Source organism: Medicago sativa, chromosome 1 (genome assembly GCF_051527215.1).
Source record: "Medicago sativa cultivar Bolivia chromosome 1, Bolivia_mono, whole genome shotgun sequence".
In the NCBI taxonomy this organism is placed as follows: domain Eukaryota; kingdom Viridiplantae; phylum Streptophyta; class Magnoliopsida; order Fabales; family Fabaceae; genus Medicago; species Medicago sativa.
In genome coordinates this window covers 66756705-66900671 of record NC_140749.1, presented here as the reverse complement: position 1 = coordinate 66900671, position 143967 = coordinate 66756705, and the positions used below count along the sequence as shown (strand labels likewise).

General features: G+C 33.8%; 8 protein-coding genes and 1 long non-coding RNA gene across 11 annotated transcripts; 5 read left to right on the top strand and 4 right to left on the bottom strand.

Annotated features, from left to right (window-relative positions):
* The first annotated feature begins 27438 nt into the window (after positions 1–27438).
* LOC146956582 (cyclin-dependent kinase inhibitor 3-like) lies at positions 27439–29677 on the top strand. Its single transcript, XM_085729630.1, has 3 exons — positions 27439–27984; positions 28913–29107; positions 29205–29677. Exons 1-3 carry the CDS (start codon positions 27566–27568, stop codon positions 29272–29274), a joined length of 684 nt encoding a protein of 227 aa, XP_085585756.1. The 5' UTR covers positions 27439–27565; the 3' UTR covers positions 29275–29677.
* A 1593-nt stretch (positions 29678–31270) lies between these two features.
* LOC146956581 (uncharacterized) lies at positions 31271–34630 on the top strand. The gene is made up of 2 exons (XM_085749494.1): positions 31271–31275; positions 32596–34630. The coding sequence occupies exons 1-2, from the start codon at positions 31271–31273 to the stop codon at positions 34628–34630; spliced, it is 2040 nt and encodes a 679-aa protein (XP_085605620.1).
* A 22279-nt stretch (positions 34631–56909) lies between these two features.
* On the top strand, positions 56910–61598 carry LOC146956580 (2-isopropylmalate synthase). Its single transcript, XM_085729622.1, has 4 exons — positions 56910–57411; positions 58297–59538; positions 59624–59694; positions 61138–61598. The coding sequence occupies exons 1-4, from the start codon at positions 56986–56988 to the stop codon at positions 61397–61399; spliced, it is 2001 nt and encodes a 666-aa protein (XP_085585748.1). The 5' UTR covers positions 56910–56985; the 3' UTR covers positions 61400–61598.
* Positions 61599–65136: 3538 nt separating this feature from the next.
* On the top strand, positions 65137–70863 carry LOC146956579 (Mitochondrial import inner membrane translocase subunit Tim17/Tim22/Tim23 family protein). Its single transcript, XM_085729612.1, has 8 exons — positions 65137–65533; positions 66116–66255; positions 66411–66510; positions 66627–66725; positions 68076–68423; positions 69458–69550; positions 69632–69838; positions 70169–70863. The coding sequence occupies exons 1-8, from the start codon at positions 65195–65197 to the stop codon at positions 70427–70429; spliced, it is 1587 nt and encodes a 528-aa protein (XP_085585738.1). The 5' UTR covers positions 65137–65194; the 3' UTR covers positions 70430–70863.
* A 1921-nt stretch (positions 70864–72784) lies between these two features.
* Positions 72785–93829, bottom strand: SRS2 (P-loop containing nucleoside triphosphate hydrolases superfamily protein). Its single transcript, XM_085729608.1, has 29 exons — positions 93710–93829; positions 92492–93539; positions 92350–92391; positions 92018–92181; positions 91036–91234; positions 90262–90318; positions 90057–90162; positions 89832–89965; positions 89633–89707; positions 89383–89508; positions 89156–89287; positions 88969–89052; positions 85656–85769; positions 85426–85526; positions 83856–83922; positions 82585–82635; positions 82137–82214; positions 80119–80325; positions 79980–80018; positions 79178–79249; positions 78985–79071; positions 78858–78914; positions 77488–77666; positions 77286–77379; positions 75690–75740; positions 74511–74573; positions 74343–74402; positions 73640–73702; positions 72785–72976 (listed from the first exon to the last, which is right to left on the bottom strand). Exons 1-29 carry the CDS (start codon positions 93811–93813, stop codon positions 72887–72889), a joined length of 3744 nt encoding a protein of 1247 aa, XP_085585734.1. The 5' UTR covers positions 93814–93829; the 3' UTR covers positions 72785–72886.
* A 4294-nt stretch (positions 93830–98123) lies between these two features.
* Positions 98124–102377, top strand: LOC146956577 (nuclear transcription factor Y subunit B-1-like). The gene is made up of 7 exons (XM_085729596.1): positions 98124–98355; positions 98522–98763; positions 99294–99423; positions 99629–99634; positions 99737–99820; positions 99941–99979; positions 102021–102377. Exons 2-7 carry the CDS (start codon positions 98540–98542, stop codon positions 102066–102068), a joined length of 531 nt encoding a protein of 176 aa, XP_085585722.1. The 5' UTR covers positions 98124–98355; positions 98522–98539; the 3' UTR covers positions 102069–102377.
* A 350-nt stretch (positions 102378–102727) lies between these two features.
* LOC146956576 (uncharacterized) lies at positions 102728–103820 on the bottom strand. The gene is made up of 2 exons (XR_015020292.1): positions 103365–103820; positions 102728–103262 (listed from the first exon to the last, which is right to left on the bottom strand). It is a non-coding gene; the product is annotated as an uncharacterized LOC146956576 (long non-coding RNA).
* Positions 103821–106593: 2773 nt separating this feature from the next.
* Positions 106594–110399, bottom strand: LOC146956575 (PWWP domain-containing protein 5-like). Its single transcript, XM_085729579.1, has 2 exons — positions 107273–110399; positions 106594–107134 (listed from the first exon to the last, which is right to left on the bottom strand). Exon 1 carries the CDS (start codon positions 110242–110244, stop codon positions 107281–107283), a length of 2964 nt encoding a protein of 987 aa, XP_085585705.1. The 5' UTR covers positions 110245–110399; the 3' UTR covers positions 106594–107134; positions 107273–107280.
* Positions 110400–125015: 14616 nt separating this feature from the next.
* Positions 125016–130336, bottom strand: LOC146956574 (uncharacterized). 3 transcript variants are annotated; one of them, XM_085729566.1, is made up of 3 exons: positions 128427–130336; positions 125478–125491; positions 125016–125442 (listed from the first exon to the last, which is right to left on the bottom strand). In XM_085729566.1, exons 1-2 carry the CDS (start codon positions 130175–130177, stop codon positions 125485–125487), a joined length of 1758 nt encoding a protein of 585 aa, XP_085585692.1. In that variant the 5' UTR covers positions 130178–130336; the 3' UTR covers positions 125016–125442; positions 125478–125484. The 3 variants fall into 3 exon arrangements, with proteins under 3 accessions (XP_085585692.1, XP_085585683.1, XP_085585697.1); XM_085729557.1 differs by having other exon boundaries at positions 125016–125491; XM_085729571.1 differs by lacking the exons at positions 125016–125442; positions 125478–125491 and having other exon boundaries at positions 128423–130336.
* Positions 130337–143967: the final 13631 nt, after the last annotated feature.

Genomic DNA, 143967 nt, shown 5'->3' with positions numbered 1-143967 from the left:
CTACGGCTAATCATATCAGAGTTCCTGCTATTATTATGCGCTGCTGCAAGAATAGGCCTGCTGCCATTTGCTTCTACCGACCTGCTGATGTTGCCGTCAGCTCCCTCAAATGTGTTACTGCTGCTGTGCGCTGTTGCAGCAGGTAAATTGGCCATGTTCCAGTCCTCTACAAGGTGAACAGCCCTGTCTACAACCTGCGCCACATTTTCCGAAACGTCTTGCCAAAGCTTTAAATTTCTGTGTTTCCACAAACTCCACAAAAGGGCAGCAACATGTTGACTCGCATCGCGTGAAAGGTCCTGCACCAAAAGGAAAATCAAATCTGTTGCACAATTAGAATTAGTACAGGCATGCTGAATTTTCTCCCACATTCCAGCTCGAATCCACACCTGCACCGCAAAGGAACAGTCAAAGAATACATGATGTAAATCTTCAGAAGGTCCATCACAAACTACACAATTCAGGGGACATTGGACTCCTTTATCCTGTAAACGAACACGGGTGGGAAGGCATCCTCTACACATACGCCAAATTAAGTTTTTAATCTTTGGAGGAACTTTAAGTCTCCAAATCCCTGACCAATATCCAGCTATCCGCAGATGAACAGTGTCAATCAATTCCTTCACACAAAGTCTGTAGGCACTTTTAACGGAATATAGTCCGTTCCTTTCAACCTTCCAAATCAATGCATCATCGGTCACTTGCTCAATCAAGGGAGTTTGTAAAATGGCTGCAGCCGAGGCATCATCGAATACTTGGTGAATGACCTCCACGTTCCACATCTTAGAGTGAGTGTGAATTAAGCTATCCACTCCAAAGTTCCGCAACAAATGCGCATTGGCAATATTACAGTCCAGTTTTGTTCCATTGCCTAACCAAGGTTCATCAATAATAGGGATGGATCTGCCTGACCCTATACACCACCGAGATCCTCCTCTAACAATAAAACGAGCTTTCAAGATACTTCGCCATGCGTAACTTGGATTATGACCCAAAGAAGCTGTCAGAAAAGTATTATTGGGGAAGTAGCGCGCCTTAAAAATACGGGAAGCCAACGTATGAGGTTCAGTCATAAACTTCCATGCTTGTTTGCCAAGCATTGCCAGGTTAAAAGCGGTGAGGTCTTTGAAACCCATACCTCCATTAGTCTTGTGCATCGAAAGCTTCTCCCAAGAGAGCCAATGAATACCTCGATTGTTAGACCCACCGTGACCCCACCAAAAAGCGTTCATCATCTTCTCAATAGTTGAGATAATATTTGATGGTAGCATAAAAATACTCATGATATAAGATGGAATGGCTTGCAAAACGGATTTAATCATAACCTCTCGACCCGCTTTAGAAAGACATTTGCTCCTTCAAGTATTGATTTCCTGCCACACGCGATCTTTAACATAAGAGAAAACAGCTGTGCGATTTCGACCAATCATCGATGGTAAACCCAGATACTTACCTGTACCTAGAACGGCCCGAACTCCCATAATGTTAGTTATAGAGTTCTGCAAATTATCAGAAACTCTTCGACTATAGAAAATCTCGGACTTCGGTAAACTAATCGACTGACCGGACGCTGCTTCATAAGTATAGCTTTAGATCCTTTCATAAATTTTAAGTGTCATTTGTCTAACATGACTAAATAATGAGTTTAAGAGTCATTTGTCTAACATGACTAAATGATGAGTCATTTTGTTTGAGGCTGATTGGTAGCTTTTGCCTCAAGAGTAATATTGTGTTGTTCATTATGATCTCGAGGATGTATGATCAACTTCGAGAGCAAATTATCTCAAATTAATTAAATATCCCGTATAAAAGGGGACAAGGTGACATGTAGTGCTGTTTATATTTTGTGAGTTCTATAGTGTCATACTACATTAAGTATGGCTAAATTGCTATTTTCGTCCCTTAATAATTTAATTAGTATCGCTTTGATCTCATAATTAAAATTTGTTTGTTTTACTATTTTAAGTTTGTCTCCGTTAAATATTTTGGTCATTTCCGTTAGTTTTATTGAAGAAAAAAAACGTTAGAGTTTGTTAGATCATCATCTTCATTCAACTTCTTTATCATCTTCATCATTCATCTTCATAAAAAAAAAAAAAAAAACCTCAACAAAACAAAAAACTATTTATCATCTTCATCATTCACCTTCATAAAAAAAAACTAAAGGAAAAAAAAATCTTCATCCAACTCAAAATCACTACCCCACTGTAACACCCCGTTTTCCCAACGTAAAAATTTCATAATTAAAAATCAGAGTAATTCAACTTTAAACGGAATGCTACACTTCTTAAAAATTCATAAACTGAATAAATAACAATTTATTCTTCAAAATCATTGAACATAAGTAATTCAAAACTTCGCAGCGGAATTAGTTCATTCAACATAAAAAGTCTTTGGCATGCAGGCCTCATCAGAAAATCTCATAAGTCTTAGTTCAATATTTATTCATAAAAGTTCATAAACAATACGTAAGGAATAGAAGTAAAGTCAAGTCCCATCCCGTTACGTATCAGAGCACCTAGACACACATGTGAGGAGTCCACTCACGACGCCTCTAATCTTGATTACCTGCAAGGTACCCATACGAAGAGCAACATTTCCAAGCAGAGGGGTGAGATTTCTCAAACAATAATATTAAACATATAAATCATATAAAGTACATTCAACAACTTAAACATCTTATAATTCATTAATCATATCTAACAACTTAAACTTCCTTAACTAGTGTCATTATTCTTCCTACATTAGTCATATACTTCATCAAATAACCTCAATTATTAATCATAAAACATCATCACATGTCATCAAATAATAGTCACAAACACCTTATCATAAATCACATAACATCTTATCATAAATCACATAACATCTAACATCAATAATAATCATAAGCATCAACATCTAACATCAAATATAATCATAAGCATCATCATGTAATTCACATAAGTATCATTATCAAAACATAGCATTATCGAAAACAACTTCATAATCAAATTCATCATCATTAAATCATAATCATCGAATCACAATCAAACTTCATAATCACACCTCACTTAACTCGACAATGTGACTTAACTCAACTATGCAACTCTTAACATCTCAAATCATCTTAGCATCTTAACAACTTAACAACTTTACACCTCGACAACTTCACATCTTAAATCATCTTAAAAACCTCTTGATATGCAAATGCATTTGGTACCAATACAGAGCATCAAGCTCCCAACCAACTTATATGAGCGTAAATAGGCTCTTCGGGGCATCAAGCCCCCAACATAGTGAGCAAAAGCTCCAGGGCATCAAGCCCTCACCCATCGTGTGAATGACTAAGCATTCCAGGGCATCAAGCCCCCAACCAACTTATATGAGTATGCAATGGACTCAACAACTTAACAACTTCAACTTCGTAACAACTTACAACTTAACAACTTCGGCTTCATGACAACTTTCAACTTAAACAACTCCGACTTCATTGACGACAACAACATCTTCGCATGATAATATCATTATTCATCAATCATCAACAACATCATATAACATTATATTCATCAATCATAAACAATCATACAATAATTCATCAATCATAGACAACATCATATAACATCGTATTTAAACATCAACAATAATTCACTATGTATCTTTGTAAAAACATAATAAATTATACACAACATATTTTCATGTCAAACCAAAGCTACTGAAAAGATATCACAAATATCAACAACTTTCATATTTACAACAAAGATCAATTCAAAACAGAAACATATGAACAAAACGCAAAAACATGAAACAGAGAATGTTGTCACCGTACAATTTTGCTAAGACCTCCATGTAGTATTTTCATCATAACTCAAAGACCAAACATCATTTTCACTTCAAACCAAAGCCACTAGAAAGCTAACAAAATTATCTAAAACTTTCATGTTTACGCCTAAGACCAATTCTGTACCGATCAATACCAGTTTTCATTTTAAATTCGGAAAAGTTGTGCTGAAAGTCCATAAAAATTCATTGTGACCTACGTGCAGTAATTTGACCATAACTCAAGTTCTATAAATCGTTTTGACGTGAGACCAATGGCATTAGAAAGCTAACATCCATACCTACAACTTTCGTGTTTACACCTAAGACCAATTCCGCACCGATCAATACCAGTTTTAATATCAAAATTCAGGTAGAATGCAGATTTTCTTCAAGTTTCACCTAATCTCATGGTGCTAACCTCAAAACTGATTTTAATTATCATCCTAATGATTATCTAAGGTTGTACACAATTTCTACATCAATTCAACAAGTTTTCATCATCTAATCATCAAATCTCTCTCAAAACCCTAATTCTCAAATTCTCACAAACTCTCCCCAACTTGTTAGATGTAATCTAATGATTTAACAACTTAATATTAATGCAAGATAGTCTCACCCTCACCTTAGATTAATTCCTGAATCAGCAGCAGCGTTCTTCTTTCCTAAGGTATTCTCCTCTTCTCTTGACTTTTCTCTTCTCTTCTCTTCTTTCTTGTTCTCCTCTTTTCCAAAAAGCGGTTTAATGTAAACTCTTTCCAACCTAAGCTTCTCTATTTATAATACTAAAATATTCTTCCCAAATCTATTTAGGCCCAACAACTTATTTTTCTTTCTATTCTAACCTCCAATTTTACTTACACTAATAATCCTCATATTCTAATGAATAATATTTCTCTATTAAATATATAATAATACACCAAATAACAAATATATATCTATAACAATTAACAAATATATTATGCTAGTAAATACAAACATATAACATAACAAAATATCACTCAACAAAATATATTAACTAAATTATAAAAAGACATCTAATCTCAACAAATCATATATCCCTCATATACATCATATAAATATATAAATATATTCTAAAACTAATTAAAATAATTAAATAAAAAGGAGGGCGTTACACCCACCACCATCAAAAATTTCCAACAAGCTTATTATACTCAACAACTTTATTCCTCAAACCTTCTCTCTCTCTCTCTCTCTCTCTCTCTCTCTCTCTCTCTCTCTCTCTCATATTTCAGATCACCTTCTCAATTTTTCTTCACTTCCTCAACCCTCTACAACGAAAATTTCCAGGAAAATAACAAAAACAGGGTACAATCAAAATCTATTCCACTCTATACCTCTTTCGATTTGATCAGATTATAAGCTTTTTAGAACAACCCAAAATCAAGTTTTTGTCTTTCTTTTAGCCATTAAGTATTGTATAATGGATGCTAATATGTTTTAAATCTCCACCAATGGATATTGTAATCCCACCATATATATCATTTGTCGTTTACAACAGATCTTTCCGAACCTTCATAAATCATCCATCTAACTTTCGTGTCATCGTCATCCAAACCTCCAACCACTATAACTACAAAAAAATTGGCAATTTTGCGACACTAAATTTGTGACCCCTCGAGTAAAACTGCCTCAATCAAATAACTGTGACGATTCTTACGACCTTTTAATGCAACCGTCACATCATTTTTCACTTTTTTTTTTCATTTTACGCCTTTGTCCCCCTCAACATATAACTTATCCCACTCTATATATAGTGATAGTCTGACATTCCCTCTGAATTAGTAACCTTCAAATGTCAGATTATTAGAATCCATTAACTTATCATATATAATCCAAATTTTAAAACTTTGGGATATCCTCATCGATTCCCTCTTCAACCCTTGTCAATCATCTAGAATGATGGTCAGATTAGGTAAATGTATCAAAGCGATTACCAAATAATTAAGTGATAAGTAGAGTATCATATCACATAGTTTGTCGTTTCAACCAAACAATTCACGTTACTTATTTGGGAACAAAATAAAATAAAAGAGATAAGGGTTTAAAGTTTTGCAAAGTTAATAAGTTTGCAACAGAGCAAAGTTTACCTGTTTTGATTGCAAAATGTTAGCGGATGTTAGAACTCTCGAATCCCCTCTACTTAGTTGTTGGAATTATTTAACAGTCATGTCTTATTCATGTTATTTATCGTTATTTATCTAAGTGATGAGTTGGTGGGGTTTTACTACCTATCAGTTGTCAAGCTGCACCTGGTCACACGGTGGTCATTACGTGTGGGGTCTTACTCTCTCAGAGATATGGGCTCATTCCTTCCAACTGTCGAGTTGCACATGTTGATCACACGGAAGTACGTGTGGGGTCTTACACTCCCATGGGTATTTGAAACATATAATTAAATTTGCATTCCTAAATTCTCATCGGTGAATTCTCGATTTTCCTAAAGGTCTGCCCATCTATGAATCTTAGAAACACATAGCGCACTCTCTCTCTCTCTCTCTCTCTCTCTCTCTCTCTCTCTCGATAGTTCTACAAACGGGCAGCCATATCAGCGTCATCTTAGCATGTTTTTCAGTCTATTTTAGTAGGTTTTACCAGACAAATAGAGGATTATTAGATCAATTGCCTATGATTTCGGGACATTTGTAATGTTTCATATATTCGAGTACGTACTTATATTTTTCCTGAAACATGGCAATTTTAGGGTGTTCTTTATGTAATTCACGAAGAAATCAAGCAAATCAGGTAAAGCAATACATCCGAAGATTTATGTGGACCATGGGAAGATGAAGAATGAACAATAAAGATTCGAGAGGCCTTAGAAGACTTTAATGATGGAGAAATTATGTTCCCAAGTTCCAAGACATTTTACATGCAAGGCACATGCGCATGACGCATGGCTATGGCGCCCAGCGCACAGTGACTTGCGAAAAAAGTCACATTTTGTGACTTTTTCGCCCCTGAAATCCCGTGATTTTAGCCCGAGTTAGGTGGTAACTTTCCCTATAAATACTGCCTTCCTCGTTCACAATTTCTCGTTCATAACTGGAGCAGTTTAAGAGGAAGGCGAGTCTAGGAGCCAAGGAGAAGTTCTATATTCTCCTATCTTTTCTAGAGTATGTTTTTATATTTTTGTATTTTATCTTAGTTATCATGTGTAACTAGATATTTATACGTTAGGGTTCTAAGATGAACCTCTATTTGTTTAGTTGGATAATTATTTAATTTAATGTCGTTTATTTTAGTATTTTTTCTATTCGTTATTAAGTTTCATTATGATTAGTTTATTCCGGCGAAGTGCAACCCTAGATTAAGTACTTAGATCGTGACAAGGCTTAATATTGATATGCTTATATCTTGTATACTAATATTTATCTATCTAGGAAGTAAGTGATTAGTAACTAGACGAATGATACCGAAAGCGAATTGACCCTAGTAGTAAGTACTTAGGAGGTGACATTACTAATTTGGACGAAACGACAATCCATGTGGATACGTTACTCTACTTATCACTTTATTAGCTGGTAAACGATTTGGTACACTTATCTAATATGACCATCAAGTTTTTGGCGTCATTGCCAAGGATTGTTGATATTTTCGATTAAGCGATTCAAATTACTTATTTCTATCTTTATTTTTTTGTCATTTATTTTTTTCAGTCATTTATTTTTCCGTATTTTATTTTTCTATTTTCAAAAATTTAAAAATACCAAAAAAATAAAATAAAAATTTAAAAATACCAAAAATATTTATTCCTAGTTGAGTCGTTTTATTTTTATAGTCTAGTTTATCATGTAGTTTATCGTTACTAACATGGTTTATTTTTCTGTTTGCATTTAGTTTAATTTTATCCATCTTAGTACTAACCATTTTCTTTTCTTTTTCATTTATGAACTAACCCATTTTTTTAGAGTAATAATTTAGGTTATGATTAGTTGCATTGAATTTTAGAAAGCCATAGTAAAAATAACGGTTGTTATAATACCTACATTAAACCGAGTCTAGTATAGGTTATTTAATATTAAGAGCCAGTCCATTTAATTTTGCATTAGGATTAGGATTAGCATCTAGTAATAATAGTCATAGAGTCATAAGTAGTGTTAGGCCTTATTAGTAGTAATAATAGGTTATAATAAATAGTTTAGATCGAGTCTGCATTGCATCTAGGTTTATAGAGTCAATCAAAGACTAAGTGTTAATACGTTTAAATTTACAAATAAGTTATAATTAGTAATCCATTTTAAAACCCGTTGATAATAAGTCACATTCCCCGTTTCAAGTTGAAGTCTTGCTACAGTAAAATATTGTTCTATCGAATTCATGAAAGTCTGGACATTGCAGGGAAACCAATTAAAGACTTTTTCAAGAAGGAGATTAGAAATCATGATATTTAAGTAAACTGAAAGGAAAACAATGACAAGAAGACAAATTAGAGGAGTGAAGAAAGAACCACAAGAGGATATAATAGCACAAGTGAGTTTCGCGGATGAAGTGTCGACATGAACTCAATACAACAAGACCTTCAGAAGAAGAGAATATGTCATGATCAAGTCACACGAATTGTTCTATCCACCGACTCAAGCTAATAAAGGGTGGTATGGTCCTTTTACCATAGTTCGCATCTGCAAGAATGATCGAGTTGAGGTCTGGAATCACACTAGGTGGTATGCGAAAGTCTCAACAAAGGAGATTATACATTTGCGAGATTATATAAAGGGATTGAATACCAGAGATGAGGAACCTGATCTGAATGGGTTCAGGTGCATTTAGACAGACATATCCGTCAGGCTCGAGACGTAAAACACCCGCTGAATAGGAGGCAACCTATTTTGTCAAGCTAATGACTCAAAAGAAGCACTGAATATGAAGCAACCTATTGATCGTCGGGACTAAGACGTTAAATAAGCGTTGAATGGGAGGCAACCCATTAGTTTATTTTTCTGCGTTTTTATTTTCTGCTAAGTTGAGATTTCTTGACTAATCAATTTCATTTCTTAAATCTGTTATTAATCCTCAAGTTTATCTTATAAAATTTTATTCTTTTGCATTTACATTTACAACCTTTCCTTTTATGCTTTAATTTGGTTTTAGTCTTAGGAAGTCATTTCAAAGCGTTTACGGTGGAGGCTAGTTTACCCTTGCATTCAAGAGCATGATACTTTATGGGGCTTGCTACTGAAGGTACTTATAGGATCACCACCTCTTTTCTGAATAACAAAACCGGTGAGATTTAGAGCCAAATATTTCCATATCCGTTCTAGGTTGTTAGATACGTAAATTCTTTTCATTATGAGTGTTCCATATGAATGTTATTTTTGCTCGAATTCGCGGCCGTTCTTTACGGACGATCGGTTATATTATAATACACACGAGGTATTTTTCTTTGTTACCTTGAGCATTTCAAGCCACTCTTTTATATTTTTATTATCCTTTGTGAAACCATTTTGAGCCTCCAGATGAAAGTTCTATTCTAAAGTTACTAGGTGACGAATCATGTCACAGTCCTGAACCTTAAAAACACCATGTTTGATTTCTCTTGGAGTTAGATAGGATATTATATTGACTGGGTATGGTTTGAAGTTAAGTTTGAGGTTGCTCTTTGGAATTAACAACGTTTTAAGTTCGAGGTGGGGTAACAGTAGAACGTATTTATCAAAAAAAGCATTAGTGGGGAAGGAGAGTGTGATATGAGTGTCCTAACTTTCATAGATGGTGACATTACTAATACTGAGTAAAATCTGTTGAACCTAGGATGCAACTAGTTATTAATTAGGGAAATAAGCACCAAGGGGAGCGAACCCAGTGAGACCATTGTCCTCGACCTCTTGGTAAGGTAGACGCTGATAGTGTTGTCCGTTTGTAGAACTATCAAGTGGGGAAGGAGGGTGTGCTATGAGTGTCCTAAGATTCATAGATGGGAAGGCCTTCAAGAACATTGACCTTCATTGCCTTTGGAAACCTAGGAACACCAATTTAAGTTTATGTTTCAGTTACCTTTGAATTAGCAAGACCCTGCACGTAAGGATCAACGTTCGATTAGCAGGTACAGTTAGCCATCAAAATGATAGACATAGATCAATCGAGATAGTATAGATCATGCACGTATGGATCATTGATCAGCAGGTGCATCTTGACAACCGACTAGGTTAGAACGTCCCAACTGCCTCATCACTTGTATAGTCTACTTAATATAACTAAACACGACATGACTATTATTTAAATCCAACAAAATAAATAGGGGTGATTCAAAGATTCCTAACCACTACTTACTTTTCTGCAACCAAAATAGGTAACTTGCTCTGTTGCAAACATATAAAAGTTGCAATTTCTAACCCTTAACTCCTTTATTTTATATCACCAACTTAAAATAAGTAACGTGGATTGTTTGGACGGAACGACAATACATGTGGATACGATACTCTACTTATCACTTTATTACTTGGTAAATGATTTGACACACTTGCCTAATTCGACCATCACTACCTTACCAAGGTGAAAGAGGAGTGGAGTTACTTGGTTGATTTAAGTCGTGAAGTTACATGTTTCTTTAATTACTCAACTAGTTACTTCCTGGTTTTAACAAATATACATCAATATTAGGTATGTCACCTCCCTAAGTACTTACTTTTAAGGTTTGCTCGCTTTCGACATCTTTCCCTAGTTACTAATTAATTACTTCTTGATTAGACAAATATACATCAATATTAGTTAATGTCACCTCCCTAAATGCCTAAGTCAAGGTTATGCTTCGGAGAAGACAAATCTCACACAACAACAGTAAAAACTAGTAGCATATTAATAAATGAATAAATAAAGACTCGAAATTAAATAAATTATCCAACAACCAGAATAGAGGTTCATCTTAGAACCCTATCATAAAAAGATTTAGTTACTCATGGTAACTAAAGACAAATTACAAAAGAAATAAAACATAACCTAGAAAAACCTTGAGTGAGGAGAGAAATCCCTCCCTTGAAGCTCTTGATGCCTTCCTTCCTCTTAAACCGCTTCGTTCTGAATGAGAACTTGTGAATGAGGAATGCAGTATTTAAAGGGAGAGTTTCTACCTGAACTCGAGCTAAAATACAGAAATTTTTGAACCAAAAAGTCACAAAACAACACCTTGGCCCGTAAGGCACAGGCACCTAGAACCATGTGTCAGGAGCATGTGAGCGTTGTTTTGTGCGCCAGGCGCCTGCATGAATGCGTCAAGCGCCTCAACATGTGCCTAGGTGCATGAATGTAAGTGTTGGGGAACACTTATTTCTTCGTCTTTTCAGGTGTTTGCTTCCAAATAAGATGTCTTGGAACTTAGGAACAAAATTCATCCCTCTATAACGTCTTATGAGGCCTCTTGAATATTCATTCTTCATCATCCCAAGGTCTTCACAAATCTTCAGATGTCTTGCTGCCGATTTACATGATTTCTTCGTGAATTACAACAAAACACTCTAAAATTGCTATGTTTCGAGATGAATGGAATTACAAAATCAAATATAGACTAGAAAACATGATAAGAATAACATAAGATGATGTCATCAAATATCACGACTTTTATCTGGTCCTTTTGTTGAAATTCAATCATTATTTTCCTCTTCACTATTGTTTATTATCTCATCACTTTATCATCATCATTCATTGATGTTAATGCCCTGACTACTCTGGCCTCTAGACTCTCAATTTGAAAAGGGGATATACGAAAGATACATTGAGTTGAGAAAATGAACTCATTGGTCCCTCATTGGAATAAATATTCGTCAGTTTTGAAACTTTCTAACAAGATAAAATTCCAATGACATCATTGTATCGGTTATAATGATCTGAGATCTACAACGTTGACATTGGTCCCACATTTCTTATTAGAGGTTTAATGATTTTATTCATAAACCTAAATTTTCAAAATCGTTATATGTCCATATTTCATAATAATTTATCTATAAATGTTGACATGAATAATTTAAAGATAAAGATATATTTTGTTTTATAGGATTTATTTATTTTCGAGGAAAATTATGCCGATAACATTTCATTTATAAAAAGAGAGTTAATACAACTGGGAACATCAAAATAAATGGCGGGACTAGCTGATGAAGTAACCTCGTTTGCGAGAACATGAGCTACCACATTTGCTTATCGCCTATTGATGACATAACATCATATGACATTTTTGGATATGTTTTTAGTACTTTTCTCTGCATTTGAAGAAACTAAGTTGAGAGATAGAGGGGTTGTCAATGGATGGAGGAACATATTGTATTTTTTTTTTACTCAAGTCATTGTAATTCGCTTTTATCCTAGATCATGCAACTCCATAGGTGTTTTGTGTGTTTTGTAGTGAGAAATCATGTAAATCAACAAATCAAGACATCGAGTGAAGGATCATGGATATGAAGATTGAAGTCAATGGTTCTTAGAAAGTTTTGGAAGACAAAACAAAGTGAAGAAAATTCATTTAAAGTTCTTAGAAGTTTCCAGACCGAAGAACGATTGAAAACGGAAGAAAAACGCAATAATTTGTACATCAGGGGCTGCCTCAGTCGCCCTTAGCTTCCGAGGCAGTGTTGCTACTGCCATGGGCGCTATTAGCGCGCTACAAGCGCCAATAGCGCTCGACTGTGGGTATTTTTTTGCATGCAACTTGTATTTCAAGTTGGATTGGTGCAAAAAGCCTGGTTTTCTTCTCTTAAACCCTACCTAATCATTTGCTATAAATAGAGACCCTTGCATTCATTATCATTCATTCAGAACACTGACGGCTCAAGGTAAGGATCAAGCATCAAAACTTCAAGGCATGATTTCTTCCTTCTCTTGTTCTCTCCAAAATATGTTTTTATGTTGTTTTGTTATGATATTTGTTGCTATGAATAACTAAACCTCTTGATTAGGGTTCCATGATGGAACCCTTGTTGTTTGTTGGACAATATTAATAAAGTTTTCATTCAGTTTATGTTTTTATTGTACCCGATTTAAATTAGATCATGCATGTTCATAATGCTTTTTTCACTTGGTTATTGTAATCTTGAAGAATGATTTGTAAGATAAAAGTAGGCACTGACAACTCGAAATTATATTAGTTCCATTGGCTTTTTTAATTACCATTTCTTATAGAGGTTAAGAAATTTAGGTTTGAATTCTGCCTGTTTAAAACTCCCTTCTTTGGACAACGTCATACATAACCTAGTTAGTCCGACAATTGGTGTTGTGAGAAGCTTCGTGAGAGTTTCATTAAATCATAAGCATCACGCATATTTATTTATCTCTTAAATTTTAATTCCAATAAAGACGAATGGGAGATTCAAAAGATTCCTGATGAGTCATAGATTAGTATATTTTAATGCTTTATTTAGTTTAGTTTTAAATAAGATTTGATTTGATTTTATTGCATTTTATTTCCTTTTAGAATATTTTACTTTAAATTGCTTTTTATTATATTTTAGGAACGAATATATGATGGAAGGTGTCTTGGAGCAAAAGAAAGGAGTCTGGAGCTGATTTGGAGCAAAAATACGAAAGATTCGGAACAAAAATATAAAGCCCCCAAGTCAGAAGCTTGGCACGGCCCGTGCCAATACGTGGCACGGCCGTGCCACCTCACAGAAGGCCTTTTGCTGCTTTTTCTTCGGGCCCAAGTTACCCTGTTGCAGCTTTACTGTTTTACCCTTTTAGTTGCTTAGTTTTTAAGTCAAATGTAAAGCTATAAATAGAGTAGCACTCCATCATAAACATTCATCTTTTGTTCTTGGAATAAAAGTTCACTTTTATATTATTGCTCTTTTATATTACTGTTTTCTCTCTTCTTCCCCCATGTCTACAATGAACGTTAGTGAGTAGACTTCTTCGTCTTAGGATTATTGGGGAGTCTAATGACTCAATCCTAAACAAAACAAGCCTAAACCCTAATTTCTATGTAACCCTAATTTCTAATCTAGATTCACCGTCTTAACATGGATTAACAATTATCAAACTGTGGAAGCGAAAGCGGAGGGTTTGATAATCGTTAATCCATCATCCCAAACATCAATTCATAAAGCGAGAGCGGAGCCTTGATGTTGGAACAAGTGAATCTAGACAATAATTGCAAAACAGTGAAATAGTCTTTGCAATTATTGAGACAAAGAGTAGTTTCAATCCTCTATGCATCTTCTAGTAATCATGTCAGTGAAATAGGCTTGGTTACTAGAAGTAAACTCTCATCGGACTTTCATCGGAAAGGTGAGGGGCTAAGGGAAACCGGTCTTTAGAAATTAGTGTGTAAACCATAAAATTAGATGTTTAAGTCTTGTCTAGTGAAGGGTTTGTTGTTATGACAAACCAATAATCCCAAGGCTCTTTTATATTATTGTTATTTACTTTCAGCAATTAAACCCCCTTTTTTTATAAACTTTTCTCTTCTAATCATTCTCTAAAATTTAATTGAATTCGCAACTCCCTAGCGGAACGATACTCTTCTTACTACTATTACTTCGATAGGCCGTGCACTTGCGGTTTGGCCCTATCAAGTTTTTGGCGCCGTTACCGGGGAGTTGTTGTAATTTGATTAACTTTTTAATAGTGATTAGACTAAAAAAAAAAAAATCGTTGTTTTATTTTAGTTTGTTGTTTTTATATTTCTTTCTAAAAAAAAAAAATCTTTATTTTATTCTATTTTATTTTATTTTATTTTCGTTTTATATTTGTTTCAAAAAAAAAAATTTTATATATATATATATATATATATTTATAAAAAGTAAAAATATCTCTCTCTCTCTCTCTCTTTCTCTTTTTCCATTCTATCTCTAACTGTTTTGATTTCAGGCATGGCTCAAAACCTTTATCAATGGACCTTTTCCCCCCTTTCACCACCTTGTAAAGCTTATGAAATTTTTGGTCACACTGGTGTTGAATGTCAACTAGGTAGTGTTGTTAGAAGTCCCGAGCAGGTAAACTATGGGTTTAGGAATAGTCAATTTTTTTTTCAAACCCCTCAAAATCTTTTTGGACAACAAACATCACCACCCGGTTTTGCAAACAACCAAAGAGTCTCTCAAAAATCCAACTTGGAACTTTTGGTAGAAAATTTTGAATTAGATAACATTAGGCATAACCAAGAGTTTAAAGCCAAAGCTGGAATTTTGAATGACTCTCTCAATAGGCTTTCCGCAAAAGTGGATTCTCTTTCTACTCACAACAAAATGTTTGAGACTCAAATCCCTCAAGTAGCCCAACAAGTAACCTCTTCACAACCCTCCGGAGTCTTCCCGAGTCAAACTGAAACCAACCCCAAAAGCCTAATAAATGCTATTACACCTAGGGATGGTAAGCAATTAGAAGACCCCGTTGTGGAAACCAAGAAAATTGAGGTTGAGGTAGAGAGTGAAAAGCCACAAAGTGAGAAAGTTGTAGTAGAAAGTGGAGAGCCTCACATATCACCACCCTATGATCCAAAAATTCATTTCCCACAAGGGTTTGATGAGTCCAAGTTAGATGAGCAGTTTAGGCAATCCATTGCAATCATTCAAAGCAAATTGTCATCTAAACTTAAGGATCCAGAGAGTTTTTCCATACCATATGTCATAAGATCCAAGACTATAGAAAGAACAACATGTGATTTGGGGGAGAATATTAGTTTGATGCCATTGTCCCTTAGTGAGAGATTAGGTATCGGATAGAGAAACCTTTTGATCGTCAAGCTAAATGACATTAAACGAGCGCTTGGTGGGAGGCAACCCACGCATTTAATTGCTTTCGTTTTGTTTGTTTTTTTTTTTGTTTTAAGTTGTTTTGTAGGTAATTGTCCAAGTATGATTCAAGAAAAAATGAAAAATTTTGAAGCCCCCTTGACCAGAGAGGTGGCACGGCCCGTGCTAAGGCTGGCACGGCCGTGCCAGGTTTTTACAGCCAAAAAGCACAAAAGCTCCAGAATGTTGGCACTGCCCGTGCCAAGGTTGGCACGGCCGTGCCAGATACCTAGTGTGCTATAACCTCAATTTTTCTCATCCTCCTCCTTAATTCTCACACACAAACATCTCTCTACCTTCCAACTTCTCTCTAAAACCTCCATAACCATCAAAACTTCACTAAACCAATTCAACTCTTCCCCAAATCTACCTCAAACTTCATCATTCCAAACTTAACCACCTATCAAAACCAACCTTCATCCAACCAAACACCAAATTCATACACCATTAAACCCTAACCCAATTTCTACACCAGTCTTCATCATCAAACTCATAAACCTTACTCAAACATCAACCCCAACCCTAAACCAATCCTTTCCACCACAAATCTTCCAAAACCCAAACCTTCAACCAATCCACACAAAGTCAACCTAAGGTCAAGGTCTAATGGCTTCAAGAAGAAGTGGTAAGGAACCAGCAAGGTCTCAAAGAGGACCTCCCTCAAAGAAGCAAGCACAAGTCAAGAATCATGGGATCAAGTTTAAGGACAACTCACAAAGGGATAGGTATAAAATTCTAATCTTTAAATCCTTGCATCCTTCTCGATATCCTGATTCTCATACTTTGAATATGCTAGAGCTTAGAAATGATGTCTATAGGTTGATAGGAAGGCTAGGTTGGACTGATATGTTAGAACCTATGAGGGATTATGAGAATTTCACCTATGAATTTTTGAGTTCCATTGTTTTTACTAAAGATAGGTTGAATTATGATAACCCTAACCATAGAGTTTCCTTTAGGCTAATGAATATTTTGATATGTCTCTTCAGCACTTTTGTGATGCCTTAGGTTTTGCAAACGAGGGGTATATCCATGATTCTTGGGATCCTAGCCTTAAGCCGGTTGACTATCAACCCGCTGTCTTTTGGGAACGTATCACCGGCCTTAGCTCCTTTGTCACTAGAGCCAATAAAGCTAGCAACATTCACAACCCCGTACTTAGGTACCTTCAAAGGGTAATGACTTGCACTATTTGGTGTAGAACCGAGCTAGGAAACACTAGAACCGATGAGCTGTTCATATTGTGGGCAATGCTCTACAACCACCCGGTCAACACTTGCTTTTATTTGATTAATTACCTACACTTTGTCGGTACTAGACCGGCCGGTAAAGGAGATATAGTTGTGGGTGGCATCATTACATACATAGCTAGGCATTTTGGCATTGGTGAGGATGAGGGGATCAAACAAATTGAGGGAAACAATAGAATTAACATGGACACCCTCATTGCTATAAATTTCATCAAACCTCGTCCACCACTCCATCACCAACTCAAAGCTTAATGTGCCTATTATGTTTTTACTTCCTAACCCATCTCGGACTACCACCGAGGTGGAAGCAAATTTGTTGATGATGTACAGGTTTTTAGTGAACAAGATGATGATGAGGGAGACGATGCTAACTTGCACTATGATGTGGGAGAAGGTGCTAACTTGCACCAAGAGGAAGAATATCATGGCCATGGATGCATAATAGAGTAGAAAAGAGGTAGGAATGATGAGGATTAATGAACTATTTATGTTGTGGGCTATGCTTTATAACCATTCTATTCCAATTTGCTATTATTTGCTTGTTTATTTTGTTTCAATTGTTAAAAAGAAACCGAATGATAAGGGTGATATAATGGTAGGTGGAATCATCACTTTTCTTGCTAGGAAGTTTGGGGTGAGTGTGAATCAAGGGATCAAGAGGATAGAGGGGAACTATTATCTAGACTTATATACTATTTTGCCCTTCCTTAGAACCCATGACGCTACTCACAATTACCAATATGAATGGAGAATTTGTTTTATTATTCTATCTAATTCGGACATAACTAATCCGGAGGTGGTGGAAAATTTGCTTTATGTTGGTACTAACCCACAGGTACATAATGACGGTGATGATGATGGTAATGAAGAGGAGGTAGGTGCAAACTTGCACCATGAACAAGAAGCCGGTGGAAGCTATAATGATGAACGGCGGGCATAGATGCAACCAAAGTTCAAAGAATAAGCACCGAGAAACAAGGACAAGGTGTTGAAAGGAACAATGTCCAAAGGAGCAATTGAATAAATGAAGAAAATAATCACATGCTCCGCAACATGACGCAACACCTTCACCCTCCAAAGTCCACCTTATGGACCTCAATGAACAAATTGTGAGCTTTCCTCTTCCTATCTTCCCTTATCTCTTCTCTCCTTCTCCTACTCTTTCTTCTACTCCTTCTTCTTCTTCTTCTACTTCTTCTCCTTCTCTTTTAATTTCTTTTTCTTTGAATCATTGAGGACAATGCTTCCCCTAAGTGTGGGGGGGGCCTAATAAAGTGTCTAGAGTCGTAGTGTTCCCAAACTCCCTTGAACTTTATTCTTTTGTTTTGTTTTTATAGCAAGAGGCATGATTAGTAGCTTGTTTTTAATGTAAAATATGGCATAATTTTTTTTGTTTTGTCTCTTCTTTAAAGGTTGTTTCTTGTACATGAAAGTAGTTTCTTGTGTTTCTTATGTTCTTGCTATACCCATATCATGTTTTATTGTGAAATTCTCCAATGAGAAAAGCACTCGGTTGCAATCCTTGAGCAAATGTATGAATAGGTATTTTAAGGAACACGTTCTATCTTTAGTGTTAACTTAGACCCTTTAAAGTCTTAAGAGTAAAAGTAGTATAAGTTTGTGTGGGAAATTAATCTATGTTCTTAATTGTTATATCCTTAATTGTTAAAGTTATAATGGGGCGGGAGAATGGCACCAACATGTGGGGGAAAGGACAATCCCTAACTTCCTAATTGTGGTGGTGACTCCCTAATTTGAACCTAAAGTGAAACAAATTCATCAATGCTAGGGGGAAAGGACAATTACATCCAAAAAGACTTCCTACGTGGAGATGAAACAAATAATAATTTTGCAGCACTGCTTAGGGTGATTTTGAATCTAGGGGGAAAGGACAATTACATCCGAGAAGACTTCCTACGAGGATAGATAGCCCCTAAGCATCTGCAGCCCCTTGTGCTTAATTGTTAATCTAATCTAATTTTAACTTAAATTCCCATCACTCTTATATGAAATGAAGAAAGGACTTTTCTCGGTTACTTTAGCATTAAGGATAGAACCTATTCCTCATAATATCTGTCTTATACAGGAGCAATAAAAGGGTTGGACTGCACACACACACTCACTTGAGACTTGATGTTGGGTAGAATAGGTTCATGAGAAGCATTTGAAATTGTAATTAGTGTACTTGAAGCAAAGCCTTTCTTTTGAGACATGTGTTCTTAATATTGCCATGAATAAATCTTTTGTTGCTGCTATGTCTATTGTCTTTTGCTTGAGGACAAGCAAAGATTCAAGTGTGGGGAGTTTGATGAGTCATAGATTAGTATATTTTAATGCTTTATTTAGTTTAGTTTTAAATAAGATTTGATTTGATTTGATTTTATTGCATTTTATTTCCTTTTAGAATATTTTACTTTAAATTGCTTTTTATTATATTTTAGGAACGAATATATGATGGAAGGTGTCTTGGAGCAAAAGAAAGGAGTCTGGAGCTGATTTGGAGCAAAAATACGAAAGATTCGGAACAAAAATATAAAGCCCCCAAGTCAGAAGCTTGGCACGGCCCGTGCCAATATGTGGCACGGCCGTGCCACCTCACAGAAGGCCTTTTGCTGCTTTTTCTTCGGGCCCAAGTTACCCTGTTGCAGCTTTACTGTTTTACCCTTTTAGTTGCTTAGTTTTTAAGTCAAATGTAAAGCTATAAATAGAGTAGCACTCCATCATAAACATTCATCTTTTGTTCTTGGAATAAAAGTTCACTTTTATATTATTGCTCTTTTATATTACTGTTTTCTCTCTTCTTCCCCCATGTCTACAATGAACGTTAGTGAGTAGACTTCTTCGTCTTAGGATTATTGGGGAGTCTAATGACTCAATCCTAAACAAAACAAGCCTAAACCCTAATTTCTATGTAACCCTAATTTCTAATCTAGATTCACCGTCTTAACATGGATTAACAATTATCAAACTGTGGAAGCGAAAGCGGAGGGTTTGATAATCGTTAATCCATCATCCCAAACATCAATTCATAAAGCGAGAGCGGAGCCTTGATGTTGGAACAAGTGAATCTAGACAATAATTGCAAAACAGTGAAATAATCTTTGCAATTATTGAGACAAAGAGTAGTTTCAATCCTCTATGCATCTTCTAGTAATCATGTCAGTGAAATAGGCTTGGTTACTAGAAGTAAACTCTCATCGGACTTTCATCGGAAAGGTGAGGGGCTAAGGGAAACCGGTCTTTAGAAATTAGTGTGTAAACCATAAAATTAGATGTTTAAGTCTTGTCTAGTGAAGGGTTTGTTGTTATGACAAACCAATAATCCCAAGGCTCTTTTATATTATTGTTATTTACTTTCAGCAATTAAACCCCCTTTTTTTATAAACTTTTCTCTTCTAATCATTCTCTAAAATTTAATTGAATTCGCAACTCCCTAGCGGAACGATACTCTTCTTACTACTATTACTTCGATAGGCCGTGCACTTGCGGTTTGGCCCTATCAATTCCCTAACCATTGTTAATTATATGAATCATAAAACCTAATCTCGCATTTGCCAGGGTAATTCAACCCTGCAACTATATTCCATTTTACTCTACTTTAACCCTTTAAAATAAGTTGTATTAATTACTAAGTTGAACGACAATCCCTGTGAAGAACGATAAACTTACTACTTGATTATTTGTTACGATTTGGTGCATTTGCCAATTTCGTCCATCACCTATTAAACTTCACCCTAGAGTTTGTTAAGTGAGAAGAAAAGAGATTCTGACCTGGTGTAATGATGTGACCAAATTTCGTTATATCATTCATATTAGAGTTGAAAGCATCAACCGTTAACTTTGAATCGACAACAAAATCAACATTATCAAATTGTATGTCCTGCATCCATTAGAATGCATGGAACAAACGCTTCACCCACTTTAACAAGGTAAATCGGGGAAAAGCTCATGGTTTTTGTGAGAATATAAGTATCGTCATCATCATCACGTAAACATGTACCAATTATAGTACGATTCCAAATTGATGAAAAGGAAGCATCGATATTACACTTAACTCATCCCGGTTAAGGTTTTTGCCACCGATCTTGCCATTTTGTTCCTGGTCATGCTTGTTGCATCCGCATGTTGCCTACATGCTCCACAATATCGCAGCCATCCTATGGCGGAGCTCTTCTTTCAAATTGTGAAGCAAGGAGAAAATTACTTTCACTGTCGCGACATTAGCATCAATTGCGTGCTGCACGACATCCCAAAGTCTAGCCATTTTCCAGTCTTGAAGACAAGAAAACATGAGCAAGATCCTCAGTGGAGCCATCACAGCTAACACAATGTGCAGGGCATTGCACCCCTTTATTAAGTCATAATATGTTGTCCGTTTTATCCAAAAAATTGTAATTACATAGCGGTAAAACTTTAATAACTTAATTTAATACAACATAAGTAAATCGAATATTTAGAAAAATAATACATAATATTTTAATATTAATTAATTTTTATGTGAAGAATATTAACATGAGATATTTGACTTTTACAGTGTGAGAAATTTTAGCTAAGAAAAATATTTACGCTTAGTGTTTGATACATTCTAAGATGATTATTTTCATCGAAGGGAATCTATAATTAAAAATATCTAGGCCATATAACTTTAAAGGATTTTGTACCAAAAAAAAAACTTTAAAGGATTGATATTCAAACATTATATGAGATAATTGTAAATTGACATTTACAATTTTAATTAATAATAATTTTCCCTTCCCAATTTTTTATGTGGGTTTATTTTAAAATAATTCAAATGGTAAATTGACAATTTAGCATCTCTAGGACCACTAAGAATACATTTATAAAAAACCAAAAAAAAAAATTGTGTTCTGAAAAAAACTAAATCATAAAAATAACAATAATATCCCTAAAAAAGTGACATAAAAATAATAATGATATAACATTATTCTTGTAGAAAATACTACAAAAACTTTGAATGTAGTTTCATCAAGTACATATATTGAACATAAAACAAAAACTAAAAACCATTGAATATAGTACTTTCTTAAAAAAAAAAAATGTCACTCACAAAAAACATACATTTGACTGGTGAAATATTTATTGACCAAGTCATAAAAAAATTCAGTCAAAAAATTAAACATTTTTAATAAACAAGTATTACAATTAATTGACTAATTGAACATATAAAACATATTGACATAATAATGCAGATAAATTAGACCATAATTTTTTTTTAGGAATGCTAGCAACATTCTCTTTTGAGCACTCACTCTAACACTTACTCTTTTCATTGGGTAAAATCAATGTATGTCCCACCACTTTTTTAGGAATGCTAGCAACATTCTCTTTTGAGCACTCTCTCTAACACTCACTCTTTTCATTGGGTAAAATCAATGTATGTCCCACCACTTTATGTGGGTTCCATTTCCAAAGTGTAGGTCCTACATTAATTTCACCCAATGAAAGAGTGAGTGCTAGAGGGAGTGCTCAAAAGAGAGTGTGATAAGCAAAGAGATAGGGAGGGCATCAAGAGGAATCCGCAACATCCCAACTAAGTTGGCACCCCACGAAAACCTCTGTCCACCATCGCCTACTCCATATATATTATTAAAAAAATGAGAAAAATATATACAAGGGGGGACCAAAACCAAAATCCTCAATAGACAAAAAAAAAGAAGTAAAAAGATGCCATAAAAAGTAAATATAAAAAGTATTTTTAATCTAAATATTTTTACACCAACAACTAAATATTAAAAAATCACACGTGTAACTTGAAAAATATTTATATTTAAAGTCAAAAGTTTTTAATAATTTCCTAAATTACAATTAATTAATAGTATAAAATATTTATATTGATTATTGTATATAGATTAAATCTTAAAAACAATAATTATAATAATACAATATCGTTTTTTGTTAGAAAATAAAAAAAAGGGTTCATTATAGGTTCATAATAAACATTGAACTGCACGCAAATTTTTTAAAAACATTGAATATAATACTTGCTTCAAAAACTTTTTTTAAGAACTTGCTTAAAAAACATTGAACACAATATATTTGACATTCAATTAAAAAACATTGAACACAATATATTTGAAATTCAATAAAAAATAATAAAAAAGCAAAACATCATATATATGACTTGCGAAATATTTATGATATAGTCAAACTTTTTTCCAGTCAAAAAGTCAAACTATTTAATATACAACAATTACGAATTATTGACTGTATAAAAAATTGCTTAGTTAAAAAATATTTAGTTAATAATTCAAATAAATGAAACAATAATACTAATGCATGGTCATTTTTTTGATATAAAATAATGCCAAACATCTAGAATATAGCTTTGTCAAAAACATTGAATTGCACAAATAAACAAAGTAAAATAAAATAAAATATAGTACTTCCCTAAAAAAAATTGAACATATTATTTTTATATACAAAGAAAAATATTGAAATAAAAATCTCATATAACGGTTTCCTTTTTAAAATAATATATATATATATACTAAATTAATTATTTAAATACCAAATTATTCCATACACACGAACAAAGTGAAAAACATCAAATATAGTACTTCTTTAATAAATAGTATTTTTGTTTACAAGGTAAAATATTAAAATGCAAATCCCGTTCAACGGTTTGCTTTTAAAAATAATATAAATATAGCAAATTTATAATATAAATACTAAACTATTTCATCACCGCCTTTTTATATACCTTTGTCTTCCCTCTTAACAAAAAGTAATGTAAAGCCATTGAATATAGCCGGGTTCATAAAAAACATTGAATATAGGTTTATTAAAAATGGTATTTTAATAACATTACAAATATTTAAATATCAAAGGAATAAACCAATTTCCTTTATTTGTATGATAAGAAATATAAAAAGTTAATAATGTAAATACTAAAATATAAAAAGTCAATTTTCCTTCTTGTAAAATAAATAATGAATAGGGTCATGCTTCGTAGAAAGTCATCTTTTAATTTAAAAATATATTTTTAGTATGTGAAAGCTATACCAAAAAAAAAAAAAAATTCCCTTAAGTTGGAAATGACAAATACATGAAAAGAAAAGGGAATTTTAAGGTCAAAAAAGAGGTTTCACCCTATGTTTTTTGTTGTTGTTGTGGTTGATTATTGTTTTAATATTTGGCCATGTATGGAGTTTCTTTTCTTTGAATATGGATTATCATCCTATTCTACCTCCATTGTGGTTAAAAAATATAGGGCACCTTTATTGATTTCAATGTTGCAACCAAGTATTTCAATGATATGTGTTGTGAGTGTTGAAAGTCCAATTGTGTGTGTTCAATTTAACAAGGGTGATGTTGATCAGGGAGTGAGATCAAAACCATAAAAAATTGTGTATGTTGTTAATGTCAATACATCTATAAGTGAGAATGATGGACCAATCAAAATAGGTGGCATTGCTGCAAGAAACATGTCTACGAATGAAATCAATGATGAAATGATATGAATGGCACAAATTTGGCGACACAAGCCTGGTGGTGGAATCTAATGATTCATTTATGCATGCTGAATTGGCTAAGGATGATGATGTTCAACTAAAGTCCTTTGTTTAACTTTTAATCAATGCATGTGTTGTTTCTCAAAGTTAATCTCCAAAACTTAGGCTTAAAAGTGGCGGTCTTGTTATTCAAATACACGAGGATGAGTACAAGATTGGAATGGATGCATCCAATAATCATCTTCAAGGAGGTTTGGAATCGTTTAAGTGTGGTTGTCCTCTTAAACTTCAAGACCTACACGCCACGTTGGAATTTTTTTGAAGCCTTTGAAAAAAATGAGGAATTGTTTCTTTAGGAAAAGGATTTTATGAACTTTTATTTGCCATTGAAGATCTTCAAATTTGTCAACGGTGCAATGCTGGATTCTTGTTATGGGATTGCTTCAAGAACAATGACGTTTAAAAATTCTTTTTGCACAAGTAAGTCATCTCTTTGTATATCATTTTGCATGAATTTTAAGATATTGATTTATTGGCAAAAATGGGAGACAAAGGTTGGGTGGAACAGGTTACACTTTTCTTGTTAATGTATGAAAATCTTCCTCTTTTATGTTCATATTGTCAAAGTATTAGCCATAGTTTTTCTACTTAAAAACATAATATGATTAGTCTAAAGCTTGATAAATGTTACACGAAAGACCTATTAAGCGAGTATTCAATAAATATATTTGTATTCAAAAAGATTTATTTGAAGAAAGTAAAATATTATAAGGTTGGAGATGATAATGATGTTATTTTTACACATAAATCGACTATTGATATGGCTAATTTACATATTAATAATGTTTCTGCACATGATTATATTGACACATCATTAGTTGTAACAATGATGATAAAGTTGATGTGGTTACTCAGGTTGGCGAGGAGATTATTGGTGATGGGGTGTTGATATTTAAAATGATCTAAAATAAACTGCAAACCGTTTCAAAAAAATTGAAAATGCACAAACCCGACATTTTTTTGGTGTTTGTGAAACAACCCTTTGGATTCATATCAAATATTTACATTATTAAAGAGTGTTTATGGACCATTTAACATTGAGGTGGTAGGTCTAAAAGTGCTTATGATATCAAACATGATTACTCACTCGCATTTTTTTTTCTTTTTGTTTTGAACTCAAAACTAATTTTACAAATAAATATTTCATCAACAATATACTATAAATCAAGTAATCGGTCAATTTTGTTTCAATTTAAGATTGAATAATACATCTACAAACCCTAGTTTTGATAGCGGTGAATCTAGACATACCAACTTAATATTAAACATCCACATAAACACTTTTTAACGGGGTATAATAAAAATATGATCACGGTAGATATATTTTTCTAACTTATTTTTCTTTATAATTTTTTTATGAATACATTTGTAACTAATAAAACAAGGACAAAAATACACAAAATTTTTCTATAACTTGGTTGCAATAATTTTTAAAATCATTTAAATAGAATTTGACTCTAAGAGAGAATCTTCTCAAATTAAATACACAAAAAATTTTTATTTTTAAAATCATCTAAAAATAAAAATGCATAGTGTTTATATTTAAATCGATAAAAAAAATACAAGCTATATACTTTTGACAAAAACAAACAATAAAATTGAATTTTTTTAAGTTCTTATGTAAAAAGTCGATCAAATCAGACCATGTTTAATGTTTATAATCTTAAATAAGAATGTTTGTTCCGGTCATAAGTACGTAGCTTTTGGTTGGTTGTATTTTGTACAGTAACCACAATGTTAATTTTGTATGTTTCAAATACAATTAACATCTGCATTCACATCTTTCATTAATGAAATTGTCTTTTAACGTCAAAAAAAAAAAAACATATGCATTCACAATGTTATTTACACTGTGCTAATTTATTTCCATTATATTTTTTACTAGGATATTAGCCTTTTAGGAGATTCAAGTCTGACCATATAAGAGGTAGACGGTCTAGGAGGTTGACCATCTAGGATCATTTTTTTAAAACGTCGAAAAATTCACTACACTTGAGATTAAGCACAGGAAGTGCTAACCCCATGAAAGGGACTAAACTGACTAATGCAAATAATCATTTACAAAATAAGGATTATATTATAAAATTAACCAAACAAATTGTACACCACAAACATTGCTATCAATGAGACTTGACAATGTTTGGTGTGAGAACTCTTACAAGAATCCTAGCTCTTCTAAATTTAGACAAACACCGCTAATAGTAGCACGAGTTTTCGATATCTAAGACAATTCTTTTTATCATTAGACAAAACTCTTAGAGTGTGTTTGGATGAGAGAATGTTTTGAGGAAATGTAATGTTATAAGGGAATTCAAATACTTTGAGGTGAATTCCATTGTTTGGATGGGGGAATGTGATGTAATGTTGAGGAAATGTAATGTTATGAGGGAATTCAGATACTTTGAGGTAAATTGTCTGAATTAAATACTTTGAGGTAAATTGCCTAGAATTTTAAATTCTTTCCAAATTTCCAATTTTAGAGTTTGTAACCTTAAATAAAATTTAACGATAAGAGTTTAATTTAATACAATATTAGTCTAAATAATTTTACACTAACAAAAAAAACCACATATAGATTTGAGAAATATTTATATAACAATATAAAAAGAAAAATTTATATAAATCTTCATATTTAAATTTATAATTAAATCCTTATATAATTTTATATAAGTATTATTAAATAAATATTTATCTTGTGAATTATTTTTGATCAAGTCAAATATTTTTCCACTCAAAAAGGTCAAATAATGTTAATATACGACAATTAGCAATGTTTTTTTAAGAAAAAAAAGCAATGTTCTTTTTTACATAATTTTGTATATAAATAATAATATAATATAATATAAAGCAATGTAAACACATTTTCTTCAAAAAAAAAAAAACAATGTAAACACATTAAATATAGTTTCATAAAAAACATTGAATTGAACACAAAAGAAAAAGTAAAATCCATTGAATATAGTACATTCATAAAAAAAACATTGAACATAGTAATTTTATTCACAAGGAAATAAAATAAAAACAAAATCTGAAATAACAACTTCCATTTAAAAAATAAAAATAATATTAAAAAATAAGAAAATGAATAATATAAATAGCCGTAAACTTCCGCCTTTTCTTTTCATTCTCAACAAACAAAATCACTTATAACCATAAAAACCACTCTTCAAATCAAACACTTTCTTACATAAGATTCCTCTGTTTTTCTGTGTGCTTCTTCAAATTCTTCCCCTGTTTTTCAACTTCAATGGGGAAGTACATGAAGAAACCCAAACACAAATCAGAATCACCTTCACCCAATTCAACACCAACACCAACACCATCACCATCACCATCACCATCACCAACACCAATCACCACCAATTCACCACCACCAACAGCACCCAATTCCTCTGATGGTGTTCAAACTCGTGCTAGAACCCTAGCTTTGGAGAATTCCAACAATCAGAATCAGAATCTTTCTGTTTCTTCTGATTCTTACCTTCAGCTGAGGAACCGTCGCCTTAAGAGACCCCTAATTAGGCAACATTCCGCTAAGAGGAATAAGGGGCATGATGGAAACCCTAAATCCCCAATTGGGGATTCAATTGCTGAAGAGAAAACTGTTCAGAAGAGTCCTGAGCCTGAAAATGCTGAATTCAAGGAGAATGCTGAGGATACTGAGAGGTGGGTATTTCGTTTTCTTCTAAATTTCGATAATTTAATTTTCGTTGAATTTTTTTTATCGCCAATTTTTTGAATTTCAATTGGGATTATTTTCTTTGGCGCTCTCCGATTTTTAATTTATTTATTTTGACAGAAAAAGCTGACAATTGATTTTTTGCTTAAATTTTAAACCAGGGTTAAAAAATTGTTTTTTCTTTTGTTATCATTTTTATTTAATTGTCACTGACATTAGTTTTTGGTTTTGATTTGTAGAACAAAGCAGAACATGAATTTAATGATGGGATTCATGATGTTTTGTTCAATTAACCATGATATTTTTTTTTCCGACAAGAAGAACAAACTTTATCTTACCAATTACACAATTTCATGGTGCAATTCAATCCGTTTCTTTTTCCTGAATAGGGGTTCTAAAGATGATTGAATTTGGTGAAGTTTTTTTTGTTTTCAAGCTTAACGGTTCTCTGTTGATTATTCCTTTTTGAGTGATTTCAGCATTTGTTTTATACAATTTCTCTTACCTTCTGGCTTTTGCCTGATTTTAAGGGTTCTTTTTCCTGCTTTTTAATTTTTGTGATCTTCTTCACATGCATTCATGTTTTCTTTGTGCATAAGCTTAATATCTTGAGATTAATGTTTTTTGTGCCATGTTGTTATTATTTATTATTATTGTTACTTTTTTTGGCAGAAAGTACCGTTACTTTCTCACAGTAGCAGAAATTTTACCCCTTTTACAATTTTTTGTTTTTACTTGTTTTAATATATACTTATTTACAATGATTGGAATCTTTCCAATTCATGTGCTATTTATTGGATCATAGATGCAATTGAAATGTATTGGGATGGATCTCATGCAATCTCACTTGAAATGTTATTTTGTTAGTGTTACTAATTCATGTTAAAATTGTTATCTATGTATTACTTGCAACAGAAGCGCTAGGGAAACTACACCCGTCCATTTGATAATGCGAGCAGACGTTCTCAGGCCTCCTAGGCCAATTACCAGGCGTACTTTTCCAACTGAAGCTAATCCCAAAACGGAGCAGCCAACTATCCCAATTTCACGCGAATTTGAGGAATTCTGTGCCAAACATGAAGCCGAGCAGCAAAGGGAGTTCATGGAGAAGTATGTTTTGTTGATTTAATTTTCGTAGTTATGTAGCTTTTGCATCCCTCCACACTAACTAATTTATTTATTTTCCATTTTGGTTCATCAATTTCAGGTACAACTTTGATCCTGTGACAGAGCAGCCACTCCCAGGGCGTTACGAATGGGAAAAAGTGTCGCCCTAGAAGGCAGGCTAGTATTAAGTGTTCCATCAATACATCTTTAAAGTAGCAGCAGGGTTAGAATTTGTTGAAAAGGGTGGTGGTGCTATTTCCATTTTCCATCACTTTCTATTTACTTGTAAAGAAAGTAGGACTTTCAACATATGTAGACTAATGATCTGTAACTTTACAGAGGTGTTGATTACACAACAATACAAAGTCCTTTGTCTAGCAGATCATTAAAGAAGGGTTTGAGGGAATAAGGGTCTATAGTTGTAGGGTTTAGGGTATAAAATCAAAGTAGGGTATGTAAGAGAGGTTTTACAAGAATTTCCTTTTGTTCTTGTGTTTTACTCTTGTTTTGTCTATACTTGTACTCATGGAACTTCAACAAACTCTTAAGAAATAAAGAACCAGATTCCCTCAAGTAGAAATGTCTGCCATTTTCTTTGTCATCTCTATTCGGCTCTACAAAAAAAAAAAAAAAATTTGGCATTGTTCTAGTGGGAGACACGAAATCTTAAATCAGTTTTAGATGATGCTAGCTGTTTCTGTGGACTGTAGCTATATTTCTAAAATCTGCTGGTTTTTAGCGTCCTATAGTGTGGGGCAATGCTATGCCAAGAGAGAAATGTTGTTTTCACTGTTATCATGTTGGAAACTTGTAGTTGTCATTGCACACGTAATAAAGGGCCAATAAAATGGAATGGAATGGGATAAAATAAAGGGTTAATATGTGTTTACCCCCCTGTAATATAGGTCATTTTCGGTTTTCCCCCCTGTAAAATATTTTTTTTGAATTTCATCCTTGAAATTTGAAAATATTTTGGTTTTAGACCTTCATTGAATATTTCACCCCCTGTAATTTGAGCAAATTTAGGTTTACCCCCCTTGTAATTTGAAAAAAATTTGGTTTACCCCCCCTGTTCATTTGAGCAAATTTCGGTTTACCCCCTGCCATATCTTTGATTTTGTACTGTCAAAACTCATGAAGGTCCAAAACCAAAAATCTTCAAATTACGAGGACGAAATCCAAAAAAAATATTTTACAGGGGGGAAAACCGGAAATGACCTATATTACAGGGGGTAAACACATATTAACCCTAAAATAAATGAAATCGGATATTAGTATGTATTATGGATATTTTTACCGAACGATTATATTTTAAAAAACTCACGTGGAGGAAAAGATAAGTGTTCCATAAATTAATCAAAAGTCGTTGTACTTTATAAGATCATAGTATTTATAATTTACAAATAACTCAAATAACATCCTAATAAGTGCGTAAGGCCTAACTCAATCGAGAACATTGGTACCTCCTAACTGTATGTGAATTTTAATGGTGTTTGCTACTCATCAACCTACTTAAGTGTATGTTTGGTTTCACTTTTCGAAAGCTCTAAAATTGATTCTATTTGAAGTTAGAAGTCGTAATTTTTTATTCTAGAATTTTTTTTACACACAAATTTATAATTCAACTCCTTTTTACATGAATGTAATCAAACACAAATCACTTTACATTCAACTCATTTTTAATCAAAATCAATTTTACATAATCAATTCACTCAAAATCAATTATTGTCACCACAAAACCAAACATATACCAAAATGTTTGACATTGTCTCATAATAAGTTAAATAACATAACATATTAACTATGACTTGACGCTGCGAGAGGCATTGCAAATTGGAAATTACGTAGTATTAGACTACTAGTAATGTAGTACTTGCTCAATTTGAGGCCACGGACACAGTTTCCACGTTTGGCAGTGTACTTATCACATGTCTATTCAGGATGGATCAACGTTGGAAAAATAACTAGAAATACTACACATGATTGATGTGGTTTTTTAGGAGAGGGAATTCACAATCATTATTTGTTTTTCCGTAGATGAGACGGTGACTTGATAATGAGTTTTTTTTTTTGTGGTGTTCGAAGTTCGAACCCGTATTTATTTTCTTTTGTTCTTTTTCCCTAAACTTGAACTGATCACTATCCAAGACCATTGCAATTGCTAGAATGGGGTGAACCGTAAACTTCTACTTCTAATAGATATTGTGAGTCATCATTGGAGTTTTCGATGATTTTAGTTAATGATCGGTTGAAGACCGTGTATTAAAGTGGTATGTCGTAGAATTTGACTATGTATGAATTTGGCCAAATACCTCCCCGGGTCCTTTAAGTTTCGAGTTTGTTTTGGATAGGTCCTTTAAGTTTCTAAGGTTTCAGATAGGTCCTTTAAGTTTCGAGTTTGTTTCTGATAGGTCCTTTAAGTTTCTAAGGTTTCAGATAAGTCCTTTAAGTTTCAAGTTTGTTTCAGATAGGTCCTTTCTATCAACCTCCGTTAAACCAAAGTTGATTTGTCCGTTAAGCCAAACTCGAAACAAACTCAAAACTTAAAAGACCTATCTGAAACCTTAGAAACTTAAAGGACCTATCCGAAACAAACTCGAAACTTAAAGGACATATCTGAAACCTTAGAAACATAAAGGACTTATATGAAACAAACGTGAAACTTAAAGGACCCAGGGAGATATTTGACCTTTTTTTATAAGCTAAGTTTTAGTACGTGGTGGACAAGATTTCAATCATTCACAAATATAGCAAGTTGCACAACAAAGCTATTGAAGTATTTTTGTTTATAACACCTTGGTTGGAATGCATGGCTATGGGTACGATAACGACAAAGATATGTCATTTTAAAAACTATCAAGGAGTAGAATATATGAGATGGTTAAATTGTTCGATTCACTACAAAAACATTATAATAAAAGTTTATAAAGTCAAAAATTTATTACAGCAATAAAAAACTCAAATGCACAAATGACATCATATTATATAGAAAATATATGAATAAGTTATAAATTTCACCCGCACCATAATAATGAGAAAAAATAGAATACCAAACAAGTACGCCAACAAACCGGTAGCTCTACTCCACCGCCACTACCTCCACCGCCACCCACCACATGTATTTCCTCTACTACCATTCTCACATCACAACCCGAATTCAGTTTCATTTTTACACCCATCCGCTCCACCAATTCGTCCACCATCACAAACCCACCACTCCATAACACAACCACCACTACACACCCTAATTTTATCATTATTCCTAACTCTACAACTATTCGATCTACACCGCTCACGGTCACAACCACACCCTCCACACAAATTACCACACCCCTTCACTCCCACACTTCCAACCCTTATTTTGCTACAACCACAACCCATATTCCACTCTTTCACCAAACATCGCGCCACTCTTCACTACCACCTCCACCCCCCTACCCACCACCACCATTCACCAATAACAATTACCATAGCAATAACCACATATTTAGCCACCTATCCTCACCGTTTTTTGGCTCTACATCCACACCCACACACCAATACCAATATCCTCCTTACCCACCTACCACCCCCATCCGAACTCCGAAACTGGAATTGCAGAGTTTCGATGGCGCTGGCCCTATTGACTGGCTGTTCCAAGCAGACCAATTCTTTCAATTCCATCAGATTCCCATTGAACAGAGGTTACACATGGTTAGTTTTTATATGAAAGGGGAAGCCCTTAGCTGGTTCAAATGGATGTATGACAATCATCAGTTGTCCGATTGGCACTCTTTCCCCCGACACCTTGAGCTACGTTTCGGTCCATCAACCTACGAAAATCACCAAGCTGAACTATTCAAACTCAAACAACAAGGAACAGTGGCAGAATACCAAGCACAATTTGAAAAATTATGCAACCGTGTTCTTGGTTTAACCCCAGAAGCCATTTTGAATTGCTACATCTCTGGTTTATCCTTGGAAATCCAACATGAAATTGCAATTCATAAGCCCAAGACCATTTCCGAAGCTATTGGACTTTCCAAATTGTTGGAAGCAAAACTTAAGGACTCCAAACCAAAGTTCTTTAAAAATTTCTCCAATTCTTCTAACACCCCCACCCGTAGCAATTCCAACACCACACCTCAGACAGCTGCCAAACCCACACAATCAAACCCTTCCAGCAAACCATCTAACACAACCACTCCACCTATCCGCCGTATGACAACCGCACAAATGCAAGAACGGCGAGCTCAGGGCCTTTGCTTCAATTGTGATGAGAAATTCATCCCGGGTCATCGTTGTGCAACGCCCAAATTCCTTCTTCTCTTAGAAGATGACAACCCGGAAACAACCCCTGATGATCCAGCACAGGAGCTGCCAAGCCTTACGGAAACAGAGGATTTTTATTTCCACATTTCAGCACAAGCCTTAACAGGCAGAGACTCACCCCAAACACTACGTTTTCGTGGTAACATTGGCCCCCTCACGGTGATGATTTTAGTTGATTCCGGTAGCACCCATAACATCATCCAACCTCGCATTGCAAATCACTTAAAACTCCCTTCCAACCCATGTTCTCCATTTTCAGTGATGGTGGGAAATGGTTCTCATATCCAATGCAACAAGCGCAGCCTTCAAGTCCCCATTACAATTCAAAACTCACATTTCTCCCTGCCTTTTTACCTCATTCCCATCCAAGGCGCTGACATCGTCCTAGGCATAGAGTGGTTAAAAACCTTGGGACCTATACTTGCAGATTTCTCCACACCCTCAATTACTTTCAATCACAACCATCAAACCATTACGCTTATTGGCGACACTTCATCCACCCTTCGAACATCCACATACCACCAATTTTGTCACATGTTCACCACTGATTCAGTCGCTTCTCTCCACCTATTATCCATCACTCCAACAGATTCTGATCATATTGAACAGACCAATTCCGATTCAAACCAGCAACCACCTCCCGAAATACAAGACTTACTTCTTGCCTATCCTAAGGTATTCCAACCACCCCATGGCCTACCTCCATCTCGCCCTCATGACCACCATATTCCACTTCTCCCAAACACACCACCCGTCAACGTCAAACCTTATCGTTACCCTCATTCACAAAAGGAAACAATGACCAACCTCATACATGAAATGCTTCAAGATGGTATCATCGTCCCAAGTACCAGCCCATACTCTTCACCTGTGCTTCTAGTTCGTAAAAAGGATGGTTCATGGCGTTTTTGCGTTGACTACCGTGCCCTTAATGCCGTCACCATAAAAGATAGATTTCCCATTCCTACTATTGATGAGTTATTGGATGAACTTGGTTCTGCAAAGGTTTTCACAAAAATTGATTTACGCTCGGGTTATCACCAAATACGAGTGGCAAAGGAAGACACACACAAGACAGCTTTCCGTACTTTTGACGGTCATTACGAATTTCTTGTCATGCCTTTCGGCTTATCTAATGCACCCTCTACCTTTCAATCAGCCATGAATGATTTTTTGCGACCTTATTTACGTCGGTTTGTTTTAGTTTTTTTTTGATGACATTCTGATTTATAGTCAAAATATGAACGATCACATGCTTCATTTACGCATCATTTTTGATTTACTTGACTCTAACCAGTTTGTTGCTAAGCTTTCAAAATGCGTTTTTGCGGTCAAAACAGTCAACTATTTGGGGCATATCATATCTGAAAATGGCGTGGAACCAGATCCAGATAAAGTGCAGGCCATTTTGGATTGGCCAGAACCGAAGTCTCTCACAGCTCTCAGAGGATTTCTTGGCCTCACCGGGTTTTATCGCCGGTTTGTTCGACATTATGCCACACTAGCTGCACCACTCACGGATTTACTCCGTTCTCCTAAGTTACAATGGAATACAGAATCTGCTCATGCTTTTACAGAACTGAAAAATAAAATTACACAACTGCCGGTTCTTGTATTGCCGGACTTTTCAAAGACGTTTGTCGTCGAAACTGATGCATCCTCTATGGCAATTGGTGCAGTTCTAACTCAATCAGGCCACCCCTTGGCTTTCTTCAGCAAAAAGATGTGCCCCCGCATGCAATCCGCCTCCGTTTATGTCCGGGAAATGTTTGCAGTTACTGAAGCTGTCAAGAAGTGGCGTCAGTACCTTATAGGAAGACACTTTCACATTTTTACAGATCAAAAAAGTTTGAAAAATCTGTTAACCCAAAAGATTCAGACGCCGGAGCAACAAAAATGGGCTTCAAAGTTGCAAGGATTCTGTTTTGAAATCTTTTACAAACCAGGAAAATCAAATCAAGTAGCTGATGCTGTAAGTCGAAAATTTACCTCAGATACCTTCATGCTCACAACCTTATCCTCTCCAATTCCAGACATTTACAAACAGCTTCAGCACTATTACACCAATGAGGAGGAAGGACAACAGCTCATGCAACAATATCAACAAGATGGGTCAGAAAATAACGGTATCAAGTGTTATCAGGGAGTCTTATACCACCAAGGCAGAGTTTACATACCAGATATTAAGGATCTCCGAAAGGCTCTGATTGCTGAGTACCATTCCACTCCCATTGGTGGACATTCTGGAGTTAAACCAACTCTAGCGCGCATCTCATCTGTTTTCTACTGGCCTGGACTTTCAAAAGATGTTAAGCTGTTCCTCAAAACCTGCACCACATGCCAGCACAACAAATATCTCCCTACAAAGAAACAGGGCTTATTACAACCACTTCCAATCCCAAAAAAAGTCTGGAATGATTTAACAATGGATTTCATAACTCACTTACCCAACTCTTTCGGCCATACCACCATTTGGGTCATATGTGACCGTTTCACCAAATTTGTCCACTTTCTGGCTCTTCCTACCAAATACACTGCAACAGATCTGGCTCGGCGATTTTCGGTGGAAATCAGTAAAATTCATGGCCTTCCGAAGTCAATCGTCTCTGACAGAGACCCTCTCTTCTTAAGCTCATTTTGGAAGGAATTATTCCGTCTACAAGGAACAACACTCAGTTTTAGCACAGCTTACCACCCCGAAACGGACGGACAATCTGAGGTAGTTAACCGATGTTTAGAGACCTACCTCCGGTGCTTCACCAGTGACCAACCACGCCTCTGGTACAAATATCTTCACCTAGCTCAGTACTGGCACAACACAGCTTACCATTCTTCCATTAAAATGACACCTTTTCAAGCTCTCTTTGGAAGATCACCTCCTGGCATCCCAGATTATGTCCCTGGATCAACAGATCTCATCTCCTTAGATGCCACCCTGCAGAACAGACAACACATCCTCACCACTCTGCGCCACAATTTCAAGAAAACACGCCAAAGTATGAAGGACCAAGCAGATAAGGGGAGAAAAGAACGTACCTTTAGTGAAGGGAGCTGGGTGCTTCTTCGTTTGAAAGCCTACCGTCAGCAAACAGTTCAACGCCGCTCTTCTCAGAAGCTTTCAAAGCGTTACTTCGGACCGTTCCAGGTTCTCCGCCGTATCGGCGCAGTAGCATATGAGCTGGATCTACCATCTTCTTCAAAAAATCCACCCTGTTTTCCACGTCTCTCTTCTTCGCCCTTATTACGGCACTGATCCAGCTAAACACTTCGTCCCTCTAAACCCAGAGCAAACTACTATAACCACTGATCCACCTTCAGCAACAACCCAGAAGAAACTTCCCAATAACACATCTGTACCGACCGCATCCCCTAACTCTCCAAAGTACAACCCTAACTCAGACAAACCCATTTATACCAAATCCAACAACACTCTCTCTCCCTCAACTAAAGCCTCATCTCAACCATCCACACATTTCCCTCATCAACGGTCTGATGAGACTCCTTGGGGACCCAACATTTCAACCCTCAATAAAAATTCTATCCCAATGAAATCCACCGAAACCACTCATACCATGCCACGTGCCATCTCCAGTGAACCGTCCCGCCTCTCATCTCAAATGGCCGACCCGAATCTTGAGGACAAGATTCTTTTTGACCCCGAGAGTATTGATAGGCCTTTGGGCCTAGTAGGCAAACGGTCCATCAAGAAGCCATTTTGGCTTAAAGGATTTATAACCAAATAAGAGGAATCCAATGTTTTTCTTTAGTCCTGCAAGGACATATGAGTAATTTTAATTATTTCTGTTTCACTATATATTGTAAGCCAGAGGCAACAACCCTAGATATGAATAAAGAATTGTCTTGTTATCTTTTATTTCTGTCTTCCTTTATCAATTTCAGTGCTAAGTCTTTGTAGAATTTTTAGTTCATCTTTTACCTTGTTAGTAGTAGGACTCGTAGAAACTATCAAGTACCGTACAAATATTGGTACCATGTACATACCCGATACAAATACCTTACTTTTTTTTTACAAGTATTCGTGCTTTAATACTTGTTGGTTTATAGTATGGCCGATCCTAAGATTTTTGGTGTCTTGAACGAATCAATAAAGTTATGTCATTTTAATTATTCGAATGTTTTTCTTCTTACAATTTTTGGGTTGTATACCGGCCTACATAGTGGTTATCTACATTAGTGTTGTTAGCCGGGATTTAGTACGATGGAACATGAGAGTTGATGGGCCATATAGGTTTCAATATTACTCAAACAAGTCTTTACATATTTTATCGTAGTTTTTCTTTTACTTTTAATGTGTTTATAGATGATAGATCAACCTTCAACATTTGACGCTATTTAGGCTTTGTTTGCGAGTTTGGAGTGGAAGGAAGGGGAAGGCTTGGGAAAAAAGGAATGAACAAGTGGAAGAAATAGAGGAAAATGGGAGAGGAGGGCTTTGGGGGGTTAACTTTTCTTCATTATGTAAAACCCTCCTCATTTGGAGGAACTAAAAAATTGTATTGGAGGAGGGTTTTGGAGGGTTAATAATAATAAGAATTCTTTAAATTTAATTTATGTTGTTATAATATTTTTAAAATTAAAAATAAAGTAATCATATGCATTAATTTATCATTCTCTAAAAAACTACTCTTTCAAAAAATTTGTAAGATTTCTCTATTTTTCCTCATATTTTGCACCCCTCAAAGTCTTTCATTTCCTTCCCCTCCAAACTCGCAAACAAAGCCTTACAGTAATCTAGAAATCCGTAGTTGAAAAACAAAGTCCAATTTATTATGCTTGATCAAAAAGAGGATCACGGTTATAAGTGCAAGTTAATCTAAATATCATCTTATCAGTTAAGCACACGAAGAATCAAACAAGCAAATGGCTAATCAACTTATCATACAACTAAGCTCCACAACATGACCGGTTCTCCCTTTTTAGTTTTCAAATATATTGGGCTAATAAAATTAACACGTCAACTGTTAAGTAAGCAATTCAACGCAAAAACATTGATAGGTTTGCAAGTTTACGTGGAGTATTTCTTAGTGATCGACAGCTTTGGTTCTGTAACTTTTTATTAGTAATATCCAATTTGGATAATCATTCAATAATGTATTCCCACAGTAAGTTTACATAATTTCTCTAAGAATAATTCTTACATTGGATTTTTCAAGAATGCAGTAATTTTTTAATTTACTATAAATATTAGTTTCTAAAGTATGGACCTTTACTTAAGGAATCTAAATACATTGATTCAGGCTTTTGTTAAAACATGCCTGAGTGCCAACAAAATTCTTCATGATGTTTTATCCCTACGGACTGTACTAGGCTAATGGCATCAAAGTTTTGTCTTCTTTAGAATGATATAGAATTTCAAGTACGCAATCGAATGGAGAGTTGAATAGAAAATTAGAGTCATGCCAAAACAAAAAGTTATTCGCTGAGTAAAGGGATTCGAGTTTTTTTTCTTTCTTTCAAGTATCAATATTTAATTAGCTATGAAACATTTACTTATCTAGTTTATTAATCTGGTTAACCAATATCATAATGAATTGAACATGAACTAGTATGGACACCCGTGCCAAGCACGGGCTAGAATTTCTTCATATTTGAGGGAGATAATATTGTGATGTATCAAGTGTAGGTTATAGTCTAACATTGAGTAGAAGATTGAAGGCTGAACAACATATAAGTGAAAAAATTCATACACTTAGTGCCTTAAAATATTGGGTGAAAATGTGGTATCGTTCTCATTTGTGGGGTTCCTCTCTATCCGATTCAACTTTGTGGGGAAAGCGGGGGTGGTTCAAGGTGGTAGATCACATATGCAAAGAGTCTCATACTTGAGGAAGAGATGTTAATGTGTAAAGTGTGAGTTAAAGTTTTGCATGAACGCAAGAGTAAATTTTAAAGAACATTTAAATGATATACCAATATACCTAATTCCTTAAGGCATAGGGTGAACATTATGATAAACTGATTTGTTTGTTTTTGAATGTCATTTGTTTGATTTTTTTTTTATCTCAAATTCTAGTTATTAGATGCCATTCGCATTAATGCTATATTTTTTTTCAACCTTAATTTTTTCAAATTCATTTACTTTTGGCATTTGATGGAATTTTATAATAGACAAATGTAGATGTATTATGTTAAGGTGATAAAATACATGCATATTAAAAAAATTAAAATGATGTGACACTTTTTTTGGTTTAGTCTAATTTTTCTTCTGGAAAATATTAAATTTAAGTTTTTCCATGTTGTTCTCTTTCATACCATTTATTTTATTCAACTTGTATTATTTCAAATTCTTTTATTTTTTGTCTTTGGTAGGATTTAATCTTGGAAAAGCACTTTTATGTTATGCAAAGTTGACAACATACATGTTTATTACATGTTTTTAAATGATGTGGTGTGTTTTTAATTGAGTCTAATGTTTTAGTAAATTAATTATCGAGAAATTCTCAACCTTTTCAACAAACTCATACCAACAACTTTTGAAAAATGTGTTTGATCGTGTCATTCCAATAATCAAGAACAATTAAACCAATAAATTTTTTCAGTAAAAAACCAAGATGAGAGATGGTTCATGTATAATGAATGTGTTATTTATCATGATTAATTTGAATTAAAAATGCATTTTCTAGTTCATTGTGATTTTCCGACTCTAGGGTTTAATCTGGTGGTAAAAAAACTTTGGATTTTGAGGTTTCAAAGTCTCTTCTCATGACAGAAAACACATTACATTTCTTTTTCTCTTCTTTTCTCTCATATTCAATGTCCTTTACCGTATTCATTTTGCTTATAATTTCATTTATCACTTCTCATGAAATAAAGGAACATAAACCTACATCCTTAAAATCACCATCAATCCACATTTTTGAACATGTTTGTGTCTCTATTTTATTTTTTATGACTACGTCACATAATTACGAACGCATAAAATCACACACTTGATTAAAATACGTTAATGTATGAAGTGTGAGTTAACGTTCTACATATTGGAAGAAAGAGTAGAGTTTGATCAACATATAAATAAGATGACCCATATGTCTAGGGCTTTAAGGTTCTGTGTGAAGATGTAGTGTCAAATTAACTTGTGTAATTGCTATTGGCTTAACATGATTATCCAATCCAATGTAGGCTCCACTGGAAGTCCCGACATTATGATAAACTCTCAGGATTTAGTCTAGTTAATTGTGATTTTCCAACTTTTAAGGTTTAGTCTAGTAGTAAAAAGACAAACTTTTTTGTACCAAAAAAAAAAAAGAAAGACAAACTTTAGATTAAGAGGTTCTGAATTTTGAGCACCGCTAGTATCATTAGAGATAGATGAAATGAAATTCCACACCTTTAACAAATTCAACATTCGTCAACATTTGCTCAAAAAAAAAAAAAAATTCCTCAACAATTTTTTTATTAAAAATAAATTCATTTTGATTTTTGTTTTTTATTTTATTAACTTCGTTAAATATTATACCTCAAAAATCGTTATAGTGCAATGATCATTAAAGAGTTATCCCATGTACATTTTTCTTTATAAAATTAGACATAAATGCATTAAAAAAAATTGTTGTTAAAATACATTTACATGCATTATGCTATTAAAAGGATACGACATACTTTAAAAAAAATCGCAATACAAACTTTCAACGCATTAAAAAAAATTGTTGTTAAAATACATTTACATGCATTATGCTATTAAAAGGATACGACATACTTTAAAAAAAATCGCAATACAAACTTTGTTGAAAATTAGTAAAATTGAAATTTAAAAAATCATCGTTTGTTGTTCAAATTTAATTTTGGGGAACATTCGATTCTTCTTCAAAACTTTGTTATTATTATTTCTATAATTATATCATTTTTCCATTTAATTGAATAATCTTTCCTAAAAAATGTTTTTGAATAATCTTTTTTTTATAATATGTTAAAATTTAGGCTTTCATTTTGAATCAAAAAGTTAAGACTTCACAATTTTAATTTTATTTTTAAAATTTACAATTTAAAAAAATTATGATAAAATGTTTAGATGAGTAAGGCTTCGGAAGCTCATCAGGGTCAGAACAAATCTCATGGCTTAAAGTTGTAAATCATTCACTAAAGAAGTCCTCGCGCATGCACCATAAGTTGAATCAATTACCTTGCAATTAAGTCAATTCTTTACCAATTGATTCTATCTTCATTAGTAATTTAGTATTAACTTATAAAAAAAAATCAAAGACATGTTACCATATTAAAAAAAAAAACATGATAGCAAATATTAATACTAATAATATCATTCAATTCTCCTTTTAAATGTTGTTGTTATTACTATTTCTATAATTTTATAATTTTTCCATATTGTTATTTTTTTTTCTTTGGCTTAAATGTCACTTTGGCGCTGTAACTAATTTTAAAGTTCAATTTAGTCCCAAAACTTTAAAATTGGTCAATTTGGTTCAAAAACTTATTTTAAAATCTCAGTTTGGTCCCTTAATTTTAATATAAGTTAAATTGATCTCTTAACTTGTCTAAGTTAGTGCAACTTGATCCTTTATCGTATAACAAAATCGAACTTTGTTAGTAGCATGAACAAAAAAAAACACCATTAAATAGAATCAAATTTGTATGTAGTACAAACCTATGCAATGCAATATCATTTTTTTTAAAAGGAATATGTGTAAAAATATGATGACATATTCAATCTCATTATTCTTGTCCTCGTGAGCTTAGCTTAGTTGGTATGGACAATGCATAAAAATATGCAAGGTCCGGGGTTCAAATCCCGGCCACCACCAAAAAAAATCTCATTATTCTTAGAAAAGTAATAAATGTCGTTTAGTGGAAATTATATTGTTGTAGTATATTGTATGATTATTTTTAGGAAAAATGATAATGAGCATTTATTCCCTAAAATAATAATAATGGGTATTTATGTGTCTTTATTTTTTTTTTTTTTGTTAACCCTATGGTTCCTAAGAGAAGAGTTCAACTGCGAAGTAACTAAAATTCGGGTTCTCCTAAAAAAAATTATTTGATAGAGTTCATAAACAACTTGAGCCAAAATACCTGGTTTTCATATTTATTTTTTTAAATTACTATGATTACAATTTCAAAACCAATCAATTTTAATTTTTCAAGTTTGTAGAAGTGTTTTGAAAGAATTGTTTTTCTGTAGAAGTAAGGATGGAACAAATATTGTGGAAAGAATTAAATATGGAATCGGTTTTAAATCATTTGTGATTATAAGTTTTAAATGAATGCTCCTTAAAAAAAAAAGAATGAAGACAAAGATATGGCGTTGTAATATTTTTTCTCTAAAAAATATAATAATTTAATAATCTTTAATTAGAATATTGTTTTTAATAATAGTATGAATTCATTTAAATATTTCATAAGGATGAAGGAAATAAAACTAAAAAAAATCAAAAACACTATATACTAACACAAGGTCTTGTTTTTATTTTTTATTTATACACACATCAATTAATTAACTTTGTCCACTCAAATATCTATTTTTTTAATTATAAAATATTAGTTTTGTTGTTGTCTGTTTTAAATAAATCAAAGGAGCCATAAAAACAATTTTTTTTTTGGTATATACAAAAGAAAATAGAAACATGAATAGAGATTCGATCAAAAACAAAGAATATAGAAACAAACACCAAAAGAAATTTTTTAAAGAGAATATGCATAGAAAATAACAACATAAGAAATCACAATAAAAAGTAACATAAGAATAATAAATCTTAAACAAACAATAAAAATTCAGAAATAAACAAATAAAAGAAAAGGGAATGCGATTGAAAACGATGGTTTTTTTATGGGAGGAAGATGTAGATGAAAACAATGAAAAACACATTGTCTCTATATATTGGGAAAAAATCATGTCATAATCAATTTTGACTGACTCATTAAAAATAAATGAGTCATAATCCATTTTGATTGGCTAATAAAAAACAAATGATTCAATATCCATTTTGATTGGTTGATAGAAAAGCATTAAATGAGATGAAGAGCAAGAAGATGTCACGTGTACTATCGCTTATAGATGTATCCTTTTGTATTATATAAAGATTTCTATACGCAAAAATCGTTTAGATGAGATGTAGTTTAACCAATGTTTTAGGTTGAAGTTTAACCCTGAACATGCAAACCATAAAACTCGTACTTGCAGACCCAAAAAATCAAGTTATTATAACCTAATTTCTTTTAAGAAATCATATGCAACTGAAAAAACTACCTCTTCAAATATTTGTAAATCTCCATGAGCTACGTACGGGTCCTACATCTGACTACATGTACTGAAAATAGATATGCATTGCCAATCTGTCCAACCACGCCAATTTAATAATTTATAAATAATAATCTCATTATTAAACAAAAATGTTTTTAGTTATATAGTTATATTTTTAGTTCATTGAAAGAAATTTTTCAATGAACTATTACTCTTTGGCCAAGCTATTGACTAAAGTGCAGATACAACGCGTTTTTCTTTTTTTTGAGCAAAGGCAAATTTACTGCATTTCATTCAAAATTAATGAGTACAAAGTAGTAGGTACTTCACGAAAAACATGAAGGGTAGGGTGAGATAAAGCAGCTCTAGCGATGCTATGAGCTACTTTATTAGTTTGCCTCCTAACAAACGACACTACATAGTCGGAATTACTAAGCAACAAAGTTTTACATTCAGAAACTAAATCACCAATTTCATTAGTTGGGGGATTGGTGGATTTTAGTAAGTCAACCAGAATCTTGCTGTTTGTTTCAAACATGACATGGTGAAAAGCTTTTGAGATTGCCATTTTGATGGATTCCAAAAGACCAATAGCTTTAGCTTCCAAAACAGTGGCAGAGGAGTAGTTGAAATATGACTTACCAAGTAGAAAATTGCATGTGGAGTTTCTGAAACATATTCCATAACCCATGATCGTATTAGAATTGAAGATGGCGGCGTCAACATTACATTTGATCCAACCTTGTCGAAGTTTTGTCCAAACATGTATTTGATCCTCATGGTGCGGTGGGTTCTTGATTTTTTGCATACAACTCCATTCATGGAGGACCTCTTGAGCACGGGTGACAATGAGAGTGGGAGTGGTGTTCGTATTTTCCCAAAGCAACAAGTTGCTACTCTTCCACAAACTCCAAAGTGTCAAAGCTGCTAAATGTCTTTGGTGGTCGGTTAGCTGTAACGCCCGTCTTAATTATTCGATTATTTAAAAATATATTTATATATATGATTTACGTGATTTTCATGATTGATATGTGTGAATTTTATGATTCATGAAGTTGAGTGGGTTACATGATTTATAACTGCATAATGTGGAGTATTTTGTTGTGGTGAAGTTGCTAGGTTGTTATGACTTATTTTATTATTAAATAAAATAAGATTTGACAAATAAAATAAAAATATTAAAAATTGGGCTGTGTGGTGAGATGAGCAATTAGTAGTGATAAGAGTAATTAGGAAAGATAAATAGACAGACATAAGTTAAGAAAAGTAGTACGTACGTTTTTGGAGAAAAAGTCAGAAAGAGAGAAGAACCAAGGAGAGCTGCGATTCTGCTATTATCAGGTAAGGGTGAGACTAATTTTCAATATTATTAAGGGTATAATTCTATAGGATGAATTTAGCATGATTAGGTTAAGTTTTGGTGAGAATTGAGAATTAGGTTTAGGATCAATTTTGATGAATGAATCAAGAACAGATGTTAGATTGATGCAAAATTAGTGTACAGACCTTAGATATGACTTAAGATGATAATTAGATGCTATTTGGATGAAGGAATCATGAATATAGGTGAAAAGTTGTGATTTTTAGTTTTCTGGCCGTACTGACATTCATCGCTCGCACCTGCGAGCAAGAACACTCGCATCTGCGAGCTAGAACCCAGAACTCGCAACTGCGAGCAACACAACTCGCAACTGCGAGTGACCTGTGAGCTCGCAACTGCGAGCAGAATAACTCGCCACTGCGAGTAAATACGTAGGAACCCAGAATGCACACTTTGCTCGCCATTGCGAGTGAAGTTACTCGCAACTGCGAGTTAGGCTGTTAGTTGCCCAAAATTGTCCCGATGCGATCCTTTCGCACGTATAGTCTTGAGCTGACCTTAGAAGTAAGAATGGGGGTGATTTAGAATGTTTCCAGATGTTACAGAAGTCTGTTTATATGACTGAAATGATTAGTAATGTTGCATGAATAATGTTATGATGTTTTTATGATATTATGTTGACGTAATCCATTCCTTAAATGATGTTGAGATATTCCAACACTGTTATATGTTGTAAATCTGTTGCTGTTCATTGCTGCTGACCTTTAATGTCTTGAGATTGCATGAGTCGGTCTATGTTGCAAGAAATTAAGAAGTTGTCCATGATTATGAGTCGTATGAGTCGTTCATGATGTCGTCTAAGTTGCTGGAAGTTTGAGTCCATTGCATACTCATTAAAGTTGGGGGCTTTAGGCCCGGCAGCCTTTGTGCTCATTAAAGTTGGGGGCTTTAGGCCCGGCAGCCTTTGTGCTCATTAAAGTTGGGGGCTTTAGGCCCGGCAGCCTTTGTGCTCATTAAAGTTGGGGGCTTTAGGCCCGGCAGCCTTTGTGCTCACACGTTGAAGAGCCTATTATGCTCATTTGTTGTTAATTGGTACCACATGCATTTGCATATCAAGAAGTTCATGATGTTAAGTTGTCAAGTTGTTGTTGAGTTGATAGAGTTGCATGGTCTAAGATGAGTTGTGTTGTCGAGTTGTTGTTGAGTTGATAGAGTTGCATGGTCAAAGATGAGTTGTGTCGTCAAGCTGAGTGTTAAGTTGATTATGATTGTGAAGAAAATTAGTAATGATATTTGATGATTGTATTTGTTATGAAATGAAATATATACTGATTGTTAATTGTTGACATGTTATTAATGTTTAAGTTGTTAAATGCATTTTATTGGATTATATGCTTAATGTATTGACTATGAAATCTCACCCCTTCTGCGTATATGTTGCCTCGACCGTGGGTAATGTGCAGGTAATAAAGATTAGAGGCGTTCATGAGTGGACTCTCAGTTGGTGTCTAGGTGCTCTGATACGTAACGGGATGGGGGCTTGCTTTTACTTCTATTCCTTACGTGTCTCTTTTATGAACTAATTTATGAGATTTTCCAATAAGGCCTGCGTGCCAAGACTTTTAGATGTTGAACTATTTTCCGCTGCAACAATTTTAAGATTTTCATGATGTTGAATTGAAAAGATAATTATTATTATCCGTTTTATGATTTAAATGAAGTATGTGACATTCCGTTGTGATCAAAATACTCTGATTTTAAATGAAATTTTTATGTTGGGAAAACGGGGTGTTACAATTGGTATCAGAGCAGGTCGGTCCGTCCGGCCAAGTAGTGAGTCGAGTTGTGTCCTTAGCAGTTGGAATACCACTATTATGATATTCTAAACGTTGTGTGTTGTGCAGAGAAGAGACCTGGAGGCTGCGAATCTTAATTGCTATAAGAGGACTAGAATGGCTGGAAGAAATGATGCTGCGATTGCTGCTGCTTTGGAAGCTGTAGCCCAAGCTGTGGGACAACATCCAAATGCTGGTGCTGGTGCGAATGCTGATGTGAGAATGTTGGAGACCTTTCTGAGAAATCATCCTCCTACCTTCAAAGGAAGGTACGACCCTGATGGAGCACAGACGTGGCTCAAGGAGGTTGAGAGAATTTTCAGAGTTATGCAATGTACTGATGATCAGAAGGTGCGTTTTGGAACGCATATGCTGGCTGAGGAAGCTGATGACTGGTGGGTGAGCCTCCAACCTACCCTAGAGCAGGATGATGCAGTTATTACTTGGGTTGTGTTCAAGAGAGAATTCCTAAACAGATACTTTCCTGAGGATGTTCGCGGGAGAAAAGAGATCGAGTTCCTGGAGCTAAAGCAAGGAAACATGTCGGTGGCAGAGTATGCAGCAAAGTTTGTGGAGCTGGCTCAGTTCTATCCACACTACACGGGGGACAATGCTGAGTTCTCCAAGTGTATCAAGTTTGAGAATGGTTTGCGTGCTGATATTAAGCGAGCCATTGGTTACCAACAGATCCGTGACTTTTCTGCTTTGGTGAGCAGATGCAGAATCTATGAAGATGACAGCAAAGCTCATTATAAGATTATGAGTGAGAAGAGGGGTAAGGGCCAACAAAGTCGCCCAAAGCCTTACAGTGCTCCTGCTGACAAGGGAAAAGGAAGAGCTAATGATGAGAGGAGGTCTAATAAGAAGGATGCTGGTGCTGAGGTTGTTTGTTACACTTGTGGCGAGAAAGGCCATAAGAGTACTGCTTGTACTAAGGATATTAAACGGTGCTTTCGTTGTGGCAGTAAAGGACATACACTTGCAGAGTGTAAGCATGCGGACATTGTGTGTTTTAACTGCAAAGAAGAGGGTCATATTGGGTCTCAGTGTACGAATCCGAAGAAGACTCAGACTAGAGGGAAAGTGTTTGCTTTGACTGGTACTCAGACTGAAAATGAGGATCGTTTGATCAGAGGTACTTGTTATATTAACAATACTCCTTTAGTTGCTATTATTGATACTGGTGCTACACATTGTTTTGTTGCTTTTGATTGTGCTTCTAAGTTGGGTCTTGCTGTGTCTGATATGAGTGGAGAAATGGTCGTCGAAACTCCAGCTAAGGGTTCGGTGACTACTTCTCTTGTTTGCTTACGATGTCCTTTGTCTATGTTTGATCGTGATTTTGAGATTGATTTAGTTTGTCTGCCTCTGAGTGGAATGGATGTAATTCTTGGTATGAACTGGTTAGAGTACAACCATGTTCTCATTAACTGTTTTAGTAAAACGGTGCGTTTCTCTTCTGCCGAAGAGGAAAGTGGAGCAGAATTTTTGTCTACTAAGCAGCTGAAGCAATTAGAACGTGATGGGATCTTGATGTTTTCCTTGATGGCATCCTTATCATTGGAGAATCAAGCAGTGATTGATAAGTTGCAAGTGGTGTGTGATTTTCCTGAAGTTTTCCCTGATGAAATCCCTGATGTACCACCGGAAAGAGAAGTTGAATTTTCTATTGACCTTGTTCCGGGAACGAAGCCTGTGTCTATGACACCTTACCGTATGTCAGCTTCTGAGTTGGCTGAGTTGAAGAAACAGTTGGAGGATTTGCTAGAGAAGAAGTTCATTAGACCGAGTGTTTCACCTTGGGGAGCGCCGGTATTGTTGGTTAAGAAGAAAGATGGAAGTATGAGGTTGTGCATTGATTATCGACAACTGAATAAAGTGACTATAAAGAATAGATATCCACTTCCTAGAATTGATGATTTGATGGACCAGCTGGTGGGTGCACGTGTGTTCAGCAAGATTGATTTAAGGTCGGGTTATCATCAGATTAAAGTAAAAGATGAAGATATGCATAAGACGGCCTTTAGGACGCGATATGGTCATTATGAATATAAGGTGATGCCTTTTGGTGTGAGTAATGCGCCTGGCGTGTTTATGGAGTATATGAATCGCATTTTCCATGCATTTTTGGATCGCTTTGTGGTTGTGTTCATCGATGATATTTTGATTTACTCTAAGACAGAAGAAGAACATGCAGAACATTTGAAAATCGTTCTGCAAGTGCTGAAGGAGAAGAAGTTGTATGCTAAATTGTCTAAGTGTGAATTCTGGTTGAACGAGGTAAGTTTTCTGGGCCATGTTATTTCTAGTAGTGGTATTGCGGTTGATCCATCTAAAGTTGAAGCAGTATATCAATGGGAGACTCCTAGGTCAGTTACAGAGATTAGAAGCTTTTTGGGTTTGGCAGGATACTATCGGAGATTTATAGAAGGATTTTCTAAGTTGGCACTTCCGTTAACACAGTTGACGTGTAAAGGTAAAACCTTTGTGTGGGATGTTCATTGTGAGAACAGTTTTAATGAATTGAAGAAGCGTTTGACGACGGCTCCAGTTTTGATTTTGCCAAAACCTGATGAACCTTTTGCAGTGTATTGTGATGCGTCCAAATTGGGCTTAGGCGGTGTACTTATGCAAGATGGTAAAGTTGTTGCTTATGCATCAAGACAGTTGAGAACTCATGAACGAAACTATCCTACTCATGACCTTGAGTTAGCTGCAGTCGTATTTGTCCTTAAGATTTGGAGACATTACTTGTATGGTTCGAGATTTGAGGTGTTTAGTGATCACAAGAGCTTGAAGTATTTGTTTGATCAGAAAGAATTGAATATGCGACAGCGGCGGTGGCTCGAATTGTTGAAAGATTATGACTTTAGCTTGAATTACCATCCGGGTAAAGCTAACGTTGTTGCGGATGCCTTAAGTAGGAAGAGTTTACATATGTCTGCTATGATGGTGAAGGAATTTGAATTACTTGAACAATTTAGAGATATGAGCTTAGTTTGTGAAATGTCGTCTCGGAGCGTTAAGTTAGGAATGCTGAAAATTGATAACGATTTCTTGGAAAGTATTAGAGATGCACAGAAGGTTGATGTTAAGTTTGTGGACTTGTTGGTTGCTAGTAATCAAACTGAAGATGGTGACTTTAAAGTCGATGATCAAGGTGTGTTGAGGTTCCGAGGTAGGATTTGTATTCCAGACAATGATGAGATAAAAAGGATGATTCTGGAAGAGAGTCATAGGAGTAGCTTGAGCATTCATCCGGGAGCTACAAAGATGTATCATGATTTAAAGAAGCTGTTTTGGTGGTCAGGATTGAAACGTGATGTGGCACAATTTGTGTACTCTTGTTTGATTTGTCAGAAGTCGAAGGTAGAGCATCAGAAACCTGCTGGGTTGATGACACCGTTAGATGTACCAGAATGGAAATGGGATAGTATATCCATGGATTTTGTGACAAGTTTGCCGAATACTCCTAAGGGAAATGACGCTATTTGGGTGATTGTTGACAGATTGACGAAGTCGGCACATTTCCTTCCGATTAATATTAGTTTTCCTGTGGCTCAGTTGGCAGAGATTTATATTCGAGACATAGTGAAATTGCATGGTGTTCCTTCAAGCATCGTGTCAGATAGAGATCCACGATTTACTTCTAGATTTTGGAAGAGTTTGCAAGAGGCTTTAGGTTCTAAGTTGAGATTGAGTTCGGCTTATCATCCTCAGACAGATGGTCAGTCGGAAAGAACGATTCAGTCACTTGAGGATTTGTTGAGAGTATGTGTGCTTGAGCAAGGTGGAACTTGGGATAGTCATCTTCCGTTGATAGAGTTCACTTATAACAATAGCTATCATTCCAGTATTGGGATGGCACCTTTCGAGGCTTTGTATGGTCGGAGGTGTAGGACTCCGTTGTGTTGGTTTGAGACAGGTGAAAGTGTGGTTCTAGGACCAGAAATTGTTCAACAGACTACCGAGAAGGTGAAAATGATTCAAGAGAAGATGAAAGCGTCGCAGAGTCGACAGAAGAGTTACCATGATAAGCGTAAAAAAGACCTAGAGTTTCAAGAGGGAGACCATGTGTTCTTGAGAGTTACTCCAACGACCGGTGTTGGTCGTGCATTGAAGTCAAAGAAGTTGACTCCAAAGTTTATTGGTCCTTATCAGATATCTGAGAGAATTGGCACGGTGGCTTACAGAGTTGGCTTACCACCGCATTTATCAAATTTGCATGATGTATTCCATGTGTCGCAATTGAGGAAGTATGTTCCAGACCCGTCCCATGTGATTCAGAGTGATGATGTGCAAGTTAGAGACAACCTTACGGTGGAGACCTTACCCTTGAGGATTGATGATCGCAAGATGAAGACGTTGAGAGGCAAGGAGATACCTCTAGTGAGAGTTGTTTGGAGTGGAACGACTGGTGAAAGCCTGACATGGGAGCTAGAGAGTAAGATGATGGAGTCTTATCCAGAGTTGTTTGCTTGAGGTAAATTTTCGAGGACGAAAATTCTATAAGTTGGGGAGAGTTGTAACGCCCGTCTTAATTATTCGATTATTTAAAAATATATTTATATATATGATTTACGTGATTTTCATGATTGATATGTGTAAATTTTATGATTCATGAAGTTGAGTGGGTTACATGATTTATAACTGCATAATGTGGAGTATTTTGTTGTGGTGAAGTTGCTAGGTTGTTATGACTTATTTTATTATTAAATAAAATAAGATTTGACAAATAAAATAAAAATATTAAAAATTGGGCTGTGTGGTGAGATGAGCAATTAGTAGTGATAAGAGTAATTAGGAAAGATAAATAGACAGACATAAGTTAAGAAAAGTAGTACGTACGTTTTTGGAGAAAAAGTCAGAAAGAGAGAAGAACCAAGGAGAGCTGCGATTCTGCTATTATCAGGTAAGGGTGAGACTAATTTTCAATATTATTAAGGGTATAATTCTATAGGATGAATTTAGCATGATTAGGTTAAGTTTTGGTGAGAATTGAGAATTAGGTTTAGGATCAATTTTGATGAATGAATCAAGAACAGATGTTAGATTGATGCAAAATTAGTGTACAGACCTTAGATATGACTTAAGATGATAATTAGATGCTATTTGGATGAAGGAATCATGAATATAGGTGAAAAGTTGTGATTTTTAGTTTTCTGGCCGTACTGACATTCATCGCTCGCACCTGCAAGCAAGAACACTCGCATCTGCGAGCTAGAACCCAGAACTCGCAACTGCGAGCAACACAACTCGCAACTGCGAGTGACCTGTGAGCTCGCAACTGCGAGCAGAATAACTCGCCACTGCGAGTAAATACGTAGGAACCCAGAATGCACACTTTGCTCGCCATTGCGAGTGAAGTTACTCGCAACTGCGAGTTAGGCTGTTAGTTGCCCAAAATTGTCCCGATGCGATCCTTTCGCACGTATAGTCTTGAGCTGACCTTAGAAGTAAGAATGGGGGTGATTTAGAATGTTTCCAGATGTTACAGAAGTCTGTTTATATGACTGAAATGATTAGTAATGTTGCATGAATAATGTTATGATGTTTTTATGATATTATGTTGACGTAATTCATTCCTTAAATGATGTTGAGATATTCCAACACTGTTATATGTTGTAAATCTGTTGCTGTTCATTGCTGCTGACCTTTAATGTCTTGAGATTGCATGAGTCGGTCTATGTTGCAAGAAATTAAGAAGTTGTCCATGATTATGAGTCGTATGAGTCGTTCATGATGTCGTCTAAGTTGCTGGAAGTTTGAGTCCATTGCATACTCATTAAAGTTGGGGGCTTTAGGCCCGGCAGCCTTTGTGCTCATTAAAGTTGGGGGCTTTAGGCCCGGCAGCCTTTGTGCTCATTAAAGTTGGGGGCTTTAGGCCCGGCAGCCTTTGTGCTCATTAAAGTTGGGGGCTTTAGGCCCGGCAGCCTTTGTGCTCACACGTTGAAGAGCCTATTATGCTCATTTGTTGTTAATTGGTACCACATGCATTTGCATATCAAGAAGTTCATGATGTTAAGTTGTCAAGTTGTTGTTGAGTTGATAGAGTTGCATGGTCTAAGATGAGTTGTGTTGTCGAGTTGTTGTTGAGTTGATAGAGTTGCATGGTCAAAGATGAGTTGTGTCGTCAAGCTGAGTGTTAAGTTGATTATGATTGTGAAGAAAATTAGTAATGATATTTGATGATTGTATTTGTTATGAAATGAAATATATACTGATTGTTAATTGTTGACATGTTATTAATGTTTAAGTTGTTAAATGCATTTTATTGGATTATATGCTTAATGTATTGACTATGAAATCTCACCCCTTCTGCGTATATGTTGCCTCGACCGTGGGTAATGTGCAGGTAATAAAGATTAGAGGCGTTCATGAGTGGACTCTCAGTTGGTGTCTAGGTGCTCTGATACGTAACGGGATGGGGGCTTGCTTTTACTTCTATTCCTTACGTGTCTCTTTTATGAACTAATTTATGAGATTTTCCAATAAGGCCTGCGTGCCAAGACTTTTAGATGTTGAACTATTTTCCGCTGCAACAATTTTAAGATTTTCATGATGTTGAATTGAAAAGATAATTATTATTATCCGTTTTATGATTTAAATGAAGTATGTGACATTCCGTTGTGATCAAAATACTCTGATTTTAAATGAAATTTTTATGTTGGGAAAACGGGGTGTTACAGTTAGCCTGCTAAAAATTTCAAAGAGCTCACATATCAAAAATGAAAAATGAAAAGAAAAAACCCACTACCCAGGTTTTCCTCCACAACTCTATTTCTACTAATTCACCTATTAATTAAATAATTAATAATTAAAATGAGAAATAACTATCATTCTATTACTTAAATTAAAAAATGAAGAGAAAAAACCACTACCCCACATATCACACTTCACAGCCACGCTCCATAAATATGAAACCAAACTAACCATGAGCGGTTTCATCGCCCGGCGACCCCGGGCACTTGCCCGGGCACAATCGGTACTTTCTTTATATATGACACAACCTAATAGCCCATTAACCCACTTAAAAAAAAGAAAATTTTGCGCAAAATCTGAAAATTCTCACACCTAAAGAGGTCTCGGAAAAGACATTTACCTCCTAATTTTATTTAGCACACTAATGGCAAGTTCATCTCTCTTATTTTAAAGGGTTAATTGTTCAAATTGACATTGTAATATACACTATGTCTGAAAAATGACTCTATAAAATACAAAACATATATTCTAGCATTGTAACTTGAGTTTCTTCTTATTTTTGACCACCCTATAATATACACGTAGTCTAAAAATGTGACCTACAAGTTGAATTTTTTCCATACATGTTTTGCACGTTAAAATATAGCTTTACACAAAAAAAATATTTTTTCAACCGGGGACAAATTAATTAAGAATTTTTATTCCCTCATAATTATGAATTTCTTAAACAAATTATAATTAATTTGTATCTTGTTTAAAAACTACAAAATTTCATTGTGAAGGTTCTTATCATGTTCTAGTCATGCCTACAAAATTAGGGAACTAAATTTGACCTGTGAGTATACGCTTACTCGGAACAAAATTTCAATTTTGCACGTTTTGGTTAAAAAATCAAAATAAATTTAAACGACTTCGAAATGCTATGAAACTTTACATGTCCTTTTTATGTATTTTTATAGATGTCTCTGCAAATAATGAGCTCAAAATTCGATTTATTGGTCGAGATTTCCGTTGTTTTGTTTTTTGAGTTTTTGACACTTTAAAAATTCATAATTAATTTGTCGTTTGTCGAAAATTTATATATTTTTTGTGTAAAGCCATATTTTAATGTTCTTAACATACCTCTAAGAAATCATGAAAAAATTCAATCTCTTGGTTGCTTTTTTGGACTTCGCGTATATTACAGGGTCAGAATATGTGTTATTTAATTATTGGGTCAATTTTTAGACTTCACGTATATTACATGGTCAGTTTCAATAGTTAACCCTATTTTAAATTGTACTTTTGTTGACATAATGAGGAACCTCTTTTATTGCGATTTATGACTGTTTATATATTATATCACATGTGAATTTGCGATAAATTTTTTGCCCGGACTCTATAAAATTCCTGGCTCCGCCATTGAAACTAACCACACCCACGTTCCATAAACATGTAACTTCTTCCACTTTGTTTCTTTCATAACACAGAGCTTCACATATTTGTTCTCTTTCATCTACTCATTTGTTATCTTCCATCTACTATCATTGTTTCTTGAATTTTGGCATTATGATTTTTTTTTACCTGTTATTTATAGAATACCTCATTATTTATGATTGTATTTGTTTTTTTTTTTTTTTATATATAAAAAAGAAGTAGAGAATCGAGAGCATGGAAGAAGAAAGACTATTATGGAGAATATTGAAACGTCAGTCAACAGTTTCTTAGATGAAGTCATTAGAAGTGAAAAATTGATCCATCATTTCTATCATAAGGAGTTCAACCGATGTCAAAAACAATGGTAGCCTTTTTACTATTTTTCAATGAATCTAGCATTTGTCCCATCCCTTGATATCTAAAGTAACAATTTCATGTGCATCTTTTGATTTAGGTTTTCTTTCCTTTCTAAGCTTGCAATACATAATTACTTATCTTCAATAATGAATGCATATATTTTTCTTCCAATAGATATGTTTATGATCATTTAAGACTAGGATACGAATTATCTTTATGGAAAACATGTGAGGGAAGAAACTGTTTGAACTTTGAAGCATTAGCCTAGAAGAGGGATGCTTATAATATTATGATCCTTATCATGTTGGTTATTCGTATTTGAAAATCTCAAGTAAAGTTTTATATCAACAAATTATGATTGTCTGGTAGCACCACCTTCAATTGCATAGTAGACTTTCCCCTCATGGTTTTTTAGTTTTTGATGATTAGTGTAGCACTACTCATTGTACACATATGCCACATATATGAATATGGACACTGGACACGATACAGACATGCCGACACTGTTAATAATTTGAGAGTTGTAAGGTGCAATCAATATTTTGGTTATGTAAAAGTAGGGCATAATAAGCGATTAGTATGCTGGCTTCCCTCTCCAAGTGATGCAATGGACTTATTGTTGATGTAGCTCTTATGGAAATCCTGACTGCTCTGATCACGGTGGCTTAATTTGACTCCTTTCGTAATTGGTTATACAGGTTCTCTGGTATTACTACTAATACAAATGCTGAATTGCAAACTATTTTTATGGTTTTGAGAGGCTTGAAGTAATGGTTTTAGATATGTCGTTCGTGAATTAGACCGCAAATCTGGTTTGAGTTTTATTGGAGATGGAGTGCAACCAACACATCCATATGCTCCTATCATCATCAATAGTATTCAAACGTTTATGGATTATCGTTGAGTTTTAACTTTTCCATCATTCCTTAAGAGAGGGGACAATGGTGCGCACATAAGTTAACGAAATACAATTTTAGGTTGGACTATTGCAACGTGCCTTAGAGTTAATGTCCAACTTCTCCAACTAGTTCTTTGATTTTTTATCTCTAAATTTTCATAAAAAAAAAAGTTAATTAAGTAAATAGTCTCTATTAAAATATATAGAATTTTGTTTACGGTCCTTATAAAATAAAATCATACTTTTTAGTCTCTATAAATTTTTCCGTTAGCATTTTTAACCTTCGTAAAATTTTCCATCAACATTTTTATTCTTTAAAAAAATTTCCGTCAACATTTTTAATCCTTAAAAAGCTAAAAGAAAATTTTAAAAAGATTAATTTTTTTTATAATAAAAAAATTAAAAGTTGTGATTTTATTTTGTAAAGACTAAAAATAAATCATGAATGTTTATAGGGAAATGTTAACTTGTGCCCTTGAGGCACAAGTTTATAAACTAAACATATAAACTTTATATTGGAAATTGTGCACTCAATATGTTAAAAGTTTGAAATTTTATCTTTTCAATACAAAAGTTATTTTTTAATTCCATTTTTAGTTTTTTAACTTGTGCCCTTAGGGCACAAGTTAACATGACCCATGTTTATATAGGAACATTTTACTTTGACTAACAAAAAAAAACTATCGAAATTTAAATATTGGGACCTAAAATATTAGCAGTTTAGCACCATGTGTCATGACCTCTTCTTTGCCCCACACACATTTTCCCTCCAACTGAGTACTGGAGTGTGAAAAACAATTGTGTCCTCTCTCCGATGAAACCCTAATGGACGCAACCACCACCGTCCCTACTACCACCAATCCAATTCTCAACGACACCACCACTCTCTGCGAAACCCTCTTCAATCAACTCAACGCCAAGTTCCAAGAATTCTTCTCCGCTCTCCCTCTACACCATCATGAGAATCTCTCTGGGCCCCTTCCGCCTCCGGATTCACGGTTGTCTCCACTTGTTGAACATCTTTCTCTCATACTTCGCCGCTCTCTCGTTGTTCTGACACTTCCCTTCTCCGACCAGGAATTCCTCATCAACAAATGCCGCTTCATTCTCAGCATTCTCAAATCCTTCCTCTCCGTCGATATCACTCAATTCACCGATGGAACCACTGTCCTGCTACTTCGCAACTTTCTCTCTCATGTTCAATTCCAACTCTCTGATTCTTACCGTCCCTTTCTCTGTACCGTGCTTGAGGTAGGACCAAATTCATGTTTAATAGAATCGGGAACATTTTTCAAATATTCATAATTTTAGTTATCTATTTGAGATTTACTCTGTTTGTTTTTCTTGCGATGATGATGATTATTATTTTCTGCTAATAAGATTGTTGGTAAAAAAAAAAATCAGTATATAATTAGGATTTAGGTTTCTTTTAGTAGTAAATTAAATACGAGCAATTATGTAGAAGTCTTCTAGTGTTTGGAACTACAATGAATTTAAGAGGGAACCGTAAGAAAAGAAGAAGTTAGTTTTGGCTCCGTTTGGTAAAAAATAAAATAGCTTATAGCTGATGACTTATAAAGTAGCTTATTGCTGATAGCAGTTAAGCTAGCTGATTCAATTTGTAATGTTTGGTAAAATTAGCGTTTGAAGTACCTTTTAATTTATAAAGATGAAATGACAAAAAAATGTGCATTTAATTAATATTTTTTTCTAATTAAGATTGTAGGGGTAAAATCGAGATAAAAAGTGATAAGCTATAAGCTACTTGATTTAGCTTATCAAACACTGCTACAAGCTCATGAAAATAAGCTATAAGCTCATGTAAAAATGACAGTTACGAAAAGGATTTTTTTAATCATACGAGCTTATAAGCTATAAGCCATAAGCTCAAGTTTACGTCTTACCAAACAGACCCTTTGTTTCATTGCAAGTTTTTTTTTTGTTTCAGTTTGAGTGGACATCGATGTGATATTGGTATTAATGATTGCTATAGCTTATCTAATTTTTTTTACTGAGTTATCTGATATTCTGAAATTTGTTAGTATGCTTAGTTCTGTGTATTTTATACGATATTATGTGTATACGATTCTTACTAGAGTTGTATTCGCTCATCTAATCTCGAAAATGTTATTCAAGGTTTTTGCAGATGAACTTTTAAGACATCAATCATTGAGAATGCATCTTATGAGGGCTGATTTAGCAGCATCTTCCAACGGTGAAAAGATGTTTGTGTGCCGATCCACCCATTGTGATGTTGCTAGTGTCCTGGAGGTGATATCCGCTCATTTTATCCTGTCAGTCTCTAATGAGAAAGCATTTGAGAATTTCATCAGCAGATTATGTTTACATTGCGACAAAGATTTTAGATTTCCTCAACTTGGACTCGAACCTGCCATGGCATTGCTGCTTGACCCTATTGTATATTCTGCACCAAAGATATTCCAGGCACATGTAATTTCATTGGTTTCTGAAGTTATTGGCTCTGGCGTATCTTCTGAGAATTTGTCTCAAGATGTGGGCTTCTACTTAATGGCATTTCACAAATCTGTCAGCTTGTACTCTATTCATGTGGCTAGCTTGCATATGGATGGTTTTTACATCGAACCAAATTGTGCCTATAATGTATCTCTGTTCAAGAGAGGTCATCCAACTTTTGAATCGTATATTCAGGAAGGAACAAGTAACAGATTAAATCAAATCTTATCAAAATCAAATAATTCATTGGACTCTTTTCAGTGCAAAATGTCATCCAAAACAAAAGCCAATCTTTTGGCTGAATACATCAAATATATGAAAGGGAGGCAGTACATATTTGCTGATTCATGCCGGGATAAGGCTGCCTCATTCTTAGATTACATAATCCATCGAACTTTCTCTCAAGATGCAGCTGGAGATGTATTGTATGTAAAGCAAAATACTAGTGCTGAAGACATTTCTCTTCTTGCGTCCATATTGAAGTTAATGAGTGTTTCGCTGTTACTTGCAATTAAGTGTCTAAGTAACAGTGGTGATTCAGGTTGCCTGAAAACAATGGGAAGTTCCTCTGTGCATGATGAATATGATTTCTTGATCAGCATCATCAACCCTTTTCAACAACTTAAATTTTGTTTACCCATTCAAACTTCATTGTATGATATGATGAAAAATCCGCAATCAAACTACAAAGTCTCCAAGTCGATGCTTGTGCACTTTTCAGGCTTGCTATCTTTAAGTTTTTACAATGGTTTTGATGTGTTAGCAAGGGGGTGTATATCTGTAATGATGGCACTGATGTCTATGTTTATTTTTGAAGAGGGAGATTTAGTTGATTTAGGGTCACTCAGGGGTCTGCCATTGCAATCTTGCTCGTCTGAGATTTCGTTGTATAAAAGTGGAGAGGTCAGTTGTGCTTTCAATTCTCATGCACTTCTTAAATTAAGTCATGCTTATATTTCATGTCTAAATCATTGGTGCAATGTTGCAGAGGGCTGGGATAAAACAACGTATGCATAAAATTGCAGCAGAGTTTAGTAGAATTCGAACACGTAATTTAAGGTATGTATTGTGTCTAATTCTATGTGGTCTTTGCGTATGCTGTCTTAAATGAGTTAAATATTCTCAATTTTCTTTTACTTATTATCGATTCATTCAGCCCTTCACCAGCAACCCGTGCTTGCTCAAATGGTACTAGTAAGGGAATACACTTGTGGGGTTTGAATTTTATTTATTTATTTAAAACCTGAAGTCTCGTGTTCTTTCATGAAGCTACGAGATATTTAGAAATTCAAAGTATTACTCTTTATTCCATTGGATTATATCATATTCACTTTCACTTTTCTTGCAACTTGGGGTTTGTTTAAACTTTGAAATTACTTGCATCGGCTTGTTAAACTTGGGGTTTTATCTGTGATTTTGAGGTTTTCTCGAATACCTGTCAAAAGGTCCAGGGTTTAATTTCTGTCAGTGGTCCCTTTTATGCAACCGCTGTAACTTCGGAATGTGGCAACCTCCCCTCCCTAACTTTTATCTACCCTGCAGAAAAGTATCATTATGCATCCAATCATATAAATTACATAAACCTTGCTGAGATAAAGTGGCATACACTAGTTAAGGAATGAAAAATTGAATTTTGTTATTGAAAAATGTGGTATTTATGCATGCTTGTTTTGAGAAATTGGGATGAGAGAGGTACAAAAGAGGGAAGAAGCGAAGAGAGATGGGCTTTCTCCTGATTGGTTTAGGCGATCTGCTTCAGCGATAGAAACAAAGCAGACAAATTTTTTTCGATTTTTGCATACTTTTTATGGATGCAAAGAAAGTGATGAGAAACAAATTGACACATTTGCAATTATCTTAACACCCTTGTTGATTATCACTGCCAGAAGAAAGGAACTCGCTTGTTGCTTAGACCCATCTCACTGTATTAAAATAGTCCTTGGATTGAGTGTCTCTAGAAATTTAGTAATTTTTTTTTTCTTTTTCATTTCTGATTTTTGGTTATTTGTTTCTTTTTAATTCTAATCTTTTCAGTGGGACATGCCTTTCTTCTATATGTACTATCAAATTTAGAAATTTTCCAGCATTGGATTCAAAGATCCCTCCCCATTTTTTTTTTACTAATATGTTGTCCAATGAAAAACATTTTCTTTCTTTTCACTTTTTACTTTTCTTTTTTTTTCTCCTCTCTTTCTCACATTTCTTATACTGTACAATACAACAAATATATTATATTTCTCTCCTCACTTTTTCCTCACAACAAGCAAACAAAGCATTAATGTTACTGTTGCATGAATACTGCATTTTTTGAAAAAGATTTTCCTTCTTGACTCCTTGATCATAAAGGAATTGGTTGACATGATCCAAATTTTTAATAAAGTAGACTGGATGGTGTTGAGTAAATGAAAATCTTATGAAGTTTTTCAATGTTGAATTTTAATGCCATTACTCTTTAATGCTATCTTTTAGTCCAAAGGCTCTAAACCAACTTATGTTTTTCAGAAAGAATTCCATAGTAGCGGAAGGATCTGAGGAGACCTGTAACGGGGAACTGTATCTTGATTGCACATTATCCAAAAATGTACCCGATTATGATGAACTTGCAGACTTCATTGTGTGTAGGGAGGAGAAAGATTATTCCAGCTGGTTGAATAAACGCCAAATATACAGAAGACGGAAGTATTATAAAATAAGAGGCTCAAAGAAGTTTAAGAAGGAAAGACTGTGGAAGTCTTTGAGATTGAGAAAATTAGTAAGATTTTGAAGCGAGGTGATACGATGGATCTGATTTACGATCTGTCCCATGTATGTATAGATGTTAACATACTAGTATAACCATTAGGTTCAAATATTTCCCCTTTTTGTTTCATACAGAAGTACAGAACATACACTAATTCTTCCACTGTATATGAGAAGTGTCGTAGAGTTGAAATATTTATATTTAACTTAATTTTGCATGTAAACCTATAAATTTGTGGAAAAAGGGGCACCATATTTTTTTTATTGAAACAAAAAACGTTGTGAGTCAGAGCGGTCAATAGCTCGCTATATCGGCGTAGCGGAGCAACAAGAAAATGCTATGGTTTTAAAAAAAAAATATATTTACTTGACAAAAGTGTGAAATAAAAAACAATTTGCCTATATAGATGGGTCAAAGTACAATGAAAAGTTTAAAATATGTATATTTTCCATGAAATATAAACTTAATCTTAGTAAATTTGTACAGATGTTGTTTGTTGTTTTGGCGTGAGAATTGGATATGGACTAAGCGAAAAAGTGAGCTTAGTAAGTTTAGTTTCTTCTGTACAAAATAGAAAATCTAATCAATCAAATTCAACTTTCTTCGATTTGGTTCGATTTTTGAACCGTACTAGAAAAGATCAGATAATTTTCAATTTGATCTGGTTTGATTTTTCGGTGTCATCAATTTTGTCTGAACTAGTTACACTCCTTAATTGTATCATAGTTCAATCACTTCAACCTCAATGCAATCAAATTCAACTAGAATCAATCAACAATGTGATTTTTTTAGAGGTGCGTTGGGGGTTATTGTTTTGGTGATGACGCCGTGTTTTTGGTTTGATTGAGTGATTGTCAAGCATTTTGTTGCGCCTGATTTTTGGCTTGTGCGTATTGTGTATTGGGGTGTGGTGTTCCCAAGATTTTTGTATTCTTTGGGTTTTCTGCTGTGTTGTTCTTTCAGTTGTAGATTTGGTGCAACCTCATATATACGACGCTGATTTTTGCATCTCTTTTCCATAGTCTCGCATGTTCTCCTTGTGCGAGGATGGCCTTATATAATATATTTTGATGATTAAAAAAAAATGACAATAGCCTCCGAAAATTTCCCACACACAAGTGGATAAGTCATGGTTTGAGTTAATGACAATAGCCTTCGATTTTTAAACATTAATAATAATGGAATATATACTAGCAAGCGACAATGTAATATAATTTTTACACAATAAAATGTTGTTCACAAACCCTAGTTCAATTGATAAAAATATCATAAATGCTAAGTCAGATGTTGCGAGCGTATATCAAATCCTGATTCCTCCACTTATGTGTATAGGTTTTCAATAACCATTGTCATTTCGTCTATCTAACAATAATTACAATAAAAAGTTACATAATTACTTTTTATTTAAAAACTATTAAATCTGAAATGACAAATTTAAAATCATAGTTGAATGTAAATATAGAAAAATTATATTTCACACCCATTTTAGGATATGCAACCATCACTAATATTTTCATCGTATTCTTACTCTCTTTATTGTTTAATTTTCGTGTCAATATTTTACATTTTTTGTGTATTTTTAGTTGTTCCATAAATTATCATAAAAGTGGTTGTTCTAATATCACACTTCCAATATAAAATAACTTTGCACCAAAGTTTTGTGTCCATTAATCTCCTAAAATGTTCTCACAGTAACTACGTAATTAGTATTAAACTAAATTGGTTAATTTATATTTTTTTTCTAAATGTAAATTTAATATTAACTTATATGCATCATAAAGTTTTACACGTAAATATTATCTTTCTCCTAAAAAAAGTTTTAAACGTAAATACAAATGAAATTCATGTAAATTTTAATGAATTTAATTAAAATACTATATGTTAGTCTCTAATATGGACCCTAAAAATAAAGGTCCACTTATGGACCTGTGCATATTACCTACTGCAACAGGTTACGCTAAAAAAAAATTACAATAGATTAGAGCAAGGAATGAGAGGGACAGTTTGGTAGTTTCACCAAAGGCATTGGAAGGTGAAAGGAATTGGAAGAGAGTTGGAAAGGAAGATTTGGTTGAATCTTACGAGAAAATAACCAACCATTGAAGGTTTTCTACATAGATCTATGAGAAATTTTTTTTTTTTCTGCCCCTATGACCAAAAAAAATGATACATCTGCCCCTAGTTGAAAATTATTATCGTAAATGCCCTTGTTCTTCATTTGAAATGGCGAACATGTCATTTTTTTCAAACTTCCTCTGCAAGCTTGCAGGCTTTTCCTGTACAATGAATTATTTAAAGTTTTCTCTTGTTCTTACTTTGAAATGGCGAGCATGTAAATTTTTTTTTTCCCCGTGTTCCATATCTAAAATGGCGAGCATGCCATTATTGTTTTTTAAGTATTTTTTTTCTTGCTGGTCCTTTCAAATGGCGAGCATGCAATAATTTTTTTTTTGAGTATTTTTTGCTGCCATATTCGCTGCACATTTAGGCAAAAGAGGAATGCTTGGGCATTGAAATGGCGAGCATTATGTGTGTACAATTCAAATGGCGAGCACTGCCATGTGCCAATGCATCCATTCATTGTGTTTGCATATTGGAATGCATCCATCCATCCATTTGAAAAAATACTCAAAAAAAAGGATGGACAATTGTGTTTGCATAGCGAATATGGCAGCAAAAAATACTCAAAAAAAATAGCCTTTGATAATTATTGCATCCTGTACATTGTGTTTGCATAGCGAATATGGCAGCAAAAAATACTCAAAAAAAAATTATTGCATGCTCGCCATTTGAAAGGACCAGCAAGAAAAAAAATACTTAAAAAACAATAATGGCATGCTCGCCATTTTAGATATGGAACATGGGGAAAAAAAAAATTTACATGCTCGCCATTTCAAAGTAAGAACAAGAGAAAACTTTAAATAATTCATTGTACAGGAAAAGCCTGCAAGCTTGCAGAGGAAGTTTGAAAAAAATGACATGCTCGCCATTTCAAATGAAGAACAAGGGCATTTACGATAATAATTTTCAACTAGGGGCAGATGTATCATATTTTTTTGTCATAGGGGCAGAAAAAAAAAAATTTCGATCTATGATGTTGGATTTTGAACTTTCCTCATCACTATTGCATTTTGCACATAAACTTTATCTGGATATTGAGTACTTTGAACTCATTTCTTCTTCTTTCTCGGTAGCTCAATTTTTTATTTTTTGGTGAAAGCTAGCTCAATTTTATTTTCGTGAACATTAACTTTAATTCACATATGTCAATCCTTTTATTTTATTGCCTTGAGTAATCTCTTGCTGTATAACAGAAACAAAAATCCAACTAATTTTTGTTATTTTAATTTCAATTCCATTTAAATGTAAAAAAAGGATTCCCAGGGAGAATTAACAAAATAAAATAGCAACCCATTGTCACTTAGTTGTCTTTAACTTAAGTTGTATCTATAAACTTGCCTATCAAATCTCAAATGACTTTACTGCAAATCAATGTCATGCTGGCTAGGGCTTGGAGATGAATGAAGTGGCGTTGGATGATTTTGTGATGAAGATAATAAAATTTAATTTTTTGTTGAACTTAGGATAACCTGCTGTAGCAGGTAGCATGCACAGACCTTTATTTTTGAGGTCCATGTTAGGAGCTCCCATTTATTAATTGACGTAACATATTATCATTGTCATTTATAAACTTTATGTAATATTTTTGTAAAAAAAACATAAAAAATATAAAAACCAACGTATGTATGAAAGTGATTGGTAACAGATCAGATTCCGAAATGATCTTTCAACTGTCACAGTAACTCAATTCCCCCTCTCATGGCACCTTCCTCCCCTCCGTCACCTCCCATCGCCGACAATTCCGACCCGGAACGCCGCCTTCGCGAAGCGGAGGAGCGTCTCCGAGACGCAATCGAGGAGCTTCAACGCCGTCAACGACGCGCCGCTGCTCATGCTTACCACAACCTCCACCACCACAATAATCTCGACTCCCCTCCCTGCGATCACGGTCCCGATGAGTCCTGCATCGCTCACGCCATTGGTAATCTCTGTCAGACCTTCCTTCTCTCCTATGGTGTTAGAGTTGGCATTGGTATTCTCCTTCGCGCTTTCAAGCTTGCTCGAAGGCAATCTTACTCTTCTCTCCTTGATCTCAAGGTTTGTGATTGATCAAATTAGGGTTCTAATTTTTTTATTTTCGATGTTTATTAGCTGCATTGAATGTTTAATTATATAAAATCTTGAATGTGTTTGACTTTGGGAATGTAATGTTTAATCAAAATTCAGTTCAATTTTTTTTTTGTTCGATCAAGTTTTGATCAAATGAACCGGAGACAACAGAAACCTAAAGCTGATTTTGAAATAATTGTGCTTTCAAATTTATATATTTTGATAGATTTTAGTTAAATTAATCTAGAAGCAGGGTCTTATCAAGTTTAGTTCAATTTTAATTTTGTTGTGCGTTCATTTGTGAATTGGTATTGACTCCGGTAAAAAATGGTGGATAGCTTATAGACTAGCTTACATCAGACAGATGATAGCTGATAAGCTAGCTGATTGAATTTGTAGTGTTTTGTAAAATTAGTGGTTGAACTAGCTTATAAATTTGAAATGACATAAAAAACACTCAATGGGATTTGCTTGAAACTATTGGCTGTTGTTTATGTCTTACATTTTTTGCCTTTAAACAAAGTGAAGAACCAGGAACATATGAGTATGTAAACATATTTTTGTTTGCAGCAACTTGTTTCAGAAAAAGACCTAATGGTGAGGGAAGAAGCTTGTCGTATTGGTTTACTTTTTGGTGGTTTCACTGGATCTTATCATGCTCTTAGATGCTTGTTTAGAAAGTGGAGAAAAAAAGAGACACCGATGAACGCGTAAGTTACAATACAAACTCTTATTGATTTAGAGGTTATTGAATAACCCTTATGTTTTTACTTTGCTGTATATAAATGCTTGGATATTGTTTTATGTTGTTGATGTATGCATACGTTGCTTATTTATGACTCTGTTTAAGGGGATGATGGAGCAGAATTTTAGCAGGTTCAGTTGCTGGCTTCTCAATTCTGGCACTAAATGATTCAAACAGGAGGCGCACACTGGCTTTATACCTGTTAGCTAGGTTAGCTCAGGTATTGAAAATGAATCCCTGGAGTGGTTTTTGAACAATTTGATACAGATGTATAAACATTTTTAGCTTCTTGAAAATTATCTGCATCTGCAAGGCTAATACATATTTATATATCAGTGCGCTTATAATTCTGCAAAATCTAAGAACAAGTTTCACCTCTGGGGAAGTCATTGGAGACACGGAGATTCTTTGCTGTTTTCCCTTTCTTGTGCACAGGTATTAAAATTTCATTTGGCTTTTCATGCTAGGGTTTATTCTTAACTTATCACCCTTGTAATTTTTAAGTGTCAAATAATTGATAATTTGACATCAATTGAACAACCATAAAACTCATGAGCAGTTTTTTCATTAATAGAAGGGTTGTCATTTGTATTGTAACAAACAAGAGTTGTTACGAAAAGCTAAAATGGGAAGGGTAAATAGTAAAGTTTGAAAAGAAAAATTAGGGAAGGGAAAATTGACTTTTTTACTTTATCAGGGGACTTCTCAATTATCAAGATGCCAAACCTTGTTGGATAGCATGAGCTTTTGTGAACTCATTTCTGATGCATTTTTTTTGAAAATGAAGACATATACATATAACTTGACCTCATAGGAGATATGTTTATCAAGTGGGTATTGCATGTAGGGCAGTAAAGTGACAAAAGGAGGGGAGAAGTAATTGTATCAGAGATGTGTATGCTGAGGTGAGTGATTGGATGCTATTTAAGTTATGAGATTTTAGATAAAGAAATGGGGAGAATAGAAGACCAATAGAGGCTTCTATGAAAAAATGGATCAAATTGAAGATGGTGCATTTAATAGGGTAGTGGAAGTTTGAAAAAACTCTAGGAGAAAACTTAAAAAGGAACTCTGATACATTGGAAGCCTCAGAAAATGACAGACAAAAAGAGTATTAAATGGGCTTGTGCAAAAGCTTTTTGAAGATCAAGTGACAAAAAGCACAATAAAACTGGGATTTATTTAGGTTATTTTCAGATTTTATTAAGGCTTTATTTGTACATATGATTAGTATTTTTGCATATGTTATTTGTGAATTTGATTAGGGTTTGTACGTTTTATTTGGAGTTTTATAATCTTATTTTATTAGTTCATTATTATGAGCCATGTAGCACCGACATTGACACATGTGGTTACATTCAATTACTTTCATTTTCATAAATAATTACTCGTGTCAGTCAGGTGTTCATGGTCATGTTCGTGTTTGTTTCGATGCTTCTTAGATTGTTCTCTGTGTACTCGTACTATGTAGTACATACTAAATACTAATACAGTTCGTGAAAATAATTGAAGATGTATAACTTATTGAAGAAATCTACCAAAGCACCATGAAATGGCAAACCATTGTAAGACTGACCTGGTGTAGATTTTGTTTTTCCTGGTTTGAAGTTTGTTAATTGTCATTGACAAGACTTGTGCAGAGGTTCAATGAACGAGTCTCTCACAGTCTCACTAGCTCTTCCATTATGCCTAATCTGCGTATACTCTCTGCAAAGTATAAATTACCTTTTGTGTGACTTTAGTGGAACACTTTTAATGATGTTATTGATAAGAAAAATATTTCAGGTTATGTATGCATTTGTGATGCGTCCTGAGAGCTTGCCGAAATCGTATCAAGATTTCATTCAAAAGACCGGACCAGTTGCAGAGCCTGTATACAGGGCTGTAAGGGATAGCTGTAGAGGTCATCCAGTTGATGTTGCATCACTGCATGCCTACTTATCTCGCAGAGGAAAATCCGACTATGTGAAGTTGGAAGAATTTCCCTCTATTATTCCATGTTCCATCATTCACGCAGGAACAAGTTCATGTTTAGCTCACGAAGTAAATGCAACATCAGCAACGTTTAAGAAAACATTCCCACTGTACTTCTCTCTGACCTTTGTGCCATTTGTCGTTCTACACCTACAAAAGGTACTCCCCTACCAAACTATTTGTATAAAACTCAGAGTTTTGAAATAAGACAGTCATGTAAAAAGCAAAGATGTGCGTAATTTTAGAGTCTGATAATTTCTGATAGAATTAGCTATGTGTCGATTACATTGCCAAGCCAACCCCACTTAGTGGGATAAGGCTTGGATTTTGTTGTTGTCTATTACATTGCCACAAGGATGATAGTTTCATTTTGATGGCACAGACATTTGAATTTCATGTTTAGAATTTTTATCTTTCCTCTCAATGCAATTCATCCTGAGATTCTGAGTAAATTGATACAAAGGGCTTCCAAAGGTTCAATACTACTGATTCCTAGTTTCTTATTGATGATTTCTTACTCCGTCTCCATATCTCTATACTGCTGTAATGCACTTGTCGAGGTGCCTCTGTTGCCGCATTATGATTAGGGTTTAGGGGGTCAAAATTTTATTGAGTCCCACATGTTATAAGATAGGTATTTATAAGTGGGAGGCATCTCTTACCTTACAAGCCGATTTTGTAGGGTTGAGTTAGGTTCAACCCAATTTTTGAGACAGTATAAAAGTCTATCCAAAGATCTGTTATGCCACCTTCTCTTGGGCCACTTAGGACATGTTCAAGATGTCTAACCTTTGGCGTTAGGAGTGTGTGTTAAGACATGAGAGTCTCACATTGGATGAGATATAGCCTGAAAAGGTGTTTATAAGTGGGATACATCTCTCACCTTACAAACCGGATTTATTTGAGTTAGGCCCGAGCCAAATTTTATGAGTTCACTTTAAATCTTGGGTTTCATTCGTCTTCTTTTTCTATAATCAATCTAGTGATTTTTTGTGTCTCGTATCCAAACTGCCATCTCATGATTTAAAGGATGAATATGATACTGTCATTGACACACATGTTGTCTTCAGTTTGCAATAAGCCAATAACCAATGCCACAACTTCTATTGCTGCCATTTCTATAACTTCTGTGATGGCCATTGTTATTTTGGACTTTTTTTCTTTCTTTCTGATGAAGGTGTTTGTTTTTTCAGTTCACTGCTGCTCCTTTTCGCACTTTCTGGTTTGCTGTTAAAGGTGCTGTTCGATCAACAGCCTTCTTGTCTGCTTTTGTTGGAATCTTTCAGGTATATGTTTTTTGTTGATGTTATTTACATTTCTAATATATCTGTAATATTAATATTCCTAATGTCTTTCTGGTTTTTCAGGCAGTCATATGTTTACATAGAAAAGTTGCATCAAGAGATCACAAACTTGTGTATTGGATAGCAGGTGGAATATCTGCCCTTTCAGTGCTATTGGAGAAAAAAGCAAGGCGTGGCGAGCTAGCTTTATATGTTCTTCCCCGATCAGTAGATTCATTATGGTATATCTTGGTGAACAGGCACCTGCTTCCAAAAATTAGGAATGCTGAGGTATGTCGTTTTGTTACTCTGCACTGAATTAAAAGAAGCAACTCTCTTATCATTCTATAGCATCCATCCATTTGTTATGAAATGAATGTTTGTTTGGCCGTTAAGGCTTCTTTTTTAGCTCCAATGTCCATCTACAACTTTATATAATCAGAGAATGAGAATTTAATTGTAGGAGATATAAGAAATACTGGTAGGTAGGAATTAAGGCAGTAATTGAACTAATATACTCCAACTATCTTTGCATAAGGGCCCTCTATGGTCGAGAAAATTGAGTCTAGCCTTGTACTACGACTGTCGAAATTATCTTATTTTATTCTTTTGTTGGCATAGGTCTTTTTGTTTTCTCTCTGCATGGGAGGGATCATGTATTACTTGGAATATGAGCCAGAAACCATGGCCCCATTTCTTAGGGGACTGATCCGCCGCTTCCTTGCCAGCAGAATCAGCAATCCAAGTCCACCACCGTCTAATCAAACTGCTTCTTACACATACTTACAAGCTCTTGATGGCATCACGACGCCGAAATTACAAGAGAGAAGGGACGCTGAATCTTCTGAGAAGTACAATCTTGAGTCTATTCCTGGGCTTTGACTTTGTAATTTGGGTATTTTTTCTGAAGAGGTTCTTGGAGGAGGGAACCGTCTCTCTGAACTTCTGTTTCGTTTAGGTTATAGGATATCCTTCCTGGTATACAATCATTTCAGCATGCCAACTACAAGTTCGTTATTCAGGGAGCCAAATTCTATATTAATAATCCACCACTGGCTCCGCATTTTTTATTGGATTGTTCATGAAGTTGTTCTTGATGTTCAGATGGATTGTAATTTTTATATATTTTTTATCAAACATTATTGAGTGCGTGGTTGTTTAGTTTAGGAATAAATGTTTTTGGCCTTTGTAAAATTAGTGAATTTTAGTTTCGGTCACTGTATTTTTTATTTTATTTTAATTCTTTCAAAAAATTTTATTTTTTTGAAGGAAGAATTCTTTCAAAATTATTGTTTTCTATCTCTAGGATGTGCGAATTTAGTTCAATTCCCTCTAATTTTTCCCTCTTCGATCTTCAATTTTCTAACACACAAAATAACCGTTTTTTATCTTCAATTTTTTTTAAATGAAGCATATGTAAAACGAAATGAATGGTACCGTACACCTCTCACTCTCCAGCATAGGCTCTAATTTCTTCTCTTTTTCATTTTCATCATATTTAGATAAGGAGGTCGTTTTGAGTCATTTTTTTTACTTAAAATCACTCTTCTAGTTTTTTCTCTTTAAGTTCTCTTTTTCATTTTCTTTCATTGAGATAAGGAGGTAGTTTTAGGTCCTTTTTTGTTTTTTTTACTTGGAATCACTATTTTTTCCCCCTCTTCTATTCTAAACAAGTGACTCTAGGATTTTCTTTCGTGATTTTGTTTCTTTACGACATTGTTTTGTTTGCCTTTTTGGTGTGACGTTTGTTTGATTTCCCGTCTTTACACGGTGTCCGTTTGATTCATATTGATAGATCAATTTTAATTAAGTACATACTCAATCAAATGATTAGTCTTCAATGTTGTAGATTCAGAGATACATGTATTCTGTCACTTTGATTTTGTCGCATTATTTGTAGAAATTTTGCCATTTTATGCTATAAAATTTGAATGAACGAATATCGTTTCTTTTAGAAGAAAAAAAGACTCGTAGAATTGTCACTAGTGAGAAATGTAAACTAAATGGAAAAGAGTGAAGTACACCCATAATCTCGATTATTTCTATTATATCCTTTATTCATTTTTCATTCGTTATAATCTTCAACATTATTTTCATTAAATGATATCACCATTCAAGTTAAACTTTTTTTAGAGGAAGATAAACATGTATAAAGTCGGATTAGAGCATATTTTTGGGATGCTATCATTTTTATTTGAATTGAAAAAAGAAATAGATGATACAAGACTTGTAGAATCGTCACTAGTAAGCAATGTAAACTAAATGAAATACTCCCTTTAAACTTTAATTTAAATATTTTTAATAGTTAAGAGTACTTTTCAAAATGTGCTTACTATTTTAAGAGATGGAGAAGATTAATGAATGTTAATAAATTTAAAATTAATTACTTTTGTTCATGTTTAAGGCTAGAGAGGGAGAGAGCATATTTAAAATTAATTACTTTTGCAAAGGTATTTCGTTAAAACTGAATATGTGTGCTCAATGTATCCAGTAGTTGAGCTTTGGCTAAAATTTAAAATCTCATTGACATGTTAAAAGTCAAACCACCACGTGTTCTAAAGAAATAAAGTAGGTGTAAACATGGCATTGATTCAAAATGGTAATTGTTGATTTTTGTGTCCAAAAAGTTGTTGATTTAAAACACCCTTTCAGAATAAAATGGAGTAATATAGGTTAAGATTTATTTTTTATAATGAAAACTATTTTACTCCGAGAAAGATTTCATACGACTGCTTTGAAGTTTGAAACGGATTGATTATGCTAGCAATATGTTACAGTACTATCGTTTGGCTGGAAATGAAAATTAGGAGACAAATTTCTGTGTACACATTTGAATTGGTTAGTGTATGATGATTGGTTCTGAAACGCCATCTTGTTATTTTGGTTTTAGAACAGAAAATACTTTTTTTTTTTACAATTGAACAGAAAATACATGTCAATGAGATTTTGGGTTTTTATCACTGATTGATTGGTTCATTGCATGCATTTTGCAAGTAATCCAACAAACGAAGATAGTATAAACATCTGTGATGTTGATTTAGGATTTCGAAGTGTCAATATTTATCCTTTAATTTTCTATGTATCATCCTTTTTTTTTTTTAATAAATCATCCATGTTCACCTGAACGGTTTTTCTTTAAGGATCTTATACCGGAAGACGTATAAATCATTTTAAATTTTAGCCAAAGCTCAACTACTGGATACATTGAGCACACATATTCAGTTTTAACGAAATACCTTTGCAAAATATAATTTTTTTTATAATCAAGGATAATAATTGTTATATAACATAAAAGTTGACAAAATTTAACCTTATTGGATGATCAAAGATCAAAACTTATTACAATGATTTGTATTGCTCAATAAGACGAGATGCGTGGAGGCGGGATGTAGGGGTCATGGTGCACCCAAGTTTCTTCAAATAGGAGATCTGCGATAAGTCAAAAACAAACCGTTAATTTTTTACAAAAAGTAAATTAAAGGTAAAAATCCATCACTTTTTTCTTTCAACGAAAATGTCGCACCAACATCATTATGGTAGTAGTTAACAAAAGATAAGAAAGAACCAATCATGTATTTTCTTGAAAAGGATCACACAGGATGGATACCATCAACTTATGAAACACAGTTTCTTCAAAAAAAAAAAACTTATGAAACACATACAAGACATCAGACATAATACGGGCATGCCGACACTGATAATAATTTAAGAAAATAACATAATTTAATGTAATCATATGTGTTAGACACCGACATATGTCCAATATCGGAACAAACCTAATCCGAGGAATGTCTAACAAACAAAAATTAAGACACAGCAAAATATCCAATCATGATGATAAAAGTTTACTGTTACAAAATCAATAAAAAATATGTAGATTCAAAACCAGTAGGCAGTAGGCAAAATTTAAAAAAAAAAGTAGGCAGTAGGCAAAACAAGATAAATAGGATATTATAATAAATAAATAAATAAATAATAAAATTAAACTCAGCATTGCAGGAATGTAGAAAGCAATTTTAAAGACTTCAAGTGAATGCATGAAAAATATTAAATATGAAAGGCCTAACAGGTCCATTCACTGTGAATTCTTACCTGCTTGTCAGTTGGTGTTGCTGAACCCATTGCATTCTCAATCTTTAACTTCAGGAAATGTTCCTGAAAAGTGCAAAACATGTTTTCGAATCTCAACTCCATAATAACAAGGAAAACCGAGGTCAGGCTACGTTAACATATCAACCCCACAAACTCATGACATCACTTCCAAGTCAATAGATTTCACTTTGCATTAAATGATATATACACCGATATTTAACAAGGTTAATTTGGTAAAATTATTATTCTATTTATTTCATTTATAATCTTTCCTTAATGTGCAAATAAAAAATTGTCACTAATTGTGAGAAATGGAGTATAAGATATGTAATTATATTTAACGTATACCAAATATTCTAGTGTAGTCGTCAAAAAATATTTTAACTGGAGATATAAGATCTCAATCCTTACTAGACATAGCCAAGGCTAATTGACTTATGCGGACATTAAGGGATCAAAATACTATTTCCTCTTGAATATATATATTTGTACTAATCCTTCTTAATGTCAGTGAAATATTTTAGGTTCAAATAGAAGGAAAAGATAAGAGTTAATGATATGGGATATGTGTGAACAGATTATTCACACCAAGAATACCATGAGATGGATAAAACAGTAAGAATGCTAATATTTTAACATAATATTTTAACAGATCCCATAAAATTCTAAATGATAACTAGTGAACAGAGAAAGCACAGCTAACCTGTTTTTCCCTCATAAGATGAGCACGTTTATCAGCAGGGATTTGCTCCCATCTCAAAACCTACAAGGATAAATTTCATTAGGATGTGACAGAAGTTTCAATTTCCTCTATCCTCTTATCTAAAAATTGAAACCATGTTTGGCCTTAGCTACAAGTAAAGGCACTTACATATTGAGCATACTGCATTGCTTCATCACAGCTTAAGCTGGACTTTAGAGAATTCAACAAATCCTGAAATTGCAATTACAAATAAGGTATTTGAAATGATTAATGATCAATTACCATACATCCACCACAAAGGAAGTTAAGTTAGACGATGTTGCGTAATATATATCAACAGAAGTAATGGGAACAATATTTGACAGACTGGTGTCAGTAAAGCCAACTATTTGTCTGGATAAAACAGAGAAAGACAAATTATGTCTTGCTTCTGGAAGAAAATTTATAAATGAATATGTTAATCGGCATATGGTCTTGAACCCTTTTTTTACAGAGGCCTGAACCCTTTAATCACTGTATCTAAACAACCAACATCATTTCAAGTCAAATGCATTTTCTTTAAACTTTGGTCTCACGCAACCTAACATAAATGGCTTGTAAGGTGATATCTGCCCAAGTCTTTTAAGCACTACCAAGGCCATATCTCTAGTCGGTGTGAGACTCTCAACACACCCCTTCGCGCTCAAGACTACACATCTTAAGCATGGACTAATGTGAGTGGAATAACAAAGACCTCGATACACCCTGTCTCGTCCAGACAAAACATCCAACATCTAGAAATGTGGCCGTAATAACAAAGATTATGGCTCAACAACAATTGTAAGATAGGATAGGCGTGTGGACTAATGCAGGTGAAAAAACAGGGATATCTCATCACCCCTCTCACGTCTAGAACTAGATATATTTTGGCCCGTTAACAAACCTAGGATAGGCTCTAATATGAACCTAAGATTTGGGCTTAGGGTCTAACTCGTCCTTACAAAATCAGTGATGACTAGCCAAACCTTATAAGCACTACTTAAGCAATATCACTAGTCAATGCGGGAATCACGACATATCCATAATCCATCATGCTTAGGATTGCATATCTAAAACAGAGTCTAATGTGGGTGAAATATTAAGGATATTTTGTCAACACTTTTAAATATTGGAAATACTCAACACAATCAAACAATAATACGCCCATTCACTTCACTATTAATAATGAGTTAATGACAGAATACATGAATGTATCCATTAGAACTATTTAACATAACATAGAATTTGTTAATGTGAAATAAGATACACATTCAAGAAAATGATATGTAACAAAAAACAAGCAGTTCGGGGAGATATGATACCACAGACCTTGTGTTTGTTCTTCTTCTGTCTTAGGCGTTCATCAATTACAAAACCAACCTGAGCATCCAATAGGAAAAAAAATCATTTTCAAACAAGCAAATTTAATAATATTCATACAAGATATCTGTGAAATGCCTCATTAACAATCCCCCTACCTATATTCAAGATAGACCATAAGAAAATTATTTATACATTATGATAATAACTCAAAGCTGAACAAAATTTCAAGCAAGTTTATCTCCATGAAATCAATTATAAGGGACTTGATCAATTCCATTAGTTTGTAATTTCTAACAATAAGAAAACCACATGAGTCTCACTATCTCAATTAGTTATTCAGTTCAAGCATATCTATTTGAAGGATTTACCATAAGTACAAACAGGATCCTTCTTGGTCACAAAATTTCTTTATTTCCATATGCATTTCATAACAGTTTTTTGTAAGAGACTCTGTAAGATATATAACCGATGACGCTCTTTGTTCCAATCTTTTCATCTTTTGCTACTTTTTCAAAATTTTCTATTAACACTTTTGAAGGATTCCCAATCCATGCTGCAAGCTTGCAATAAAACCCAACAAGCAACCAAGGTGAAGTAAACCATCTATCAAATCGGGGAAGCTCAGCCCCACCATCCTTCACTCTTTTGTAATTAAGATCTTTGTGATTTGCCAATTTATCCATCTAAGTTGAACTTGTTACACTCCTTTTGTGTGCTGCATAAAGAACCTATCTTATGATGTGTGTGTTTGTCCATCAATTTTGAATTGTAATGCTATGTTTGTGTATTCTGGTCAAGTGCCAAGCTAGAATATTGACTATTAACTTTGCACAATAGAAGTTGTCTTTAGATGCTATAGTATATGTTTTAAATATTATTTTGTATCAATTGAACTCTTACAAGTTGTACTTATGGAGATTTCACAACATTACGTAGATGCTGACAACCTTGTCTAGGAGAAAGAAGTGAATCTGCTAAGTTTGAATAATTTTTCTTTATAAACAAGACATCACTGGAACAAATTTGCAACCCATTTTCATTTTAATAATAACACATAATCCTAAAATATACAAAAATAGAAAATAGTTATGCATATGCATGTACACCATATAATAATTATAAAATGATCAATATCTGAACTTGAATTAGTAAATCTTTTCCAGTGGCAAATCTCATAACAGTGCCCGGAATATGATAGAATTGTAGATATAGTTCAGTTTGCGTAGCTTGAGCAAAGAAAGAAGGCCGTATCAATATTTTCTCACAGGCCTAAACCCAAGTCCCAAAAATCGTTAGGAGTCAAGGTATGTGTTGAGTGTGCAAGGGGAGGAAAATGAGTTATGGAAAGAGGAAGTGAATCCAATTTGATAAAAGGGGACATTTACAAGAAAGGGGGAATCACATGTTGGGTAATAGTTGTCAGCTGATAGCATGGGGCCTGAGAATCCATTACTTGGCTAGGAATGATCAACTCGTTTAAGTTAAGGGATAAGGAGTTGAAGGTCCTGGGTTCAAACCCAGACAAAGGAGAAAAACTAATCTAACAACAATTATTAACATTTGCCATTCAAAAAAAAAACATGGACACAACTATAGAGTCACCTTATCTAGCAACCTCTTTGGATCTTGAAAGGCTTTCTTTTTAGCCCATTTATGGAATATATGGGAAACAACAGATCTGTCTTCTACATCGAATCTGCAAAATAACAATTATGTACTGACTAATACCAATTTTTCAAAATTATTCATGGCTGAGATCATCAATGCATAATAGTAATGTAACCATCAAAATGAAAAGTGAAACCTTCTTATGAAATCATTGCCGTTGTTTGCCTCTGCAAATTCTGCAAGCTCACTGGAAGCCTCAATAAAATGATTGTTGAGCAAATTATTTGGCACAGGGTCCAAATCAGTGGTACAACAGGTAGTTTCCTTTTGATGGCCTTCTCGCTTTATTTGTAGTTCTTGCCTATTTATATCACCCTACACAAGTATATACTACACACTGACTCACAACTTATAAACCTTGATGTTGAAGTTAAAGGTCTTTTGGATAAAATAAGAAGAAATATTTTAGAAAGCAGCTCAGGGATGTTGGAGAAGTCGAAGAGAATAGCTAGAAAGATAATTTTGCAGGCAGGGAGGATCCAGAAATTTCTACTACAGGAGGCAGGATTGTATATTGTAAATACTTATATAAAAGTACATTAATGGGATAACATCCACTTTTAAAGTTGAACTACCTTTTCAATTCAAATAAATAAATAAAAATTGAAAACACCTTAACATCTACTATTATAACTCTCTACCAGTCTTCATATTTTAAATTTGTTGTATGATATTTTTATTTTCAACACTATCAAATTCTAGTATAACTCTTCTGGGGAGTTGGATAGTTCAATTGTTTTGAGCCAAGGGTGGAAGGAGTTGGAGAAATACTAAAATAACAACTAATTACTAATATTTGCCTATAAAAAAAACTTTTCTATGTATGTGACCAAACAATCATTCAACAATTCATCTATCATACCGTTGTGCATTTAATTCTGCACAAATAAAGTTACTCATCAATTCATCTATCATACCATTGCGCATTTAATGAGAACAAAGCAAGGTCCGTGTTTTTCGAAACCACATTTAGAAGTTGTAAATCAATAATATCACAGACCCAAAAGTATTTGTTTGGTTTTGAAACCACATTTGAAAAACCACCATCTTATCATAGGATTGTTAACTCAACTGTTTTTACTAATTTTCCTCTCAAATCTCACATCCATAACCAATATTCTACACTGGGTGGTTAGAGTGACAAAGTATAACTTGACAACTGATGCAAAGTTTTATATCCAATTTCCTTATAAAAAGAAACAGGTCAATATAATTCATAATGTTCATAAATATAAACGTCGTGTGCATATAAAATTAAGAGATAATTGAAGGGAACAAACACTTTGTAGGTTTCTGTTTTGAATAACAAAAGGAATGTAACTTGTCCACTAAAAACAAAATAATAGATATTTTGCCTTGACATATTCAAATTCAAACTTAAAATACTATGCCGGCATCCAAAGACAAGCTTCACACTTCTCCAACAGAAAGGGTAAGGAATTCAAAATGGCTTCTATTCAATAATGTAAAAGTTGCAATTGTTTATGAAAAGGCAGTATGACATACCTGAAATTCTAGAAGATGATGAGGGATTTCTTTCAGAAATCGTGAAGGTTGAAGCATCTAGAGACACACAAAGTTAGCAAAACCCAACAACTATAAAAAGAGTCGAACTGAAAGTTGTTTGACAAACCTGCCAATTTGAGTCCATCATGACATAGAGCATAAAAAGCTTCTGCCGAGCACGAGTCATTGCAACATATAGTAAACGTCTTTCTTCCTTATAATCATGAAAGAAAGAATCATTACCAATAACCAATCTATTATAACAAACATCAAGACAAAAAATGAACATATGAATCAATTATAGAATAATAATAATGTACCTCAACTATGGCTGCAGTGTCCTTCACAACACCTTTGAAATCGTGTAATAGAGGGATCTCAGATTCATTTGCCTATTTAATATACCAAAACAGAAGTCAAGGCAATACTTGTATTCATGATAAATTTGACCAAAACAAGAAATTGAGCCCCAAACAAGGCAGTCAAATTGCAATTAGACAAATTCCTCCCTCACCTAAGCTGTAACACTTGGTTACCCAGGCGTAAACGCCAGCCATAAAATTATTAAAAGATCACATGAGTAAATAAAAACATTTGAACAACTTTTTTTTATTAACATGAGAGAACATGTTGAGGAGGCAATAAATTACCATTCATGAACAAAGTAATCATATAGAAGATTCAGATCACAAAAAAGATATACCCTAAGGCTATATGAAATGCATTATTTGGTAATTATGCAACTGAATCTTCAATGAGTTTCTTATACAAGGAGGGAGAGATTATTCTTTTCCAAGTTCCATTTAAGCCCTGGATTGGCTACTGTAGAGGGAGAAAAAAATTAAACACACTCCTTTCTCTTCTATTGCTCTCATTTTTCTCATTTACCAAACAAAAGTAAAATCTAGTTTATTTCTTCTCACATTTTTCTCATTTTTCACTTTTCCTCCTTTCACAACCAAACATATCCTAAACGTTGGCCATATAAGTGTCCAAGGATAATATGAATAAACAGGTATAGAAATCTGAGCATCTGTTTCAAAAACATCACGATCATATATTCATGCACTTGTTTTGTTTTTAGGCAAGACAAAAAGAAATGTTCTGAATATTATCACATACCTTAACTATGAAGACAATGTCCCACTCTAAACCTTTTGCCTACAGGACAAATGAGTATGAATTGGCATTACTGTGGAGCTTAACTCTATTAAATACTAATCAAGTTGTTGAGAAAATACTAATCAAGCGGGATAGTTACCTGATGAATGGTAGTCAGTGTCACAGAATTTTCATTGTCCTTCCTCCGAGCACGAAAATTTTCTTTCTCGCGCTCAAATAAATAATCAATGAATGCTTTTAACGTAAAAATGCAGCCTTTATCTTCTGACATTTCCTTTTCCCCTCTTACCTCAATGAATTTGGTAGACAAAAACTCAGAGACATCATCTAATAGGTATTGAAGAACCTGAATTAAGGGAGAAATTCAAGCCTTGGATGAAGAAAGTCTAGATAAAACTGAATTAATATGAAAATTGGAAGACATAAAGTTAAAACTAAAATTACAAAATTTGGAACAAAATCTTCCGCCAAACATCAAATACCCTTGATGCATATTGCACAAAATTCGTTTCATAAGAGCTTTGAATTACAAAAGGTGGTAAATGACTCTAGAAAATCAGGTCGGGGGTTGTTGGTGCTCAAGGTGGATTTTAAAACAGCTTACGATTCTGTTAACTGGGAAGGGATTTTCGGAGATGTGGAGGCAATGGATCTCTACTTATCTAGCATCTTCAAGAATTCCGGTGCTGATAAATGGTAGCTCAACGGACAAATTCAATATTCCACAAGGATTGAGGCAAGGATACCCATTATCACCTTTTCTATTCCTCATTGTTGCCGAAGAGTTAAATGTGACTAAAAAAAACTGCAGAAGTGGGTCTGATTTATGGATATAAAGCAGAAGTTCGGGAGTTCCAAATTTCCCACTTACAATTTACTTATAAAACATTGCTTCTTTGTCAAAAATCAGAAAACAATGTTTGGGCAAATTAATGTCTTCTACAATTGTTTGAGGTGGCTTCTGGGTTCAAAATCATTTTATACTTTAAGGAACCAAAAGGTATTATAAAGATCTATGGGCAATGGGATACATCGTTTTGGTATGACAATTTGGTTGATGGTGGTTCCTTGGTTTCAAGATTTCGTACTGTTTTTTGGCTTTGCGTTTTCCCACTGCATTAGTGGAGAAGATGGTGGAGTGGAGGTTGGGGTAGGTCATGGGTTTGGTTGTGGAGGAAAGAGCGATTTAAGCGAGAACTTGGTCTATTAGCAGGATTTATTAGAGGTGGGCTTGAAAGAAGGGGTTGGGATAGGTGGACAAGGATGCATGTATGGTCGTGGAAGTGTCTATTTGGTGAGCTCTGCTTATTTGGTGTTGGTTAGCTCATGACTCCAGAGTCACAGAACAAATACTTTCTTTTGTAAAATTTGAAACAAGTTGATTCCACTGAAAGTATCATGTTTTGTTTGGCGTAGAACAGAGTGCCCACAAAGGACAGTCTTGTGGATCGAAGTTTGTTACCATTATTAGAATGGAGGTGTGTGGGGTGTCATGGTGGAATTATGTAATTTGTTATTTAAATGTACTGTTTTTGCCCAGGTAAGGAGGCTATGCCTACAATGGTTGGGAATCACTTCAGCATTGCATAATGACAGTCAATCATTTTTTTACAATTTCATGGATTGCCATCTTGTAACACGGATGTTAGGGAGGCATGGCAAACTATTTAGTTTGCAGCTATTTGGCTATTTGGAGGTCTTAATTGTTATTTTTGGTGGTTGATCCGGATTGCCAAGAGATATCCTAAAGGTTGTTAAGTTGAAATCTTGGAGTTGGTTAAACACAAAGTTGGGTAGCTTTACATATCCAATTTCATCTTGGTTTGCCAACCCAAGGAATGTTTAGGGGTTGCTGATTTGTATAATAGTTAGATGTGGGATTCATCACTTAGATTAGTTGGTAGTGGGTGAATTGGTTTTTTGTTATTCTCTGGGGATTAATGACTGAGTTCAATCTATATTTCTGTATTTTGACACTCCTTGTGTTAAATATTGGGGGTTTGATAACTTTTTAGCTTATATAAAAACTGGGTATTACAAAAGCGTATATATATACAAAACAAAAAATTACTATTTCAGTAAATATAGGTCCATTTTTTCATGACATAAAACAATGGCTCATAGTAACTTAAGTTTTATCTTGCATATAAAACTTACAGATCTGATGTCACAATCTTCATTCAACAACGTCCCTCCATCAACATCAACAATTGCCCGTTGCTCAAGAAGGTATTTCTAAAATTCAGAGTCCATGTAATAGTAAATATATCATGACATTATATGCAACAACTTTAAAAAATGAAATTTTACAATTTATGAGACTTGTATGTCAACTTAATTTGTGTATCTCCATATTCAACTAAGCACAATATTGCTGGATCATGCAATAAAACAATTATATAACTGATGGATACATTCCCAAGAGTGTTTTGTAGAGCTATGGAATCTAACTATACAGTTAAAAACTAATAAAAATATGTTCAAACAACAAGCTAGTATACCTACACTATTAAGCTGATCAAACAATTATAAGAAAAAATGATAACCCATGTGTAAATACAGTAGTTATTTAGAGTCATAATTCCAAGTGAGAGGTAAGACAAACCTCAGGTATCATGTTCGCTACAGAAGTTATGATAGCAGAAATTGACTTTTCCTGTCATAAATAAATATGGCATGCATTTCAAGTGAGAAAAGTCTTTACTGCAAGATGTGAAAGAAGTCAATCATAAGCCTTGGATATTACAGAAATTGTTGGAACTAAAAACAGTAGGAGGTGTTGAATTTCATTTAGGGCACCCATTAAGGAAGAGGAATGTAAGATAAAAAAATTCAAAAAAAATAAAGAATATGTACTGACAGTATAAAAGTTTTATACAACCATTGAATAATATTTCAGCAGTGTCACTTTGCTATATTGCTTTCTAAAGATTTCAACAAACATCTATACATGTTGAGATATGATTGTGTAAAACTTTTTATTGTCAGTGCATATCTCTTAAACTCCAAATAAAGCAGTATGATTATGCTTGAGAGACATAGAAAGAAATAATTTTATCATTGTATGATAACATTGATTTCCTCTATCTAATAGAATCATAATATGTTATTCAAAAATTGAAGGAGATCCAAATCCAAGGATAAAACATCTTTTCTAATGAAGTTCAAAAGAAAACCAACAACTGTGAGAAAAGGAAGGTAGAATAACACAACAATCTGAGTAATAAATTAGCTATACAGACTGATAGACCCCATGTAGATTAATTAGAAACCAACTGTTTAGTAAGACCATAAATTATCCGATGAAGCCTCTCTCCAATACTACAATTTGATCCACTACTAACAACAATGAAGCCTCTCTCCAACAACTACATATCTACGAAAACAGTTCATGCTTAAAAGGAAAAATGCCAATCACCACAAATTATCCGATGAGCCAACAAGACAACTTTATCCGGGTAGTAATGGCAACAATAAAACACTGTCTTGAAGATTCCAAATAAAAATTCTCTAATAAGTCGAAATGAACTAGAAACATTCGGCAACATTGTAAACAAAACACCTCTCTATTTGCCCCAAAATCCTACAAAAAGGTCGGGTTAGTTTAGTAGTCAGAGTCATTTTAGCTGTGTAACCTTTAAAGGGGTCTTTTGATAAAAAAATCGTTAATGTGTGATCCAATGGTAAATATTTGCACCTATCCTCTCTCATCCATCATATTGAACACTCCTCTCATTCAATATTCTCCACATGTATGAAAAGTTGAAAGGTCAGATGCCACCTCACCATGGTATACTTTATCACCAATTAACACAAATGAAATAAACATTTAAACATAAATAAGATCAGCAATCAAAGTGTACAGAAAGCATTTACCCTGTGAACAAGTTTTGATATGATCTCTATTGTCGTTAAAACCTTCCTTCCATGGGTAAGATCGCTCCTATGATCCATGAGAGTGATGAAAATCAGTGTATTAATTAGTTCATAATACTATAAAAGCAGAACAAGAATACAGATGGTAACATAGTAAGCCAATGAAGCCACAGGTAAACAAAAAAGCATGAACTACTAGAAAGTAAATCAAAATGTAAAACTAGATACATTCAAACTCTGAGCACAAACCCCGTGAATCTAAAGAATTAATAGCATTAGAGAGATCTTCCCAAAGCTGTGTACGAATGTGACTGTTTTGAGTTATGTATCTCTTCAGTAAAGAAACTCGGAGGAATTTCAGGAGTAACAATGAAATGGTAAAACCTGTGAAATATGACTGTTAATAACTGGTTCCACCTGTTGCTTCCGCAGGTGGAAATTTTATTATCAAATTTCTCAAAAATGGTGTAGGAGATTGATCATCGTGGATTGAGGAATGGTGATGTTTGGCAGTGCAATATTGAGCAGGATAGGTGAAGCTTATCTGCAATTGAATGGGTTGCAATGGGTTTGTCGATGCTGGAACAATGATCTCAGACAGTGAAATGAAGTTTTCCCAAGGAAATGAAGGTATAGAGGCCTCAAAATATTATGCGGCTAAAGAAAAAAATTAAGATATACATATACATATTGACAGAGTGGAAATCTATATTCTGATTATCATGCTTAGATTACACATTACAGAGGTAAATTTAGTTACTTAGGCTTTCTAAGCAAGCTTTACAACCATAAGAGAATCTAACAGAAACAGAAGCTAAGACTTAGGTCTGTACACCAAGCTAGTTATTGAGAACATTATACAGTGTTGGAAATTCCGCCTTAATTGCGGAACGCCCCTGGTCGCCTAAATTGCGACCTTTGGTTAGCCTTCATTGCAGCCTCCAACACCTTCATTGTGTTGGCTTTGAGGGGGTGGATTTAGTCCCACATCGGATAGATAGCACTCTTGAGAAGAGTTTATAAAGAGGAGGCACTCCTCCCTTACAAGCCGGTTTTGTGGGGTTGTGTTAGGCCCAACCACAATTTCTAAGATGGTATCAGAGCCTGTCCTAGATCTATCGTTGGGCTTCCCGCATCGTCCAAGCTTCAGGCCCATTGGGCCGGGCTGAAGCTTGAAGGGGTGTGTTGGAAATTCCGCCTTAATTGCGGTCTGCCCCTTTGCGGTCTGCCCCTAGTCGCCTAAATTGCGACCTTTGGTTAGCCTTCATTGCAGCCTCCAACACCTTCATTGTTTATCCTCCAACACCTTCATTGTGTTGGCTTTGAGGGGGTGGATTTAGTCCCACATCGGATAGATAGCACTCTTGAGAAAAGTTTATAAAGGGGAGGCACTCCTAACCTTACAAGCCGGTTTTGTAAGGATGAGTTAGGCCCCAAATTTCAACATACAAAATATTCAGAATGCCGTGCCCATATCATTAGTCGAAGTGGGGTTTTAATACAACTAAAATATTTCAAATATTTTTTTATACAACATGATAAAACTTTCAAGGAAGAATATGTGTACCACCTTTTATAAGTACCAGAAATCTTTGCACTAAAGATGTCACAAGCAGCTGATAAGAAACTGCATTTTCTAATGGTTGAAATTTTGCTAATATGGTCGATTACCTGCAGAAATTAGCGGTAATGTGAAACATGAATGCTGAAAGGATAACATAAAACCAAAAGATAGGAAGCCACCATGGCTATAGGTTCCCTTATGCATGTCCAAAATGTAAATCTTTATAAAACTCGTACCCTCTTTTTCATATCCTTCTCGAAAGGAAGTAAAGCCTTGAAGACTCGACTATATGAGTCATCGTCACAACCAGGCAGTGCTGTTTGAAGCATAGATATGATAGTTTTGACTACCTATTATAAAAAGGGACAAAGTAAGAACTTATGGCATGTAAGCAAAGGTGAAGATACAAGCATTTGCAGATCAGATAGTTGTAAGATTATAAACATAAAACTTTCAAGAGCTTGTGAACTCGAATAAGAAACTAACAGATATCTCCACCAAATCTCGTTAAGGCCAATGGCTAACTTACACCACAACAGATACTTTTGAAATACGTTGTGGGTACGTCTTCGTTCCTTACATCAAGAGGAGCCTTACGTTTTTAAAACTCTTTTTTACATATTTTTTTACACGTTTGTTCATAAATTAAATATATTTTTAAAACATTTAGATTTTACATACTGAAAGAAAAAAGTCTCTCCCCCATCAGAGAAGCCCTACAATCCTTTTTCGTTTTTGTTGTTAGATTTTTCAACAACGGCGTTAAAATATTTCAATTTAGGAAAAAACTCTAAAGTTTTGTTTTAACCACAAGTATCTTTTGTAAATTGAGATTATACATTAACGATGAATTTATTATTGACTATTTCATTACAAGTATTCACTTCTATATAAGTTTTTATTAAATTTTATTAACGTATCTAAGTCGGGTCGTATCTTGAATTTCAAAAAGTTTGTGTATCCACGTATTCGTATCGTATCGCACCCATATCCGTACTACATATCCAGGCTTCATACGATATCCACCAAACTTGTCTTTGTAACCCTTGGGCAGTCCTTACACGTTGAGTTAGATTTTGGGGCCAAATTATGCCTACACAAATTATAAGATGGTATCAAAGTCTATCCTAGATCGTTTATAGGACCACTCACATTTGTTCATGGAACTTTGTGCTTCAAATGTCCAATATTGGATTTAAGAGTGTTGAGATCTCATGGTGGTTATTGAGCCACCCAAATTTGTTCAAAATCCAATCCTGGGCACGAAGGGGTGTGTTAAAATCTCACATCGACCAAAGATATGGCCAAAGTAGTCCTTGTAAGGGTTGGGCAATCCTCACTGCCTGAACTAGCCTTTAAGATTGAGTTAGGTTTAGCCTAAATTCTAAGAATCTGTGCTATGCCGTGGTGATCATTGATAGTAATGACAACGTCATCAACACACAAAAAAAAAACCAAGTAAATGTCTCAGCTTATACAAAATGCAGAGCTCAAGCTGCCATTCTGTCTAGAGAATAATTAGCTTTAAGCTATAAAAGCTCTTAGTTAAATACATAGTTTAGTTGCAAGCAGTTAATACTTATTATCAGTTAGTTATCCATTCTGTAAACACTTGAAGCCTCATTACCCATATAAACAGACTTGTAAACCTAGTTTCATTCATTTCAATCAAATCACAGGGTTTCAACCTTATAATCATAGAAATGAGAGTTATCTACTCTAAACAGCTTGATTTGTTACTTCTCCATTATCTAATGCAGTTTTCTTGCATGGTTGCATCAAGAGCTTGAAAGATCCATTCCGTGCCTTCTGGAGAACCTTCATCTCTCCTATCAGCCCAACCTCCTCTATTAAACCCTATTATGATATAAACCCACCCACCACTGCCCTCAACTGTAACAAATATAAGGAATGTGGGAGCACCATGATATTCTCATATGTAATTTTTTACAAGCTAAATGAGAAGAACCTTCTATTAAGAAAGCAGTGGATAGAGCTTGGGCTCAAGGGTCACAAGCTTCACTGTTTCACAATGAACCTAGTAATTTCAACATGGTTCTTGACTAAATAAAATAAAGATGGTAGAAAAAAATAATGCAACAAATTCTAGATCCGAAAAACAAGACCAGCTCTTGTTGTCTTGGCTCGAAGCAATCTTGAGGGCCTTCTTGAGGAATCCGAATATGATTTCCTAATCAACTGGGTAGATAGAATACTTCAGCCCTTTGACATGGCTGAAGTTGAAGCGATCCTTCTTTCCGAGAAGTCAGAATTGAGAAATATAGGCAGAGTGCACTTTCATAATCATCCAATATGAATCATGCAAAAGACAGTGTCAAAGCTCTTGGGATGTAACTAGTATTCCTCAAGCCATTTTGGCATAAAACTCACATTTATGTTTGGCTGGATCTCTAATTAGCACCCAAGCACTTAGGAAACCTCCCTTAAAAGTTACTTATCAGGGAAGAGACTCGAGCCACTTAACTACTCCATAAGTATCGCATACTACTCGTTGATGGGGCTTAGGCACCCCATAATACCCAGGTCCCTGTATTAACCTCGTCCCTGAGAGCTAACATCCCGACGACTCCTCCCTACAGTACTTCATTCAACCTATTTCATCTCATCCCAAAGGTAGGCAGCCTTTTCTGGGACGCCGACAACCACCGCAAGTAACCTTTCGAAAACATCTTGTAATTTTGCCCAACTTTCTACAGTTTTGAATAAAGAACATGATTTCTCGTTTCCTTTACTTCTTTCCTTTTCAAAAGTTGGTTCAACCCTAACCACGGATTGCCCAGATTTTATAAACCAGCCAAGACAAACCAATTCTTGACGGTTCTCATGCATAACAACCCGTGAATTTATTCTGACAAAGTTTTATAACACTTGCAGCAGCATTATATGCTCTGTCTGTGTTTTATTTTATTTTATTTTATTGTGGGACATAAATTGACAGGAAGCACACTTAACAGATAGGTTTGAAATAATTAGTCTAACACAGATTTAACCACAATGGGAACAAAACACAACTAAAGCTTACAGTAAAAGGAATTACACTGAAATGGAATATCAATGTTTATAATAGTTAATGACCTACATAGTACAATAAGGGTGTGTTTGATTCGTAAAACACTAAGTAGTAGACAGAACAGTACAGGACAAGACAGAACGGTACAAGACAACACAAAACTGTACTGGAGAGAGATATAGAGAAAATATTTTTAATGTTGGAAAATAAAAATGGTATTTTGGTATTTTTGATAGTTTTATACTCTGGACAAAAATTGTCTCATGGTTTAGTGAGGGACAAGAATTCTTGTTTTCATTCAGTCTCTTGCTACCTGTTTTGTCCAGTCTCATGACCAGTTTCTAATCAAACAGAGTACAAAAAAAGTTGTTCAGTACAGTCCCCTAGTTTTTAGCAAATCAAATACACGCTAAGCCTTGGCTGTTAGTGGAAGTCCTTGAATGATTAGAAACTCTACATTAGTCAATCAAAATTCCTAGAAATAAACACTCTTTTATCTTAATTACAGAAATTAATACCTTTTTTCTGTAAAAAGCCACGCCGTGAATGTTAAACGGTATTTTCCTATCCCGAAAAGCCATTTGGAAGGCTTTCCCTGATACCTGAAAAGGGAAGAAAGGAAGAGGCACAGACCAATCAGCAGATATGGGGTGATTGCTTATGTACATACATAGTTGTAATAGGAATAGTATCAAGAAACATCACCCGCCTACGGTAGAGAATTGCAATGTTGCCATAGGAACAGTTATCTGCTGAATGATTAGATGAAATTTCTGAGATTTTGTCAACAATAAATGCACATTGTGCATCCTCATTGTGACACTCCTTCATAATTATCTGCAGGTTATTGCAAAAATCATTGTATATAAAAAGGAAAATCACAATAAAGCATGGCATAATTTTCAAAACAGCACCCTGCATGATGTATGTACCTTGGATCCAGAAGAGTTATCAGTAAGAACATTCTTCAACTGACATCGCTTGGCATTATTTTGAATAAGAGAAGCTGCAGCCTCGACAATGTAACGTGTGGAGCGATAGTTTTTGTTAAGCCTAATCTGAACCAAAAAAGTAAGTGATATCCAAATGAAGACATTTAATATGGTTGTGTGAGTAAGGCAAGAGCAAATATGAATTAAACATCTAGCATAAAAATCATAATCAGCGAAGGACGAGAGAGACCTCTTTGTAGTTTGGAAAATCATTACGAAAGGAAATAAATCCGGAAATGTCAGCTCCATTGAAACTGAAAATGGACTGTAAGAAAAATATGACATTAGACCAGTAATTAGGATGATCTTTTAAATTAGCAGAGAGAAAACAATACAGATATCCAATCAGGCATCTCATACATTAGGGATTTAAGAAGAAATATTCAAACCTGATCATCGTCACCAATAATTGTTATTTTATTATGGGATGCAAGAATCCTTAGAAGCTTGTATTGCATGGCACTAGTATCTTGGAACTCATCTATGACAACTGCTTTCCATGAATCCTGACTTTCTCTGAAAACTTTGAAATAATTTGAACAAACAAAAGTTGGTACAAAAACTGTAACAAATGAGTAGATTGCAGTTAATTTTATATTTTAGGGAATGTTTACCTTCGGGAAAATCAGTGAGTAGTTTCACAGAGCAGCTGATCAAGTCATGATAATCCAGAGCATTACAAGATTTTAATATGTTACTGTAATTCTCAAGAATTTCCGCCTGATTACAATCCAGAGCACGGAATCAGACATACAAAACAGAACAAGGATGTGTGTCTGTGTGTGCACACACATATGGGAAAACTCTTTAGCAGCTTACTCCTATTTGATTGCCCATTTCACGATATTCTGCAGAAGTTCTTCCTGAGGCTTTGGCCTGAAATGGTATACAGTTATTTTATATGATAAAGCTAAAATTTAACTACAGCATAAAAAATATAAGGAGGTATTGAATAAGCCATTTTAAGCAAATATAAACGACCAATAGTAATATAAATCATACGCATTAAGAAATGCACGGTTTTACAAATTTGATCCCTGATAAATAATTTAGATGCAAGCAGCTCAACTTTCCAGCACAGGACTAGGAGGAAGGACAAATTATCTCAGGTAAAGAACTATCAAGTTTCATAACATCACAGAGACTCTTTTTTTACATATTTAGAGGTGTTCTATAGAGTCTATTTTGTCCCTTGAAGTAATAAGACTAAGCTCTTATCACTGGGTTGACACCTCATGGACAGAGTACTAACTTGAAATTAAAGGAATACACTGGAATTGTACGCCTGAGACAAACCTCGCAATGGTACATTTATTGTTTACACAAAAGTACTAATTAGGGTTGTAGTTACAGTATATTCCTTAATTAGAGCACAAAATGACCAGTGATACAAACTGTAGTTGCAAGATATTTCTAGTATAAACCATCACTTCTAATCAAACTTCTTTGTAAACATAACAGTTTTATTTTTAACATGATCATAAGATCACATAGCAATTGAGGGAGGCTAATGTAGATTTTGAAAATTAAGCATCACTTCCTTATTTTAACAGGAAGTTTAGAATGAGTTTCTCTTCAAAAATAATCACACACCTGAGTCACAAAATTTTGCCATTTCTTTGCCTTATCCTTGAACTGTTTAGGGGTCTTTAGACCATCGGACGCTTCTCCAATCAACAATTCACCATTTTTATGATTACTTGTTTCATTTTCTAATAATCGGGTGGCCTCAATAATTGCATTCCGCTGTTGCCACTGACCATATATTAAGAATTCAGATGTACGACCTAACCTGCAACATAAGTGTCAATGATAAAAAGAAGTTTTTTAAGCAGCGTGAGTTAAAAGCTTATGGGTGCAAGTGCAGCAGATAGATCACTTGGATCCAATCATGATATATGTGTCTAGTAGGGTCATGTACTAGGCAATAAGTCTTAAAACCTGAAGCGGCGTATTATTTTTCATTACATGTTTGGTTTATCACTTTATCTTAAATATTGTTCATGTACTTATTTCCTCCTTTCCCTAACAATGTTTCCTTTCAGGTTCTAAGCAGATTCCCAATATTAACCACCACTGCTCAAGCAACTTAACAGTATTACAGTGCCAAAACCACTATTCCTTGTATGGTCAAGGAAAGAATGTGCTGCACTGTATGTTTTAAGAGATACAAATTACAGTTTATTCATTATTTTAATGCTGAATAATGCGGTTATACTTAAGCAAATTTTTCAGTGTTTGTATTAAATGGAACTTATTGCTTATTAAAGTTAAATATTTGAAAATGTACTACCTGTCTTATTTCTGCTAACTTATCCTTAGCAGATTCAAATCAACTATTAAAGGGGAACAAATTCACAAAATATACTTCCCACATATCAATTATTTAGATGGGTTATCAGTTTTGAGGAATAGTGGATTAGAATCATGGCAAATGCCACAATTAGGATTCAAATAGCAAGAAAACTAACTAGGGTAGTAAACACAACACAATGGAACACACAATTTGGAACTGATAAACTGGAACTAATGACAAAGTTAAAGAAAAATCTCCAGCAAATTCAGAGCAACTAACTTTTCTGCATGTGAACGACAAAGTTGCAAGCAAAATGAATGAAAAGTGCTGATTGTCAGTTCTTTTGCCGTTTGCTTCCCAGCTATGGCTCCAATACGTTTTCTCATTTCAGCAGCTGCTGCTGCTGTAAATGTCATTGCAAGAATGTTTAAGGGACTAATGCCCTGCACAAATTTAGCAAACAGTGGAAATTATAAACAAATAATTGACCAAAAACATTTAAATGCATAGCTTCAAACAAATCAACTTGCAAACAAAGAAAAAGAGGGACAATAATGAAAGATATGCACAGTATCTATCTCTTATAGCGCAAATGAAAAAAAATGTGATACCTCGTTAAGCAGCATCAAAACTCGCCCAACCATTGTGGATGTCTGGTATCATCAAAAAAAATAAAAACAATTCAGTTCCAAAGCAAAAAACAGATACTCAAAGGAAAAACAAAATGTTGAAGAATGCAGAGTTTAAGAAAACCTTTCCACTTCCCGGACCAGCTACAATCATTAAAGGGGTAGAAACATCGGTGCAAGCTGCTTCTCTTTGCCTTTCATTTAGTGATTTCAAGTATTTAGAATATTCCTCTGGCATGGTTCCACTCGGTAAACTTTTCCTAGTAGTCTCGCTATCCACATGTTCTTCTTTATGATCCAAATCGATTCCAAAACAAAGCATGTCACCGGTTCCTATACCCTCAGAAACAGCACTGGTTCCCAAACTCATATCAACGGTACAAACTAAACCGCTCTCGCTTGAAACATTCTCATGACAGCTATGATCTAACGCCTGCCCAGCTGCTTTCACCGCGGATTTCTGCTCACAAAGAATATCAATTTGTTCCAAAATAGACTCATCAAAATCATCAATTTCGTCATTTCCTATATCCTTAGGAAAAGCACTAGTTCCCAAACCCATGTCAACGTTACTAACTACACCGCTCTCGCTGGAAACTCTCTCCTGACAGCTATGATCTATCCCCACCCCAGCTTCTTTCTCCACGGATTTCTGCTCAAAGGGACTATCAATTTGTTCCAAAATGGACTCGTCAAAATCATCATTTCCTATATCTTTAGAAACATTAATTCCCGATCCCATATCCACATTTCCAACGACACTGCCCTCGCTCGAGACTCTCTCCTGACAACTATGACCTATCCCCTCCACCCCGGATGTTTTCACTGCGGATTTCTCCTCACACATAATATCAATTTGTTCCAAAATAGAGTCATCAAAATCATCATCCAATAGTCCACTGGCAGAAAAGTAATCAAGTGATTCAGATTCAAATCCTCCATGTTCTTTCCTTGGAGTTTCAAAATTCGATTGACACAAATTCTCCTTCGCCGCAGTAACAGCAGGAACAGCCACTGTCCTTTCACTCAAACTACAGTGAATTAAATCAGAAGATGCAGCACCGCCATTCCCCGATGAATGTAGCCTGTTCAACGGAACCTCTGCAAGAGGAACTCTCTTCGGAACTCGAACCCTACCCTTGGCACCATCAACGTCGCATAAACCCTTAATTCTAGAAATAAAAATAGATCTCAGATTATGATGAATTCAATAATGAAATTAATTAAAAAAATAAGTTGCATGGTGAAATTTGCAAGTGCATTATATTGATTAATTTGAAATTAGTAAACCTAATTGAACAGAAAATGAAGATTAAGGAAGGAGAGGGGAAAGAGAAGTTACTGGTATGGTGAAGAGATGGATGAATCGGAAGGGCGTTTTTGAGGAAGGAGTGGCTTTGAGGCGCTGAAATATGCGCTGATTCGCCCATTTTCCTGGTTTTGCATTTTCTGTGTCACAACTATGGGAACTGAAGACGAGAGTGTGTTATATTTGCACGATTGAAAAATGAGAGGAAGCGCCAAAGACTACATTTCCCATTTTTTAATTTTTTTTATCTTTGGAATTAAAGATAAAAAAAAAAATGTTTAACTCTATGTATTTCCTCCGTGTCCTTGAATGTGGTGATTGCGATTCATTTGTCAATTCTATGTATGAATATTATTAAATTGTCTTTTTTTTTAGGGGATGAAAATTATTTTTTCTTGCATGTGTATTAAATTTAAGAATTCATATTTTAAAACAAAGTAGTAGTATTAATTATGGATGTGTTTAAGAAATGCATATAATAATTTGTATAAAGGTTTATATTTGTTTTTTAAGAAATCAAAATGATATATTAAAATGAACAACGGATTATCTTTCTGGCATAAGGTGTACCACAAAATACATCCGAAAATTACAGCAAATGTTCAGGAAAAATAAAACAAATTAATCAATCCCCGGACAAAGGAATGGGGTTTGGCACCATGTATGAAAGTTATAATGAAAGATAACAAATTTAGCTTTAAACCATCGGAAGGAGAGAAGTTGTTCACTCTCCAAAAGTTGAGTTTGAGCTTTTTCTTCATTGAATATAGATATAAAGGTTTATATTTAGTGACGGTTTTTTTTCTCAAATAGTGCTTATAATTTTTTTCAACTCTTTATTTTTATTTATTTTATTATTGTTGTTATTCTTCTTTTCCTTTTTAGTTAAATTAAAAATGTTGAGGTAAAAGATAACCCCCGACATGCAAATTATAATATTGAGAGATCTAATTAGTGGTTCATGATCGACAAATATTTTAAAATCTTGGATCAGTCAAGCTCATAAATTTTATAATAGATTCACGTCATCAAATGATTTCTCTATTTTTTTTCCTCCTCTTGTTCATCATCTTCTTTGACCAACGACCACCACATCGAATGACTACGATAATCAAACTCCACCACACAAGACCTCGTTGTTTCTCGACACACGGTCCCTTTTCTTTCACTTTCGAATCTCCCACATGGTCGAAGGAGAAAACTACTCCCCTCCTCTACATGATATTGCTGTCTTTGTAACATCAACATTACCACTACGAACCATTCAAGCGGAAGGTTGTCTTCTCTGGCGCTCTAGGCTCGCTTTACCCATCCCTTAAATCACGAACTATATTCTTCAAAGTTGGAAGGTCTGATTTTCTCTAAATCTCGAGAAATTTGTAAATTCTGTAGTTTTTTTATTCTATTGATTTTTTTTTTCTAATCCAAGTTCCCTGTTTTGAAGATTTTTCAGGTCTCGTTCTCTTGTTTGTCCTCTTTTTTAACATGAATGTGGACAATACAATTACTTGTTCGATGTTAGTGTGACGTTTCTGGATAAATAGATTGTATGAACTTTTCAATTTAGATAGGTCGTCCAACGACAATGGTGTCTGGCAACTGTGATTTTCCTCGGACATCGCACTAACATATACGGGAAGAAAGAAAACAGGATAACTAAAAAAAATTCTAGTATGACAGGTTGCACAATAACATTACTTAAGCTTGTTTAATCTGATGGTTCTAAATCATGGTTAGCGATGGACTATGTTATGTTAGTCCCCCAAAGCACTCACATGTGTTGACGATGTAAACTCAGCTTTACATTGTTACCGAATCAAGTTGTATTTTAAATGTTTAACTGCATTAACAAATTATTTAAAAATATTTTTGCTTTTTTTTAACAAGCTCAAAAGTTGAATATCCAAATGTCTCGAATTCCATCCATATAAAGCCTAAAGGGCCCTGGCCCGAGCACCTCGTTGTAACGTCTGTGGTGATTATACCTAAAAAAAAGTCACTTAACACATCTTGTAAAAAGCATATCATGACCACAAAGTTGTTTGATTATGGTCAATTCGAGTCGGTTCAAGGTCTTTTATGCAATTTTCTTTCTCATTATCATTTTTCTTCAATTCATTACACAAATCAACTAAAACATTCAAATTACATGTCTAAAGACTCCAAACTGGTTCAGAAATGACACCAAAATATCGTTATGACAAGGTATCATCGACGGTATCGCCTCAAACTCGTTATGTAATGCATGGTTAGATAAATAAGTACAAATTTAATATAACAAAACAATACAAACATTATAAATTATTGTTTGATAATTATTAAAGTTTGTCTTAAGAGTCGATATACAAACTCGCATGTGCCCTTCCTTTCGTAAGTTTAACTACAAAGTTCACTCAATTGTGCATGTTATTTATCAATAAAGGGGAGAGGGCATGGAAATTTTAAGTGTTTTTGCAAAATATGGCGAGATAAAATTGACGGCCTCCGCCTAAATAAAGACTCGTCAGTGGCATTTTCACATTATTGACAGACTAAATTGTCCACAATGTTAACATTATAACACTAATGATATTTTTCACATTATGAAAATATTGTATTCAATAGATTGGATAAATGCACTAGATGAAGGGTTTGATACACACCTAGTAACATGTTGAGCCAAACCACTAAGCACAAAATACAATACTCACAAAAAAATGTTGTCCATATAATATTGAGAATCATGAATAAAATCAATCTGCAATAAAAATTCTCATCAAGGACTTCGGTAAAAGTATATGATTAAGGGTTTGTTTGGAAGACAAGATAAAGTGAAAGGAAAGATAGTATGAGGAAAGATTGTTGAAGGAATGAAAGAGAGTAGAAAGTGAATGGAAAGTGAGATGATTGTTTAGCCGTTTGGTATCAAAGAAAGTGGAAAGAAAGGTAAAGGAAAGATAGATCTATGTTTATTAAAATGACATAAATATCCTTACATTAAAAATTGAATATTATATATATATATATATATATATATATATATATATATAATTAATAAAGTAACATATATTAATAAAAAACAAATAATAACCCCTAAAAAACAAATAATAAATTAAAGGTATTATATTGCATGTACATAGTAATAAAAATTGAACGCCTGAAACCAGTCACGTGAGAAAACAAGCACATGCCATTGGAATTTTTTATTCAATATTGGCAATATTGTAATTTTACAATTCTGAAACCCATTCCCTAGCTTTCTTCACTGCATTGAGTGGAAAGTTTTAGAACGTAGGCCCCCACCAAAATGATACTTTCTTTCTACAGTAACAAAGCAACCAAACCAAGGAAAGAGTACTAATCCATCCACTTTCTGTTCTTTGATCAATCTTTATCTAGACTATCACTCAAAACAAACAGACCCTAAGAGCAGCTTCAACAATGGTTTTTCAATCTAGTCCACCAAACTGTCGTAACCCAATTTCTACCTTTTCTTAAGTTCATTGAACGGAGTCTGCCACCTTGTAATAATTGTTACTTCAGCAAGTAACGTTCTTTGGCTGGAGTAGCACTTCGGTGCTATTAATGACACGGTGCCATTAATTTTGGTCCATAGGATCTTGTGCCATTGCATTTGGTCCATAGGATCTTGTAAACATAAACCCTCCCTGCACATGTGTCAAAATTTTATTGGCTCTATGCACAATGGTACCGTGACATTATGTCCCTGAAGTTTTTCCCCTTTGGCTGCAATTCTGACACAACATGCACTTTTTAACTTTTTTATATATTAAATACAAACAAAAATTTTAACATGTGAATTAAAGACGTGGGTTAAATATGAGTTATTTTAGGGTTACACTGTTGGAGCAAAATATGAGTGAGTTATTTTAAGATGACATGTTTATGGGACTCACAAAATAACATTTAGTCGAAGTTCACCATTAAAGTTGTTCTAAGTATTTCAAAATTACATCTCTTTTATAATAAAAATATCCATTGAGATGGTTTTTTAAAGGAAAATGTTAACCAGTGCCCCCGGGGCACTGGTTAAGGGTCAAATATAGTAAGATTTGCATTGAGAGATGTGTAATCAGTGCATTAAAAGCTGAAAAAGTATGTTTTTTTTTATTTAAAATTTTCTCTTTTGGCTTCCTTAACCAGTGCCCCGGGGTAAATCATACTCCTTCTGTCTTTAAATAATTGTCTTTTAACATTTTTTCTACGTCGTAAAATAATTGTCACTTTAAAATATTAATACATCATTTATTATTATTTTTCTACTATTATACTCTTATTTATTGAATTTCATCTAACTTAACATACTCCACTGACTACAATTAATAAGAGTATTTTAGTAAAATTTTATCATCAAAATCAACACAATTAATCATTTTCTTAAAAAATATATACAAACTTTAAACAACTATTATTTTAAGATGGACAGAGTAGTCACGAAATTAATGATAAACATAAGTTAGTTGTCCCCAAAACTTTGCACAATTGAAACAGTTTCATTTGTGCGAGTGTAAGAGTTAAGACCATTGTTTAAGCAAACATAGATTCATCCAACAAAATCTAATTTAGTCATCACTTCAATGTCTTATTGGTCACTTTAAAACATTTGTTTGCCTATATTTGCCTTGTAAGCAAACATCCAATCAATTGTTTCTTCTCGAGCGCCAAATACACTTTTCTAGGTACGTAACTATTCATTCAAATCTACTCCATTCAATTTCATCCATGTGCATTTCAGATCTTACCGTTCTGTCACTATCACCATTTAATTTCCACCATTCACTTTTTTTCAATATACTACTATTATTATTGTCATTATTTTTCTTTGATCTGATTCGTTGGTTTTAGTTTTAGGGTTTATGCGCCATGGCAGATGCACCGAACCAATGCGAAGAAAGCCATGAGAGTGGTGGTGAACAGAGTCCACGTGGCTCTTCTTCTGCTTCACGTGAACAAGATCGTTTTTTGCCTATAGCTAACATTAGCAGAATCATGAAAAAGGCTTTACCTTCAAATGGGAAAATTGCGAAAGATGCTAAAGATACGATGCAAGAATGTGTTTCTGAATTCATCAGCTTTATTACTAGCGAGTGAGACCCATTTCCAAAACCATAGTATTTTTATTTTTTTTTATTGAAAAGCTATAATTTTTTTAGTTGAAAAATGCTTAAAAATGTTTTTTAATTGTAATGCTTGTAAAAAAACGTTTTTTAATTGTAATGCTTGCAAAAAAAACGTTTTTTAATTGTAATGCTTGCAAAAAAACGTTTTTTTTTTTAGTTTCTCTTAGATGGGTAATATAAATTTCAGTTTTTGGCAATTGGGTATATTGGAATGTAATGAAAATGAGTGTTTTGCTAAATTATTTGATGTTGGGTGGAAAATAATTTAGGGTTTTATTTTGTTTGTTTGTTTGTTGAAAAATGCTTGAAAATGTATTTTTTTATACTCTTTTAGATGGGTGATATAAATTGTGGTTGTTGGCAAATGGGGTAAATTGGAACGTGTTGAAAGATTAGTGTTTTGTCAATTTATGTGATGTTTGGTGGAAAATATTTTAGGGTTTTAGTTTGTTTGTTTGTTGTCTGAATTGGAAATGGATGTTTTGGGTTGGTTGTAGGGCAAGTGAGAAATGCCAGAAAGAGAAGAGAAAGACCATTAATGGAGATGATTTGTTATGGGCTATGGCTACTTTAGGATTTGAAGACTATATAGAACCACTTAAGGTGTACCTAGCAAGGTTCAGAGAGGTAATTTTACTTTCTTTGTTTTGCCATTTAAGTTAATGCTTGGTTTTGGATGATTTATGTACAATGTTATTATGTTTTGAAGTTAATGTTTCATTAAGTTCTCTTCAAAATTTCAATAATGTTCTTTATGGCTTAGTATTTATCTGACCGTTTTTTTTTCTTTCCTTCTTCCTTGGTGATTTTGGAATGTCGACGGATATCACAGTTAGAGGTTAGCTAATCCTCCCCTCTGATTGATTGTATTATTTTGTTTTTTACCTTAGACTATCTTGCCAACGGAATGCTAACATCTGTGAGCCATGGTTTCTGATAGGGTGATAGTAAAGGATCTGTTAGAAACGGTGATGGATCTGGTAGACGAGACCAAGTTGGCGGTCCTCCAGGTCAAAATGCTCAGGTGTGATTGCACAACTTTTTTGGATTTGTGTTTTTATTCTGGTGCCTTGTTGGTCAAAACAAGGTTCAATGTATTAGCTAATATGTACTTTCTCTTGAAATTGGTTTATGCATATTGCAGTTTGTTCATCAGGGTTCTTTGAGCTATATTGATTCCCAGGTAACAATCTCTCTGTCTCTCTTGAATAGATGCTTGCTCAATGTTTTTTAGTGAACAAGTTCATACTCATTTATGGAGATTGAAGACGTGAAGTTATGAAATATTCTTTATTAAAAGATAAAAATATGAAACAATACATGTTGCCAATTTAAGGCTATGGCTAGCTTAGCCAATTCATTGATTCAGTCGAAATAGATTGGGGACAGGAATTAAACTCATTCACCGAACTCTTATCTGATTGGCCATGATTATCCACGTAATTATCTGCTTACATACCAATCATCCAAATTGAAATCTGGAACTAAAACATGAGATGTTGAACTTTTCCTTACCTTGCTTGCTCATTTTTTTCCAAATGTTAACATTCAGTTTGAGATCGTGTATTTCCTGGGTACTCATCTTCCCATATAAGTTACACTGTCCTGTCCTGCATGCAGGGTTTTTATCTCAGTCTAACTATCCAGGGAACTTTTTTTTCGTGACCTCAAGATCTCTTTTTTGGCCACTTATCTCATACTCCAAACTCATCCCCACCAGTCCCCATTCTGCTCCACAACATTCACCCAATGTTTGCTATATCAAAATCTGGTATTCAGGTCTAATGGGTTAACCCCTATTGATCCATTCTGTTTTGAGTATCGGCAAGCTCTCATTGTCCTTGTCTATGTTGAAATTCAATGCCCAGATTGAGTTATTATGAAGACTAAACATGCCAAGAGTTACTCTTGGAGTTGGTTGATCCCCACCATATATATTGTGATTGCTCTTGGTTTAGAAACAACTTTCATGAAACATAATAATTATTCAGATTATGTCTCCGATTTCTATCTCCCTGTTTTCCCTAATCTTCTCACTCTTTCTCTCACTTTCTTAAATCTCTACCTTTATCAGAACTTTATTGATTACTTACATCTTACACTGCCAACTTTAGCTAGCTATTGTCTCCTTCAATCTAACCGAATCTAACAGCTGCATAACAGAGCAATCAACTGACAATTGTTTTTTGCGGCATCTTCTATTGGTTGTGTTAATAACCTTTAGGCCTGAAGGATAGTACCATATTGCCCAGAGCACCCAGTAGAATGCATAACAGTACTCACACAAATCCCCTAGACCAGACCCAAAAGATAGTACCATATTGGAATTCACCCAAGACTGATATGTTTAGAGATGGGTCTGAAATATAATCCATACTGAATTTTGTTTGTTTGAAGCCACCAATCACGAGGCTAGAGATACCATGACATATGACCTTTGGTTTGTAACTTTCGAATGTACTTCCATTGGGTTGATAATAAGGAGTCACTGGGAGATGCATGCCACAAAAACAATCTAGCTTACCAAGTTGCTTGAGAGCAAATGCTGAGTGGAGTTTCGTGATAGGTTGTTGTCTTTCTCCATGATCCTGTCATTATTTCTGCCTGGTGCTCTTCTGATTTTCATCTGCACCATTTTTTTCTCTTTGATCTTTGTCAATGTTTTCTATTAGTTGCCACCTTGTTTGTCACACTTAGTACCACAAATCTGATGCTACTATTATTTCTGTAATTTTGCTGTTCAGTGGTATTATATAGGTTGTATTTGCCTTTGTCCTGTTCTACTTGTATCATGAACTGTTTACTGTTGTATTCGATTGAGTAACACTCCGGCCGATGTGTTTGGTTGTTCTCTATCTGGCTAACTCTACGGTTGAGACTGAAAATAATCTGGATGTCTGGTCAAGATTGAATGTCCCACATTTGAGCTTTTGTTTGATTGAGTCCAAAATACAAAGTCAGAACTTGACGTCTGATTTTGACATGACAATTCGGATCGATGACTGTGTGAGTTCTAAGAATCCAAAACCATGTTATATCGTCAGAGTACTCATTCTTTGAAGATCACAATTACTTACATTCTTAAGAATTAAGAGTAGTGATTTGGTATAAGAATTCAAATCTTTATTCAAGTGATGAATGAAATATATCTTTGCTTACAGCTCTCCACTATGAACATATTTCTTAGGACTTGTAACATATTTTAATTTGTTGCTGATTTGCAGGTGCATCCACAACATCTGGTTATGCCTTCAATGCAAAATCATGAATAGATTAGATGCTTCTCCTCACCTGCCATTTTCATTGTGTTGCACCTCTTCCACCATTTTCCTACCAAAAAGACAAAGAAGCTTCTCCTCAAAAGATGAACTGAAACAATGGTTTGGTGATTTTAAATTTAGGCGCTCGTGTGTAGAAACTAGAAAGCATGGGTGTCAAAATTTTGTTACGGTATTCAGGTAGATTTTGAATACAATTATTAAATTTAGCTGCCTTGCCCACTAAAGGGAAGATAATATGTGTTCTGTATGTATGTGATTCACCATGCAACTTGTCATGATGAGAAGTGCCTGTTTTGAGAACTCTATTTAGATCTTTAGTATTAGTATGTCATTACAAACTGCATTTATTATTTCATTTAGTTTAGGACAAATTGTTGTTTCTCTCTTCGATGGATTTCTTAGAAGTTGATTTGTCAAAGCACAAATGTTCTTGGAAGGATTGGCAGGTTCAGTTAAGTGAAATCATCATTAAGACTTATGAATGGTTCAATAGAAAATTTAAAAAATTAAAGTAATGCATGCAAATCATTATCATAGTACTTAATAACTGAAAACGATAGTTCTGATCGTTTTTTATTCAATTTTTACAATATGGTGAAATTTTGAAATTGAAAATGATGGCACACCAAGTTTTCTGAAAGCAAGTCCACTGGCAGGAAAGTGAGTCAATCTTGTAGTAAAACTAAAATCAAATGTATTCAATACAATCCAGCAATCATCCAAAGGTGGAAAGACAGAACATTAAAACAATCCTAGACCTATGAGTCTATCGGTCTCGTTGGCCCCTACTAGTGTTTGGTGATGTCCATAATGGTGGGAATGAATGTGCCTGTCTGTGGTGTTAAATGCCATGCAATATTTGATGCAGACAAAACCATAGTTCTTCCCCAGGAACTTGATTAGAGGTAATGAATGTGCCCACATCAAACACCACGTGGATTTAATTGTGCCCAGTATAGGATGTTAGAGTCCCACGTGGAGTGATATGAGATACTCAATGAAGTCACTTAAAATTTTAGAGGGAGAGTATATCGGTATTTGGTACATCCATTACGTGATCCTCATTTATCCGCATTTCCATTGGTTGTTATAGTATATGTCCTGCACCAACATATTAACCATCTCTTCGTTAAAAAAAATTGTGTTTTTCATCATCTTCATTGTCCTTCCCATAAAAGAATGGTGCTGGAATGGAGGAAAATGCACAAAAGAGATGGATATTAGTATAGGGAGACAAACTACAACGAAGAAACAAGAAGCAAATGGTGAAAGATAGCCGAAAATTACCTACTGCAGCGGGGAGGATTTCCGTTGCAGTGGTCGCTGGTGCCCAGTCGTGAAACAATCAATCTAAAAGATGGTTATTGTGGCATTGATCTGATGCTCAACTCCATGGATGAGCTCGGAGGTGACCTGTGAAGCCTGATATTTTAAAAATGGCGAAGAACCGGTGTACGACACGTTTCCTGCACTGATACACGTCCGATATGTATTGGGGAAGTATCGAGCAATTAATATACTTTTTTTGGAAAAAAATTTAACCAATACGTGTGTGGTACGGCTGCATGATCCGATACGTATGAAGGATTTTTGCGTTTTTTTTTTTCTTTTCTTTTTTTGTCCACGTCTTCTTTCTTTCATTTTGTTATTTCTTCTATTCTTCTCTCTAATGCTCTATTCTTCTCCCTTTGATATCTTCTCTCTTTAATCTCCTCTTCTGTTTCATGAAGGAAAAAAAATAGTCTCTTAATAAGATTGCTTGCTTTAATGATCGGCTTTTGTTCTGGGAAACAATTGTTTGTTTTTAAATTAACAAAAGATAATAACCGGTTCATCTGATGATTCTATCTTATGCTTCAATTAGTGGTTAGTTGTTGCATCACGTTTTATCAATGACTATCAAAATCTACAATCAGCAGCAGCTCACCAAAGCTTTAGTTCATAAACAAACTTAAAATATTGTGCATTTAATTGTCACTTGGTTGCTCATTTTGAGTAATGTGAATGTTAATATATTATCATTATCAATTTTAGTTATATTTACATATTGTGCATTTATATATTAAGTTTAAAATTTCCCATATTTCCCATATATCACCGTATCAGTATCGTGTCAAGTATCGCGGCTTCGTAGGAGGGGAGTGAAAAACAATCGTGAAAGTGGTGGTCTTCTAGTAGACAGATTGGAGAAATAAATGGATGGAGTTTTCTAGAGGAAGAAGAGCAAGATGGTGGTGGTCATCATGGTTTACCGTGAAACGGTCGGATGTGATTGATAGATTCTTCACAAAAAGTGACGTATTTTTAAGATTGTTACTTTTTAAATTCTACTATAATAGAAAGATAGATCATAGATGAGAAAAAGATGATAAAAATATATATAGTTTGTTTGTCCAAAAATTGTAAACTTGAATGACTGATTTTTTTTGGTTACAGAAACTTGAATGACTGATTGAATGTTCATAATCTTACTGCCTATTGGTTGACTTGTAAATTGATAAAGCTTTTGTTTTTGTTGTTCATTGTACATAAATTTGATTTGTGTTTCTGATGGCTTCTCAATCTTTTTGTTTAGAATTGATAGATTGGTGTGTGAATTTGAGGGTTTTTTCTTGTTTGTTTTTACCTTGTTCTTTGTGGTTTGACGCCAGGGAAGAGGAGGGAGAAATAAGAATAAGATGAAGTTTAGAAGTAGGCTGTGGGAGGTTTAGTTATTTAGTATGCTATATTCTCAAATGCTCAACAAAGTATTTAACTGGTTTAGTTATTCCTCCTTAGGAGGGTAGAGCTTTAAAAAAAAAAAAAAAAAGAGGAGAAATGCAAGGAAAAAAATAGGAATTATAATCTCCCAACTTGAATAAGTAGTTTATTTTATTTTTTTATAATACAAAACACAGAATATGTCTCATAAAAAAAACACATAATATGAGAAAACTCAAAAAATATATCGAAAGATTTTGAAGGACTTGAATAAATTGTTCAAATCCTTTCGATATCTTTATACTACACGCAAAATAAAAGATATATTAATCATAGGTAATTTTTTTTCATCTTCAACAAGAAAGAATAATCTTTCAGACGAGGTTGAATGATTTCTCCCTTTTATCACCTCCCATCCTCTCTAAACTCTTGATGTTAATTAATATAATCACATGTGGGGGACTTATATCTACCGTTTCATTTGCGTGGAGATTAATGTGATAGCCATGGTACACCAAGTCAAAAGATTCACTAGAAACCAGTAAAGAGCCACTAGAAACCAGTAAAGTTCTTGTAGTGGTACATATTTTCTCAAATATACGGAAAATGGAACATTATTTTCTCAAATAAATAAGTCCTTTGCCAGCAAAAAGCTACGTCCGCTACCACATTCAAACAGACAATGAAGAAGAAAAGATGAAAAAGAAAAGGAAGTGGTGGCCAAATATGAAGATCATCTAAGGACTCATCATGTGAGTATATGACTGGTGAAATGATACACTAATATGTAGTGGTACATATTGCATGCGTTAACATGAATGAACCTCACAAAATATGAGGGATTGATTGAGTTTCCTAAATCTTGTTGCCCCTTGCAACAGTACAAACTAGACTTTCAAGTTCACTGAAAAAAAAAAATCAATAAAAACTGTCTACAACCAATAATGAGATTCTCCATGTGTTTCTTACCAGCTTGATGTCATGGTTTCTTCAAGACTTCAACCAAAAACTTTTTTAGTGTTAAAGTGTTAAAATCCAAGACATTTATTTTTGTTGTTCTTAATTAATCACAGCCAAGCTTCTTCTCACTACATGGATGATACAAAGTCATGGTTTGAAAGGCACTTGAAATTGAGCTGGGGGATCCAACTCCAACGTGTGCACTGAGACAAGTTTATTCACACAGCCTTCTTCGTATATCTTTTAACCGTGACCTCATAAATTCTCATTAAAATTTTCATATTTTCCTGTTATATCATACTCCCTCCGTCTCACAATAATAGTCTCTTTAACATTTTTTCTTTTTCTAAAAATAATTGTCAATTTAGAATATCAATGCAACATTTATTATTTTTTTCCATTATTATACCCTTATTTATTGAATTTCATCCAACTTAACTACTCCACTAACTACAATTAATAAGGGTATTTTAGTAAATGATAATAATTTTACCATTGAAATCAACACAATCAATCATTTCCTTAATAATCGTGCACAAACCTTAAACGACAATAATTTAGAGACGGAGGGAGTACATGCAAAAATTTAAAGAAAGCAAGAAACATCAGAGTAATGCCTCCGCTGTAAGGACACCAGTTGATTTTGTAATGATTCTGGCTGTATATTTAAGAGCTTGGATCCGAGTTTTGAGATCATCAATGGCCGTATCGCAAGCATAGAAGCAGGATGCAACAACATCAATAACAACCAGAGCCTATTCCCACTAAGTGAAGCATCAAAACAGGGTATATTTATATCTTTAAAAACATTGCAGAAAAAGAAAAGGTAACAGAAATCTAAACGAAGCACAAAATGTAAGGATGGAGCAATCATTAGCATGCAATAAAATCCTATGAACAGACATTTCAGCATCTGTATCTCTTTACGTGACAAATAGTTAGAAGGCCTAAGAGTAGCTAAACAAATAGGTAATCAAATTCCTATTTTCTACCACAGAACTGGATAGTTTACTTATTAACATTTTCAGTGGCAAACTTCAAGATAGATCTATACACTGTTCTCACTACCACCCTGTCCTAGATTAAAACTTTAGTTTTGTAATGCCACATATCTCTAAGAAAGTAAAATAGAGCTAATAGAGGATACATTGGCATTTAGTATCATTAAAACCTAAAAATCATTAGTTAAATTTGTCCAAGTATACCTTCTTTTCTTCCAAAAATCTTTCTTTAGTAGTCTCATATTGTTGCTAGACATATTTCATTTTGTCTTGGCCGGATTGAAAATTGTAGGGGTTTCTGAACATTGTCCAGGTTTTCTTTTAATGGTCCTTCACAATCACTGGTCAACCAACATGCTTCCTTAAGAACAATATTGGCACTAGAATATTCATGACCTAGAAAGGAGATAATACAATCAGCCCTCAGATCAAAAGCATAGCACAGTATGTACCGCTATCACATCAACCATAACAAGTGCAAATATCAAAGAATTCAATCGCAAAATAATGCACATGAAAGAAAAAGTTATTTACCAAATGATTTAGACCACATTAAGTTCAACATTGGAATGATCAAGATGCAATTCCTGGTCCTGTGTGGTAGCAAAAGATGAAGCTTTCAACAATGCACTCGGTGAGTAGTTAAGCTGGTAATCTACAAGACTTTGTCCAAATATGTTGAACTGTTTAGCACTGCCGAAAGCAGCTTGCGCATCGGCACACTTCTTGAAAACCACTCTTGCCCGCTTGCTTCCTCTATCAATTTCTGTCTCAGATTCCTTTAAAGGTCCAAAATGCTTAAAAATGTTATTTAAGCTTGTTTCTGAGGGAACAGAATCCAAGTCAGCAAAGTTCAAAACAAGTTCAGCAGGGGATTTCTCATCTATATAACCAGCAGGTTTTTCAGGAACCTCAGCGTGATTGCTACCAAAATACTGTTTCCTGGAACAGGACCTACGTGTATAAACATGAACAGGTTTTTCTGGCTCAGAAGGGGCGCGCTCATAGTCTGGTTTGCTGCTTCTCTGTGATTGTTGTTCTTCAGAACCATTCTGCATGCAACATGTGTCATCCAGATCATCAAAGTCAAATGTTTCAGGAGATTCACCTATGGCTGGTTTCTTCCTTTTAGTGCCAACTTTTGTAGGTAAGATTTCTTTCCCAGGATCACTGGCCACAATGATTGAATTCCTGAAATCAGAGAAGAAACTCCCTATAACATTCAAGAAACTATAATCTCCCTTTGGTTCCTGTGCTACCCACTGAAGTAAAGATAGCAAATCTTCTAGAGATGAAAACTCTGTAGGAAAAATCAAGCTTGACTTCTGAGTCTCCTCAAAATTAGGGGAGAAGGGATCAGATTTATTTTCTGATAAATTGTCTCCATTACCATCTGCCATCAGAGAAGTGTCTCCAGAATATTTCAACATAGAGGGCGACCCAGTAAGTTGGCTAGCAACCCTACGGATACAATCGCCAATTTTAAATGATTGTTTTGTGGTGCTTGAACTTTTCTCAAGGGAAATAGTCTTTCTTCTGCCTTTCACCCTTGGGACGTCAGCGTACTGATGAGCAATAGTCTTTCGTTTCTTGGAAAGGATAGGGGAAAAAAGATTAGCAATGGCCTCATCATCATTCGGATAATCACTGTGGGTAGAATCTGGATTCCCATTGGCTGGTTCTAACAAGCTTTTCTTTTTTGCTGTATCACCAACCTTTAGATTATGTTTACGCTTGCGACGGGATTGGTTTGTGGCTTTTGAATCTCCGGTTCCAGTTTGATCACCATTTTTACTTGTATGAATTGTGTGCTCATTAACTTCACTCAATCTTTTATCAGTGTCATTAATTAAGGTGTCAGTGTCATTTTCCAAACCTCCACAATATTGTAATTCGGACAAGCAAGAGTAACCCTTTAACCGGTAGAATGCAAGCAGCTGAGCCTTCGCTGTTGTAAGCTCCAATCGATCAAAGCCTCCAGTTGGAAAATTGGATAAAGCTTTCAAGTATTCCATAAGCTTCTCAGGTGAAAAGGAGGTAGCATTTAAAGATTCATCAACTCTATGTACCAAACTTGGCTCTTGTCGAATCCCACAGTTTTCAACAACCTGAAGTTTAATCTTGTCATAAGTATCTTTAGGTATGCAGGAACACGCCAGCCCAAATTCGACCCGTCTTTTGACTTCATCCAAAGCAGAATCTACAGCACTCCGGAACACTTCCAAATTTTTCTGCTTTTCAATATAAGAGAAATGTGACCTAAAGGACTTCAGCTTAGACCCTTCATTCCACGCGTACGTTCCATCCCCATAATATGCTACCAAATAGCAGTTCTTTCTAAAATGCTTCATTGCCTGCGCAGATGCATCCGAAGGATCAAATATCTGTCCTGGCCACCATGGATGGCTTCTCACCTTGCCCCAAACCAGATCATTCACAGAAAACTTCCCTTCTCTACGACTTTTCCCTGAACTCTTCATAGGGACATGCTTCACGACTTTTCCATCTAATGCTTTTACCTGTTCTTCGGCATCATTAAATTCTTCATCTCCAATTTCCTTCTCTTTGTCTGAATCAATCTTCTCAGAAATGCCAACTTTCCCTTCATCTGACTCAACCTGAATAACATCATCAGTCATCACTTTGTTCTCGACTTCTCCAGCTGATGCTTTTACCTGTTCATCGGCGTCATTAACTTCTTCATCTCCAATTTCCTTCTCTTCCTGTGAATCATCAATCTTCTCAGAAATACCAACTTTCCCTTCATCTGACTCAACCCGAATAACATCATCACTCATCACTTCTTTCTCAACTTTTCCATCTGAAGCTTTTGCCTGTTCTTCGCCATCAAAAACTTCTTTGTCTCCGATTTCCTTCTCTTTGTCTGAATCATCAATCTTTCCAGAAATACCAACTTTCCCTCCATCCGACTCAACCCGAGTAACATCGTCACTTATTACTTCTTTCTCCAATATTTCATCTACCTCCTCCTCCTTCTTCTTCTGCTCATCCAATGTTTTCGAAGTTGCTTCATTCCCACCCAACTCAACTACCTCATTCTCGCTCTTACCTTCTAATGACCCAACAACTTGAGAATCTTCAAACCCTACAGTTCCTCCAATAGCAACATTCACATCTTTACCCTCCTCAACTGACCCATCAAAACCCACATCGTTATTCAGCTCAACACTACCACAAACACCATCTTTATGCAAAGTTGCTTCATTTCCACCACCCAACTCAACTACCTCCTTCTCACTCTTACCTTCAAAAGACCCTTCAGCTCGAATAGTAAGACCCACATCTTTATCCTCTTGAACTGACCCATCAAAACCCACATCATGATTCAGCTCAGCATTAGCACAAACACCTTGTATGCACAAATCAGAATCCAAAACCCCAACTACCAAGTCCTTCTCAGTATCATCCCTAACCATAGATCCCTCAACCTCTATAGGAGGAGGAGGAGGATTGTCTAGGGTTTCAGTTTGACTAGCCATGACCATAAGGGTCACAACAAATTCAAAATCTGTGGGTTAACGTGTTAGGAAAGTGCATAAAAATAGAAGTAGGGTTCCGATAAGCGTGGAAGAAAAAGGAAAGAGAAAGAAGAGAGAAGGAAAACGTGAGGAAGAGGAATTTAGGTTTTGATTTTGCGTTTAATAGCACGGTGACCTACCCGCATTATTTATATCCGGATCCGTTTATCATTGGATTCAACCCAAACCAATTCAAACTTGAATTTATTTATTTCGATAATGAACCCAACTCTTGCAAAAATTGTTAATTTTGGATAGGGTTAATACGTTTTTACCCCCTGTAATATGGGCGAGTTCTGGTTTTCCCCCTGTAAAAAAGACTCTTTCGATTTCAACCCTGAAATATGAAGATTCTTTCGAAAACACCCCTGATCCCATTTGACACACTCCCTTGCTGACGTGGCACGCTGACTAGCCTTTTCTGATGACGTAGTGTGCTGACTGTATAATTATTTTTATTTTTTTATAGGGTACACGTGGCATTTTTTTAAAAAAAATATAAAAAACTAAAAAAAAATCTTAAAAAATACCGAAAAAATTTTAAAAAATTGGAAAAATTAATAAAAATGAAAAAAAATCTGGAAAATTTTAAAAATAAAAAATAAAATCTGGAAAATTTAAAAAAAAATTGGAAAATTAATAAAATTTGAATTTAAAAGATTCTGGAAAATTAAAAAAATTCTAGAAATTTTCTTCGAAATTTAGAAGATATTTAAAAATACTGGAATTTAATTTTCAAAATAAAAAAGTTTAGATTTTTTTGCGAAATAAAAAAACTGGAAAATATTTAAAATTTTAAAAATATGGATATAGATTTTTTTAAAATCCAATTACAATAAGAAAATTAAATTTTAAAAATCATATAATCTGAAGAAAAAAATTGATTTAGTTTAATTAAAAATTTAGGAAAAAAATCTGAGAAGCTTGAATTACATAGGAATATTTTTGTAAAAAGAATTATTAATGCTTGTAAAATTTAAAAAAGTGTCTTATTTAAGAGGCATTAAAATTTAAAAAGTGAGTACCTCAAGTTTCTCTTCCAATCTCTTTTGAACTTCAATTTGTTGCCTCAATGCGTCTGCCATTGGGATTTCTCTGTGAATTTTATATTTAAACTAGTTAGGAAATATAATAAGTTGCATTTACCTAAAAATTAAAATGCTAATTACATAGGCAAGAAGTTTTAGATGAGAATTTGGCTCATGAAAAATATAGTCATACATACATATAATGAATGATAACGATTAAGCAAAATAAGTGAATTTTGATTAAATTCTAAACATCCACTTGAATCATACAGATTCATACATATAATTAGAAATCGATTCGAAAAAGATTTTATAAAAATTTAGGAATAAAATTTTCGAAAAATATCTGAAGTTAAGATTTTAATAATTAAACTAAAATTGAATTTTAATTTTTTTAATTCTGAAGTTAAAAAAAAATTTCGAAGTTAAAATATTTTCGAAGTTCTTTTGAAATTATGTTTTTTTATTGCAATTATTTCTTAACTATACAAAATAAAATAAAAAAGAATGTGAACGCATAAATTTTTTTTTTTTAACAAAGAACGTATAAAGTTTTGTTAAATATAGTATTCAACATCTAATTATTTAAGCTCGTCGAAAAAAATCATTTAATATGATGTTATTTTTTAATTTTTAATTATTTTCAATTGGATTCGAAAAAGAATTTTAATTTTTTTAATTCTGAATTTTTTTTTGAAATTAAACTAAAAATATCTGAAGTTAAAATTTTCCAGAATTTTTTTTAATTTTCCAGAATCTTTTAAATTCAATTTTAATTAATTTTCCAGAATTTTTTTTAAAATTTTTTATATTTTTTAAATTTTCCAGATTTTATTTTTGATTTTTAAAATTTTCCGGATTTTTGTTTTCATTTTTAATAATTTTTCCTATTTTTTAAAAAAATTTCGGTATTTTTTAAGATTTTTTTTTAGTTTTTTATATTTTTTTAAAAAAATATTTTTTAAATAAAAAAAATGCCACGTGTACCCTATAAAAAAATAAAAACAAAATTAATTATACAGTCAGCACGCCACGTCATCAGGAAAGGTGAGTCAGCGTGCCACGTCATCAGAAAAGGTGAGTCAGCGTGCCACGTCATTGCCACATCAGCAGGGGAGTGTGTCAAATGGGATCAGGGGTGTTTTCGAAAGAATCTTCATATTTCAGGGTTGGAATCGAAAGAATCTTTTTTACAGGGGGAAAACCAGAACTCGCCCATATTACAGGGGGGTAAAAACGTATTAACCCTTTTGGATAATACATACTCCCTCCGGTCTCAAATATAAGAAAAGATTCCTTTTTAAGGTTCATTGAGTAGTTAATGTATCTGGTCTACATTGTAAAGTAAATACATTAATTATTCAGTGAACCTAAAAAAAGAATCTTTTCTTATATTTGAGACCGGAGGGAGTACATGTATAGTTTAGGTTTTTTATGCTTTAATTTTTTTTTGGTGGTGGCCGAGGTTTGAACCCCGGACCTTGCATATTTTTATGTATTGTCCAACCAACTGAGTTAAGCTCACGAGGACTTTATGCTTTAAATTTGAAGTGTTTCGAATAAATTCAATTTTTAAATAAAATATAGTGTAAACTCAAAAAAAAAAAAAAGGTGTAAATGTTGAAATTTTTATGAAATAAAAAGCGGTTTAATTAGGAGTATATACTAGCGAAAAGAAGGGTATTTACGTGCTCGTATTTCCGCTTTTTTATTACGCTAACACGTGTATATTATCAACGGTATTTTATCGAAACTTGCGTGTAAATTACAAACAATATTTTATATAATTTTTTTTGGTATAGATCAAAATTATAAGTAGATATCTGTGACTTTCATATGTAACAAACTTTGCAAACTATGTTTATCTTTTCATATTGACAACAATGACAACAATAATATACTCCCTCCGGTCCTATTTATAAGAGAAAATTGGGTCAACAAAAGTTGATGTATCTAGTTAAAAATTCAGTCCAAATACATTAATTTTTTTTGACCAAATTTTCTCTTATAAATAGGACCGGAGGGAGTAATAAATATAATAAAAAATTCTTATCTTTTTCTAAAAACACCAACAATGTAACATTATTATAGGAAAATATGTTTAAGGGTATAATTGGATTAACATAAAAGTCAGTCCAAACAAACCAAAACATATTATTTTCTTTATATTTAATATAGATATTTTTTGGGAGTTTTAAAAAAAATTATGTTTTATAAAATTTATAACACGTTGATCAAACTCAAACCAGCGGACACCACTTGTGTACCATTGAAATACCAATGTTATATAACATTGACCAATGAAAGTGTGTCACGTAGCACTTCACATGCATATCTTTTCTCTTCCCTCTTTAGACTTTCCTACGTGGCACACCTTCATTGGCCAATGTTATATAACATTGGTATTCCAATGGTACATAAGTGGTGTCCCAAACCAGCCCACTTATCACCATGTTTGGTTGATTTCAATTTGATATAGAAAAATTAGATTTTTTACCTAATCCAAATCAATTAGGGTTGATTGAGTCGGGTAATATGTTTGATCAAAATCGGACCAACTTAAGAGGTTAACACCTAAGATATAGATATATGGTAGAAAGTGAATTCCTCTCCATTTTATGGATTGTCATTTGGAGATGATATGCGCAAAATGTGAGTTTGTGAATCGTGCGACTCAATTAGGTATTAGTATGACAAATGATATATGCAAAAAAATGTCCACAAAAGAGTTTTTTGTTGCTGTTAAAGAATATCCGCAAGAGTTAAAAGTTAAAACCCATATTATGGCCACATGAACAAGTGATTACACACATAGCTGAGTAGATTTTTTTTTTTTTTTAGGGAACATAGATTAGTAGATATGAGTGCATATATCTTATTACCCTCGCTCCACCCACCCACAAAGATATACTCTATCCGTCCCATAATGTAAGTAAGAAAGAAAAAAAAAACTCACTTTCTTTGTCCAAAAATGTAACTAGAAAAAACAAACTTGTATCCTATTTAATCTTGTTTATTTAAAAAACTGTCTTTTTCAAGAAAAACTTTTGTTTATTCTCATGAAATTAAATGCAAATTACATTAATTTTCTCCCTACTCCATTTTCTCCATAATCAATAACCAATGAAAATTGTTTTCATCTTCCTATAAAAATTATTTTAAAGAAAACAAAAAACTATACTCCAAATTCTTATGTTGTAGTTTTCTTAATAAGTGTGATTTGATTTTTTTTTTTCTTACAAATTGAAACGGAAGGAGTATATATTACGAGCAATGTTATTTGGCTCGACGTATTTGTCGCACCAAATGCACGAAAGAGTTACACTCGCCTCCCAAGTTGATGAACTGTACATGTTATTTAAGCGGGTTTGTATCTTCTCATTATCATAGTATAAGAGCATCCATAATGGTAGTTCCCTAACAAGGACTCATTAAATGGATCTCACGTGACACATAACTTATTTATAATTTTTTAATAAAAGTACCTATTAAGGACTCAATGACTCCAATGGTAATACACTAATAAAGACTCCAATGAAAAGTACTTAAATATGTGCCACTATCTTTATATCATTAAACAAAAATAATTTATCAATTACTCTTTTTTTACAAGTGGGACCAAGTAGTACACATTTTATTACTTCTTTATGCAAGTGGGACCAAGTAGTACACATTTTATTACTTTTTTTAAACGTGGGACCCGTTAGTTATCCAGGAGAGAGAGGGTCCTTATATAGTTGCCCGTTCCTTAACGGAGACTCATTTTTTCTTCCTCCAATGGAGGGTCCTTAACGGAGAGTGATCCTTGTTAAGTAAGGACCCCATTGGAGATGTTCTAACTCCCTCCCCTGGCCTACGCTACACCCCATGGTGCAAGTTTGTTTTTTTAAGAAATGTTTTTATACAAATTATAAGCTTCATCCTTATTATTTACAACTTGACCAAGAAAAATTTCTTTAGACCCATCAATCTCCATATTTTTCCTATAAATAAGATAAATGAATTTTTTGCTAAAAAAAAAGATAAATGAATTTTAAATGGCTTTAAAAGAAAAAGAGATACAACTTTTATATAATTCATAACTAAAGAACCATAAGAAACACACCATTTTCATAGTTAAAATTGATAATACATGTTTACCAAATTAAATAAAAGGTCAAATACCTCCCCGGGTCCTTTAAGTTTCATGTTTGTTTCAGATAGATCATTTAAGTTTCTAAGGTTTCAGATAGGTCTTTAAGTTTCGAGTTTGTTTCGGATAGGTCCTTTAAGTTTCTAAGGTTTCAGATATGTCCTTTAAGTTTCGAGTTTGTTTCAGAAAGGTCCTTTCTATCAACCTCCGTTAAGTCAAAGTTGATTTGTTTGTTAAGCCAAACTCGAAACAAACTCAAAACTTAAAGGACCTATCTGAAACCTTAGAAACTTAAAGGACCTATTCAAAACAAACTCGAAACTTAAAGGACCTATCTGAAATCTTAGAAACTTAAAGGACCTATCTGAAACAAACGTGAAACTTAAAAGGACACATGGAGGTATTTAGCCTAAATAAAACTAAAACTAAAGAACTACAAGAATATACCACCATTTTAATATGCACTAAAGATATACGGATGGAACTTACTGTGTTAGAAAATCACGAGCCTGTTTCCTTGTGTTGGTGCAATGGAATTTAGGGTAATGGAAGTGGCAAAGTCGTAAGAGTTGCAAGGTAGACGGCGCAGCATGCAAAAACCTAGAGCATACGTTTGTTTTTTTGCCCTGTCTTAGGCTTTGTTTGCGAGTTGGGTTTTGGAGGGGAAGGGAGATGAAGGAAAGGCTTATGGAGAGGTAAACACTTGTTTGTGAGTTTTAAAATAACAAGGGAAATGTTTTGGGGGTTTAGAAGGGCTTCATTTGTACAATTTTAAAGTTCCCCCAAATTGGGGGGTTAAACATACAAATTGACAATTTTGCCCTCATAATAATTCAAATTGACAATTTTAGATATAACCCAATTATTACGATCTCTTTTCAAAACAACTTATTTATCCAAAACAGTTTATTACAACCTCTTTTCAAAAAACAGCTTATTCAAAACAGCTTATTTACGCAAATCAGCTTTTAACGACCTCTTTTTCAAAAACAACTTATTCAAAACAACTTATTTATACAAAACAACTTATTACAATCTCTTTTCAAAAAACAACTTATTCAAAACAACTTATTTATACAAAACAACTTATTACGATATCTTTTTCAAAAACAACTTATTCAAAACAGCTTATTTATACAAAACAACTTATTACAATCTCTTTTCAAAAAACAACTTATTCAAAACAGCTTATTTATGCAAAACAACTTATTACGATCTCTTTTTCAAAAACAACTTATTCAAAACAACTTATTTATCCAAAACAACTTATTACGGTCTCTTTTTTAAAAACATTATTCAAAACAGCTTATTACGACCTCTTTTCAAAAAACAGCTTATTCACAAGAGCTTATTTATGCAAAGCAGCTTATTGGATGAATAAGCTGTTTTCAATAAGTTGTTTTGGATGAATAAGCTGTTTTTAAAAAAGAGGTCGTAATAAGCTGTTTTGAATAAGCTGATTTTGAAAAAGACGTGGTAATAAGTTGTTTTGTATAAATGAGTTGTTTTGGATAAGTTGTTTTTGAAAAAGACATCGTAATAAGCTGTTTTGCATGAATAAACTGTTTTGAATAAGCTGTTTTTTGAAAAGAGGTCATAATAAGTTGTTTGGATAAATAAGTTGTTTTGAATAAGTTGTTTTTGAAAAAGAGATTGTAATAAGCTGTTTTGGATGAATAAGTTGTTTTCGATAAGTTATTTTTGAAAAAGAGGTCGTAATAAGCTATTTTGGATGAATAAGTTGTTTTGAATAAGATGATTTTGAAAAAGAGGTCGTTAAAAGTTGATTTGCATAAATAAGCTGTTTTGAATACGCTGTTTTTTGAAAAGAGGATGTAATAAGCTGTTTTGGATAAATAAGTTGTTTTGAATAAGCTATTGTTGAAAAATACGTGGTAATAAGCTGTTTTGCATAAATAAGTTGTTTTGAATAAGCTGTTTTTTGAAAAGAGGTTGTAATAAGCTGTTTTGGATAAATAAGCTGTTTTGAATTAGTTGTTTTTGAAAAAGAGATCGTATTAAGCAATTTTGTATAAATAAGCTGTTTTGAATAAGTTGTTTTTGAAAAAGAGATCGTATTAAGTTGTTTTGTATAAATAAGTTGTTTTGAATAAGTTGTTTTTAAAAAAGAGATTGTAATAAGCTGTTTTGGATAAATAAGTTGTTTTGAATAAGTTGTTTTTGAAAAAGAGGTCGTAATAAGTTGTTTTTGTATAAATAAGCTGTTTTGAATAAGTTGTTTTTTGAAAAGAGATCGTAATAAGTTGTTTTGTATAAATAAGTTGTTTTTTGAAAAAGATATCGTAATGAGTTGTTTTGTATAAATAAGTTGTTTTGAATAAGCTGTTTTTTAAAAAAGAGATCGTAATAAGCTTCTTATTTTTTTTATAAATAAGTTGTTTTTTAAAAATAGATCGTAATAATTTATTTTTTATGAGATAAGTTGTTTTGAATAAATTTCAAGAGAAATTACAAAGTATAACACAATGTATTGTTTTTAAGAGAAAAAAGGGTAAAATAGTAAAATTATAACATAAGCCCTCCATTTCCTTTCCTTGTTAGTTTTTTAACTCACAAACAAGGGGTTTTCCCTCCTTTCTCCCTTCCCTCCCTTTCCTTCCCTTCCCCTCCTTTGCCTTTCATATCCTTCCCCTCAAGACTCGCAAACAAAGCTAGTGATTTGTTTATTTTTATATTTTCATGATTTGTAATTTTCTCATTGGTTGTGCCTAATCATTAATGCTTAGGTGAAGGTTCACCTAAGAATTTTTCTATTGACCAATGCTTGTAGGTAATGCATGGGTGTCACAATTATTTTATATATCACGATTTAACTTCTATTTATATGCATGGTTTAATTTCCATTGATATGCATTGCACATATCCCTTCAATTAATGATTGGGCATGTACCTGAGAGTACAATATATGAACCAGTCTGTGATACGCTAAGCTAACTGTATGGAGATCCCACGTGGAGTTTAAGTGATTATCAATCTAATTTTTAGTTTTGATTAGTTTAAAGGGAATAATTTTGTAGAGAGTAATGTTTGTTTGGTTAAAATTCATAAATTATAAAGTGTCTTAGGATTGTGGTTTTAATCATAATGATAAACCCTTGGCATTCCCTATTTATTTCTTAATGTTATATATAATGAGTTCATTCCTAAGGACAAGGTGTTCATTTGGTATTTTATGTTTACTCTCAAAATACATGAATGTACATCAAAACAATAATCAAACCTAGAGAAGTGCTAGCAACCCTCTCTTTTGAACACTCTCTCTAATACTCACTCTCTTATTGGTTTAAATCATTGTAGGTCTACACTTTGAAAATAGAACTCATACAAAGTGGTGGGACATACATTGGTTCCATCCAATAAAAGGGTAAGTGACAAAGAGCGTTTGAAAAGTGAGTGTTTCTAGCATTCCTCATCAAACCTATTCTCATGGTTGATCATCATTGAGACCCTTTGAGTGCAACCTTATTGTCCCAAAATTCTCAATTGTTCTCATGTTTTGATTATCTTGCCTAACCTCATTTAATCCGATATCAAACTTCACCTCTTGGTAGTTCGTTTGATATTTGAGATATGATTAAATAACAATATCAAACTTCACCTCTCGGTACTTCGTTTGATATTTGATATTAAATTTAATAACAATGAGATTAGATTTGAACATAAATTCATATAAAATAGAGTCTATACTTGGGTTGACTCGGATTTCATCATTAGATTATTCTAACAATCCCAAGACTAGAAAAGTCTACTCCCACATGATCATAGTAGACAAGAGATTATAAAATAAAAACATGAAGGTAAATGACATAAAAGTAAATGAGTTACAAGATTAAATAAAAGACACGAAAGTAAATAAATATAAATAAAGAGCAAAACTTATAAATGTAAAAACTTTGATTTCTACTTTGGAAAAAATATTACAAGTGTACAACCTGATCCTTTGCCTCTGAAATGAGGTATATTTATATGATAGAATCTCAGACAATACATTAAAAATGAGTTACAATCCATAAACCACCAACAAATTTTAAGAGTTTGTAACAACGCACGGTCGTGCTTCACATATACGTGGTCGTGATTGAATATTTTTGGCTGATGAAGTTCAGATGCACTGTCGTGCTTAATCCACGCAGGGTCGTCTTTAAAATTTATAGTTATGCTCGGAAAAATTTGGTACAAAATGCACGGTCGTGTTTCACCCACGCACAATCGCACTTTACTTCCAACTTCTAATATAATTCTTTGTTTTGATTTTTGATTCATCTGAATTCTTCATTTTTTTATCTTAAAAATAAAATTATCATTTCGTAGTAAAATAGCTTCAAAGTAAAACTAAAATTTAATAAATTTTATTTAATTAAAATGTTAAAAACACACTACATACTATGACAAAACTGTTTATTGTGAATTTTCTTAATTAATTGAGCGACCCTGCATATGTATTAAGGTTCTTTATTAGATAAATGAAATGTTGCTTACCCTAATAATAAGCATAGGAATATATTGAATCATAAAACTTTAATTTTCTTACCTTTTTAATTTAAAATTGAATCTAAGCTTATTTGAGTGTCAACAATTTGATAAAAATATTAAAAAGTTAAATGATCTATAATAATTTAACATGTAGAATAAAAAAGTATAGAATCAAAAAAGTATTGTAATATATAGAATCAATTCATTTGTGGGTATCAAATTGATGTTTGTTAGCTAAATGATATGATCTAGTGCAGAGAGAGAGTGGTGGCTCTAAGCACAATCAGAATGAGCAACCACCCATGATCCTATTTTTAAAGTGGCACTAAATAATTAGTAAAATATGTAGTATGTATAAATATGTAGAGTAATACTATTTTTTTAGATAAAAGTATATGTTAATCGTCAGAGGGATGATAAAAAAGATATGAAAACAAATGAGAGACCAAAAAAATAAATAACGTTGGTGATGTTTTTTCGTTTAATTTTAAAGTGGCAACCGATATAATTTATAATAGAACATTACAAAATTGTATGTGATTTTTTAAATAACTATTTGATAGATAAAAGATACATAATACGTCAATATAACAAGGGTTAAAATTTACAATCACTTTGTATTTTTAATATATATATATATATATATAATATTCATTCTCATATGGAATGAATGACTCAAAAAATCATATTTAATACGTGAAAATAAGAAAGATATGCATTCTTTGCAAGATAAATTGGTGGTTCATGAAAGTAGTTGGTTGTGATTGTAATTTATGACTCAAAGAGTCATGTTTACTTCATGATAATGAGATAAAATTAATTGTATGTATGTACCAAAAAAAAATTAATTGTATGTAATTTATCTAATATTCAAATCGATGTTTTGATTAAAAATATATGATATATATTAATTGTGGCTTTATTGTTTATTTAGTTAATAAAACATACATTCAATGAGGTCCCATAGATTGTTAAAGGCTCCACTTTGTTAATTGATTCAGTCAAATTAAGAATAAATTCACAATACTAAATATTGCAATGACTATTTTCTTAACACGAGTTAAGTTATTTGCTTTTTATATCATTCAATATCAACAAAAAGATTGAATTTAGTTGTTTATTAGGATTGAAATTTGATCAATTTTGAGGAAAATAGTTTGTGATTTTATCTTGTATTATTTATTATGATGTTTCTTAATTTATTTGACTTCTATGCAGTGAGGTGTCTTTTTTTACACTGATTGGTTGTATATGCATCTCTATTAGTGTTATTTTTTTTTTTTTTGTTAATATATGACTTCAATTTTTTTATCATCACTTTGGCAGCCCAAAATTTTGTTCAAACTTCGCCCACTGTGCACAAACAAAACCCATATAATAATGAGTAAGAGAGAATCTATTATTTTAGTTGGCTCGGGGCATAAAAAGTCTCAGAATCAGCTCTGGCGGAGAGGGGAAGGAAATAGAGAGGTGTAGGCTTGTAGCTAGGAAAAACACAAAAGAAGAAAGGGCGTACTAAAAAGACTGAGGGGGTGTTTGTTTCATGGATTTTAAACACATCCCAGAAATCTAAGGTTGGAAATAAAAACTCATGTTTATTTCAATGGAACCAATAATAAATCCCAAGAAATAATTATGCATGAGACATGGTTTTTTCCCACGTAGGCAAGCATCTTATCCCTCTAATTGGAGTCAGGATCCTCTCCATTTAGAAAGGAAATGCAATCTCAATTTCATTTGCTATCTAACTGGCACATGTCAAAAGACACATGAACAGTTGAGATTAATTTTAAACCAATTTTTTATTTATTTTTTATTTTAATTAATGAAAGAAAAAGAAACGTTTCATATGTATTCGCTTCGTCACTCATGTCTCGCCACCACGTTCCTTCGTTGATGCTTGTCCCTTGATTCTTGTCTCTCGACGCGACCACCGCCCATCGGAACCTCCACCACTATCTCCCCCCTTATATTTTATTTTGTTCACAGAATTCTTTTGCTAGACAATATGAATATTGGTTATGGGCAGGACCGTTCCTATGGAATAGAAGGCTCGGCTCCCATAATAAAATTGGCCCCAGTCAAAATAAAAATGCAATTTTTTTAAAATTTTCTAATCATAAGAGGCAATTTAGGAGGCATAGAGGAAGACTGAAAAAAAAAATGTAGAACCTGAAATTTAGAAGAAATATATTAGCAACATATACCAAAATTTGTCAAAATTTAACGTCCAACATATAACAAAATTAACAATTATATTTTTTAACATTCTAACATATAACAAATTTTTTGACAATCAACATACATTAGAACCATATATTACTACCTCCCTCCTTAAATATAGGACCCTTTTGGTATTTCCAAGTACATTAATTAATTTTTTACCAACATACCCCTATTTATTTTATATCTTTTCCTTCAATCAACATTAAATACTATGTTGAAAACATAAACTAACTCTCTATCTTAAAGGATAAAATTGTATAAATAGTAATAATTACAAAGAAATTTATTATCATTATCAATTTTCTTAATTCCCGTTATTTTTCCAAAAGGATTCTATAATTAGGGACGGATGTAGTAGCAATTATACACTGAAATTTTAAAAGGTAATTACTAATAAAAATTAAGCAACATATAACAAAATTCGTGCAACTAAGCTTCATTAAATAATCAGAATCAAAAGAACTTCTAAACATAAAACGAAATAAAAAAAATTAAGCGAAAGAGAGATGTTGAGTGAGAAGAAGAAAAATCAAACGTGTAAGAAAGAAAAAGAAGATACATGTTTTTTTTATTTTATTTGAGTGGGGGTGTGTGTATTAAGCTAATAACTTTATTTGAGGTCCATGTCTTTTGGAGGTCCGGCTTGATTGAGTTGTTTGGAAATGGCTCTTTTCCCATCCGTTTTTGCTCATTTCCGTCAAAATAGTCGAGCATGAGTTAACTCACGCAGGTGTATTCTCAGCGTGAATTAACTCACGCAGGTGTATTTCTCGGCGGGGATGAGCAAAAATAGATGAAAAAAGAGCAATAGTCGGATATGTTTGCTCTCCCCCTAGGTCGGGCCTGGTTATGGGGATTTAAATAATATATGTTTTGAATATTCATTGAAATTAAATGAAATAAAACAAGGTATGTTTCACTGTTTGTATTCCTTGCGATATTTTCCTATGTGTCGATCACCGTCGGTGCCGTCTACCTCTATGTCGATCGGCTACATTACACCATCATCATTTGCTGTTTGCCATCGTGCTATAACATTAATGAATAACAAGATGTATCTGGTAACGATTGATGTGGAGGCAGATCCGCGGTCGGGAAGACGCAGAAACGGTGGGGCGAGACGATGAGCATTAGTGGCTATTGCTCTTCTCTGTTGGGAATGAGGGAGATGCAGTGCAGGTCGGTGTTTTCTTTAAAAAAATTGGCTTGTTTATGACATGTGATTGAAAACCACGATTAAAGAGACAATACAACCAATACACCAACAATATTAATCATAAGCAACAACATTACATAATTTTAATAATTCAATAACATTAAATCAATTCGACATTACGTTAATATTACACAAATGGTTGAAATTCAACAAAAGTGCATCATTAGGAGTTTTAGACAACACATTACACAACAATACATAAAGAAAGTTAAAAACTCATAAAATGATATCAAATTTCTACTGAAAATTCGGGCAGCTGCAATTGGAACGAACACAAAAATAAAACATATTATTTTCAACCATCAACCTAAACATAAATGCTACACCGCCATCGTCATGAATAACCTAGGGATAATGAACTGTTATATACATGTCTTCATCTTTATCTGCCCCCAAATTCACACATGATATATGAACAAATACATGAGATATAGTATGATTTTCACCAAGATAGAAAAATTATTTGTTAAGTTGTGCCTTCAACTCATACATCTTGTCGGTCGGAGTTAAAAAAAAACCTTAATCATCCTCTTGAAAGCGGAGTATCGGTCATACGCTTCAATTTGTGCATCTTCAGACATGTTTAACTTCACTAAAGTTTATGGAATAACAAATATCAGAATAAGACAAATTGAAAGGTAAAGTAGATTATTGATGAAACTGAGACATATTTATATTAAATGCAAAACAATAATAACCAATAAAATTGTTGGTGCTTTGTCCACGATATAAAAGTCATATATTTATATAATTTATAAAATGTTAGTTATATATTAGTCACAAAAATCGGTGTTACATTATCGACCATAAAAAATATGTCGGTGTAATAACAACCAAAAAAAGGATGAACACCAACAAAAAAGTGTGATAGTTTATCTAGTGAAATTAAATCATCTTTATCTTCCATAATAACTTCAAATTATTCATTTTCTTTGTCAGAAGTGTCACACAATTGAATTGACTTGGTTTGACTCCTTTTTGAACTAAGTTTGTCGAGCCAAAAATTCCAATTCGAACTTCATCGCTCTTATGTAGCTTTCACTTCATACACGATGGAGGCAGTGGACAATCATCCTTGAAAAAATCAAGATCAAAATGATTGGAGATTAGACCTAGACCTAGACCACACCTTTATTTAGTTTATCTAACAACTTTAATTGATCGTGATTTAAAAAAAAAATTAAAATTGTTAATTAGCAGTATCAAATTATCAATTATTTATTTTTTATAAAAAAACGATTTTTTAAAAATTTTGAAATTATTTAATTTGAAAAAATTTCAATCGACACTAAATTTAAGTTATTCAATAATTGTTCACTAAACGTAGATGTTTTCCCTATATAAGAATCCCAAAGATTTATTTCTTCAAAAAAAAAAAAAAAATCCCAAAGATTTATTTCTTCAAAAAAAAAAAAAAAAAAATCCCAAAGATTTATGTTGGGTGGCAAGTGGCAACTAACTCACCGTATCTTGCTTAGCAAGTTAGCATATTCAACTTCAATTCATTTTATTGCCAAGACAAAGTGTAGGGTACGCATTACAGCTGGAGAAAGGGATGAATACTTGATGGCTTGGCAAAAGGCTCCTATTCAAGCATTAACAATGGAATCAGAACATAATGTTAAAATTGAAAGGGGGATACTTCACCAAAAATCGTCATATAAAGATCACCAAAACACAATAGTCATAGAGGATCATACTGATCAACCATGCTTTTTCATACCATGTAGTGACAAATATCCCAACAAAATTATTGACAGCTCCAAGCGCAAAGCTAAATTAAACTGCAACATGACAGGGAATTTTTCAAACTGATGAATATCTAACTTAAGTTACTATTAATCTATTATACAAAACACTAAAACATCTTCAAAAAAATCTCTGATATGGTACTACAACAGGGCAATTAGCACGCAATGCTTGGCGACAGCGTTTTGATCGGTATAAGAAAAATCTCATGATAATATTCATTTAATGCCATTGAATTTGAGCCAAGGAGGACCATATCAACAAGTGAATCCACTATGTTGCTACTCCTTTGGTCGTCAAGTGGTGTTTTGTCTACCTTGCTTCTGCTACTTAGTTCCAGCAACAGGCATCATTGAACAGACCTAGTCCCTGCAATCCAACATAAAGACATTGATGTCAATAAACATCTATATCCAGAAACTTGAATTAATAGTGTGTTTGTGTTCATGTTTGAACACAGCTTGGTCCAAAGCACAATTTGTTTAAATACAAGTAAGGATACCTATGGTAGTTCAAAGTCAAATGGTGTTGGGAGCATGATTTATAAAGAATGAAAGCAAAAGGGATTAAGAAGTGTCTGTTTGAATATAAACATTGATATCTGTAGAATCTTATCTTATTAAAATTCAAATAAAAAAGATATGCAACAACTGCCAAAATAGTATACACGATAAACAAGCAGAATATCATCTTGAAGCTCAGCATAAATGGCATGGAAGCTGTCAGAGCCCAGAGGAGCACCAAACACCTTGTTAATCTTATCAAGATTAGGAAAGGGATATTGTCAAATTCTATTGATTCAGGTGAAAGGAATCAAAGCAGGATCAATATGTCAAATTCTAACTTATGGAATAGCAAAATATATCATATGGTGTGTTAACAGCTTAAGATACTAATAGTGTTTAGCTTGAAAACATTTTACAACAAAATTGTCACGTAAACTCTACTTACCGACTCAACTCATAAACAGACAAGAGCTACTTAATACAAAGATAACATTTAAAGCATCTATCCTGATTGCTGAATACAGTTTAATATTAAAGCAAACCACAATAGCAAAGTTTTATAAGTCGGTAAGCAACCAATAAATTAAACCAAGGTGGGACCACAGCTCCAGATCAGACCAGACAACACTAAAGATGAGCATTTCTCTTTCCTTCAATGTAATTTTAGTGGGCTGGATGAAAATGAACAAATCCCATCGAGGAGTTGGATTCAGCCAACGGAATTGAATTCAATCATCTCGTTGGCCTCTTGGGTATGTTGCAAACTTGCAACCATAGGTTTGCTTATGTAGTCATGAACCAGAAAACATAAAAGCGATTGGAGTTGAGTGCTACAACTAAGAGGTTAGTGTCTGTGCATTATGGAGTCTTATCATTGCTGTATTTATATGAGTATATGCAAAACTGCCTGAGTTTATATGAAAGCGATTGTAGGCGAGTTAAGTCAATTTTGATACCTAAAATCATAAACTTGAAGGATTCTGAGTTAACTCACTAGTTTGACACAATGGCTATCATGATTTAGAAAAGGAGGTTGATTTTTTAACCAAAATCAAATGTATTATTCACAACCTAATTCCAATAACTATCCAAATGTATTATTAGAACATTAAATAATTTAACTACCACTTTCGTTGGAAACTCTGGCAATGACCTTTGCAGTAGTCCCTATATTAATGGAACACAAAAAATATCCTTGACCTGTGATTCTATTGGTCTCGTTAGTCCCCTCTGTTTAGGGTCCCCATTAGTGGTAACAAAGGTGCCTAATCTGCCATGTTAAATGCTAGTTGGCATCTAAGAAAGGCATTCCAAATCCTTTCTGAAGACTTGATCCTTGGTAATGAGTGTTAGTGCGTGTGGTATTAAATGTGCCAAACAAGCATGTGTCTTACTACTTACCTATCTTGTTAATCTTGGATAGTATAGCGGGATAGGCAATATTGTGAAGACTAAAAAACAGTAAACAAACTAAACATAAATCCCAATAGGATACGTAAATACTCAAAAATAGAAAAATACACAAAATTAAGGGGGCAATCATACTTTATAATTATAATTAACTTTGATTATTTGCTACTAACATTAAAAATCAACACCCTAATACCTTAACAACTAACTGAACAGAGAAGAACATAGTAAAGAAAACCAACAGAACAGAGAAGAACATAGCAGTCTCCTTTACACGCAGAAGAAGGTAGGAAAACCAACAACACAGAATAACAGTTTCGTAGCTTCGCGCAGAAGGAGAAGAACTTTTTTTGTAACCAGAAAAAATATGTTCGCGAATACAAAATAAATAAACTGGCAACTTTAAAAACATGCATTGACCGGTATACCCCTAAAATTAAACAGAGCAGTTTAAAAATATGGGTATTTGTGAGATTTCACCCACGAACCCTATAAGGTGGACGAGGAAGAGTGACTGCGCCCAATTACGTCGCAGTTTGGCAGTGATTCGCAGCCACAAACACCATTCATGCTGAACGCAGCTCGCAGGAATAAGGTCACAGTGTGTATGTCGTCTCAGCTATCCTGCTATCACGCGCGATAGTACCGCTACTGGTAACATAACTACTTACTACTAACAAAGACCCCTAAATTGCATGACCAGTGCGACAAACAAATTCACATGTCAGGGATATATTTTTCGGGTTTCCTTTGTATAGAGATTAATGTGAAAGTATGGCAGTTTATTGAATGTCAAACACCTTAATATACAAATGATAGGGAGTTGAAATAGCCATGCAACTCCTCTCATTCCAAGTCAAAATATTCAGCAGAAATAGAACATTCCTTTCTTGAATAAGAGCAAGCTAAAAACAAGCTATCCATGCCGGCCTCAGGGTACAGTGGCTTTCACACTCATTGGCAGTGGAGAAGAAAGGGTTAGGAAGACAAGAGTGTCAAACAGCTGTAGATAACAGGGATTGTTTTCCTAAAAGCTAGAGGTTGCCAACATGAAGATCGTCTAAGGACTCGAATGACTTCACCAAATAAAATTTTACATAAATCTCTACTCAAACACCTCCCCATGTCTCCTGCTAGACTCTTGGACCAATAAACTGATGATGACTATCTTGACACTATAATTTGATGCAATCTAAAGAAGCTAAGATATGTGTTATGAGGAAAATAAACTAGAGGCCTATATTAGCTTGAATTGAATAATATATACAAAATTCTATCAAAATGGTAACAGAAAATCTGGAATGCAACGAGTAACTGACAGCAAGGCATGCTTAAATACTATATAAGATTATGTAATTATGTATGGCACAGCATGAGAGTGTACTTACCAGTACTTTATCAACCCGTCCCAGCCACACGTCGCTACTTTGCTCTGTTCCAGAGGATGCCACTCGCAACCAATGGTAACGCCTTCGTGACACTTGAGAGTTCTAAAGACTTTGCAACTCTTCCAATCCCAGAACCAACACTTACCCTCACCATCACCCGACATGACAAAACGTCCATCCGGCGAAAAATTGACCTGACAAGCATATCCAGCAACAATATGTCCAGCAAACCTCTTCTTTTTGTTAAGTTGAAACTTCTCCCTTGTGCTATAAATAAGTATCTGGTTATCCAAACTCTGAGCGGCAAGCCAATTGGCATTGGGGTGAAGTGAAATGGAAGGCATAGAATGCATGTGTGGCTCACTGATATACTTTATAACTACAGGAATACCATATTCCCATACCCTGAGGGACTTGTCATCACTGGAAGTAACAAATCTCCGATTGTTATCGACAAAAGTAATGGTATTCACCGCCCCCAAATGCTGATCATACTCTTGAGTGATCTGCCCAGTATTCATATCCCACTGAACAATCTTCTTATCACTCATACCAGCCAACAAAACATTCTGTTTATCCTCATCTGGGTTAAGCTTCACAACATAAGGAATCTTCCCAGTGGAGAAAGTCGATATAACCTGCCCCGTTTCGGTATCCCAATACTTAATATTCTTATCATAACCAGCACTCAAAAACTTAGTTCCATCATTGGTAAAACAAATATCCCTAACAGCTTTCGAATGCCCCATATAAGTCCTCATACATTTACCAGTATTGAAAACATCCCAAATCTTAACCTTAGTATCCATACCAGCAGACAGAATCAAATGACCCGAATTCGGAAAAAACCTAATCGCAGAAACCCCTTTCGTATGTCCACTCCATGTATGTACCAATCTCTTCGGTATATAACAGTGATCATTACTCGCCTTAGCATCTTTTGGAGGCGCAATCCAAGACCTACCTTGATAATCCCTTTCCTCTTTCCCATGAAAAGTACTCTTATCTTTAACAGCCTCAACTTTTTCACCACCAAAACCACTCTTCTCTTCGCCTTTCTTCTTCGCGTGCTCCTCAGCGTATTTCTTCTGATCTTCAGTTAACTCTCCTTGTAAACCTTCCTTCTTCCCAGCCCAAGGACTCTTCTTATTCTTCAACAACCATGCCTCAGAAGCTGGGTTTTCAATCTCAACACCATCTTCATCTTCGTTGTTGTTATTGTCTTCTTCGTTATCATTGTCTTCTTTCTTCTTAAGAGATTCGATTTTTCTCTTCTTCTGTTCACGGTGTGGGATATTATAAACAGAAGCAGCATTATTCTTCTGCAAAGCATCGAAATCACCGACGTAATTGGAAGCAGACGGATCAGCAGCATAACCGAATTTTAAAAAGGTGTTATGCTGTTCATCGAAGAGGAAAGGTTCGATATTAGCGTCTTCGACGAAACCGAGTTTGTGGTTACGCATACCTTGTGCTAAACCGTCTTTAGCGTAAGGGTGAGATGGGCCTTGAATCGGGGCCCAGAGCTGGTCGTAGGTAGGGTTGAAGGCGATAAGGTGTTGAGTTGGGTCGATGGGTTTGGAGAGGGTTTTGGGGTCGGCGACGGTTAGGGCGAGCATGGTGTCGTCGACTTTGGGGGCGGCGGAACGGGAAGGGAGGAGACGAGGTGGAGAATTTTCCGGTGAATTAGGGTTTTGAGATGGTGAGTCTGGGTCGTTGTTGTCGTCGGTGTATTGGTTGAGTAGATCCATTGTTATGAATTTGAATGTGTTAATCGAAGAAGAGAAAGAAATACTGAGTGAGATTCAGTTGGTCGGAAAACTGAGAAGTTCAGATTGTTGTTTGAGAAATTATGAATCGGTGGTGAAGCGGGAAACGCTGGGGGAGAGTGTGAGGTGCGACAGGGATTCAAGCCTCTGGAAATATATGGATTATTATAATCACTTACTCTTAAAGCTTATTAGGTCTAGCAATATCTAAACCTAATTATTTCCCTCTAATTCCATGTAATTTAATGCTAATCCCTTTAACCCTAAAATATTTCCCTCCAACCACTTCAAATTTGAATTTGTTATTTTCTCTCCCATCATTTTCTAGGCTGTTGCACGTTCCAATAACTTTAGTCAGATTTTGATTTCCAATGACTTCAGTCAGATTAAGCCTTCTAATTAATGCACACTAACATTTCTTCTTTTTCCAATATATTTTCATTCTGCCAATGCACCTATTGTTTTTCTCATTTCCCACAATATTCATTACTGCTTCGGTCCTTCTTCCCATTGATTTTGTTCTTATTTCCACTTGACACCTATTTCATTCCTTCTTCTTACAAACCTTTCCCTCAATACTACCTGCTTCAGTTTCTCCTATACATCCATTACTCCTTCAATATTCTCTTTGTTCGAATTTCGTTCCTCTTTTCACAATAAGGTAATTTATGCTCAATACTCCTATGCATAGAATCTCTATGATTCTTATTTTTAGATTTTTTGGTTGTGGTTTTTCAGTTTCCTTCTTTCTTTGCCATTTATTTATCTTTTAAGTTTGTTGTTGATCTCTTTCCCAGATTTATCATTGTTTGTGGTAAGGTCATTAGTTTTGGGTACTTCGGTTCACTAGAATTTTGATTTCTTGCTTTTTATGTTGATCATTTTTACTTTCAGTTTTACGTTTGTGTTTGGTGACTGATATGTTATTGCCTTTGGAATGCTTCTGTCAAAATGGTTAACATAGAGATGTGCTTTATTTAAATAAAATTTATGAATGATGAAAGGAAAACAAAATGAATAAAGAAATTTGTTTGCTGATATGATATGGAAGGTTGTATGAAAAACCATCTTTATAAAGATCTGTTTTTGATGCAGAAAAATTCTCAACATTCAACTCAATCAATGATGAAGAAAAGGAGTAAAGACAGATAAGTCTGCAGTTTGGTGGTGAGAGCTTAATGAGAATGAAATTACCCATGCATGTTTAAGGCCTCTGAAGAGATTCTTTTGGCCAAAGTTCTCCTAATATTCTTTAGGCATGGGCATCCATGTTATTGTTGTATAGGTTTTTGTTTCCTTTTGAGATATACTTTTAATCCATTAGTGACATGTAAATCTTAGGTTAGTAATTAGAATTTTTAAGAGGAAAGAAATAGACCAAAAACATGTAGCATTTGGTTCCTTCAAAAAAATGTAGCATTTGGTCTGTTTTAAGTTAGAGATATTAATTTATAGTCGAATCGTTTAATATGTTGTAAATTTGTGGCTAAACTAAATTATTAGTGTAGCTTGAAACAATTAGCCTTGCATGCATAACTGTAACCGATTAAATTGTCTTCAGGCTTAGAGTTTTCCATGTCAGAAAAGAAAACATAGATGAATAGACCATGATTAGTTTCTATAATTTTCAACTGTATGTGCCTTAAATTGTTGGAATTAATGTTAAATTTAAACATACATGATCAAATTTCTTAACAAAATTTCTCTAAAAAAAGATATATCATACTTATGTCATTGATGTATAATGTATATTTTTTTTAAACGCAATGATATAGTCTTTTAGAATTTGAAAATGATTCATCATCTACTCTCTTTTAATCTGAATTCATCATTGTCATTCTGTAAGATTTTGATTTGTACAAAAGCCATCTACAAACAAAGACCATCTACAAAGGACAATTTAACATTAAATATATTTATACACAAAGGACAATTTGGTAAGAAACACATATATTTGGTAATATACACATATTGAAACGGCTGATAATTTAAAGGTTAATTTTTTTCCTACCTAAGAATTGGCTATCAAATTGAAATTGATGATGGCGTATTAAAGAAAGAAAGTCGTGTCCTTAATAATAATTATCTCCTTTAATTGTAGCGGCTACTAATAATGATAATTAAATTGTCAAATGTTGTAAAATTGAAACGACTATTAAATCAAAGGGTGGTAATTTCTTCTTACCTACTCCCTTCGTTTCAAAATATAAGCAAAATTCACTTTTTAGGTTCATTCATTTAATGATGTATGTGGTTCATAATATGGACCACATACATCATTAAATGAATGAACCTAAAAAGTGAATTTTGCTTATATTTTGAAACGGAGGGAGTACTCAAAAGGACTGTCAAATAATGTTTATTTTTTGGGAAATGGTAACAAGTGCCCTAAGGGCACTTGATAAGAAATTTAAAGTAGTAACTTTATCTTGGAAATTGTGCATTCAACTTATTGAAATAGTAAAAAGCAACTTTTTCTACATGAAATTTTACAATTATTTCCTTTTTTGATTCCTTAACCATTGCCCTAATGGCATTGGTTAGCAAAACCCTTATTTTTTTCAATTGTTAATTTTACTATTTTTAGTGTTTGTATGTTTTTAAAGAAATATTTATTTATTGTAACATATACTCCCTCCGTCCCAAATTGTATGACGTTTTGGGCATTTCACACATATTAAGAAATGCAACTAATATTGTGTAGAAAAGAAATATTATAAGTTGTTTTTACAAAATTGTCCTTAATAAATAATATGGGAAAAATAAATGAAAGAATTGAAAGAAGGGAGAGTAATAAATAGTTAAAGTTATAATAGGAAAAATAACATTAATGTTTCATTGGTATTGTAAAACGACATATAATTTGAGACAAATATTTTTTCCTAAAACGACATACAATTTGGGACGGAGGGAGTATTAAATTATCAGACCCGTGCGGCGCACGGGTCAGTAATCTAGTTATAATAAAATTAGATAAATCCACCCCTACCCTTGACCAAAAAAAATAAATAAAAAACCCACCCCTACAAAAAATCTATATTATTTGTAAGACAAATCCTATATTTATAGATACTTTGACACACAAGTCGGTTTAAACTTAAGAAGTATGTTATGTTCGAATGAGACGTACCTTGATAAGTCGTGAGGTGAGTATCATATAGTCTAATGAACTCGTTATTAGTCTTGAGCTAATCAATAATAGTAGCCTGGAGGTCATTGCCTATGGTGACATAGGAGTCGACTTATAAACACACTCATCTTTGGTGTGTTAGCTGAAAATAACAGTATAATTGTATGGATGGTATATACAGACGTCGTCTATTATTTATTTTTTTGAAGGAAAACGTCGGTCTGTTTTACACATGTGTCGTGATCTTGTTTGATGAATGGTAATTTTTAAGATTGTCGTATAGTATAAAGATATGTACCAACTTGACTTGCTATCATGGCTGAGGTGCTTTGCCAACATGTTGAGATTGTTTAATATGAGCTTTTCATCTTGAATGGATGTTTTTTTCCAAGCATTTAATTTGGTTGTACCGTTATTCGGTGCATTTTTTCAAACTTAAAGCTTTTTATGCCAAGCTTGTCTTGATGTCAAACTTTTCATGGTGTGTTGGAAACTCAACTCATAGTCTTCATCAGTGGTGGATTTCGTTGTACAGTTTCACTATCCCCAAAGAGTTGATTAAATGTTAATCTCAGTACAGTGGTGAGATGGTTTTAACTCAATTTTTCCCAAATTAATATATTCTTCAAAAGAGGTCAAGCTTTTAGTTTGACCTCCCGATTGTGTATTTTTCTTCAACGTTGATTTAATAGTTTGACAATTTGCTCGTAAAAGGTAGTTTGGTGACAGAACTTCTTTTTGAAATAAAATTCCGAGAACATCCCTATATAACATAAACCTGCACAAATTCGTACCTGAAAGTAATTAGTGAGCCATATGTGTGTGCGCATTAATTGATATATTTGCAGTTTTGTCTGAGAAGTTTTGACTCATTTGTTAGGTTGGTTACAAAACCATTGTACCTTTACATTGTTTTCATACAAGGGCATTGAGAAATGTTTATGCTCATCATCTCATATGCAGCAAAGAAAAAATAAACAAGCTTCAAATGGATGTTATTATTAAAAAAGTATCATTCACCAATAGATTCCCCGGGGTTAGCTATGGCAGAAGGAGGTGTCATCGATGCAGTAATTGATTGACTTTGATTAACAATGATTGCCATATTTTGGTTCCTTTTTACCCATTGTGGATTATTACGTGACTTTCCTTCGTTGAAGGGATTATGGTGCCTCACGTTCAACTATTGAGTTTTATTCTCCTCGGTACGATCCATTGACATAGTCTTTGATGCGTAGTTTTGTTAAAAAATATATATTATTCACTCATCCCTATATACATTTAGTGGTGTTACAAGTGTTGGAATAAGCCCTAATAGCCAATCTATGTCGATTGGGTTTGGCTTTGTATCATGATATTGATATAAGTATATATTGTGAATATATAATAATAAGACATTTCTTTATTGATTTTGTTTTGTTTCAAAATAATAAAGTCCCTAGAATAGTTAGTCTGTTTTATGGAACATTAAGTATAACTTAATTGTGAGACCCCATTAAACATAAGGACACTATTCTTAAAGTATCCGTAGTCAAACTTTATTGAGAAGTGGGATATCATTAAAGCATAGAGACTATTATGTGGGTAGACTGATGATCACATCTCACAGATCATGGATAAAAGAGTTATCAAGTCTTCACATAGATATAAATATTAGGAGTAATATTTATATTGGATTGACCCGCTATGAGAATACTACATAGTAAAAGTTATGAAAAGTGTCATAAGATATTCTCATAGTGATAGTGGTGTATTCCACCCTTCGACCTGAAACCACTATGTACCCTAGATGTTGGAGTCGAGTGCTTTGTCACCATTCAAACGTTGTCCGTAACAAGATGACTATAAAGTTGGTAGATGGGTACTCCATGAATCATGCTGAGGGACATGAGTGACCTAGATGGAATTTGCCCCTCCTACATAACAGGAGAAATGTCTACGGGCCCAATATTGAACTAGACAAGGATGACACGGTCTATGCCTTGTGTTCAATATAGACATGAGGGCAAAAGGGTAATTATACACATGATCATTATCACATAAAGGTTTGGTCAGATCACATGACATTCTCGTCACTTGGGTAGCAGTGATGTGTTGCTAGATACCGCTCACTGTTTATAATATTAAATATGTGATTTAATATTATTGCCAACGTTATGAGAACCTATAGGGTCACACACAAAGGACAGATAGATGAGAGAAATAAATAAGTAAGACTTATTTATAAAATAAATAAGTGAGACTTATTTATAAAATAATAAGTAAGACTTATTAGTAATTAAATAATTAAATATGATTTATTATTTAATTTACAAAAATAGAGAAACGCGGTCCACCGTAAGGTACGGTGTGTTTCAGTGAAATATGGTGCACCGTAAGGTACGGTGTACTTAAGTGTTTGTCTTGCTGACCACACAAGTGGTTCTATAAATATAACCCTTGTGTTGAAGCTTGATTGACTGTTGGTTGAAACGCTTAACCTAATTCACAAAGTAAACCTAGCCGCCACTCTCTAAACCTATTCTCTCTAATCTCCGTTGGAATTGGTCATCGGAGAAGTTCTGTTCGTGTGGACTGAGTAGAGGCATCGCTGCTTTGCTTTGCTCGTGATCAGAGATATTTCTTCTACAAAGGGGTTCTGCGCTTCAAGAGGTAAACACATGAATCCTTAAAGTGTTTAAGCATGTGTTCTGTTTGATTTGTGATTAATGATTTAATCAAGATCCGTTTCAATGGGATTTGTTCCGCTAAGAGGATTATAAATTTTTGAAAAACCTCTCTTAAAATCCCTTCAGTGGTATCAGAGCATCTGGTTCTGATTAAATCATTACATTCAAATCAGTTTGATTGAATTGATTCAGATTTATATTCGTATACATGTGTTATCGATTTTATTATGAATAATCAATTTAAGAATAAGAGATTTCAAAGCGTTTGAATTTTCGAAAATTGAATGACAATCGTCGATCAGTGTTGGTTCGAAAACCATTTTAACTTTTGATTCAATAACTAATATTGGCTGTTGACCATTGTTTGACTCGAATAAATAGTGTTCTGTATATTAATACCATGGATGTATTTTGATTCTAGATATTGGATATCACATGCGGTGGTTAATTTGTTTAGCCAAAAGTGATCCTAATTTAAATTGCCTTAAAAACTCACGTTTTTGTTTTATATCAAGTGGGGTATACAATTGATATTATTTTAAACGAATTAATTGGCCTTTTGATTATGAATCAAACAATTTGATTTTGTTTAAATTAATTGTTGTGTGGTTCCTCATAGCAATGATATAAGGGTCACATATATATAAGTAAACCTATAGCGACGTCAGTATATATGATATGTTGGTTGAATCATCATTTAAATTGTTAAAGTGATTGTTGTAATTTGAATGATCAATTGTTTGAGCTTGAGGCATCAATATTTTGATCGTTTATATTGAATGAACAATCTCTTAAGCTTTTGATGGTGGTTGTCGCATTAGTGTTCATAATAACAACGCAAAGGTTGTGTTGTCATGAATATTTTATATGATTAGGATCTGCAAGATGCATCAAGTGTTGGTGTAGAATACGACGTCGAGTCAAAGTGAATTGTTCATTAAGAATTAACGTTGTTTTGCAAATTGTTTCAAAAGTGAAAATCAAAATAGAAATTCAAGGGTTATTCTATTTTATGAGTCAATCACGGGAGTATCAAAAGTATCAATTATAGTATATTGGTTTTAAATTAATTTTATTTCTAAAGTAATATATGATATTGTGATCCACCGAAATAGTTGCCAATCCCTCATATCATTCACAAATTTTTGGTATCAATCAACTAAAAGTTAGTTGCGCCAGTCAATCAAGTAAAATCTGATATATTCAAAATGTTTTGAATTTATTAGTTTTGATTTCCATATCTACGTTGATACGATTTGATTTCTAAAATTGTTTAAAATAATAATAAATAGTTATTATTATTTAATTTATGGTGTATGGTTATGACCTTAGATTTTGACGTTTTTAATTTATTTATTTAAATACGACCTGCGTGTCGTGATTTGTTTTATTTTATTTAAATACGACCTGCGTGTCGTGGTTTATTTTAATTCTTTTATTTAAGTGTTAAATAATGTAACTTCTCAAGTTGAAGAGAAGACGACGCCAAATGATGATTCCAGTTAGAGAAACTTTTGAAGCTTGCTCGTGTGTCAAAGAATTGTAATAAAGTAGTTTATTTAATTCTTACGCATTAGGAGGTCATAACCATACTACCTAATTTATTTTATGTATGTGATGCATGAAATGTATGTTTATTTAGCGCATGTATGTGATGTATGCTTAACATGTTTTAGATGTATGTTAGCATGTATGTTTTAAATGTTTTATATACTTGCTTTCTATGAGCATGAATGTCATGCATCTTTAAGGACGCTTGTATGAGATACACATGTCAATAAGATTAAACTAAATAAAAATCCTTCAAATAAAATATGAAGTAAATTGTTTTTCAAAGTATAACACACTTCAAGACTAATATCGAAATGTGTAGGTTTCGCCTCCGCGAGGTGCACTTTCTATACTAGTAAGTTGTGGTGGGGTAATTCTATTTACTGACTGTTATTTTTGGATCTAACTTAACTAGATTATTTTAATAAGCTTAAAATATATATATTTACTTCAAATGAAACATTAAGTTTAATGCTTTCCAAAAGTTTAACACCCTTCAAGACTAATATCGAATATGTGGGTTTTGCCTCCGTGAAGCGCATATTTTATACTAGTAAGTTGCGGTGCGGTAATCCAATTTACCCAAGTGTTATTCTTTTGGGTTTAACTTAACTAAATTAATTTTAATGAGATTAAAATAAATTTAGAAGCAATGTTTGGGAACATCTATATGATAGATTAGAGTAAGGAGTTATTCACTCAAATGATTTGAAAGTTGTATGAGATACAATTGGAAGGAGTTCCTACCTAAATAACTGAGTTTTGAGTACAGCCCCCGTTGACTTAAAGCAAGGTGAAATATGGATTTCAACCCACTAGAAAATCTTCCAATGTGATTTTCCGATTCAAATGTTGAAGGTCATTTGATTTGAGTAAAATAGTGGGAGCATATTTAATTAAAGACCTAATTAAATATGTTTTTTCAATCATGATACATTTATTTTATTTATTTTCTGTATTTAGAATTTCTTCGGCATATACATTTTCATTATACTGTTAAATGTTCTTATGAAGAACAAAATCTTCAGAAAGGAGTTTCTGAATTGGTACAAAATTAAGAATTGTTCTTTAGAATGCGAAAAACTGTTAATGTTTTGAAAGAGTCAAAATAGAAGTAAGACTTCTTATCTGCCCATATAGTTATAGAAAGTTAAATTTCTACTTCTGCATCATAAGTATATGATACTTGATGATTAATCTCATATTTGTTGAAATATAGAGAGTTTTAAAGAAGCGGGACATTAACTATAAGTGAAGTCCACTTACGTCTAGAATGAAACAAATTGTTTCATTGACATAGGAACTAATGCTTGGACTTAAATTTAACTTGATATGAACCAAATAATTGTTATTGAGTTCCATGTAAAATAGAAGCATTAATCTTAAATCTTGTATTTACAAGTGAAGGATTGTGTAGTTGAATAATAGACAAATGTTGTCCGATTATTCCAATAATGTTTTCTATACAAGTATGCTAATCAAGTAATGGATTTGAGTTCCATGATTTTGATAAGCTGATCTATAACATATGTGAAAAGAGGATCAAATGAGATTTGAACCTTTTGTATATCATTGGCATTATTGTTTAGTACAAACAGGTGTGATTCACATTTCCAAAATCCGTGGATATGGACTATTGGACTCATTTGATTTTATATCATTTGAAGGATGTGAATCCCACCTTTCAAAATAGATTAGTATACCGGTCACCAACAAAGGTGAAAGGACACATAATTTATTTGAGTTTATATACATATGAGACGTATATGCAGAACTAAACATATTTGCTAGATATATTGTTTCTATTACTTCATCTAACATTACTAAATCATTTAGTAGATAAGCAAAGTGTATTTGACACGATTCAAGAAAACTTTGAAATTGTTCAAAGATTTTAACAATGAAGTAAAAGGAATAAGTTTGAAAAGTATAAAGACTATACGAGTTAGTCGTGATGGTAAATGCTTGATTAATGAGTATAATGATTATTTATATCGTTTCATGTTTGACATGACTCGATCTAAAATAGTTTGATTATAACTCAAAGACTCTTTAAATTAATTAAATTACAGTTATTCTTCACCCACAACAAGTTCTAATTGAGCAATCATAAAGGCACCATATTAGATATGGAGGTAAGAGTACCTATTTTTGACTTTATGATAATTTGAGGTTATATGGTTTACTAGATAAACTAAACTTCAAATTAAATGAATGTATACTTGTGGAGGTTCCCTTAGGAAACTAGAGGATACTATTTCTACATCTTCTTCCTTGACAAAAGTTGTTTGTCGCTAGAACTGGAGTATTCTTTTTCAAGGAGTATAGCTCTACAAGAGCTAGTGGGAGTGATGTAGAACTTGAATTAAGTCAAGTACCACAAAATACATTTCAACAAAGCGTTGTTGGTAAATCGCTAGTTCGAGTAGCACATGATCTAGATGAGTCTGATATGTCATAACACTAGGATGAGAAACATGATTTGTCATGACTCAACAAGGTGATATGATGCTCATGGAAGATAAGCACCTGACTTACTAGAAGGTCGTAAATGGCCTGATTTTGAGAAGTGGCTAGATGCCATGGGATCTTATAAAGAATCCATGTGCACAAACCATATATGGATACTGGTTATATCATCCAAATGAGTATGACTCATAAGATGAATGTGAGTTTTCTTATAGAAAATTGACATGGATGGTATTATGAATACCTTTAAGATGCGATTGATTGTACAAGGTTTCATGCAATTCATGATGCATATCATGATGAAACCATTCCATCATCGTAATGCTTAAATCTAACGATCCCAATTCCCATTGTTGTATAATACATGTTCTAGAAGATGGATAACGAGGTTGTATTCCATAATTGGAATAACCTTATATATGTCTTTGATATATGTAGGATTTCGTTAATCCAAATGATACTAGAAAGGTAGATGTATTATAAAATTCATTTATGAATTAGAGAAAACTTCTCGAAGTTGAATTCTTTATTTTATTAATGAAGTTTTATGAAAACTTTTATTAATAAAGAAATCTTGTGCACATAAGGAGATTAGTGGGAGCATTGATATTAGTTTGGTGGAGTATGCGTATGACATACTAGTCACCAAAATAATTAATCTACACATGTAAGACATGGTCAGAAAATTATTTTAAATATGTACCAAAATTGATTATAGTGTTCGACACTAGAATACCTTCAAGAAGCTCCTTGGATGTCTTAGAGGACTATGGATTGTTTCTTGAACACAGATGAAAGAAACATTGTAAATAAGTTACAATGATATTGACTTTCATATTGGTGTACAGTATATCCAGATTGTAATTTGGAATAAATGTTATGTTAGGATATCAACTATGAAATTTGTAAAAGTACAAGCTTCAGATAGTTGTTATTTCTATTACAGATGTCAAATATATATGATTTGGATTGCTTAGTTCATAACTGAGGGAAAACAGGTGTTTCTTGCGTTGCAGCTTCCATTGATCTCGTCTGAGATGAAATTGGTTTAAATCTTGCGAGCAATGAAAACTTGATCTCACCAATAATCCAAATATATACTTTGACACTTCAATTTCTTTTTGATAGAAGATCGAAAGTGGAAACTGTAACACCCCGTTTTCCCAACGTAAAAATTTCATAATTAAAAATCAGAGTAATTCCACTTTAAACGGAATGCTACACTTCTTAAAAATTCATAAACTGAATAAATAACAATTTATTCTTCAAAATCATTTAACATAAGTAATTCAAAACTTCGCAGCGGAATTAGTTCATTCAACATAAAAAGTCTTTGCCACGCAGGCCTCATCAGAAAATCTCATAAGTCTTAGTTCAATATTTATTCATAAAAGTTCATAAACATTACGTAAGGAATAGAAGTAAAGTCAAGTCCCATCCCGTTATGTATCAGAGCACCTAGACACACATGTGAGGAGTCCACTCACGACGCCTCTAATCTTGATTACCTGCAAGTTACCCATACGAAGAGCAACATTTCCAAGCAGAGGGGTGAGATTTCTCAAACAATAATATAAAGCATATAAATCATATAAAGTACATTCAACAACTTAAACATCTTATAATTCATTAATCATATCTAACAACTTAAAACTTCCTTAACTAGTGTCACTATTCTTCCTATATTAGTCATATACTTCGTATCATATCATCATATAAATATCATCACATATCTACAAATATTGGTCATAAGCATTATCATATATTCCTTTTAATCATAGCATCTTAATCATAGACATAAACATCATCATATAACATTAAGTACTAATCATAACCATAATCATCAAATCATAATCATCAACTCATAAACAAACATCATCATCAAAACAATCATGAACATCAAAAACAATAATCATTTAGCATCTTATAATCATCATAACAGCTTCTTAATCAAACTCATAATCGACTTCATAATCATAGTCATAAACAACTTCATGATCGACTCGACTCTTGACTTGACAATGCGACTCAACTCGACTATGCAACTCTTATCATCTTAAATCATCTTGAGTCATCATGAAAATGCAAATGCATGTGGTACCAATCTAGGGCATAAGCCCTCGTCGCTTGTGAGCATAAATATACTCCTAGGGCATAAGCCCTCATCGTCGTGGTTGAGCAAAAGCTCCATCGTCGTGGTTGAGCAAAAGCTCCATCTTCGTGGTTGAGCAAAAGCTCCAAGGCATGAGCCCTCATCTATAAATGAGTATGCATGGACTCAACATCTTACGTCTTAGAAACTTCATGAACATCTATGACATCTTAACAACTTGACGACTTCATAACGACTCGACGACTTAACAACTTCATATCATCTTAACGTCTTAACATCTTAACATCTTAGCATCTTGACAACATATGGATCACATAAATAATTCATGTCATATCATAATATAACAATATCAAATGATAATAAACAACATCTTAAAACATCATATTCATCAATCATAAACAACATCATATAACATCATATTTAAACATCAACAATAATTCACTATGTATCTTTGTAAAAACATAATAAATTATCCACAACATATTTTCATGTCAAACCAAAGCTACTGGAAAGGTATCACAAATATCAACAACTTTCATGTTTACAACAAAGATCAATTCAAAACAGAAACATATGAACAAAACACAAAAACATGAAACAGAGAATGTTGTCACCGTACAATTTTGTTAAGACCTCCCTGTAGTATTTTCATCATAACTCAAAGACCAAACATCATTTTCACGTCAAACCAAAGCCACTAGAAAGCTAACAAAATTATCTAAAACTTTCATGTTTACGCCTAATACCAATTCTGTACCGATCAATACCAGTTTTCATTTTAAATTCGGAAAAGTTGTGCTGAAAGTCCATAAAAATTCACTGTGACCTACGTGCAGTAATTTGACCATAACTCAAGTTCTATAAATCGTTTTGACGTGAGACCAACGGCATTAGAAAGCTAACATCCATACCTACAACTTTCGTGTTTACACCTAAGACCAATTCCACACCAATCAATATCAGTTTTAATATCAAAATTCGGGCTGAATGCAGATTTTCTCCAAGTTTCACCTAATCTCATGGTTCTAACTTCAAAACTACTTCCAATAATCATCCTATGGATTATCTAAGGTCTCTACACAATTTCTACATCAATTCAACAAGTTTTCATCATCTAATCATCAAAACTCTCTCAAAACCCTAATTCTCAAATTCTCACAAACTCTCCCCAACTTGTTAGATGTAATCTAATGATTTGACAACTTAATATTAATGCAAGATAGTCTCACCCTCACCTTAGTTTAATTCCTGAATCAGCAGCAGCGTTCTTCTTTCCTAAGGTCTTCTCCTCTTCTCTTGACTTTTCTCTTCTCTTCTCTTCTTTCTTGTTCTCCTCTTTTCCAAAAAGCGGTTTAAGGTAAACTCTTTCCAACCTAAGCTTCTCTATTTATAATACTAAAATATTCTTCCCAAATCTATTTAGGTCCAACAACTTATTCTTCTTTCTATTCTAACCCCCAATTCCACTCACACTAATAATACTCATAATCTTATTTATTTCTAAATTAAATATATCTCTCACAAATAACAAATATATTTCTACACCAAATAACAAATATATCTCTAACAAATAACAAATATATTCCTACACCAAATAACAAATATATCTCTAACAAATAACAAATATATTTCTACACCAAATAACAAATATATCTCTAACAAATAACAAATATATATTATTCTAGTAAATACCAACTCATCAAAATAAATCGACTAAATCATAAAAAGACATCTGATCTCAAAATTACCTCCAAATCTACTTACTCTAATAATTCTCATATTCTAATAAATAATAGAATAATGCCACATAATAAAATACTAACACCTCATATAAATAAAT

Bases quoted from the DNA above. Each gene is read 5' to 3' on its own strand.
- LOC146956582 (XM_085729630.1), top strand. From the start codon at position 27,566: ATGGGGAAGTACATGAAGAAACCCAAACACAAATCAGAATCACCTTCA. The intron at 27,985-28,912 runs GTGGGTATTTCG...TACTTGCAACAG, and splicing joins AATGCTGAGGATACTGAGAG to AAGCGCTAGGGAAACTACAC. The intron at 29,108-29,204 runs GTATGTTTTGTT...CATCAATTTCAG, and splicing joins CAAAGGGAGTTCATGGAGAA to GTACAACTTTGATCCTGTGA.
- LOC146956580 (XM_085729622.1), top strand. From the start codon at position 56,986: ATGGACGCAACCACCACCGTCCCTACTACCACCAATCCAATTCTCAAC. The intron at 57,412-58,296 runs GTAGGACCAAAT...ATGTTATTCAAG, and splicing joins TTCTCTGTACCGTGCTTGAG to GTTTTTGCAGATGAACTTTT. The intron at 59,539-59,623 runs GTCAGTTGTGCT...GCAATGTTGCAG, and splicing joins CGTTGTATAAAAGTGGAGAG to AGGGCTGGGATAAAACAACG.
- LOC146956579 (XM_085729612.1), top strand. From the start codon at position 65,195: ATGGCACCTTCCTCCCCTCCGTCACCTCCCATCGCCGACAATTCCGAC. The intron at 66,511-66,626 runs GTATTGAAAATG...TTTATATATCAG, and splicing joins TGTTAGCTAGGTTAGCTCAG to TGCGCTTATAATTCTGCAAA. The intron at 68,424-69,457 runs GTACTCCCCTAC...TTGTTTTTTCAG, and splicing joins TCGTTCTACACCTACAAAAG to TTCACTGCTGCTCCTTTTCG.
- SRS2 (XM_085729608.1), bottom strand. From the start codon at position 93,813: ATGCAAAACCAGGAAAATGGGCGAATCAGCGCATATTTCAGCGCCTCA. The intron at 83,923-85,425 runs GTGGTACACATA...CATGGATCATAG, and splicing joins ATTTCTGGTACTTATAAAAG to GAGCGATCTTACCCATGGAA. The intron at 80,019-80,118 runs GTAACTATCCCG...TTTGTCCTGTAG, and splicing joins CACTGACTACCATTCATCAG to GCAAAAGGTTTAGAGTGGGA.
- LOC146956577 (XM_085729596.1), top strand. From the start codon at position 98,540: ATGGCAGATGCACCGAACCAATGCGAAGAAAGCCATGAGAGTGGTGGT. The intron at 99,821-99,940 runs GTGTGATTGCAC...TGCATATTGCAG, and splicing joins CTCCAGGTCAAAATGCTCAG to TTTGTTCATCAGGGTTCTTT. The intron at 99,980-102,020 runs GTAACAATCTCT...GCTGATTTGCAG, and splicing joins TGAGCTATATTGATTCCCAG to GTGCATCCACAACATCTGGT.
- LOC146956575 (XM_085729579.1), bottom strand. From the start codon at position 110,244: ATGGTCATGGCTAGTCAAACTGAAACCCTAGACAATCCTCCTCCTCCT.
- LOC146956574 (XM_085729557.1), bottom strand. From the start codon at position 130,177: ATGGATCTACTCAACCAATACACCGACGACAACAACGACCCAGACTCA.